This window comes from Pituophis catenifer, unplaced genomic scaffold (genome assembly GCF_029215685.1).
Source record: "Pituophis catenifer annectens isolate HBS135680 unplaced genomic scaffold, rPitCat1.0.hap2 SCAF_1, whole genome shotgun sequence".
Lineage (NCBI taxonomy): Eukaryota > Metazoa > Chordata > Lepidosauria > Squamata > Colubridae > Pituophis > Pituophis catenifer.
The window spans coordinates 325,297,615-325,427,329 of NW_027256881.1; the positions used below are offsets into that span (position 1 = coordinate 325,297,615).

General features: G+C 41.0%; 1 protein-coding gene across 1 annotated transcript; it reads left to right on the forward strand.

The window, feature by feature from the left end:
- The first annotated feature begins 18,641 nt into the window (after nucleotides 1–18,641).
- Nucleotides 18,642–120,728, forward strand: NIN (ninein). Its single transcript, XM_070931684.1, has 26 exons — nucleotides 18,642–18,833; nucleotides 28,802–28,883; nucleotides 43,272–43,441; nucleotides 56,123–56,162; nucleotides 60,178–60,365; nucleotides 61,536–61,685; nucleotides 62,947–63,114; nucleotides 67,441–67,577; nucleotides 69,137–69,277; nucleotides 70,774–70,948; nucleotides 72,670–72,780; nucleotides 74,265–74,354; nucleotides 76,749–76,881; nucleotides 77,259–77,380; nucleotides 80,248–80,759; nucleotides 83,831–85,870; nucleotides 87,392–87,461; nucleotides 90,088–90,303; nucleotides 90,658–90,771; nucleotides 91,306–91,428; nucleotides 95,048–95,161; nucleotides 95,913–96,059; nucleotides 97,511–97,687; nucleotides 104,947–105,147; nucleotides 118,974–119,087; nucleotides 120,522–120,728. The coding sequence occupies exons 1-26, from the start codon at nucleotides 18,648–18,650 to the stop codon at nucleotides 120,726–120,728; spliced, it is 5,928 nt and encodes a 1,975-aa protein (XP_070787785.1). The 5' UTR covers nucleotides 18,642–18,647.
- The last annotated feature ends 8,987 nt before the right edge of the window (nucleotides 120,729–129,715 follow it).

Consider the following 129,715-nt stretch of genomic DNA (forward strand, 5'->3'; position numbering starts at 1 on the left):
TGGTGCAAAATCTGTTGGGAGAATCTGCGTCGCTCCACATCTGTTGGGAAAATATGCAGCCTTGGATGTCAGGAGCTTTCTGGGAAGGTGAAGTTTCTACTAGAGCTGGAATGATATTGCAAAGTGTTAGGATGATGGATGGGGCTTCATCTTTCAGGGTGGGATTTTAAGAGAACCCTTAAGATTCTTAGTTTTAATCCTAAAATAGGCTTAATTAGCATTTACACTGTTGTTTCCTACCTCAAAATGACAGGAATCTGCTGCTGATCATAAATATAGGAAGATATAGAAACAGGGTCTTGGGTTGTTTACTTACTTAGGTACTGGGAGACTGTTTAATGTGTGATTTATTTTCAAATAATCATGCCCAGATTGGGTGAAGATGTTTTTTTTTCCCCTTTTAAGTAGTTCAGAGATATTTTCATTCATATATATGTAGTTCTCCATCACTTCTGCTCAGTTCTGTTGCTGGTCCAGCTGTCTGCCCCTGAGGTGTGTTCAGTGGTGAAATCCAAATTTTTTTACTATCGGTTCTGTGGGCGTGGCTTGGGCGTGGTGTGGCTTGGTGGGCGTGGCTTGGCGAGTGTGACAGGGGAAGGATACTGCAAAATCTCCATTCCCTCCTCACTCCTGGGGGAAGGCTATTGCAAAATCTCCATTCCCACCCCACTCTGGACCCAGCCAGAGGTGGTATTTCCCAGTTCTCCAAACTACTAAAAATTTTCACAACCAGTTCTCCGAACTGCTCAAAATTTCTGCTACCGGTTCTCCAGAACCTGTCAGAACCTGCTAGATTTCACCCCTGGGTGTGTTCCAAGTATTTAGAAGGCTTTTGTGTTCCTTTGAATGGAAGCAGAATTCTCTGCATCTCTTCCTCCCTTTTGCAGACTTATAAGTAAATGTTGATTTAAAATAAGCCAATTCTATTTTTAGTAGTTTCTGAAATTATCACCTACCTCTTTGTGAGCTTTCGCTGGAACCTTTAAGTTTGCAGTGGATTTGATCTTTACACTTTACATTTCTCACAATCCTGACGGTTGATAATTTCTTTTGTCTTCTCTTTCCTTGCTGAATTAAGACTGGAAAGAAATCTTCCACACCTAGAAGCTCCTTTCATAATCCTTCAGATGAGTTAGTGAGTGTTTCCATCATTACCCAGCCTTTTGGCTATTGATGGAAATGTAGACCAACCATCTGAAGGACACTGAGTTAGCGAAGACTATTCTGACTGTATAATTTTTGGCTTCGCTCTTAACTCAGGAATGAGAAAGAGAAAATAAAAAGTATTTTAGAATAATAGAGGAGTGATTTGATGGCTAAACATGACTCCAGTTTTATATGTGTTTAGCTGAATGGGTAAGCTTGGCTAACGAATGAATGCCCAGATGTGTATATACCCTCACTAAACTAGTGTGTATACAAAATATTTTCACCTAGGTTCTTCACAGTATCTGAGTCCAGTGCTTTAAACTGGGACTAGCAGTAGCTGTGGCAGTGAATTTTCCCTCCATTTCTCTGCTATCTAGAATCATTTTAAAGTTAGAACTTTGCAAATGCCAGAAATTGTTTCACTATATCTAAGCTTGATGTACTGCATGCTGTTTCTCTGTTTTCCTAGAAAATCTCTGCAAGATTTCCCAGTAATCTAGTAGGGAGAGAAACAGATCAAGAGATTTGCCCAGTTTGCAAACATTGCAAGTCCCAACTCTGTGCTACTTCAAGTGATTTGAGACTGGTTAGTCTCAAAACAAAATATTGCTATATTTTGTGGAATGGCCTTTTAGAGTTGGGAGGACTTTATTCTTTTGTGAAGAAATGTATCACTTCTTATTCTCTGTTCGGGAAACCTGATGTCTTTCGCTAAAATCTACATGGAACCCAAGTCAGGGTGCATATGATTTCTCTCGGCCAAGGTGCCAGGAGGCTGTACTCCAGACAGATATTCAAAGTCAAGGCAAAACACACGTGTGTGTGTGTGTGTGTGTGTGTGTGTGTGAATATATACCAATATGTAATTGAATGCCTTGTGTCTACTTTTTTTCACCTTCTGTCATATTAGAAAGATTATAGTTTCATTATACTTCCCAAGGATTTTGAAAGCGACGTCTAAATCTTCCAAAGACCCATGTGTAATCCCAATGCCTGATTTAAGGGTAAGAGGAGTTTTCAGGACAGTGATAAAGGAACTTGTTTGGCAAGCTTATCTAGCTAAGCACTTTGTTCCAAGTTCTCCTATGTTCTGAGATGCTTGTAAGCTTTTGTTTTGCTTTGTTTGAATTTTGAGCTTGGGCATCCAAGTTATGCAAGGATGGATGACTGAATGGAGTATGTGAGGCTTACTTTGGTGGCAATGAGGGGGAAGGGGGCTCTGTTGACATAAACCAGGGGTCTTCAAACTTGGAACTTTAAGACTTGTGAACTTCAATCCCAGAATTCTTTAGCCAACCATGCTGGCTGAGGAATTCTGGGAGTTGAAGTCCACAAGTCTTAAAGTTGCTAAGTTTGGAGACCCCTGACATAAACTATTGGGAAGGTTTCTTGAGCAAATTTTGGGCCCAGGAGAAAACCTGGGCAAAAGTGTTTGCCATTGCTCTGTCCCTGCAGTTGTCCCCTGGACCAGCTTTGCCTGGCACCTGATCACACTGCATCTATTTGTGCATTTCTGGATAGGTTGTTATTGAGAGTTGACCCTGTCCAAATTCTCCAGCCATGTTCTCAGCCACTGGGCCATCTGGAAGAAAGATAAAAGTCTTCCTATAAATACTGACAAAGGCTTCTGGGAGGTGGAATGAAGCAATCTTCCCTTTGGTTATTTCCTCATATAATATAATTAATTTTGCAGCTTACACTTGAAATACCTGGGAGATTATTTTGGTAACCTCTCTAATGTTAGGGATCCTACTTTTTTTTTTTTGTCCTGCTTTTATTTCTTTAAAAGTAATTCAAGAAGGCGAACATAAATAATACAAATTCCTCCCCCCCCCACCCAATAATATGGATTGGGCTGAAAGAGAGTAACCCGATGTCACCCAGTTGGCTTTCATGCCTAAGGCAGAACTAGAACTCACAATCTTCTGGTTTCTACCAGGGTGGATTTGATTTAAATCGAGTTGATTTAAATCATGATTTAAATCACTAGTAAAAAGGCTTGATTTAAATCAACTCGATTTAAATCATAATTTTTAAAGAGCAACTGTCATCTCTGCTACTCCTTTGACCCACTGTTGACTCACCGATAGTCCCAGTGTTGCAGAATATACAGCCTCATGCTACATAACTAAGCTCCATTTCATGCTGAAGAAACTAAATTATTTATGTATCTTAAATAGAAAACTATCTTACGATAGATTTTTACCTCAAAAGTTTTTTATTAAAATAAATTCGATAAAAATCAAAAAAATCTGATTTTTTTTTATTTTTAAAAAAAAATCATTGATTTTTATCCACCCTGGTTTCTACCAACACCTTCATCACTGGCTCTTGCATGTACCCTCTTTGCATATCCCACCCGCCCCCAAACTTGGGTTGTTAATGTTGAGTTGCAAAAGATTGTTGAGTAATGAATATCCTGAACCACAGAGGTGCGTAATGAACATCCTGAGCCATAGAGAGGAGGGACAGTGTTTCTCAAACTTGGCCACTTTAAGATGTATGTCTGGCTCTGGGAGTTGAAATCCCCATATCTTAAAATTGCCAAATTTGAAAAAATAGTGATCTATAATCTGAACTGTTTTTCTTCTTTTTAGGAGCATTGTTTTTCCAATGGACTCTTAAACTTTCTGGATTTACAATACACATATTGTGAATTCTGAGTACCTATTGTGAGTCTCCTCATAGGGGCCATGACTGGTCACAAACCAACATCCATTATCACAAGGAATATTGGTGATGTTGTATCTACCTACGCAGGGGTGAAATCTAAAATTTATTACTACCAGTTCTGTGGGCGTGGCTTGGTGGGGGAGGGTAATGTGATGGTGGGCGTGGCCATTTAAAAAAAAACTTTTAAAACCATTTTTTCTACAACCTCTTCAGCAAAGAGGTTGTAAAAAATGCTTTCAAAAGGCTCTGAAGATCCCAGCTGAGTTGCCTGATCGGCAGAGACTTTTTCTTTTAAATGCCTCTGAAGATCAGGCAACTCAGCTTGAGGTTTTTTCTTTTAAAAGCCTTTGATGATCCCAGCTGAGCCGCATGATCATCAGAGGCTTTTTTTTTTTTTACTTTTAAAAGCATTTTTTTGGCCGAAGAAGTTGTAGAAAAAATGCTTTTAAAAGTTTTTAAAAAGCCTCTGATGATTGTGCGGCTCAGCTGGGCATGGGGGGTGGGCAGGGATTTTTGTTACCGGTTCTCCGAACCACCCACCTCCATCACTACCAGATCGGGCGATCCGGTACGAACCGGGAGCATTTCACCCCTGCACCTATGTATCTCTACATCCAGGTTTCCTTTTTTTTTTTTTTGCCTTGGGCACATGGGCACACTTCCAAGAAGGTTGTAGTCAGTTTGCCCTCTGTCCCCCTTGGAATATCTTTGAGTTTCTTGTAGGGCCCAGGAGGTTTCTTAGAGATAAGATGAGAGAGGAAGGTGCCACTTTGTATCACATTATACAAGCTTCTCATTTATTACTTTTATGTAAAAAAAACATACTGTCAAAAAGTTGTGTGAGATTAGGATCATGCCAGTATCAAAAAAGATGTGTAGTTTGCTGTAGACTTCTGGTTTAGATGGCTAAAAGAGTGGGACAAAGAGTTAGGAATAGAGGTTGTGTCAGTGGTGAAATCCTCCGCTGTTTGCCACTGGTTCGCTGCCCACGCATGTGCGGTGTGTGCCAAATGCACGCTGCATGTGCGCGTGCACAGTGCACACCAAACGCACACCGTGTGTGTGCACAAGTGCAGTGTGTGCCAAACACACGCTGTGTGCGCATGCACAGTTCACGCCAAACGCGTGCTTCGCGTGGAAAAAGGACACTTAACAAGGTAAGTAGAACGAGGGGGGAACAGCTGTACCGCGCTATTTAGAATTGCTAGAAAGCAGGATTTCCTGCTTTCTAGCGAATATAAATCGTGCGGCACAGCTGATTGTTGGAAATACTGGTTCGGACCAACCAGTAGCTTTATTTACTTCGTCAAACTGGTAGATTTTATCACTACTGGTTTGCCTGAGTCGGTGTGAACCGGTAGGATTTCACCACTGGGTTGTGTTCAGATTTTGACTGTGGTTTGGTATGGCTATAGGCATAAATAACTTGGCACATAAAATAGAAGTAAGAGTCCGCTTCATATAAACTGTGGATCTCTTTGTTAAAAGTCAAGTTTCATAGGGGAAGTTCAGGTGTGTTATTATCAAAAAATGAATGCCTGCTTTATTGTGTGTGGGAGGGAGTTGTGCTATGATCTGCAACTAGAACATTGAATAAATTGGCAATTCCCTGGACAACCTCTCCAAGGAAGAATAAGCAGTTGCTAGGAGACAGACCAATCTTTGCATGTCACCAGGACACTCACATGGCTTTATGCTGTTGTTCAGTGTACATTATAAACTTGAGGCAGGCCTTTCCAACTATCAGAATTTAGACTGCTTTCTTAATCTGGGAGTTTGGTCTTGCCTCAGTTTCCCTTAAAACATTTCGCCCCTTGCTGTTTATTTATTGGGTGTAAATGACTGTTCTTCAATGATCTTAGGTGGCCTTGCATAAGATGATTATTCCTCTCAACTTTATTTACTAGAAAAAGAAAATCTCTAGCAGAGTTTTGTGGGTATTGCCCATATCTGCTCTGTTGGGTTCTAAAATCCCTGATTTCTGGTGTAACATACAGAGCTCTTTGTCTAAATAAACTCTAAAAGAAATTCTACAAGAAATGCTGTTGGAATAGTTCATTAGAAATCTGAGTAATGGATGTGCACTACAAGAGCAGGATGTAAATCTTTATATAAAGCAAGGATAATTTTTGTTGTCTGGAAAGGGAACAGATCTGATCAAGCCTGAATTAGTCCCTTCCTTCCATCAGTTAACTTCTATGCTGTCTCAAACTTCAAGCCTTACATCGTTTGGGGACAGGTTATTTGAAGGACTGCCTCTCCCATGTTACATCACCCAGCCCACCAGGACGGGAAGGCAGGGCATTTACGGATTCTATTGATTAGGAATGGTCATCTGGTGGGACCTCAAAAAAGGGGCCTCCTTGGTGGTGGCTCCTTTATGGAACATCATTCCTCCTGAAGTATGGTGGTTTCCACCCTGTTGCTTTTCTGAAACATGGTTTTGTCAGGAGTCCTGGGGACCATGAACAGAGACAGATCAAGTGGCTGATTTGATTGTATTGTTGCTGCCATGGAGAAGTGCGGGAGGCAGGGGAATGGGTTTTACTATACGGCGGGTTTTTAAATTTTATAGACTGCCTGGTGTCACCTACATGTGAGTTGGCAGTTATATAATTTTGTTTAATAAACAAAAATAATAAATGATTAAATTCCTTGCTTATAGGAGAGGCCTAAAAAGATTTAATATGAGTAAACTTTCTGAATGTAATTTCCCCATGACTAAAGTGCTCATGAAACTATGTAAGCTGACTTTGCACATTGCACTTATTAACAGAATAACAAAATAACAGAGTTGGAAGGAACTTTGGAGGTCTTCCAGTCCAACCCCCTGCTCAGGCAGGAAACCCTAAACCATGTCAGACAAACGGTTCTTCAATCACTTCCTAAAAACCTCCAGTGTTGGAGCATCTACAACTTCTGGAGGCCTCTCTAGGAGTCTCTGGAAGCTGGGGATAGCAAAAAAGTCACTGCCTGTCTAACCAGGAGTTGGGAAATGGACCGTTTCAGGCCTCTGGAGGACCTCCGAGGGGGTGGGGAAGGCTGTTTTTGCCCTCCCCAGATGCATAGAGAGGATCTGGAGCCAGGTGAGAAAGAAAAACGGGCCTTTCCCCCCCCCCCCCAGGCCCTCCGGAGGCAGGAAACAGCCAGTTTCCCTACTTCTGGTGGACCCAGAAGGCCCGAAAATCAGCTGGCCGGCACGCACATGTGCGCCAGAGCTGAGCTGGCGTGCCCACTGATATGGCTACGCATGCCACCTGTGGCATGTGTGTCATAGGTTTGCCATCATGGCACTAGGGATTCGAACTGCTGAACTGCCGAACTTTTGATCGACAAGCTCAGCCACTTAGCCACCGTGTCCCTTTCATTAAACTAGACATTCCCAATTCCAGCTAAAACATTTAGCCTCCAGTCCCCTAATCATCTTTGTTGCTCTTTGTACTCTTTCTAGAGTCTTTTTTACATCGTGGCGACCAAAACTGTATGCAATATTCCAAGCACGGTCTTACCAAGGCATTATAGAGTGGTATTAACACCTCACGTGATCTTGATTTTATCCCTCTGTTAATGCAGCTTAGAACTGTGTTGGCTTTTTTGGTAGCTGTAGCACATTGCTGGCTCATATTTAAGTGATTGTCCATTAGGACTCCAAGATCCCGCTCACAATTACTACTATTGAGCCAGGTACTACCTATATTATACCTGTGCATTTGGTTTTTCTTGCCTAAATGTATAACATTACTTATTAAGTGTTAAATTTATGTTTTACTGACAAAGAAATAAAGGGAGACTAGTATAGATCTATTTCAAGCTATTTAGCTCTCATCAGATAGCCATACCCTTCAAACCTGGGCTACTTGCATATTAGGTAGATGTATTAACTTCTAAGCCACAGGCTCTCCTCGCTTTGTCAGCTATACCAGGGGAAAGATTGTTTTTTATCAGGACAACCCAGGCTACCCAATTATGGGATGGAGCATATTGCTTCCGCTTTCGCCTTTCAGCCCCAATGGAATTAAATACTAAGGGGCTGAAAGGCGAATGCAATATGATCCATTCCATAATTGGGTAGACCAGGTTGCCCTGATAAAAAACACTTAATCTTTCCCCTGGTATAGCTGACAAAGTGAGGAGAGCCCGTGGCTTAGAGGTTAATACATCTACCTAGTATGCAAGTAGCCCGGGTTCGAATACCAGAAGGGAATGGCTCACTGATGGGAGCTAAATAGATCTTTACTAGTCTCCCTTTATTTCTTTGTCAGTAAAACATAAATTTAACACAAAAACACCGTATTTTTCAGAGTATCAGATGCACCTTTTTCCCCAAAAAGAGGGTGAAAATCTGTGTGCGTCTTATACTCCGAATGTATACTCCGAAAAAAGCCTCAGAAACGAAGCTTCAGAAAAAAAGCCTCCAAACAGAGTTTCAGAAAAAAAGCCTCCAACAGAGCTTCAGAAAAAAAGCCTCCAACAGAGCTTCAGAAAAAAAGTTTCCAACAGACCTTCAGAAAAAAAGCCTCCAAACGGAGCTTCAGAAAAAATGCCTCCAAATAACTTCAGAAAAAAAGGCCCCAACAGAGCTCAGAAAAAAAGCCTCCAAACAGAGCTTCAGAAAAAAAGCCCCAGAGCTTCAGAAAAACAGCTTCAGAAAAAAAAGATGCTTTTTTTCTGAAGCTATGTTTCGGAGGCTTTCAGAGGCAGAAAAAAAAGCAAAAAAAAAAAAAAAGCAAGGCACAGAGCTCACAACCAACAAATCTGTTGCTAAAATTCACCTCTGGGAACAGCTGATTGCGGTTATTCCGGGAGGCCAATCCACCCGCCAATCAGCTTTTTTCTTATTTTTGTCCCCAAAAACTACAGTGCATCTTATACTCCGGTGTGTCTTATACTCTGAAAAATATGGTAGTTTGTCGTGAAAGGGATTGTGAAAGCCTCTGGATTGAGGCTGAAAGGCGAAAGTGGAAGCAGTATGCTCCATCCATAATTTGATAGACCAGGCTGCCCTGATAAAAAATATTTAATTACTTATTAAGCCACAGCCATAAAGACCCGGTACAAAGATCTGTGAATTTTCTGGTATACAGTTGCCAGGAGGGAACTATCTCCAAAGCATTTACTTTGAATTGGGTCTTTCTCTTCCTGTAAATTTGTTTTTCTTTTTTCTGCTTTGACAAAGCATTACTTCAAACACCTAGGGAATCCATGAGATGCAAGGGGACGGTTGCTCCCTGCTTACCTCAGCTAATGCTCTTTAGAGGAACTAAAGAGATCACTTGCTGGATGAATGGCTGGAGCTCCTGTTTAGGGAAGGAGATTGTTTACACAGAGATGTTCCCAAGTGCACCGTGTGTGTGCTTGAAGAAACTAATAGGAGCATTCTACACTACTCTAGTAATGGGAATTCAAAGAGCATATTACCATATGGCCTTGAATACAGGTGGAATATTCATATGTAGCAATTAAGCTTGCATGCGGCCTCCTCCTATGCATTGATCCCGAGATGCACCTTGATTTACTGTGGGGCTCTGGGAGATGGGAGATGAAGTGCCAAAAGAGATGCCTGGGGTACTATTGGATGAAGAAGTGTTTTTCGGTGAGACCGGTCTATCGTGGCAACCTGGTGTACCCAAATATGGTACGAAGCATACTGCTTTCCGCTTTCACCTTTCAGCCCCAATCCAGGAGCCTTCACAGGCAGTTGCTTACATGACAAACTATTTTTGTGTTAAATTTAAATTTACCAACGAAGAAATAAAGGGAGGCTAGTATAGCCGTTTCAAGCTGTTTAGCTCTCATCAGCTAGCCATATCCTTCTGGGATTCGAACCTGGGCTGCTTGCATATTAGGCAGATGTATTGGATGAAGAGTTGGAGTGACTCTAACTGGGCATGGGTAAAAGCCCATATTAAGGATTACCTTGTGGCAATAAGGGTTGCAAAATGTCAATAGTTCACCACCCTTATTGCATCCACTGATAGCCATCCAGCAGCTCTTGTTTTGGATAACATGCTTCCTGTAGAGCAGGGGTGTCAAGCTCGATTTCATTGAGGGCCGCATCAGGGTTGAGTTTGACCCTGGAAGGCTGGGTAGGCAAAGCCAGGGTGGGCGTGGCCAGCTCAGTGTCACCCGTGTCAGGGGCCTTTGTGGTGCCTTGAGCGCTTGCGGCCCTCCCAAGCTCTGTTTTTGCTGGCAGAGGGGTTGCAGGAGGCCATCACAACCGAAAACGGACCTTGGGAGGGCTGTGCGTGGCCTTCTCAAGCTCCGTTTTTGCTGGGAGAGGCACTGCAGACCAGTCCTTTGTTGTTTCCAGGGCAGCCCCGCGGATGAGATCTAAGCACCCTGCGGGCCGGATCCTGCCCCTGGGCCTTGAGTTTGACACCCCTGCTGTAAAGGCCCCCTTGGAAGATCTATTGGGCTTCTGTGAAGATTATTCAGGTTATCTGATGGATAATGTTGCTCAGATTCACTCTGACATGGACTCTGGCTGAGCAGAACAGGCTGAGGTGCCTAGGACATGGTCTGGAGGTACAATCTGGAATAAGTTTGAGCTGGTGACTCCCAAGAAAGTGCAAATACTGATATTTTGTACTTTTTTTTCCTAATTGTTTTTCCTCAATTGTAGCATCACCTGGAATAGCAGCACCAATGTACTAGATTTTCTTCTTTTCAGTTAATGTTATCTTAGGCGTGTTATGAACAAAAGGCTTGTGTATTTGGATCTTAAAAGTTGTACAAGTTCTTAATTTGCTAGTTTTCTAAAACATTCTCAACTTAATAGGGTCAGTAGTTTTTTTAACCAATTCAGATTCAAAATTCTGGTAAAATTTCCATTGAATAATTCTGGTAATTTGTTCGTGACACTGCTTGTGGTCAATGTGTGAAATTTTGCTAATCAAATGGTCAATTATTTGATTCTTTTTACTACAAAACCACCGAATTTGCTGTTGTTACATTTTAACTGTTGCCTTCATGCAATTAATTGGCAAAGCTTGTTTTTAAGCCACTAAAATAAAGCCTATTTTAATCAACACCATGTGGGGTTTTTTATCAGCTTTTTTCCCCTACATCTTTCAGGTATTGACCGCATATTAGCTTGTTCTTCCAAATAACAAATCAGTTTTAAATTGTTTCTTTTCTATATTCAACCTTCCATCTTTGTTACTTTCAAGATTGACAGATGTCAGCAAGGGTTCTTGGCTTTTCTTAAAGGCCATACTTTTCTTCTTCCAGTTTGTTTCAGCTGTAGACTCCTATATTATGTAATTTTGGATCTTTATGATTAGAGTTAAAGTAAGGTAAATAAGTAAAGTATAAATCACATGTAAACCTTACATGTGAGGTTCATGATTTAGGGCAGCCAGTTGTCTCTCTGCCTCACCTATCTCACAGAGTGTTTTGTGGATTGGGAACTGGAGCAGGGGGAATTCTACATGCTACCTTGAGCTCCTGAAGACAGGCAAGATACAGATTTCATAAATGATAGCAGCGATATGCCACCTAAACTTATATTATGGGCAACAGATGGATTGCCCACTCTTACCCAGCTGGTGTTCTCCTGTGAACCTAATCTTGCTCACTTGGTGTTCTCCAAAGGTTCTGGATTTCAGTTTCCAGAATCCCAAGATAATTTGGTCGGGTAAGAGATTCTGGGAATGGTAGTCTAAAACATCCGGGTGGCGGCAGATATCCTAGCTCTGTTTCTGGATAAGAAGACCTTGCTCTCAGGCAAAAGGGGAAAAAAATAGCTCTGATGAAGACTCAAAATGGAAACTTTGTACTTTTCTGTCCATGTGTTACCTATGAATATTTAATGAAATCACTTGTAAATAAAACGGGTGGAGAAAGATGAGAAGCCTAGGAGAAGAAAGTAAGAGGAACTCCATACTCTTGAAACTGCCTTTCAGGAGGGAAGTAGATTCTAGTTATAGACATTTCTGATAGGATGCCTGAATGGGGCACTTGTCTAGCTTTTAATAAACAAACAAACAAATAAACAATCTAGCACACAATTCAGATAAGGCAAATAGTGTTCAAGACATTATAGAGATATACCCAGGGACAAAGATCCCCATGAATATTGTATTGCCTACTCTGTCTTTAATTAGTGGCGTCTGTACATTTTGGATAAATTTCTCTATGTGTAATCGATGCTAATGTTTTTACCAGGAATGGTCAGCATGAAATATTGTTTTCCAAGATTTCATTACTAACCAGTTTTTTTTTCTTCATCTGGCTTGTTTACAGCAGCCACATTGGTAGGAGACAAACATTCTCGTATATCTAGAGACTTCACATTGTTGGTTATCCTTTGTGAAAGTCCAGTCATTTTAATTTGTTGCAGTAAACACTGAGAATAATTAACAACTTTCCTTGTACTGTCTATCTCTTAAGTCGAGATGCAGATAATGCACTGATTTATTGTATCAAGTGTCTATTCTCTTTCTATTGTGTCATACTTCCATTACATAGACTTGGCCTTTATTTATTCTTCATTTTACAATATTGTGGTCTCTAAGCCATGATGTATACTTAGTTACTGGACTGTGTCAAATCCACTTGTGGAGTAGCAAATCAGAAGGCAATCACAAACTATTTCTGTTCTGTTGCTAAGATAACATCCTGGTTGTGTCCTTGAAACCATCAGCAGCTGAGCTCAATTCAGAGGTGACTTGCCTGGAACTAAATAATAGCAAACAGATACTTTTAGGAAGTCTGTTAGCAGATTGTCAAGGCAGCCTACGGACCACTTTTTTGTTCCTAGCATTAAATTACATCTGTCTTGAATATACAGTATGGAAATCCACCACTTTCACCCCTGCCCAGTCTTACTATGTAAGACTATCACTTCATTGGTATACTCTGCACAAGGCCGCCTCCTATAAACAGAGTACTGTATGTAGCTAATAATCTGACTTCTTAGCTGTTACACCTAATAGGCAGGTAAACGTCTTGTATTCCATGGATTTTACAAAAGCCAGCTTTCTCACAGATTATGTTTTCTGTATAAATTGAGTTTTAACTTCCATTATTACTAACACATATAGCCAACCGAGATGGGTATGGCCAATCTGATAACTTTCCAAGCTAGCTGCACATTATTGCGTCAAGTGTCATTATGAAGACCAAACTTTGACCGGATTTTTTATTATTATTATTTACATTAATTGGCTGCCCAACTCCAGTGGGCTCTGTAGAGTTCATAGGACAACCTGAGCCACAAACCAGCCGACTATGTTATCTCACAAAGTGTTGTGCAAATTTAGGAAACTGAGCCTGATTCAGTTAATCCTAAATAAGCATATCATACATACATTAGACATCAGTTCTGCATCTGTGCAAACATTGCTGCTTGCGTCTGTTTGGAATGGGGTACCAGCCCATTTGATTGCATGCCTGGAGATCTGTAATTATGAAAAAAAGGAAAGCGTCCCATCCCCCCTTTCCATGCCTATCATAATTTTTATAAAGCTGTCTAATACCCTCTTTGTCTTTCCCCAGAATCTTTTTGTTTGCTTTTCCCAAAGCAGAGGTAGAAAATCTGGAGTCAGAGTGTCATTGGCTCTTCCTTAACGTTCCCTGCCTGTAACGCAGCCAAGCATGCATCTGTGTATTGGCACTTGTTCACATACAGCCCTATCTAACCAGCTCTTTCTTATTCTAAGGCCATCGGAGCTGATTTCCAATAGATTAAAGCAGGGGTGTCAAACTCAATTTAATTGAGGGCCACATCAGGGTTGTGTTTGACCTGGGGGTGGCAGGGGAGCATGGCCAGGGGGCACGGCCAGCATGACATCATTCATGTTGGGGGGCGCATCTGGTGGCCCGAGTGCTCTGCCAGCGAAAAAGGGTTCTCGAGCTCCATTTTTGGTGGCGACAGCATCCTGCAACCCTCTGTCAGTGAAAGCAGCTCAGGAGGGCTGCGCATGACCCTTGCAAGTTCCATTTTTGCTGGCAGAGGCACCATGGGCCAGTCCTTTGCTGTTTCCAAGGTGGCTCTGTGGGCCAGATCTAAGCACCTCGCAGGCCAGATTTGGCCCCCGGGCCTTGACACGCCTGGATTAGAGTATCCCACCCCCATTGTCCTTTCTGACCAGTACTGGCCCCCCAACCTTGTTTCCATGCCTCTGTCTCTTAGTATTTTTTTTTTATTAGTATCTCAAAATATAAAATACAAAGAGAAATAAATGTAAAGGGGAAAGTAAGGGAGGAAAAAAAGGAGGAAAGTGTAGGGTAAAAGGGAAAAAAGAAAGAAAAGCATTGACTTCTGGCTCTTTATAACACAATAGAATAAAGTAATAACCATTTCTGTAACAATAAATCTACAGAATCAACAAGTCAAAGTTTTATGTGTGTTTGTCCTTTTTTAATTCACTTTTTTAATATTTTTGTCTAGTAATAACTTTTCTATCCTAGCAAGCTTTTGACAGCTCAAAACACTGATCAGACTGTTCATATTTGACAGGAGTTCAGTTGTGGTATTAGGCCAGAATACCACAACTGAACAACTGAATACCAACCCTTTATTACATGGTGTTAAAGTCCCCCCAAGAATCCATATCCAAAATTCAGCAACAAACCTCAAATTACAGTAATATATTTTCCTTCTTTTAATTTTTTTAAAAAGTGTCACATTTTTGAGTGGCTCCATGTCCGTGTTTTATTTTTTTTTTAATTAAAAAAGTGGTCTAACCCCTCTAAATTTCACCGATTTATGTGCAGTGCAAAGACAGACATGAGGAAAAGGATTGTCTTTCTTCAATTCTCATTCTTCTCCTAGAACACAGAACATGGAATAATAGAGTAGGAAGGGACCTTAGTCCAACCCCCTGCTCAAACAGGAGACTGTATACCTTTTCAGACAAAAGATTGTCCAGTCTCTTTTTGAAGACCTCCAGTGATGGAGCATCCACAACTTCTGAAAGCAAACTATCACTGTCAGGAAATTTCTCCTTAGTTCTAGGATGTTTCTCACCTTGGTTAGTTTCCAACCATTTTTTCTTGTCTTGCTTTTTAGTGCTTTGGAAAATAGTTTGACTCCCTCATCTTTATAGGACCGCTCAAATATTGGAACAGTGCTATGTCCCCTCTAGTCCTTCTTTTCATTAGACTAGACATACCCAATTCCTGTAATGGCGCTTCGTATGTTTTAGCCTCCAGCCCCCTGATCATTTTTGGTGTTCTTCTCTGCACTCTTTCCAGAGTCTCAACATCTTTTTTGTATTGTGGTGACTAGAGCGGGATGCAGTATTCCTAGTGTGATCCTCCGAGACCAGTATCATGAGAGTGATCATTCACTCCTTCCAGAGACTGCTATAAAGAATGCAATTTGTTTTAAAAAGGAAAACTGGAAGAGATAAGAGATTTCTTATCATTCTTAAGCATGCTTTTTTGCTCCAAAGTATATGTGGGAGGTGTTGGTGGGTGGGTGGGCGAATTATGGAGGCATTTCACATTTTGCTGTTGGCAGTTAAGATAAAGTTTGCAGGAGATGAACTGAATTATAAAATTGACCTCTGAAGAGGTTGGCTTCTCTGCAATTTAGATAAGACTGGCAGTGGAGAAAGGCAGAGCCAGCAGAAAGGCAATTAACTGCCGAATGTTGTTCAACAGTAATGATCTTGATTAGGTGTTTGCTTTTGCTGTCTGGCTGGAAATGTCTAAAATAATACTTGGCATGGAATGGATGGGAAGGGATAATTCAAACATTGCCAAGAAATATGAGAAAGAAACCATGAAACAAGGGAGGAATCATTAAGAAATCGACCTGGCTCACAATTGCTAAGCTGTATTTCATTCTCAAAACCATCCATGTTGGATACAGCCCAAATATACTTCTGCTGATGACTGAAGAATATATACAATGTGATCTACCTTCGTATTTTAGTGATGATACTAGCCTTTACAAAACCTTTGGTCAGAGATACCCATCCTGAAGTCAATACAGTTTATCATGTTTATCATGTCTCTGTACCACTGGTGACTTTATTAAATCTGGTAATAGCACTGATGTTGTGTGCTGTATAATATCATGAGTTACAGCTATAGATTTTGTTGCTTTGAATATATAGAGCAATTAATTTAACTTGTCATGCAACTTTTAGTTTAAAGCTCTGTATTTTATGGTTTTATGTTAATAATAATTATGTAATTACATCAGTTGTTTTATTCTATGTTTGTACTATTTTTATTTATAAGTGCTCCTACTACTGCTGTCAGGGGTGATATGGCAAAAGAGTTTAACTTTTATTACTATCTTTGAGATATGCTCAGCAGAGGTGGGTTTCAGCAGGTTCTGACCAGTTCTGGAGAACCGGTAGTGGAAATTTTGAGTAGTTCGGAGAACTGGTAGTAAAAATTCTGACTGGCCCTGCTCCCATCTATTCTCTGCCTCCCAAGTCCCAGCTGATTGGGAGGAAATGGAGATTTTGCAGTATCTTTCCCCTGGAGTGGGATGGGAATGGAGATTTTACAGTATCCTTGCCCTGCCACACCCACCAAGCCATGCCATGCCCACCAAGTCACCCACAGAACCAGTAGTAAAAAATTTTGAAACCCACCACTGATGTTCAGTGAATACAAACCACCTTGAAAGTGGATTTAGAAATGACAGGCTACAAGATAAAGATGCTACATGGATAAAGCTACTACACTGGACATACAAAAGAAATCAGCTGATAATTTAATAATTAAAAACAATATGCAAATAGCAAACCAAGAGAGTAACCTGGATGATTTTCCTATGTTATATTTATAAAAGTGGCTTGTAAGATTCTTCAAAACTTTAACAAACTATTTTTAAAATTTGATTATAAGGGCATTTTAAGCGTTTCATATGTATCAGGGAGGAGGTATCTTATATGTTTGGTGGTAAATACAGCTCACAGGTGTGGAGGAAAGCATATGAACATGTGTTCACTGTGGGGCAGTGAATTTAGTTAATCTGAAAGTCTGGATTACTTAGGTAGATGTTAGATCATTTGCAGGCTGATCATCCAATAAAGGGGTTTTGTCCAGGATGGATATAGGTCACAGAATGATTTTAGCTGTGACCCATTGGTTATAATAGCATTTCATAACAGTTTATCACTGGGTACTAATTTGGTCTTACTTCGTGTTTTATATCTGTGAGCAGGTATTGTTAAAAATATTTGATTCATATCTGTTACAGATATATCTTTTAACTTAGGGGTCTTTTGGTTTACATATCACACTAAGACACGGTGTGCTTATTCATGGAATACTGCATAAATTAAACTTGGCAGGGTTTATCAAGCAGGATAAGTCATGGTTGAAGTCCTACAATGGCTAAATTCACAAAGCACGCTAAACCGAAACCCATCTAGCTAAGCCCACTGCATCCTAGAACTTCATTGCAGGTAGTAAATTTTATATATTCTAAATGATGGCTGAAAATGTGCACATTTGTTTAAAACTTTAAATCCAAGAAAATGCCTGTATTGTAGATATATTGCTTCCATACACTCCTCAATGTAAAGTTGAGATAGTTATTTATTTCTATGGATTCCAACATCTGGAGAAAGAGAGCAAGCAAAAGAAAACAAATTTCTACTGCAAATAAAGAGTTCACACATCTGGGTCATAAGAAGTTATACTACTGTGATAAGTCTATTAAGACCTTAAATTACTATTTTAAAAATGTGGAATAGCACAAAGTTGCAGTTTTCCACAATTTATAATTTGTTAAAATATCTGATTTAATACGTAGTTTGGAAAGGGTAGCCCTAGTTAAGCCAGGGTCAGGAGAGGCAGTCAAATCAAGATTTATTATCACCACTTAAAGCTAGTTTTGCAAGCTATAGCTTTGTCAGTTTGTGACTTAATATATCTAAAGTCATATTTGCCTGTGGAAGAGTCCATTGCTTAGGAGAATATGAATATGCCAGGTTTCTCAAAGAAAATAGAGAATGAGAACTGCATAAAATACAATTTACTTATGGTTGAGAGTGTAAGTCTTGATAATGATGATAACAACAACTACTACTACTACTACTACTACTACTACTACTACTTTATTGTCACTGTACGTGTATACACAGTATACCCATACAACAAAATTCACTTAACGCCCAAAGACCAGGTCCAACACACATAACAATCCCCAAACACACCTCCACCCAGCACAAATTCCCCACCCCTAAACCACCCAAACATCCATACAACAGACCAAGTAATACTGTCCAACAGCTCACTCTTTAGTTCATTGTTGAGTGCAATTATAGCTCTGGGATAAAAACTATTCAGGAAACGTGTGGTCCGAGTTTTAATTGTTCTGTATCTTCTGCCAGAAGGCAACAGTCCAAAAAGATTGTAAGCAGGATGGGAAGAGTCTCTGAGAATGTTATGCAACTTCCTCAAACAGCAAGATTCGAAGATGTCGTCCAGGGCTGGTAGCTGGAGCCCAATGATATTCTGGGCAGTTTTAATGATTCTCTGTAGAGCATTTTTGTCTGCTGCAGAGCTGCTCCCATACTATGCAAGAACGCCATATGTCAGGACACTCTCAATAGTGCTGCGATAGTAGGACAGAAGTAGATGCTGAGATAGATTTATGTTCCTGAGCATTCTCAGGAAGTACAGCCTCTTCTATGCCTTCTTCACAAGCATGTTAACATTTATAATCCATGATTAGTATTATGCCTGAAATATATTCTGTAGGGTTGGTCTTCGGTTGTAGTCGAGAACTGCAACTGTTTGTTCTCTAGGATTCACACAGGAATGTTGCTATTTCTCTTTGTGACTTTCTTCTCTTTTCTTCCCTCCTCCTCCCCCCCCCTCCAAAACAGTGAAGCTTGGTGGGCTATGGGATGGATGAAGCTGAGCAGGACCAGTACGAAGCCCATCTCAAAGAGCTCTTTGACAGCTTCGATGTCACCGGCACTGGCTGTCTGGGGCAGGACGAACTGACCGAACTTTGCCACGTGTTGCATCTTGAAGAAGTAGCTCCAGGAGCATTGCAGGAGACCCTTCTACAGGATGGTCTCCCTAGGCGGGTAAGATCATACACTCTGTAGATGGGCACAGCTGTCATTCCCAGCCTTGGAAAATCTGCACTGATGGATCAGTGCAGGGTGTTCTTGCATCCAGAGGGAAAGTGGAGATTGGAATGGAAGGAAAGAACAAAGTAGAAATAATAGAAGGAAAAGTTCAGAGATGAAAAGATAGCATGCCACATCAAACCATAACGTCACCATACATGTACCAGTGTGACTGAATTCATATATGATAGTAATAAATAATGGCTTACAAACACACTGGACTATAGTTGAATAGATTCACATAGCACACAAAATTAAAACCCAATAAATATCATTACAGATAGTCTTTACTTACAAGCACACTTAATTCCATTTTAAATTGTTTTTATCAGATTTCAGTAAAAATTTGTATCTGGAACTCTGCACTTTGATATGGCCCAAGGGCTAATCAATAAAATAAACTAACTACAACCACAATTGGGACTGGGATTTCCATCATAAGTTGTTGTAGTTGTAAGTCAAGTCAAACCTAAGAGCCTGAGTGGCGTAGGAGGCTAATGCCTCCTAAGGCAGCATTTAACATCCAGCTGCCTGCAATTACTGCGAGTTCAATTCTTACTAGGCTCAAGGTTGACTCAGCCTTCCATCCTTTCTAAGGTGGGTAAATTGAGGGCCCAGTTTGTGGGGAAAATAAGCTGACTTTGTATAAATATACAAAAAGTATGAAGTCTATTGCTTAACGCATTGTAAGCCGCCCTGAGTCTCCGGAGAAGGGCGGCATATAAATAAAAAAAACAAAAACAAAAAAACACCAATTTCACAACAATTTTTGCAGTGGTCATTAAGCAATTCCAGCTTCCCCAATGGACATTTCTTGCTAGAAAGCCCCAAAAAAGGTTACAAATTGCAGGATGCCACAACTGGTTGTAAATATGAACTGGTTGCCAAGTGCCCAGATTGTGATTATATGACCACTGAAGTGGTGCAACCATGATGTCATAAGTCACTTTTTCTAAGGCCGTTGTGACTTTGAGTCATTCTTAAATGGCATTTAAGTTCAGGACTACCTGTATGGTCTAGTCAAGGTACTGCACATAAAACAGGGTGGAGTTTGATTTCATCATTATGACTGCCATCTTGAATTTTTTGATCTTATCCTTATCCCTGACTGTACTGTAATGTGCAAATGATGCTAATGTGCTTTGCTAATTTCTATTGAGGATGGTATGTTAATCCAGCAGCCCCCAACCTTTTGGGCACCAGGGACTGATTCTGTGGAGAGAGGTTTTTCCACAGACCAGAAGAGGTGTGATTTCATGTGCTGCCTGCATCTCATGAATGGGGCTTCACTTGTTTGCATGGCCCAGTTTCCGGCATGCTGCGGACTGGTGTCAGTCCATGGACCAGAGGTTGGGGACCACTATGTTAGTCCATTACATTGGAGGTTGTCTAATCCAGCAGACCCAATATCATTTCAGACAAGTGGCTGTCCAATCTCTTTTTTAAAAAAAATGTAATACAATAATTCCACCTTCAATTAAACAGTGTGTTGTCTGGATACAAATATCTTTATAAAATGATAATCAAAATTTTAGAATATTCATTACAATATTATAATTATAATATAATTATACAATATTATAATTATAATATTCATTACAATATTCTTTTCTTTTGGATCTTCAGGGCTTCCCACTTAGTCTGTAGGAAACGGAGAGAGGGGTTTGCATGGAGTTGGTAGATAACAACATTCTTTTCTCTGGGAGTCAAGGATGTTCAGCCTGTACCTGGAGTGGTGTGACTGGGAGGCATCTCCAGTTGGGGCGGACCATATGATGGACATGTGGGTGCAGGAGAAGGGACTTTGACTTTCCTTTGAGTGGGGAAAACCTGGGAGCTTTCAGATTTGGGTTTTCCTCAGATGTGCCAATATGACATCTCTAATTCTACTAGTTAATTGTTCCCACTGTTAGGAAGTTTCTCTATTAGGAAGCTTCATGCTACCCATGAAATGGCTTTGGCCATTATTGCTTTTTCGACTCTCTTGAAACCTCCGGACGTTATTTGTGAATGCAATCACATTGAAGCACAACCCACAAAATAGATCTTCCTCTCCCAACCCAGCGTCTTTCCTGGACTACAGTTTCCTTGCACCTAACAAGTATAATCATACTGACAGGGAATTCTGGGAGGAGTTCTACAACTCATGGGGATTATGCCAAGTTGGGGGAAGGCTGAAATAACAGATTTCTTATCTCCCTGAGTGTATTCTTTTTCTCTCTCTTGTATTTTTACATCTACATTTTCTCATTTTCTTTCCCCATCTCTCGTAATAGGTGTTTAGAAGAAAGGCAGCTCCTTCCACTTAATGTATAATTTTATGGCCATTGCATTATGGGTCCCTAATTTATTACATGATTGGTCCTTTGTGCAAATGTTCCTGAACCTTTGTATTCTTAAACCAATCTCCCTTAGGAAAACAAAGCCCACCCTTGCTCCACTCAAAAGAGCCCTTTTCTGTCTCTTCCTTTGGAATTAATCTCACTCTCGCTTTGGTCTGTGATGTTAAGAAGTGAATCTCTGGGAATGGCAGGGAAGAAGCAAGAAAAGAGCTTTCTGGCTCAGACTGGGCAAATCCTTTCTTTCTGAAGAGAGGGGGGAGGCTTGGAGGGCTCCAGTCTCCCTGAGGGAAGAGTCTGGGTATCTCGAAGGGCACCTGGGAATTTGCACTGTGCAGAAAAGGAGGGGGTTGGATAATGAGCAGCTCACAGTGCCTTTATTGTGTTAATAAGGGCACTGGCTCTGAGTTACCCTCCTTCTCAAATGGAATCTCCAATATTATTTCCTTTTTCTGCCTGGCACTCAGAAAACTCATCACTCAGATGAGAACCAGAGCACAAAATACAAGCTGAGTGGACACGACCTTGTAGATGACCCTCACTCTGCCAAGGTCCTTGGACTACTCATATTTAATGATCTAAGTGCCAAAGCCCACTGTAACAACATTACCAAAAAGGCATTAAGAGTTGTAAAGCTAATCTTGCGTAGCTTCTTCGGTAATATCACACTACTAACCAGAGCATACAAAACATTTGCTAGACCAATTCTCAAATACAGCTCATCTGTCTGGAACCCACATTGCATATTGGACATTAACACAATTGAACATGTCCAGAAATATTTCACAAGAAGAGTCCTCCACTCCTCTGCTTGCAACAAAATACCTTATGCCACCAGACCTGAAATTCTGGGTTTAGAAAACTTAAAACTACGTTGCCTTCGGTCTGATCTAAGCATAGTACATAACATTATCTGCTACAGTGTCCTGCCTGTCAATGATTACTTCAGCTTCAACCACAACAATACACGAGCACACAATAGATACAAACTTAAAGTGAACCGCTCCAAACTCGATTGCAGAAAATATGACTTCAGCAACAGAGTAATCAATGCCTGGAATGCACTACCTGACTCTGTGGTTTCTTCCCCAAACCCCCAAAACTTTAATCTTAGACTGTCTACTGTTAACCTCACCCCATTCTTAAGAACTCTGTAAGGGGCATGCATAAGAGCATTAGCGTGCCTACTGTCCCTGTCCTAATGTTTCCTTTATTTGTATCTATTTTATGTATCCAATCCATGTTTATACTTATTACCTAATACGTTCTTGACAAATAAATAAAGTTCAATGAAGCACTAACTAGCATTGGGAAAACAAGCTGAACTCTCGGTATATAGGACACCCTGCTAATACTATCATCTTTACAATTTTCTTTGGCTTTACCATCCTAAATGCTCTTTAATGGAAAAGATGAATCTAAACTAGGTACATAAAAATATCCATCTCTTTTGACTTTTGATGTGGGTGAGATACATGGGTTTCCAGGGCTGCATTTTTTTTTTTTTTGCACTTGCGTTTAAATGAGGCTTGTGTTATCATCTGATAACTCTTTCCAAAGACATTACCTTCTCCTATGCCAGCGGCATAAATTATTTTAAGTGATTGCATTGATTTAGCTTCAGAGCAGTAGTTCTCAACCTGTGGGTCGGGACCCCTTTGGGGGTCGAACGACCCTTTCACAGGGGTTGCCTAAGACCATCCGAAAACACATATTTTCATTGGTTTTAGGAATAATTTTATGGTTGGGGGTCACCACAACATGAGGAACTGTATTAAAGGGTCGCAGCATTAGGAAGGTTGAGACCCACTGCTTTAGAGAAAAGTTTTTCTGGGATCTAGTTTTCCAGTCTTGAATTGATTTTTGGTCATTTTGGATTTCCTCCACACTGCCATTCAATTCAAGGTTTCGCATGATTTCTGCTCCCTCTGAATGGTAGGTTTTAACTCCTGTCAGTTATGTGATTTAGCCTCTCCTAATCATTCTTCCTTTGACCAATCAGTTTTCCCAAGTAAAAATCACATGCCCTAGAGAAGCAGAACTGAGGACATAATGCATCCATTGCATCTAGTAGAGCCTATATGCTCTAGAATGAGGTTTCTAGCCTGGGTTCAGGGGGACCTTAGAACCTGGATGGGTTCCACAAGGGGCCTGGCAGAGAGGACCCTCAAATGTAGTAATCTTGAATGCACAGACAGCCATCCCCTCTGTTTTTACCTCAATTCTACTTTTGCCGTTACACTGCACCGGTGTTTGTATCCAGGCCACATGTAGGGATTCGCTGCTTTTCCTTTCCACCACTGAAATCTTCCCACAAAATGACTTCCTAGTTGTCTCCAAACTCCAACAAATATTTTCCTCAATGGCCCAGGTTTTCTAAAGAGTGGCAGAGGAAGGTGAAAGAAGAGGTGGGAGCATCTAACTTAGCAGCCCAAAAACAATTATGGTGAGTTCCTCACTCCCATGTTAATGTTGAATTTGCACTAAACAGTTTACTTTGTTATTTTATTATCAGTTTTTTATCACTAGAATGTTGCCTCTTGATCGGGATTTCAGAGGTGGTGGGTTTTTCTAACAAACAGGTTCCGTGACCTGAAAAAATGTGAAAATCCCTGTTCTAAAACAGTGTTTCTCAATCTTGGTGACTTTAAGATGCATGGACTTCAACTCCCAAAATTCCTCAGGCAGCATGGGAATTCTGGGAGCTGAAGTCCACACATCTTAAAATCACCAAGGTTGAGAAACACCATTCTAGAACTATTGGAATGTGTTAAAGGAGGACATTCAGTATTGCCTTGTCTGTCTGAATGCAGCAATTCAGACAGCTCTACTCAAATATAGTAGCTATTGGGTTCAACAACAATGTAAATACTGCAGTAGCCTTCTGTAATTTAGTTACAGAAGTTACTTTAGTTACTTTCTGTAATTTAGTTCCTCCAAATATGATGGGTCTAGTACTCTGTAATTTTGTCGTGCCTAGTGAGAGTCCTGGATATTTTACTCCCAACATACCTGAGGAATGGAGAGATTTTATTTATTTATTTATTTATTTATTTATTTATTTATTTATTTGCCATATTTGATTTCGATGATGCCAGCTCCAGAAGGATAGGTTTACAGCTCAAAGTTAGGTCTCATGAAAACATTACTTGTACCTCTTTTTTTTTTTTTTTTACTTTTCCCTACTTTATAAGCTCAACACCACCTTGTGTAAATTTTGATTCATACATTTTTAAAAATGAGCCTCTCAAAGTAGAAGCTGCGCTTTTTTTTTTTTTTTGACTCCAGAAAACCCAAGAGGGACTGACATCACAAACACTTTGAAGGGAACATTAAAAATGTAGTATTTTAAGTTTCTTCGGACTGTCTTTGCTTTCCACCCTACAGTGCTTGAAATTTTAACTTGCTGTGGTCTGGAACTGGCAATGTTTTTGCACTGAACAGGCAAGTGTACTCAGTGATCATATCTGATGTGGTGTCTTTTGATGAAGTTGGACTAGCAAAATTTTAGCCTTAAGAGAACTGGAAGGCACCAAATTAGCAAAAACCTGATGCATACCCTGTTTCGCCCAAAATAAGACATCCCCTGATAATAAACCCAAATGGGCTTTTGAGTGCATGGCAATAAGGCCAAGCGATCATTTCAGGGTTCTAAAAAATATAAGACAGGGTCTTATTTTTGGGGAAACACGGTAGTTATTTGGGCCAGGCTGCATTCCAGGAACAGAAGGATATTTCAGAAAAGGATTGATACAAAAATCCAGTGTTAAAAATAACAATTGCTAGAGTCTTGATTAGAAGCAACAAAACCTATATGGGGCACCCTGTCAAATTGTGATATTGTTTCCCTCTCCACACCCCCACCCCTTCTGAACTTGGTTTAAATTCACTCTTCTTAATCTTCCCTTTGAGCTTCAGTCACGGTAAAATTGCTTCATGTGATCCAAACCCTGGCCATCTGTTCTGCTTGCAGCTGCAATTTCAAGGAAGGAATTTCAACCCCAACAGAGAAACATTCACTTCTATTCCCTCAAACGAAATACCTTTCCGCCGTCTCAATCCTTTCCTTTTTCCTTTTTAACATTACCTTAAAATTTAGTCCAATTGCATAATAAATAGTGGAGTCCTTGATGCTCTCTAGGTTTGGTTGTTTGCTTATAGACATTTCATTACCCAACTAGGTAACATCATCAATGTGAAGAAAGTGGGGTTTGCTCCTTGTTTATATACAGAAATATGTCCTGCCAATGTGATTGGAGTTTTGTTTTCTCCTTGGTAGTTTCTTGATTAGAGTATTGCTTTAGACAATGAATCGTCTGCAAGAAAACAAGCGAGCTCAGAGAGCACCAAGGACCCCTCATTTCAACCCTGAGCTACAAATATTTTTTATTGGTAATATTGCTTCCTTCTTGATTGTTTGTCTAGCGTTACTCCTTATCTAGGTGTCAGTTGCTGAATGTGCCTGGTCTTTTTTTCCTTCTTACCAGTAGCTTTTTTATTGTCTCATTTTAATGATGCGTAAATGTGGTTTATTTCAGTGTGTCTATTGATGGCTGCTTTGTCTGAATGTCAAGCCTCCAGGACAGTGGTGGAATTCATTTTTTTTTTAACTACCGGTTCTGTAGGTGTGGCTTGGTGGGCGTGGCAGGGGAAGGATACTGCAAAATCGCCATTCCCACCGCACTCCAGGGGAAGGATACTGCAAAATCTCCAATCACATCAATATTATTTCTGGCAATTTTACACAATATCTGAGCTAAAGGGTGCCCTCAGCGTCAAAGTTAGGGTTGTCCACAGGAAGAATTTTTTAAAAAAGAATCCACTAACTTCACTAACATATAAAGTTGGGTACACGTATCATGCTAAACCAAAATGTAGCTTGATTTTGGTTTAGTATGAACCCAGTATTGTGGTTTGTAAACCATAGTTTATAGCTTACTATTTTAGGTGAACAGATCTGTAACATATTGGACTGCAGTTAAAACAAATTAAGGCCTGGCAATGAAGCTATTGTTTCATCACAATTTATTGAATAAATCACATTTGTCTAGGTTCACTGATATGCTAAGACATATTGTGACTTGTTTTATTTAGATGTATGTGTAGACTCATCCAGTAATCTTTAGTCCATGACTTCATTCTCTACTTCATCTGACTAAAAGCAGCTAAGGTCATTCTCATCTAATTTTAATTTTCAAAAAACAAAGTGGCAGAAAATAAGTGATGGGATGCCATGATGAAAACCAAGAATTCTGTTACTGAACATTTTCATTTGCTGAAATATCTAATCAATAAAGAGCAATTATTTCATTAATTGCAGAAGCCAGGAATCAATGAAAACTCCATATGATGTCTCCATAAACAAACAGGAGATTTAACATTGATGGTAAAGTTCAGTCCAGTCAATCACAGAGAAAGAACAAATTGAAGTATATTATTTCCTTTATCAACAAAACATTCATGCCTTAAAAGGAGACAGTTGAAATACAACTAGGTAAAACCTTAGAACCTTAGAATCTCTCCTACCTCTTTTCTAAAACACTATTATTTCAATATAAGGGAATATATGTAGCTTAGGGTTGCCTGACCAATTAACCCACTATAACACAACCACCACAAGCTATGAAAAGGACAGCTCTGTCATATATCAAAAGCATCTTAAAAACAACCAACAGACTATAACAACCATAGAGAATCACTGTAGATACCAACTAAAGTCATCCAAAATACCTTAAATAAACCAAAGACCCAGTACAATAGCCCAAAAGCAAAAAGAGCAATCATCTAACATACACTGTAATAGTCACTATGTAGGACAGACAAGCAGAAGGCTAATGCAGCATATCCATGAACACCAACTTGTAGTCAGAAGACATGATGAAAACTTCTTAACCTTACAACATGTGGGCAGACTCAACCATATTTTCAACTGGGAAACTGTGAGCATCCTAGACCAAGCTTAATTCAGGAATTCCTGGAGCAGGCATGCTATTCAGCAGGTTCTGGAGAACCGGTAGCAGAAATTTTGAGTAGTTCAGAGAACCAGCAAATACCACCTCTGGCTGGCCCCAGAGAATGGAGATTTTGCAATATCCTTCCCCCAGGAGTGAGGTGGGAATGGAGATTTTGCAGTATCCTTTCCCCAGGAGTGGGGAGGGAAAATAATATTCACCTACTTGACCAAGTAGTTAGTGAGATTAACATGTTCAAAATTTTGTGAACAAAAGCATCTGGGCGCAAATTTATGCACTGCCCTTTGAAATATTTAACATTTCCCTAACTATGACCCTTGGTTTAATTGTTAATTGGAATTCTGAAAAGTTGCCAGAGCTTTCAATATTTGGATTTTTGTAGTTTGGTAGCACCTAAGTTTGAGAGTAAGTAAATAGCATCTTAAACCCAATGGACCTGATTACTTCTGTTATAAATGTTGGCAAGTGTAGTGTTATATTTCTTAGTTAGTGCAAGTGTGCTGTGGATGAGTATAGATGACTAGGTCTTACAAGTTCCCCACCCCCCATGATTAATTGTAATGCACAGTGTGCTGTGCACAGAGCCCTGCATAATCTAACGCTCCCTCCTCTTATAGTCAAGCTCATTTATTTTAAATGTCAAGGTATTTTTTTTTAATCAGGAAAATCTTCCTCTCTGCAAACTGCTTTCTTTTAAATACACCAGCATTTTGAAATATTGGTAGGATGAATGGCAGCTCTTAATGTATAAATGAGCCACTGCTATGAAGTTTAATTGAGCTGATTCCCAAGATGCTTTTAATTACTTCTTTGTGATATGCACCAAGATCTCTACAGCTAGATTGTATGTTCAGTTCTGAAGTATTTATTGAGATGGCAATGTTCTATGGCATTCATAGAATGGCTCCATCATACAGCTTTAGCTTATGCTAAGCTAAAAAGGGGCTTGGTGTTGTGTCAGCCATTGCCTTAGTAAATTGAGTGAAACAGGTTGTTGCTTTAAGCCACAATATGATTGTAGGGGATGCGGGGAAAGAGGAAGCAGAGAATGCTTCATGTGTTTTGTTAATTCAGGTTTGGTGATAAAATGTTGTATGAACTCAACTTTAGGGCTGATATATTGGTTGAAATACTATCTCCAGAAGCAGAGAAGGGATCATTCCGTTTTAGAGAGAGAGTCAATTGAATTGGCAAGCAATGTTTCCACAAAACTCTTAATTAAGTTACTACCGGTGTGTAAGGTGAAGCCCTACACCTTGCCAGCTTAAGCCCAGGGAAGGACACTTCAGATCAGAATAAACCACAGGGCTCTTCCATAGTCAGCTGTTGTGTGAATATCACAGGACAGTAAAAAGTGAAGACTGCCGTGACTGTGCAATACTGTACCCCCCAAAAAACTGGAGCTGTAGAGTTGCTGGAAAAGCCAGTGGGAGAATGTGGGAGAGTGGATTGCAAGTGGGGGGTGGGGTCCCAATGTTTGTGAGACTTGGAGAAGACACTTCCAGAACTGTTTGCATGATGGAATAAGCCAAATTTGGCACCAAATAGGGGTAAGGCACATTGTACTACAGTATACCAGATGTACTAATAATTCCTTCTTCTTTTTTTAAAGGTCCACTTCGATCAGTTTAAAGATGCACTAATCCTCATCTTGTCTAGCACATTAACAAATGAAGAGTCCTTTCAGCAACCAGGTAAGACCGGTTTTGGAAATGTTGAGATTCTGGCAACCACCAGGAAAGGAGAAGTACATAGTGCAACTATAATCCATTTAGAAAAGTTTCCGTGTTTATAATGAAGTGTGAAGCAACATTTGGGCCAAGTGGCTTTGATTTCCTACACTAAGTTCTCCTCCAAACAGGAACTGGTGGCTTCATTATATAAATATTCTGCTTAGTTTATATGCAATTTAGAAGAAGTAGCTGCAAGCAGAAGGCGGGATATGTCACCTCATCAAAAGGTTAACAGGTTTTGATTGGTTGGCAAATGGAAATTAGAAATATCGGTATGAAACAAATTCAGGTATTCACAGCATACTTTGATTTAGTTTTTAAAACTGTTTTGGAGGAAGTTGCATGCAACATGCAACTTCCTAATCCAGTGTTTCTCAAATTTGACCGTTTGGAGGTGTATGAACTTCAAGTTGAAGATATGCTGGTCTCCAAAGAAGCAATGGCATGTATATACTGCTTCATAGTGCTTTACAGCCCTCTCTAACCAGTTTACATTATCTGCATATTTCCCCCAACAATCTGGGTCTTCGTTTTACTGATCTCCAAAGGATGGAAGGATAAGTCAACCTTGATCTGTTCAGGATCAAACTGCTGGCAGTCAGCAGAGTTAGTCTGCAATAGTGCATTCTAACCACTGCGCCACCATGGAGCAGGTAGCTGAAGTCCGCATATCTTCAATAATAGATTTTTCAAAGACCTGTAAAGTATTTGTTTCCCCAGATTCTGTCTCTGAGACCTAGATCACAAAATGTATTAAACTTTTGCATGGCTTTGATGTAGTCTGTTAGGTAAAAATACTGTAAGCATTAGAGAGTTAGTCAACAAACTGTAAGTACAGTAAACAAACCATGGCTTAGTGGAATGTATGAAAACAGTTTTTATGTGATCACAGTTGTTTTCTTTCAGGGTGTAACATATGACTCTTTTCCTTTGCATTCTGGTATTCACCTTTATGATCTCAGAGACAGGCTATGTGAGACTTCTTGGCTGATATTCCAGGCTTGCCAGAATAAAGCTATTTTTCACCATCCATCAGAGTTTTTAAAATGTATTTATTCAATTTGTATGACTGCCCATCTCAGACATGACTCGGGGTGGGAAGCAACCATAAAATCAATTAAAAACTGAAATCACAATACTAAAATATTGTGAACTGCAATCACAATACTAAAAATTAAATACATACACAGCTGCCAAGAAAAACATTATAGTCTATATAGTAGTTAAGGAAGTGCTTCTTTTTCACAAAATGACTGAAGTAAAAATGCTTAGCATTAATGAGTCTGTAAATCAAAAGACAGTTTAGAGAAGTGCTTCTCAATCCCAGCAAATTTAAAATAAATGGACTTCAATTCCCAGAATTCCTGAGCCCCAACCTAGGTGACTGAAGAATTATGGGAATTTAAATCCACTCATCCTAAAATTGCTGAGATTGAGAAAGACTGGTTTAGAATAAGGAAGAAGAGAGAGACAATTGATAGTAAATTAAATGGAGGTTAGCCTCTTGGGCATAAACTATAGAATTAAAGGTACTCTCTTCTTTCCTGGGAAAAGGGCTTCTCTGAGTAAGTGTGTAAAATGAGAGCTAGCTTAATGTAATGCAGTTAAACTTTTTACACTTTAAAATATGTTCTAAAATTAAAACTATTGCAAAGCTAAGGAAATATTTTGGATGTCTTTAGTAACTGAAGGGACAGCCAAGCTGACTTTGTTTTAAAGAAATAAGTTTTAAAATATAGTATAACAATAAGGGTTGCAGCAAAGTTACTAATTGCTTACAAAAATAGCTACTCAGGTTGATTAAACCTGACAGTAGTTAGCAAAGGAAAGAATGTGTGTTGGGACATTTCTTCTGCCCAGTCCTTGGGGCTAAAACTATATGTTTGTGCTTGCACAGAAAATATTTTTAAATTGACTGGATTCATCTTGCTGAGTAGATACTTTACCAGAAGGCAAATAAAGAAGATTCATCTGGGGCTTCAAAAACCCTAAGGTTTCTTTCCTTTATATTTTCTGACTGCCACTTGGAGAGTCTCAGTTTGAGTTTTTTAAGTTGAAGGTTCTGAAGTGCTAATAATATGTGTGGTCTAATCAAAGAAGTAAGAGTTCTTAATTCTAACTCATTTAGTCAATCAATTGGTTACTCATGTTCATATCCTTGCATTTAGAAAGTCAGCCTAAAATGAGTGAGAGGGGGAAAAGGAGAAAATAATTGTCCCATGGCTGTAGATTATGGACCCATGATGGCGAACCTTTGGTACACCTGCCCAAAGTGGCACACAAAGCCATGTCACCTGGCATGCGCGCCCTTGCCTGTTTCTCTTCCGGGTTTCTGGCTCACCCACACGCACGATGATCAGCTGTCTACGCGCGGCAGTGTCGAAAACCGGTGTGCACATGCGCGCCGGCCAGCTGATTGTCGGGTGCACATACGCACTAGAACCCAGAAGTTCGGTTTTTCCAGAGTGCAATCCCTTCGTGCGCATGGCAGTGCCAAAAACCGGCCTGCGCATGCACACTGGACAGCTGATCATCAGGTGCGCATGCATGCTAGAACCAGAAGTTTGGCTTTTCCGGAGCATGGCCCCAATGAGCATATGTGCGCATGTGCAACGTTTCCGCGCGAGTGCCGAAAAGATTCGCCATCACTGCTATAGACTATACTCTCTCTCACACACACACACTCAAGCTAAATCTTTTATAAGAATAATTTTCTCAAAGGAACCACCATCTTTGGTAGCATAATGTTCAAACTTTGCTCATGGAAGTTTTGATTTTTTCATTATTTCTAACATTGCTTGTCCATGATTTGACCAGCAAATCTACAAGAAGCCAATGTGGAATGACTTCCAGCTCACATGGAAGCATTGTGGTCAGTGGTGGGATTCAGCCAGTTCGCACCACTTTGGGAGAACCGGTTGTTAACTTTCTGAGCAGTTTGGTGAACTGGTTGATTGTGGTGCATATTCAGATGTTAAATATTGTAGGCAACCATTCTGTAAACAGGAAGACAGTCTTGTCTCTGGAGATTCTTAATCATCCAGCTCATGGTTGTCCCAGAGGTGCTTTTCCAAAAGGCAACTGGACTTTCCTGGTTTTTTTCCTTGAAAACATTTTGCTTCTCATCCAAGAAGCAGCATCGGTTCCAATGAAGTGAAACGTTTTCAAGGAAAATGTCTATGGAGATTCTCAATCATCCAGGTTACGGTTGTCCCAAAGGTGCTTTTCCAAAAGGCAACTGGACTTTGTTTTTCCTTGAAGACATTTCACTTCTCATCCAAGAAGCTTTCTCAGTTCTGATTCCATTCCCCAGCATTCAGTCAGAACTGAGGATGCTTCTTGGATGAGAAGTGAAACCTCTTCAAGAAAAAACAAAGTACAACTGTACCTTTGGGTTTTCAAGGAAAAAGAGCAAGAAAGTCCAGCTGCCTTTTGGGAAAGCACCTTTGTGATGAAAACGCTCTTCTTCAATATAAGAGAATAGACATGGTTAAAGTTGAACTGTGGAATCCTTGGCGCTCTCTGGAATTGTTTGTTTGTTTACAGACTTTTTGTTATAACATGAAACTAACTAGCCTCTCCAGAGGCTACTGACCTTGATGGTCATCTTGTTCTGTTTCTTTGATGCCTATGGTCTGTCTCAGACTTGCTCTTGTTTTTACTGTCCTTTGTGTGCTGTGTTTTTTTCCTGACCTTTGAAAACTTTCCATGTATCCATCAGTCCTAACAATAAATTGACTACATACAAAGCGGTGCTTTTTTGTAAGGGCTACGTGTGTATTGCTTCAGAGGTGTGGGTGTTTTGTTCTTTCCAACCCAACAAAATCTTGGAACGAAATTATGAAAAGGGTCTTGGGACCCATTCCATCAGCCAAGGATAACTCTTTGAAACAAAACAGAATTGGGACAAATTTGGTATAGGGTGAGAAGGTGGCCAACCAGAAAAAAGACTGAGTTCTTAAAAAATGGCCAGAAGCTGAAGGGAGAAAAAATGCAAGAAAAAAAAAATCCCAATGCATCCCTAGGGAAGAGGGAGATGCCCCTCTTCATCTTTCCCATTCACATGTCCCAGGGTGGAGCATATGCAGTCTTTCCAGTGGTAGGTTTCAAAAATTTTTACTACCGGTTCTGTGGGCGTGGCTTGGCTTGGTGGGCATGGCTTGGTGGGTGTGGCAAGGGAAGGATACTGTAAAATCTCCATTCCCACCCCACTCCGGGGGATTGTTACTGCAAAATGCCCATTTCCTCCTGATCAGCTGGGATTCGGGAGGCAGAGAATAGATGGGGGCGGGGCCAGTCAGAATTTTTACTACCAGTTCTCCGAACTACTCAAAATTTTCGCTACCGGTTCTCCAGAACTGGTCAGAACCTGCTGAAACCCACCTCTGAGTCTTTCCTGTATACACTGTACATGCATACAGATATAAATCAAACAATGTGAGGGAAGAGCAAAAACATATCCATGTGCAAAAAGGCCACATTGTTTTGTTACATAGGAAAAAATATAAATGCCTCCTATGGCTACTGCTAGTAAAAGAGTTGGAAAGAATTCCCAAGGCTTGCTGCATGTGCTTTCCTTCCTTTGTTTTGATATGGCTGCAGAGGGGGTGCCCCTCCTGTGTAGCAAGAACTAAACCAACATTATCTGAGCTGTGGCATCCTCCAGAGCAGGATTTCTCTATCTCAGCAACTCTAAGATGTGTGGACTTCAACTCCCAGAAATTCCCCCCAAGCATGCTGCCTCCTCCCTACCCCAATGCTTCAGTAATGATAGTCATGGCTTCTAGGCTGTGCTGTACTTTCAAGGCGCAATGCTAGTAGTTGCACCTGTGGAATTCTTCTAAAGAAAAGTAATGTTGCTTTATGTAAGAAAAAATAATAATTAAGCAATGGGGTTCCTGTGAGCATTGTGAAAGCAGCTAAAGGTTTATGAAAGTTATTCTTTTAAGAGACCCAGTTAGGACATTTATTAGAAAAGGAAAAGAGCATCAAGAGGAGAATGTCAATACAGGTCATCTATAATAAATAACTACTTACTCAAACAATTGGTGAGAAGAAGACTGAATATAAACAAACTTATACACATATGTGCAGGTGCATACATAAAGCAATGATACCTTTGCAAAAATGCAAAAAAGAACATTGCACTAGAAGTCTGTAAATGCGATGCTATTAATCAGAAACCTTCCAACGTCCTACTTTTTTCTGCATGCAAGGTGTGAAAACTATGATTATATATATATATATATATTTTAATTTGATTTATATGCCGCCCTTTTCCGGAGACTCAGGGCGGCTTACAATGCGTTAAGCAATAGCCTTCATACTTTTGTATATTTATACAAAGTCAGCTTATTGCTCCCACAAACTGGGTCCTCATTTCACCTACCTTAGAAAGGATGGAAGGCTGAGCCTGGTAAGATTCGAACCTGCAGAAATTGCAGGCAGCTGTGTTAATTACAGGGTGCATTAAACCACTGTACTACCAAGGCTCCTTATTGTAGGAGAAGGGCAGGAAGAGCTGGAAGGTGGAGTTAAATGCATCATCAGTTTAGAGTCCTTGCATTGCCATAAGAGATCCAAGTCCAGCCCCCTCCCCTTAAATTCTGTTGGCCCTTATCTAGCATCAATTCAGTGATGACCATTAGTTGATCAGATTCTTGTCAACTTTCTTCTCAGCAATATTTCTGAGCGTGCCCTGTCAGTGTTGGGCAAACCACTAGTTCAAACCCCATTCCCTACTAGCACTGATGATGTTACCTAGCTTGGTAATGAAACGTCTGTAAGAAACAGTCAAGCTCAGAGAGCACCAAGGACCCCATAGTTCAACCATGAGCTACAAATATTCTTTTCTAATGGGGCCAATACATATGTCTATTTGCAAATTCTCTTTTAGGAAACCATCACTAAAATTTGCTTATCTAGAGGGCTCTCCAGTGTATATTCTGCTTGAGAAGAGGAACTAGATTGGTTTTTTATCTGATTCAGTAGGTTGCCTTGGTGTTTATGTGCTCCTATGAATGGGCACCACCCAGCAAGATCTGGAGATCTCTAGTATTAGGTATTTTAATGGCTTTATCACTATCATGGGTATGGTAATATGACATACAATTGCTCTTCTGAAATATAATATCTGCTTGTTCTGAGCTATGTATCTATTTAGTAAGATAAAATCTTCTTTGAATCAAGGTCAGCTCCAGGGGATTTCATGGACAAATCTATGTAATATTGTTAGCAACCATAGAAAATTGTTGTTTCACTGTTATCTTCAGCAATGTTTTTTTTAACTTCCCGATTTATCCTAAAGCCATGGTTTTTCATCCAGATGCTGAGCACATTCAACCCTCCTCAGTTTTTCAATATTACCCAAATATGTCTATGCCCTGTTTAATGCCTGTTAACCACTTGCCAAATGGTGATCAAACTTCAGATGCTTGGCAATTGGCATGCATATATGACAGTTGCAGTGTCCTTTGGTGACCTTCTGATAAGCAAAGTCAATGGGGAAACCAGATTCATTTAACAACCATGTTACTAACTTAACAACAGCAGTGATTCACTTAACAATTGTGGCAAGGTCATAAAAAAGAGCCTTGGTAGTACAGTGGTCTAAGGCACCCTGTTATTAAGCTGGTTATTAAGACCAGCTGCCTGCAATTACTGCAGGTTCGAATCTCGCCAAAGCTCAAGGTTGACTCAGCCTTCCATCCTTTCTAAGGTAGGTAAATTGAGGACCCAGTTGTGGGGGCAATAAGCTGACTTTGTATAAATATACAAAAGAATGAAGGCTATTGCTTAGCGCATTGTAAGCCGCCCTGAGTCTCCGGAGAAGGGCGGCATATAAATCAAATTAAAAAAAAAATGGGGCCAACCTCACTTAACAGCTGTCTTGCTTAGCAGTTGGGTTCAATTGTGGTTGTAAATCAACCTTACTTCCATTTGTCCTGTTAATTGCTATGAAGAGTAATGTTTCAGCAGCTTGTTGTGGCTCCGTTACCTGAGCCTGTGTCATCGGCAGGAGAGGACTCCAAGAGTGAAGGAGAGGAGTTAGTAAGGCCTCCCTCTCCAGGACCCTCCTCTCTGGCAATGCCTTCGGTGTCCGCCGAAGGGCAAGAGATAGGGCCGGGGCCAAGCACGTCCACGCAGACACAGATGGACAGTGATGAGGGTAATGAGTCTTGGCTGGATTCATGCCAGCGTCGCAGAGATAAGCGCGCGCAACAGAAGAAAAGACGTGCCCGAGATTAGGCTGAGTCACTGGACCACATCCCACAGGATATAAAAGGGAGTGCGGTGGCCAGTCAAACCTTGTGATGAACAAAGCTGAAAGCTTCCACGCCATTCTGCATTGCCTGACTTTTTGCTATAGACTTTGCTGGATTATCTCTGGACTTGATTGACTCCGTAATTATTGAGCTGTTTCTTTTAATGTACCAGGAGTGGGGAGAAGTTATCTCTCCTCTTCGTAAATAATAAACTCTTGGCAGGCAGCCACTAGGTTGTTGCCAAGTTCCGTTATCATAAGGAAAAGGATTTTGCCGGCTGGTTTGGTCTTTAACTCTTGAACATCTGTTGGTGTGTGTGCGTGTGGTTGGAGACAGAACACAGCTTCCAGGAGAATCTCTATTGGTTTTAGGCAGTCTTACCCATCCTGCCTCTCTTCCAGGTGTGTTGACAATACAGCTGCTAGGATTCCCAGCCAGCGTAGAGAAAAGCCATGCTGGTTCTCCTGGGGCCCACAATGCGGCTGAGTGCCAGGTTTGGAAAAGCTGCATTATCCCCGAAAAGCCATTCTGGGAAAAACCTGGCAAGTAAACCAACCAACAGAGCCTTGGTACTACAGTGGTTTAAAGCACCCTGTTATTAACACAGCTGCCTGCAATTTACTGCTGGTTCGAATCTCTCCAAGGCTCAAGGTTGACTCAGCCTTCCATCCTTTCTAAGGTAGGTTAAATGAGGACCCAGTTTGTGGGGGCAATAAGCTGACTTTGTATAAATATAAAGTATGAAGGCTATTGCTTAACGCACTGTAAGCCGCCCTGAGTCTCCGGAGAAGGGCGGCATATAAATCAAATTAAAAAAAAAAAAAAAAACCAAAGCTATGAATAAATAAAATACCTTTTAAACGTATGACTGTTTTATAATCTCTGGCACTGCAGTCTGAGGGATTTTTTAAAAGATAAAAGAAAAATAAAAGCAATGTGAAGCTCATCATTGCTCGGCGGGATGGGCATAAATATTTCATGGCCAGACCCTTGCTAGCTCAGAAATCAAGAGCTTTTTTTTTTCCCCACAGCTGCTCGGCCTCCATCCACCCCCCCCACCCCCCTAAGCTGAGTGTGTGGAGGAAGTTAATACCGGAGGGTGGGGGTTGTCCTGATGGAAAAGCCTTGGCATCGAATGCTGATACATAACAAAGCATAGCCTCCAGCAATGGCTGATTGAGGGTGTAGTCAATCAGCTGGGTGGAAGCCCACAAAAATTCCCCAACTGAGATCTGTTTTCATGCACTTGAGCCCACAAGCCCCCCCACCTCGCCCCCCACCGCAATTGCCTCTGATCTCAGTTAGATTCCAGCTGCAATGCTGGCAGGAGCCCAAGGCCTCTGACATCAAGGAGGGGTTTTTTCCCTGTCCATTGAATGATCTTTGGGATCCCTCATTTCAGTTTAAGACAGAAAATCTATATTTAACAAAAGCCACAAGGAAGGGAGAGTGGTTGGCTTTCCTGTCTGTGCCAGCCTCCCTCTCAGTCTTGGTCAGGAGGAAAAAGGGGCCTAGAAAAATAATCCTTTCCTTCCTTTCACTCTTTCAATATTCTCTCTTACCTTTTCAAAACATCTAGTACTCTTCTGTGATACCCAAATAATTAATTTTATTACAATTGTAATACTAGCTATATGTAAGGTTAAAAATAAATAAACACTTCATTATACACGAAGGCCTAGAAAAAAGAAGGTTGAAAAAAAGCAAGCGCAGTATTAGAAATATTCCTATTTTACTAGTCTATTAATATTAGTCTAGTGGAAAGAAGGACCAGGGGAGACATGATAGCAGTATTCCAGTATTTGAGGGGCTGTCACAAAGAAGAGGAAGTCAACCAATTCTCCAAAGCATCTGAAGGCAAGACAAGAAACAATAGATGGAAACTAATCAAGAAGAGATGCAACCTAGAACTAAGACATTTCCTGTCAGTGAGAACAATTAATCAGTGGAACAGCTTGCCTTCAGAAGTTATGGGTGATCCATCACTGGAGGCTTTTAAGAAGAGACTGGACAGCCACCTGTCTGAAATGTATAGGGTCTCCTACTTGAGAAGAGAGCTGGACTAGAAGATTTCCAAGGTCCCTTCCAACTCTGATATTCTATGGTCTGTGTTCCTGCTTGCAGACACATAACTCCAACTATATTATGGGACAGGGTAGACACAGACAGAAAAAGGAACCTAGATGTAGGAAAAGGAAATTGTGGTTTGAGAACTTATTTTCATACACAATGTATGAATGTATGGGAAAGGTTTGCTTGAATTGCTGGACAAAGCCCCTTATAAAATGGCTGATTAATGTAACTAAATTGCTAAATGAGGCGACAACAACCCCTTATAGCAGTGTTTCTCAACCTTGGAAGCTTGAAGATGGGTGGACTTCAACTCCCAGAATCCCCCAGCCATTACTGCTGGCTGGGGGATTCTGGGAGTTGAAGTCCACCCATCTTCAAGCTACCAAGGTTGAGAAACACTGCCTTATAGGATAGTAACACAAAGCGTGACTCAATGCTTCTTGTCCATTATAAAAATTGTGGGCAGAAAGGTGAGAGGCACACAAATTTTGGGAGAGATCTCCTTGAGTCCTTTTTTCTGTGCAGAATAAAAGTTTTTCTAGTCTCCACCCTGGTGTGTTCTTCATTGGGCTTTCATATACTGGGCACTAATCCAGAGTTTCTGGGATAACCTCTGCATCAGTGTATTTATTAATGACATCTATATGGCCACCCAACTCAAAGCAACGAGACTCTGGGCAGTGTAGAATTTCTTTAAAATGCCAGCTAAGCCATAATAGGTGGGGTTCATCTGTTCCAGAGGTCTTCAAACTTGGCAGCTTTAAGACTTTAAACTATGCTGGCTGGAGAATTCTGGGAGTTGAAGTCCACAGGTCTTAAATCTGCCAAGTTTGAAGACCTCTGATCTATTCCATCAAACCAATATTGTGGCTTCATGCAAAGACTGAAACCAGTCACACGTAACCCACTGCCCAGTAGCTGTTGTTGTTGTTATTATTATTATTATTATTAATTTATTTTATTTATAAAATAATAATTATTTTTATTTATTAAATTGGTTTGTCACCCAGGTGACTTTATGCAGCTTACAAATTATGTGAAAGATACCTGTCTATTGATGTGGGTTATGTTATGACTTATTTCAATTTTTGCATGAAGCCACAATATTGGCTTGATTTTGGCTTGGCAGCTTGGCTTTAATTCCGAACGAGATCTTGATGACTTTTTCAACAACTCATAGCTTAAAAAAATATTGACTTAATTTGATACATAAATCTAGATGATGTGTCCAAGTGTGATCATCATTAAGGGCATGTTGGCATCATTTACTGTAAGTTTTTGCGTACTGTACATTCACTGAATAAAACCTAGAATGCTTTGAAGCAGATCTAATTCCGTAGTGCCCTTACATATCTATTGAATCCCTTCTACCATCCTAATAAGTTTCTCTCTAAAGCAAGGTGGGGAAAAAAGGAATGGGACACAGAGAAAACCTGCCATTGCTAACATGCCAGAGATGATAGTGGTAGGGAAGCAGTTGCCAGCAGCCCAGCTTTAATGGTAATGATAAGGTTTGCTTTTGTTCTTTTGGGTCTTATTTAATCAGCTCGACTCGTTTCTGATTTTTCCTATCTGTGTGTTTCATCCTATGGCTTTTATGCCCAGGCTCCCAGCTGCAGGAAACCTTGTTAAAATTGCCTTCTTCAAACACAAGCGCCCGCTTGCATTCCCTAGGGTTTGTAATATGTATGGATGGGGTAGAAATCCAGGGGAAATGAGAAAGGGGTTATCAAAGGATTTCTGTTCCTGTGTATTTTATAATTCATTGCATAGCTAAGCTAAAGAATACATTTTCACTAACAAGGTCTTGAGCAGAATCTATATAGAAAGGGTATTCAAGATGACATGAAGAGGTTGGATCTGAGCCCCTCGTATGTTCCTCGGCGTGTTTGAACATGCTTCTTGCTACTTAGCTTTAAATCCCGACAGCCTTCATCAGGATTCTCTTAAAATCAAATGTCATCTAATTTTGAATCACATCTTAATCATCAGCACAACCACAGTACATGGCATAAAATCACTGGTATATGTGTAAATATGGATGTGTATTCAGTGTACTTCAAAATTCATTCTTTTTGGTGAAGTAGCTCATACAGTTTGATATTTTATTCAACCCCTGGAATTGAGAATGCAGCAATTTTAACACCATAGTCAGTTTTCCCTTTGCGTTGTCATGTTTAATAAAACTTGACTATCTCCCCTTTTTTATGGGTCGGAGCTGTCAGTGCCATTTAGAATTTATGCAAATCTCAATTAAAAGCTAAAAATAAGACTAAAACGTTTAGAGCAGATGGGAGATTAAAGGATTCAGTAAATAAAAATGTATTTGCTTAATGCCAAAAAGACAGAAGCTTTCCGGGTTCCTGGATAAGATCTTAATGTCTGATGTTGGATGAAACTGTTGATTAGAAGGAGTCCTACCATTTGTTAAAGAGGGGAACTTCCCTCAGGCAGCAGATTCGGGGAAGTAGTAACGATGAATCATAGGATGCCACTTGCAAGAAGCAAGAGTTGGTTTTGTCTAGTGGTTAAGGCACCAGACTAGAAACCTTGAGGTAGTGAGTTCTAGTCATACCTTCGGCAGAAAAGCCAGCTGGACAACTTTAGGGCAGTCAATCTCCCTCAGCCCAGCTCCCCTTGCAGTGTTGTTGTTTGGGAGAGGAAGAGGAAGGAGTACTAGATGTCTTTTGCCTTGAGTTATCAATAAAGGGAGGGGGAATTGCATACACATACAATGCATACACACGCTGTCCCATCAGCAGCACTGATGAAAGATGTGGTTGCCACATGGACAAAGAGAGTATAATACTGCCTTTTATCTCAGATTTATATGCAGATCTAGTCTATAATAATAATAATAATATATAATGTAGTGTAGCGTAATGTAATGTAACATCATATACCTCTGTCTTTTGCCTTGAGATATGTAATCCTTCCTTCAGAATCAGCAATGATATGCAAAATACAGAAAAAGGGTAAAGAATAGTAAGCCAAAGAAATTAAATGTCTGAAATAAGAAAAAAGCAAAGGAAATAGAACTATACCTATTTTACAGCAATGGTATTCATTATAATTTACCATACTATTCCTAAGTATTCTTGCCAATCTTGCTTGCTTTCCCCCTGTCCATACATCACTTTGTTCTTTCAACTTCTCATTTTTCTTTTTCAGAATCTCATCAACAATTTTCAGTCTTGAATTTTTCAATTGTCCTTCCTCAATCAATCACTTTTCTTTCATATACCTGTTTGATGATTTGATCTTCATTCATTCAACCGTTGTGTACAACCAAGCCACTTCAGTGTATTTCTTTCATACCAGTCACTCATATATTCAATCAGTATTCACATAGTACTAATTCATTTTGTAGTTCAATTTCACACAATTCTATGACACCCTGTAACCTGATTATGTTCATTCTTTTCCAAGCAGCTTCCACCTCTTTTTTTTGTATCCACTTTCCATTCATTTTGTTGGGAGATTTATCTTCTGACTTTTTTCAAACCAGGAAAAAATTATCTTCCTGAAATTGCTCTACATTCATTTTTGTTTATTTCACTTCTTTCTCTTTCTTCCCTGTCTTTTTTCCCCAAAAATCCTTTTCCCCCCCCACCTTCAGTTTTGAATTTCAGAGCAGCTATTGTGTAATATCGGCAGGTCCTTTTGCAACACAGAATGAGCTATAAGCACTAAAATAGTATCTTTACAGAATATATATTTCACAATGTAAACCGGTGTAGTATGAAATGATTTCCTGGTATCTCTCATTATGAAAGACTTAAATGCCCAGAATCAATGAGTTTCCCCTACACTCACCATCTGATCCTTTTGTAGAAAGGGGAGGTGATACATTTTGACTGGCAGATGACAGAAAGAGACATCCAATTAAATAAAGCTGTGAGGAAGGGAGATTCCCTCAGAAAGTACCCTGCAATGCAGTTGTTGTGAAGAAGTGTCAGTTCATGAATTAGTTGCAAGAATGCATAAAAAAAAGAAGCGCCAAAAGAAAATAAATCTTCGCATTAGCATTTTTCCTGCTTATTTGATAGTGTAGGTGTTGAAGAACTCATTAGATGTGTCTGGGATTGTGATTTTCCAGAAGTTAACTTTTGTGCGAGATTTACTACAGCAGCAAAAGCAATATTTTTTTTCAGTGCTCTTCTGTATAGCAATAGACTTATACTTATATACTGCTTCATAGTGCTTTTACAGCCCTCTCTAAGAGGTTTACAGAGTCAGCATATTGCCCTCAACATTCTGGGTCCTCATTTTACTCACCTCAGAAAGATGGAAGGCTGAGTCAACCTTGAGTTGGTGAGATTCGATCTGCTGAACTGCAGCTAGCAGTCAGCTGAAGTAGCCTGCAGTACTGCACTCTAACCACTGCGCCACCTCGGCTTTTGTATGATATGCTCCCTCAAATTAAAAAAAATTATTGGCACAGTAGAAGGAGAAACCATCCTTCATCGTTTGAAGAGATTTGACTTACTTTTACCATGCCAAAGCTCTGCCCCAGTTTGTAATGTTGTAGGAGTGCATTTCACTATAAAGCAATGATATTCACAGAGGGATGCCGAAAAAATCAATACCATGCAGCGTGAACACCCTTGTGAAAATGGGACCAAAATTGCTACCTTGGAATAACTTTCTCTAATGTGGTATTTTCCAAATGACAATACTGACTATGGATGAGAGGTGTTGCAGTTCAGCCCAATTACAAGCTGCCAAGTGAACAAAAAGCATGCATTGATCTATTTATATTCAATAAATAAATTGTATAGGGCCATCTAGTTGATTGGCAATTCAAAGCAGTTTCTGGCAATCTAACCCAGTCTTTCTCAACCTTGACCTCTTGAAGATGTGTGGACTTCAACTCTCAAAATTCTGGCGGTTGAAGTCCACACATCTTCAAGGGGCCAAGGTTGAGAAACACTAATTTAACCTTTTTGCTGTTGCAAACAGGCTACAGTCTATTCTGTTCTTAACATCATGGATTCCATCTCATCTCTAGATTCTTCACCTGAAGCCCAGCCCAAATACATCAAGGATGGAAAGCGCTATGGGAGGCGATCCTTGCCAGAGTTTCAGCAATCCGTGGAAGAATTTGCAGAGGTGACAGTGATTGAACCTTTGAACAAGGATGCCCTCTCCTCCTGCCTCTCCAATAATGACTGTGATGAGGTAAGGATTTAAAAGCAAGCCAAGTGGATGAGGAGAAGGGAGTCTGGATCTGAGATTGAAAATCCCTCTGTGTGCATGTGTGGAAAGCATTTTAATGTTTCTTTCAAGAATAATGGCATTTTAAAATATGTGGACTTCAGCTCCCAGAATTCACTAGCCAGCATGCATAAATTCAAAGTTGCTGAAGTTGAGAAACACTGCTGTGGACAATGGGACAAAGGTTTTGCTTTCTAAAGTCCATCTCTTCATATGGCAGTTTATTATAGTTTCTGGCTTTATAAGCACTATGGAGAAGCACATTGAAAAAAATAAACTTTTTTAAAAGGAATTAAAAATGAAGCAGAAAATGCAAAATGTAGAGAAACTTAAGTTGAACTAAAACAACATAATTATGTTGCATCTTAAAATTAACAGGTTACAGTGGCATCGGTCTGCATGGATCCTGATCCACTTCATAAGAGAGGCACAGTTATACTCTTGAGAAATGAATATTATATTAGGACTGTGCAAATCTGGGAGGGTTGCTTTGATTCATAGTCATAGACTTGCAGGTGACCTAAGAGATCCTCAAGTACAACTTCCTGCATACTGTAGGACTCATTACATTATTGCTGATAAATGGCTATCTACCCTGTTTAAAACCCCTAGTGAAGGAAAGAAACCATTTCCTACAATAACCTATTCTACTGATTGACTGTTCTTAGTGTCAAGACGTTCATCCTTGAATCTAATCTGCATCTACATCCTAGAAATTTCATCCCATTAGTTCTACTCTTGCCTTCTGGAGCAAATAAGAATATTCAAAATAATATAATATTCCCTTGGATATTTGAAGACTGGCGGCATATTCCTTTCAATGTTCTCATCTCAAAATAAACAAGCCTAGATCTTTTAACATACCTACATTCCTCCTAGGACTTAGTTTCCAGTCCTTTCATCATTGTGGTAGCTTTCAATGGACTTGCTCAAGTTTATCTGCTTTTTTTAAAAAAAAGAATGTGCAGAATTGAATGCACTGCTCCAAGTAAGGCTTGTTTAAGCAGAATTGGGTGGGATAATTACTTCCTATGACTGGATACTATGCTTCTCTTGATGTTCTTCAACATGTCATTGACCTTCTTTGCAATTGCATTATATTGTTGGGACATGTTGAGCTTGTAACCTGTTAGTACATCCACATCCTTCTCATGTGTGCTACTCTTGAGCCACCTTTTCCCCATCCTGTACAAGTTTCTTTCATTTTTCCAAGCTTGCCTAAATGCATAAATTTTCATATCTCCCTGCTAAATTTCATTTGATTTGTTTCTATTCATTGTTCTAGCTTAAGACTTGAATTTTTCCCCTCTCCTCCCTAAACTCCTTCTGTGGAGTTTTGAGCAAAGAACCCTACAAACACACATGTTCACACACTTTTCAATACCAAATTTAAAGTTAAGCAAGCTGTCACTAGATCTTAATCTGGTTAAGCAATTAAGTTAAGAACCAACTATTTTTTTTAAATTAAATTTTATTAACATAAACAAATGTAAAACACAAATACATGTAAACACTTATACATTAACAAAGAGTCAATCGACTGACTTCTAGAAAACCTTCGCATCGGTGGTTAATGTCCATTTAACCAATTTTCCTTAATCATACTATTTACAAATTTACTTGTTTATACCTTAATATATTCATTGAAGTTCAGCAGTATCTTTCTACAAACATATTAACCATTTATTTATACAATCCTACGGCTCATCTCATGTATCTATTTCTACAATTCTTGAGTTATGTTCTCCTAATGTCCTATGTTGTTGGCCCTATCCTTCTTTCTAACCATGTGTACCATTTTTGCCAAACTAAATAAAAGTCAGTGTTCTCTTTATCTTTTAGTTCTTTTGTGAGCCTATCCATCTCTGCGCATTCATTTATTTTTGTTATTATTTTTTCTTCTGTTGGTATTATCTCGGATTTCCAATTCTGAGCGTACACTATACGTGCCGCTGTCAATATGTGGATGGTAAGATATTTTATCTCCTTGGTACACTGTGGTGTAGTCATTCCAAATAGAAAGAATTCTGGTTTCAAAAAGTTAAGAACCAACTATTGCTTCACTTACCACATTTCTGGCCCCAGGTGGCTCCCTAAACCTCTGTTGCCCCCCAATGCATGACTTTCTTAATGAAGAGACTCCTGCAGGAAGAATCCAGAAGCATTTGCTTCATCTCTGGTCTTCAAGAAGCCTATTTCATTTCTCCTCAATGTTGTTACAAAATTGTTTGTTTACCAGTAGGCTCTTTGAAAATTAACAAGCCAACTATTCTCTTGAGATTTTTTTTTTCTTCCCAATCCACAGTATGTTCATCGTATTGCTTCCATCCTAAATTTGATGAGTCCACTCCATCCCATCCCATCACTCTGTGTCCTGGATCTCTGCATTTGATTAACATCTGTTGGCAGAATTTGTTCAGCTTTTTTGTGGTTCTGTATTTCAAGTGTCGCTTTTTTTGACAGATGCTCTGAAGCAAGAGACAAGAGCAGTGGCCATGTCATTTTACTCTTCACAAATATCTATGTGACCTGCAGAATTACCATTTTCTAATGGGGTTCTCTCCTCTTGCTATTTATACCCATATTCTTTGGGTATAAATAGACCAAATGCCTGAAATGCAAACGTATTCAGTGTGAAAAGTTTAAAATTAGAATTGCTCATGTAGAAAATACATTACAAATGCAGTCTAATTGCTATCCAACTTTCTTTCTAGTTTTAAAATGCCAGAGTATCATTCAATTTAGCAAATGTCAAGATCTTATTGAAAGATTGTCAAGATTCTAAAGCAAATAGTTTAAAGGTTGGAGCAGATGAGGAAGATCTTAGCTTTCTCTGGCCTGTTTTTTTTATGCCCCAGGTCAGGTATTTATAAACTTTTCCTGATAACCCAGCACTTGTCAGGGACACTGGAAGAATGGCTGGAGGGAAAAACCAAGCCTTCAATGCAAATGCAGATTGCCCAAGGATGTCATCCACTCTAAGTGATATGGGGAGAATTGATCCCTTGAGCTGTACTTCCATTCCCACTTGAGGGTCATGTGCAATGGGAATGTGATACCCATTAATGAAAAGAGATCAAGGAAGTATCTTGTTGAATTGGAAGTTACATTACTGATTCTAGCAGTTCTCTCTGTAAGTAGAGAGACATTCTCATCTATATTTTAACCCATCTGTGTGTAGAAGCATATATACACAATCCTTCTGATAAAGATGATGCAGTCAAACTACCTGAGACTTCATAATAGCACCCAAGATTCATTTTGGAGTATATTCAGTCATAGAACACCTCCGAATAGTCCCTGTGATGGCTTTCTCTTCTACTATCTCTTTGCAATAATAGACAGAAGAATCATAAGTAAATTATGACCCCCTTGCTTGTGGAAATTGTATAGAATTGATAAGGAAAATGTGTTCATTCACTAAGTCATGTCTGACTTTTCACAACCCTTTGAACCATAGCATGCCAGCACCACCACCCCCACTGTCTCCCAGAGTTTGCTCAAATTCATGTTCATTGCATCTCATCCTCTGCTGTCCCCTTTTGCTGATGAGAAAAGGGTAAACAGGTAAATGCTTCAGCAGGCAATCAACAGTTAGAAAAAAAAAAAACTACGAGTTATCCTGGTCAGTCACTAGTACCAGAATTGCCACCATAAGCCTTGTTCTATTCCTAGATACGTCCAAAATTCAAGGAGGATGAGCACTCACAAAATGGTGGCAAGTATGAATGGAGCTGTGGCCCAGGACAATTACTAGTGACTTTTAAACATATGGTAAATGTCTTCTTGCCTTATTTGTGCTTATCCCTTGCCTCAAAATGGAATGCAGTTCCAGTCTTACTTTGCAAAGAACATCCAGAGGGGACAGAAGCAAACTAAGGATTCTTAGTGCATTCAGAGAGTACTTTATTAGCTGCCAAGAGTGAACTGTTGAAACTGCTGCACATGGACCAGGAGCTACAGTTAGTGATCTCTTTGATAGCTATCGGAAAGATTATCTTTGGATAAAGGCCAGAGTTGTAACCACTGAGCATAGTCCTCATGCAACTTTAGGAAAGACAAAGTTGAGCCAAAAGAATATTCCATAAATACTTTTCAGCCCAAGCACTAAGTTGCTGCAATTGAATCATAAGTAAGTCCGATGTCCCAGTGAAGATACTGAACTATGTTTGAGGAGATCCATGGTCTCCTCATAGTAATGGAAGGTTACAATATGATTTAGGACTAGACACTCTTTCTCAGCCAACCTACCTGAAAGGATTGTTCTGCAAAAAAAAACTAGAGGACAGAATGCACTATATGTTTTGAGTTGCTGGAAGAAAATAGGCTACACATCAAGCAAATAATAAATCTAACAAATAGAAGAGTAAGAGAAGGAAATAAATGATGGAATGTTCTTTTTACGACCCCATCCATCTATCCATCCATCCATCCATCCATCCATCCATCGTGGAGTTGGAAAAGGCCATTAGAGCATTGAGAAACCCTTGCTCAGTGCAGGAATCTACATTAAAGCACTCTTAACAGATGTGTGCCTGGTTTCCACTTGAACAGACTCATCATCTTCCTGGATAATTGGGTCCATTGTCAAACTGTTCTTATCATTAGGATTTTTTCCCCTAAATGTTTGCAAATCTCTCTCCCTCTCCCTCTCTCTCTCTCTTTCTCTCTCTCTTCCTTTCATTTCCATCTCAACTGTCAACTGGTGAAACATAAGGTCTTTTAGAATTAGCACAAGGTCTAGCTGTCCTATCACTGCAGTGGTCAAATAGAAGTCACCAAGAAAGCTCACAAGATGATTCAGTGCACAAAACCATGCCTCTGCTTGTTTGCTCTAGGATCCAGCAATCTAAAATATACAATCTCTAATTATAAGATTTGGCATAGCAATTAGACTATTTGAATGAATTTGCACAACATGTTTAATTGGTTGTTGGTCTGATCTATTGTATGAGTTGGCACAATACTTTCCCCAGGCTCATATGCTAACCAAATGGGCTGAGTATGCACAACATGCAAAACCATGCCAAAAACTAATCTTCTTTAAAGATAATTTGATGTAGTATGTTGGGCAAATGCAGTTGTTATTTATTTATTTATTTATTTATTTACAATCATACAAGCATGTATGAGAAAACAAGTATAACTAAGAACATAACATGTAAACATGTAAGTATGAACAGGTATAAGTGTATACATAATAAATGAGTAAGAATAAATGGGAACAGTAGGACAGGGACGGTAGGCACGCTGGTGCGCTTATGCACGCCCCCTTACAGACCTCTTAGGAATGGAGTGAGGTCCACGGTAGACAGTTTAAGGTTAAAGTTTTGGGGGTTTGAGGATGTAACAATAGAGTCGGGTAGTGAGTTCCAGGCATTAACCACTCTGTTGCTGAGGTCGTATTTTCTGCAATCGAATTTGGAGCGGTTTACTTTGAGTTTGTATCTATTGTTTGCCTGTATATTATTGTGGTTGAAGCTAAAGTAGTCATTGACAGATAGGACGTTGTAGCAGACAATTTTGTGTACTACGCTTAGGTCAGACGGTAGGCGGCGTAGTTCTAGGTTGTCCAGGTCCAAAATATCAAGCCTGGTGGCATAAGGTATTCTATTGCGAGCAGAGGAATGGAGTACTCTTCTCGTGAAATACCTCTGGACTCACTTAATTGTATTCATGTCCGTTATACAGTGTGGATTCCAGGCAGATGAGCTATATTCAAGAATTGGTCTGGCGAAGATTTTGTATGCCCTGGTTTGCAGTACCATGTTACCGGAGAAGAAGCTTCGCAAAATTAGGTTTTGTTAAACTGTTAGTCTTGCTGAATGTGGGGGTAGTAAATATTTTACTTGATTTAAGACATTGGGAGGGAGATTGGTGTCCTATGATTATAAAACAGGAGTACAAGACAGCTGGATATCTTTGTCTAGATTCAGAAATTAAGCAAGATCAGCCTGGTTAATACTTGGATGAAAGATCAATAGAGAAGCCCAGGGCTATTTTTTTTAATGCAATAGGAGCTGAGCTTCATTTAAAGGCACTTTGCCTTTTTATTATTGTAAAAAGCTGCACACATTTCACATTATTGTGATTGCTTAGGGCATCTGGAATATAACTCCATAACAGGTTCATTACAAAATGAATAATCCAAGTTAAGCGTAGGCTTTTTGACCCTGTAGCTAAGCATAGACCTTTTGACTACAAGGACTTAAAGAACTCCTGTTTTTGCGGAGGATCTGAGATGGGGAGTGGGATAACTTTGCTTTTTTTTTTCTTTTTCTTTGGAGACAGCCATAAACAATGGCTTCATTTAGCTAGGGATTAACAACCCCTCTGAAAAGAAGATGTGACTCAAGGTCAGCATGCATCAAGAATGGCTCACTCAATGTATCAAAATGCAAAATTCGTCCGTATGTCTGAGGAATTTTTGGAATCGCCAAGAGTTCTATTTTGCTAAAGGGCAGTGCAACTAAGAGACGTTGATGCGTTTTACATCAAGTGGGCATGATTTTAGATTTGTGTCACAAGAGTCTGAGTGCCTGGACATCACGAAATAGCAGCGTGGTATCTCTGCATTTGATGGTTTTAATTAATGATATATTCTGGGGGGAGAAGAAAAGGCTGTCATGCAGCGGCAGATGGTCGGGTGGAAGAGGGAACTCTGAAAGAAGGGAGGAAAGATTGCATTAAGGAATTCTCAACCACAGATGCTTCTGTAGGTTTTGAGTTTGGTTATTGTGAAACTTTCAGCCATCTGTTCTTTGGGCTAGCAAAGGCTTGGGTCTACCAAAGTAATATATTCCTGGAATCTCGCATGGGCAAGGACTCCTCCCCCCTCCTCCATAATGCGTGTGACCCTCATCCAGCTGCAGAACAATAGCTGTCTGTATGAGAGTACCTGCCATGGCTGGCGGAGGGAGGGAGGGAGTTTATGGTCCACAGAATCCATAGAGAGTGTCCCCCTTTTGTCTTAGCTGCAATCTGTTGGCTTGCCTTTGGGGGCAGCCATTTTGGGTTTAGTGACCTCTGACCTCATTTGCCTTCCCTTCACAATGAAGCTCTTGTTGAGCATTGGGTATGGTAATGAGGAAGCGTGTGGTGCAAAGGAGATCTGCCAGCTGAGACTGGTGTGGCAGCATCCAGATACAATGGGGGGCCCTTAATACAATGGGGGGGGGCAAGTGGAGATGCTTGTAAAAAAGCAGACTTGCCAGAGCTTTGCCCTTTGTGTAGATTGGTCATCAAAATTAAGTTGAGGTTGACAGGTGTGTGGATCGTCCTACTGTTGATATGGATTTTCAGAATATCATAGGAAGGGTGGGTGTTCCTTGATGAAATCCATTTCATAGAAAGATGGCCAGAGCATCATTGTCCGAAAGGCCCCCCCGGTTCATTTCTTCTTTTTCAATTATCCTCAACACTTTTCTGGAATTTCACACATTTTTTTCTTCTTCTTGCAATGTTCTGCTCTGCAAGTTGCAAATATCTAAACACCTTTGGGCCTAATTTGAGGCTTTGCATCTCCTGTTACAAACCTCTCCGGTTGTTAAGATCTGCAAAATAATTTATCTCAAAGATCTCCTCTTCGCAGCCCTACTCCATAGGGGGCTTTGACAGCTGATGTTGCCCAGGTGAATTAATGCCATCACGTTGTTTTACTTTCCTGTGGTGTGATGTGATAGGATGTGATGATTTTAAGAGCTAATTTGTTGCAGTAGTTAAGGAACCAGGGTAGAAAACTAGAGACTGTGAGAGCTCTAATCCCTCCTTAGGCAAGAAGCCAGCTGGGTGACCTTGGGCCAGTGACACCTTCTCGGCCCTAGGAAGGATGGCAAACCACTTCCAAAATCTTGCCAAGAGAACTGCAGGGATTTGTCCAGGCAGTTGCCAGGAGTCAACAATGACCCAGGCACCAATTTTTTAAATGATTTTACTATATTAATTTATGGTTTTAAATTACGTTTACAATTAAGAATGTTCAAAAACTATGGTGAGTCAATTGATTTTAGTTGTATATAAAACTAACAAATATTTTGGACATGCGGGGGAGAACCTGCTCTTGCATTGCTCCAGGCGATGAGTGCACTCCTTTGGGAACTGTACAAGTAGTCCCCGGCTTATGACCACAATTGAGCCCAACATTTCTGTTGCTAAGTGAAACATTTGTTCAGTGAGTTTGCCCCATTTTACGACTTTCCTTGCCACAGTTGTTAAGTGAATCACTGTCATCGTTAGCATAGGCAAACTGTTATTAAATGAATCTGGCTTCCCCATTGAATTTGCTGGTCAGGAGGTGGCAACATGACCTTGGGACACTGCAACCGTCATAAATATGAACCAGTTGCCAAGCATCTGAATTTTGTTCATGTGACTATGGGGATGCTTCAATGGTCATAAGTTACTTTTTTCAGTGCTATTGTAACTTTGAACGGTCACTAAATGAACTGTTATAAATTGAGGACTACCTGTATTTGTTCTCCATTTTCTTTCAATAGAGTATTTCTAAAAGATATAATCAGGCTAGTTTGCTAGTTGCCCACATGGATTATTTTCCATGCGTGTTTCTTAAAGTTCTCTTTAGCAAGATTTATTGAGTTGAAAGAGGTAGGGGTAAAAGAATTTCAGGAAGTGAAGTATTTTTAATTTAAAAATAACATATCTCCATGTACTTGCAATTAGAAGTTGTGGGAGCTTTATCACTGGAGGCTTTCAAGAAGAGATTGGATTGCCATTTGTCAGAAATGGTGTAGGGTCTCCTGCTTGGGCGGAGGGTTGGACTAGATGACCTACAAGGTCCCTTCCAACTCTGTTAAACTAATTTTAATTATATATCTATAAAATGGCTCAGTGGCTAAGACGCTGAGCTTGTCGATCAAAAGGTCGGCAGTTCAGCCATTCGAATCCCTAGTGCCATGTAACGGGGTGAGCTCCTGTTACTTGTCCCAGCTTCTGCCAACCTAGCAGTTTGAAAGTAAAAAATGCAAGTAGAAAAATAAGGGACCACCTTTGGTGGGAAGGTAACAGCATTCCGTGTGCCTTTGGCATTTAGTCATGCAGGCTACATGACCATGGAGATGTCTTCGGACAGTGCTGGCTCTTCGGCTTTGAAACAGAGATGAGCACCGCCCTCTAGAGTCAGGAACGACTAGCATATACAGTATATGCGAGGGGAACCTTTACCTTTTATACCTGAGGTGCTGCTTTAAAACTCTGCAACCTAAATATCCTGTTGAATGTATGGGCCATTTTTTTTTTTTTTTTTTTTTGCAGCTGTGGATATAAACAGTGAATTGCTTCATAAACAGCCGCAGAGGCAGATCTCCTAGAGTCACACTGGGAGATATTATATCATTTCGGTTACAACTGTGTTTTGATGCCTGTTTTAAAAATAAACCAACCGTTATTTGTCACATCGGCTGAGTCTTTGCTGCTGTCGGATTCTTACAGCCCAGAGCTCTCCATATGGAATGACAGATGTTGAGCCCGAAGAAGAAAAACAAGCTCCCAAATCCTTGAAGCAATCGTTTGTTCTAGTTCTAGATTTGCAGGGATTAGTTTACGGAGTCCTCTCTTCCTGAGGCAGTTTGGAAGTCGCATGGGTATTTGAAAACTAGAAATGCATTTGTTGGCTCCTCGGCCCTGTCCCTTTGCAAAATAAGATGGGGGTCTAAATCTTGCAGGAAAATCTGAGTAAAAGGGATCTGCTGCTGAGGGTGATGAAGGCTCTCCTGCCCAACTGCTTGGGTTCATCTTTTCAAAGGGTCACAGTGTGATAGAGTGCACTGGTCTCATCCCTTTCCCCACTATGCCTTTTTAATGCAAAAATGGACCTCTTTTCTGCTGTATATATGAATGGAGATAGACATGTTTTTTAAAAAAAAACCATATCACATTTGTCCCTTAATGCTTTTTTGACAGGTCTCATGAAGGAGAAGGACTCAGAGTCCTGATAATGCAGAGATCTTGCCTTGGTATTCAGTCCTGTCCTTAGATGGCTTGTTTGCTAGGTGGTGACAGGAACATCTGGTTGTCTAATGTCTATGGATGTTCTCTATTATTCAAGTCATGGTTGTCTGATCTTTCTTGTGTGTGCAGGAAGCTGAGAGGGGTTTCCTAGCCTTCTGTGAACAGCATTGGTATATATTTCTATACTGTAGATCAGCACACATGTACGGAATCTTTCCTTCTGCTCCTCCCTTTATTTTTGTTGCACTATGACTTTCTTCTCTTGCCTGCTTTTGTCAAGGGAAGAGATGTGATGTTTACCTATCCGCAGGAAGATGTGCTTTTTCCCACAGGACCATGAAACATTTTAATAGGCTAATTGGAAAGAGAGGCTGTCTGTTATTCATGTACTTACATTACATATGAAATACTTCCATATTACATCATTCGTTCATTCTTGGCACAATGCCATTGTTATGTAATCTACAGACATGACATAAAGTGGCACAAAATTACACAATTTGTGTCACATGCATGAAGACACATTAAGCAAAGGATGTAAATTCTCGCCAGAATTGGGCCTGTTGCATGTAGAGTCTATTCTGCTAAGATCTGCTAAATTGAATTTACCTTGCATTTTAAATCCATCCGTGCCATGTGAAGCTGTATAATCCAGGACTCTGTAATAATCCTGTTTGTTTATTGTATATCCTTTGGGGGGAATATCCTTTTACTGCTCATGCTCAGGTTCTGAATAGATTGTATAATCCTGACCAGGCTATGTTGGTTCTGCTCTTTGTACATTTGAATTCCTAGGGCTTTGATTGGGGAGGGGCAAGGAAGAAGTGGCATTAATGTAGTAATTGTTCTTGAAAATTTAAGAATGCTGCTCCCTGGCCAGGTGCCTCCTTGGTTTTCCCCTCTGTCAAATGGAAATGTTGAAACATTCTTGTATGTCTTAAATGCTGTGGTGGTGCAGTGGTTGGAATGCAGTATTGCAAACTAACTCTGCCCACTGCCAGGAGTTCGATTCTAACCGGCTCAAGGTTGTTTCCACCTTCCATCCTTCAGAGGGCAGTAAAGTGAGGACACAGATTGCTGGGAGCAATATGCTATTCCGTAAACCGCTCAAAGAATGCTGTAAAGCACTATGAAGCAGTATATAAGTCTAAGTGCTATTGCCAGTGCTATTGCTGTCAGTAAAAAATGGCATATGGTAGGGAATATGCCCAGCATGATCTTTCTTTCATCTCCTGCCATTTTTTTCTTTTATATCAAGGTTGCCCATCCCTTCTCTCTCAAATCTGAGACACATAATTCCTTGAAAACAAATAACCTAGTCCCCCTATATAGCAAGCATCCACATGTATTAATTGTGTCCACCTATCTGACAGATTATTTTCAAACAGGCCCCTTTTCAGCTCTTTGTATTTCAAGTACTTTTATTGCTTAAAAAACAGCAGCTTGGGAATGGTGAGAGGGAAAGTAACTTGACGTCTACTTTGCAAATAATGTTAAAAGGAGATGTAATATTTTGCATGAGTAGGGTTGCCAGGTGTCCACTATTTGAGCGGACAGTCCACAAAATAGTGGACATTTTTTTTATTCAAAAGCTTTATGATGAAATGGTATGTAATCTAAAGCTGTACAGTCTAAGAGAATAAGGATAGGAGAATCGCGTTTTGTCTTTTTTTTCATAAGTTAGAATGAGACAAAGATCGAATATCCATTGAACTCAATTCTCCAAAAAATTAATGATGAGATTAAAATAAAAATATATTATAAAATTATGTACAGTTCACATTTTTAAAATGTATTGTAGCTTGTGTCGACTGACCTAAAATGGCGTGTTAAAATGTTTGTAAGAAAATATATAATTTAATTGTAAAAAAAAATTTTTTTTTTTACTACTTATTTTTTTACTACTACTACTACTTTACCACCACCACCACCCCGCTTGTCCGCTATTTTTTGGAAGCAGACCTGGCAACCCTATGCATGAGAATCAGGAAGGCTCTGTCAAGAACCTTCATGAAAAGTTCAGGGATAAATGATAGGGTAGCAGAGGGATACAAGTACCGTAGCTGGGACCAGAATTTCCATTGCTAAACAAAGTGGTTGTTAAATGATTTGCAGCTAAATTTACACCAATTTTTTTTTTTTTTTGCCAAAATTATAAAGTAACTCATGCAGTTATTAAGTGAATCCAGGTTTCCCCATTGACAGAAGCTGATTGGGAAGGTTGCAAATGGCAATCACATGATTTCACGATGCTGCAACCATTGGAAGTACCATTGCCAAGCCCCTGGATTTTGATCATGTGACTGTGGGGGTGCTGTGTGAAAACCATTCATAAATCACTTTGTTCAGTGCCATTGGAAGTCGAGGACTCCCTATATTTCTATTATTGGTGGTGTATAATTGATTGTGGAATTGCTTTTTCAAAATACCATGAAATGGACATTTTCATGGGGAAGAATCTAATTTGCTTAGCTAAATGAATTGAAGTGCTCTCATTATTAAATTTATCTACATCTGGGGTAGGAAAATATTGTTCGGTCTTCATCCCAGTTATCTGTTACATTTTTAAGGTGTCTCCAGGTTGGCACTAGTGACCCAACAGATTAATGGGATTGCTTTATTCCTGTTTTGGGTGTACATATTTACTGTATTAAAATAAAATCTTATTTTCTTTCTTAGAATTGGCAGTCACAGGACAGTGAAGAATATGAAGCTGAAGGTAAGAGAAGATGATGCCAGTTTCTTTTGAAATAAATGGAATAGAAAATGGACTGGGAGAAGGATTGTTTGATTTGGGAGCAGGGAGAAGAGGGAGTTTTTATTTATTTTCTACATTTAAATTTTTTTTTATTATTGAAAAAGTTTTCAAATACAAGTTTTTCCCCCTTTTTCCCCCCCTCTTCCCTAACCCCCTCTCACCACCCATCCCCCCCTGTGACTTCTTCACAACATTAAGCTAATTCATAACTAATTACATAATATTTTACCATTCCCTAACTCCCTCCTCAAAATACTGACCCTTAGCATAATATTCTTATAACTCCCATTTTCGCAATAATCTGCCCTTTTTCTCCTCCCCCAAACTTATAGTATATTATTACAACAACATAACATTTAATCTTTTATATATATTAATATAACATTTCAAAGCAGCCTTCTCCCCACATCCAAATTTAACATTTATTCAGTTCTATCCAATTCCTCCACTCCCCTAAATATATGACTTAAAAATCCTTTTTCTTAAACTAATCAATCAGTAAACTAACCTATTTCAACCCAGTTTCCCGCAAAATTACCATGCACTACAATTCTAAATATGAACCACTGCCCACTCTGCTAAAATATACATATATCTATGTATACATTCCATTTTATAAAAAGAAAAAAGACAATGACTTTAAATTTATAATTCATATAATATCTTCTTTGATGTCTTTCCACTGGATTGTACTTGTCTGTAACTTGATAATTCATCACATTGGAATCAGATGACACTGCTCTCATATTTATAGACAGTCCAGCTGGGGTATCCAGGGAGTCCGAAGACAATTTATCTACCACAGCCTCTATAATTTGATATTTTCCCTTTGTTTCCAACTCCTTTTGTTTGTCCTGTATTATGCCTAAAGATGTTAAATTCATTTTTAAGATTTTTTGATAAAATTCTTCCGCTTTTTCAACAGTGTTCAGTTGGTATCTTACTCCTTGGTATCTCAATATTAAACCAACTGGAACATCCCACCTAAATAGGATATTTCTTCTTTTTAACTCAGACACTAGAAAACCAAATTTCTTCCTCTCCATTAACATCTTGGGCGGGAGCTCCTTAAAAATCCAAATCTTTCTTCCACGAAATTGCAAAGTAGAACTAAAAGAGTTCTGCACAATATTATTCCTAATTTCTTTATCTGTAAAATAAATCACCACATCTCTAGGCAATTGCCTTTGTTTTGCCAACCAGGAGTTTATTCTATAAATTCTGTCAATCCTGCAAAACACTTCATCAGGTTGAACCTTTAAAATCCCAGCCAGAATTTCAGAAGATATCTTCCTTAAATCATCTCTGTCATTTTCCTGCAGACCTCTCAGTCTAATTGCATATTCTGTAAAATTGTATTGAATCATTAAAACTTCTCTTTCAATCCTCTGTTGTACATTTTCTTCATTACCAATCTTTTGGTCAACCTCCATTTTAGGTTTGTCTTCTGAACTATTATCCTGAGTGTTTGCCAAATCCTTTTTAATTTTTTGGATCTTGTCGTCCAAATTCTCCTCAGTTTCTTTCATTTTAGACTCTAATAATTTAGTATTTGCATCCAACTGAATCACAAAGTCTGCTAAACCATTAGCTGTTTTTAAAATCTTTCGATCCAAAAAGTCAAACTTAGATTTCACCAATTCACCAATTTCTTTAATTTCCAGCTTAAATTTTTCAAGTTGCTGATTCACAATTTCATCCCTTCTTATAATCTCCTCAAGAAGAAATTCTATTATATTAAAGTCAGGTTTCTGAGACTGGAGAGTTAGAACTTGTTGATGTAATTTGTTAATGGGGGAATCCCCCCCCCACAGCCTGTTTGTCTAACTTTATAAGTCTCAGTGCCATTTTTCCACACAGACAAGATTTACTGGAAAAGAGGAAAAAAAAGCTTTTTTCCAACCAAGATCAATATCAGATCCCCAGGGGGGAAAAAAAAAAAAGGAAAAAACAAGAGTGAGAGTGAGGTTTTGCCTTCAATTACAGCCAGAAGTATTCACTCCGCTACTTTGTAATAGAAAACGGAAGGACTTTCCCCTTCAGCCTCTCTTCAAGCCGCAGCAGTCACAGCAGCAATCGCCATTTTAAAAATCTTTTTTCCTTTCACTTCTTAAACAACTTCAATAACTTTTCTAAAATAAGAGGAATACTTGCGCTTCAGGATCAGAGGTCCAGCTCACATCTTCTTTAATTAATTTAACAGATTTACAGGCTTGCTTTTGCCCCCTAGCTCTGCATGTAGCAGAGATCTCCCAGAGCCCGGAGCATCGGCTGGGGATACGGGGAGTCTCTTCCGCTCCCTCCCAAAAGTAAATAAAAAACTTTTGGGATTAGGCAGAGGACTCTACCCACCCCAGCCGGCTCTATCTCCGTTTCCTAATGGAAACGGAGTTTTTTCGAGCCGCCATTCCGCTGAAAAAGGCGGCTCTTACAGGCAGTGGGTTCGACGATCCCGAAGGAGCGTCCGGCGGGGACAAACAGCAAACCGGAAGTCTATTTTCTACATTTAAAAATTGTTTTAACTTTTCAGAGCTTCAAAATCGCTAACTTACAACCCCATTTAATTAACACATTACAATTCTGCCTTTCACTGTATTTATAATTTTAGAGAGTGTACAATTAATTGTAACAGAGTACAGATGCAACAATAAAAGTATTTTTCTTGGTTCAGTCATTGTCAAGTGCTTTTGAACAACATATTATAAAGATTCTTGTCAGGCCCAAAACCAAATATAATACATGCAGATTCTTCCAAGCTGAATTCTTTATTGTTTCACACAAAATCTTGTAGACAGGGCATTCTAATGTCACATCTGCATCTACAATATACTGCGAACTATTAGGGAGGGGCTGCCTTCACCCTCTCTCACACACACAGAACATCCAGACTGAGTTGCCTCTTACTCCTCTGGAATGCACCCCCTCCCTTCTGGAGATCCACCTCCTGCCTGTATTCCATTACAGATACAGTCTGTCTTCAAAGTATCCATACTGAGCAGAAGCCAGACTAGAAGAGGTACCATACTTTTCAGAGTATAAGTCGCACTTTTCCTCCCTAAAAGAGGGTGGAAATGTTGGTGCGTCTTATACACCAAATACAGCCATTTCTGGCCTCCCGAAACCCCACCCCGCGCATCCCGTTTTTGCCAAAAACAGGCCCATTTTTCGCAAAAATGGAATGCGCAGAGGATTTGGGAGGCCTGCAGAGTGCTCCTGGGGGCTGGGGAGGGCAAAAACTTTTTTTTTTCTTGTTTACCTCTTCAAAATCTTGGTGTGTCTTTTACTCCGGTGCGTCTTATAGTCCGAAAAAAACAGTATATAGTTCTGATCTGCATGTTATTTGGAAGTTTTGGAACTGTCCAAGATGGCCTATAGGACCTGAACAGATCCCAGCACATAATCAACTAAATTTTTAATAGAACATTCTAGATTAGGTTTGCAACCAGCAGTATTGGAAGAAGAGGAATAGAAGAAGAGGAAAATTGGAACAATAGAAAACAATTTTAAACTATCTCAGCCGGAACTAGAAATGAGATTAAGGCAACGTCATAATGAAAAAAATTTGTATGACCCAGTTGTATGATGCTGTTTATGCCACAGTTAGAAGGACATGACAGTTAAATTAGAAGTTAACATAAGGACAGTTAGAAGGACCTATGGTTAATCTACACCAAAAATATTTTCTTTAAACTATACCTTAATTTATTTTAATTGTTCAAGGAGTTTATTAGATATTATAATGTTGACTATGATAAACAATGTAGGATGTGTAAATTATTTAAAATAAGCAGTAAGGAAAAGCAATCATCTTTATAGTAATATAACTAGAAAACATTAGGGAGAACATTGATAAGAATTTACACTTTTTGAAAGATTCACTAATTTTATTTGTGGTTTTTCCTCTGTTTGCTTTTTCAAATGTAGGGGTGTGTTTTTTTTCCCTCTCCCAAATCAAGCTTTGTTGCTTTCTTTTTAGGCCAGTTGAGGTTCTGGAATCCTGATGACTTGAATACATCTTCAAATATCTTCCCCTCTCAGGATTGGATAGAAGAGAAGTTACATGAGGTTTGCAAGGATCTTGGAATTTCCCGAGATGGCCACTTTAACAGAAAGAAGCTTGTCTCCATTTGTGATCAGTTTGGTTTGCAGAATATTGACGCTCAGGTATCTAATGAGGAGTCTGCCCTGCCCTATCCTACCCTATGTCAGTATAACTGCTGGGAACTGTCATTCTTATTTCCTTAACTTTGCAAATTTAAATATATTTTCATGGTTTGGAGAAAATATTCTGAGGTTTATAGGCTGCAGGCAACCCCCTAACAAATTTTATAGTTCGTCAGCACTTTGCTGAAATTTAGTAGCAAAATCACCAGTGGCGTGGGTTCCATTGATTTTTGCAGAACATGAAATAAAGCAAGTCTATTAAGCCTCCAGTAGGCTCGATACAAATTCCCCATAGAAAATAATGAAATGACCATTCTCCCCTCCATCTCTTCAGAAACATCAAAATCTTTCTACCCCACACCTTGCATCCTTCAGTTGACAAAATAATGTTAACATTATGATTTTGTTAGCAAAGTAAACAAAGACAAACAGTATCGCTACTGTCTATTTTATAATTTTATATACTTTTTATAAAATTATTTTATATACTTCTTTTCCAAAACTACAGGATTTGTAACAATCCCATCTTTATATTACTTTGGCATGAAGTTTTTTTTTTTTTTAAATCTGGTCCTTTGGGGTAGGAAGTTTGCCACAAAAGCAGAGGAAAAGCTGCAGAGACTAATGTATGATTATCTTATGCATTTGTGGAAACTTTTATTAAAGTTGAATTCTCATGAAAACAAAGTTATAGAGCCATTCTTTAAATGACACAAGATCCAGGTTCAGCTGTGCAACAATAGCTCTATTCTCGGCTTAAATGTTCAGCATTTAGAACAAGTTTAAGATTGAGTTCAGTAAGCCTAAAAACAGGAAAAATCTTTTTGGCTTCAACTTGACTCCCAATGAAATGATGTGTGTTGTTTCCTTGGCAACAGTATAGGTTTGTCATTGTCTTCTGGGATGCTTTGTGTCTTCCCAGTTGGCCCTACAGCCCTGGGATTCTCAGAGAGTTCCCCGTCTATAGTAAGTATTAACCAAGATCGACCTTACCTAAGCCCAGATGAAGTTAGCCAGATGCTGCCACCTGCTGTTCCCTAGTCTCATTTTTCTGGGTTTCAGACTGCATCAGTGAATTTCAGTTACACTGAATTTTCTTAATTATGCTAGAATATTTTTCCCCCCCATAAGGCACTACACATCTAATTTGAAACATTTGCTCCCTCTTAGATGCTGGAGGAAGTATTTCACAACCTTGACCACAACAATGGTACAATGAGCATTGAAGACTTTTTCTACGGGCTCTTTAAAATTGGGAAGCCTCTCCCACCTTCTGCTTCCACTCCATACAGGCAGTTGAAACGGCATCTTTCTATGCAGGTAAGTGCTTTCAGTGTGCTTCCTCCATGCACGTCACTAAAATGTTCTGCTTTGCTCTCCAACCACGTTTAATTCAATCTAGGTCAAAGGTGTCAAACTGGTGGCTCACAGGCCAGATGCATCATGTGCAGGCCACACCCACCCCGGCTCCACAAAGGCAAAAAAGTTGTGATACGTCATGTGACGTCACGTGATGCGATCAAGTTTGACACCCGTGATCTAGGTCACGTTTTCCTGTGTTTTGCTTTGAAAATAGAACTATATATATATATATATACATACATACATACATACATACATACATACATACATACATATAATATAATAGAGCTAAACTATTAAAGACAGAGAGGAAAATATTCTTGTCAAATAGTTGTATTATCTCATTGCTTTTTGGCATCATGTTTTTTCTCTCGACTGAGTTTTCCTATTCCCAATTTTTCTTTCTTTTATTTGTCCCAGGAGTTTATTGGATATTTATGGATGCTGCTGTTTAATTGACTGCGGTTGGCCTGATCTATATATTCCATCTTCATCAGCAAAATTGTAACGCTCATCTGAAAAATGAAAATTGAAGCTCCTGTTTGGCCTTTATAAAACAAAAGAAAGGAGCAGTGGCTCAATCTTAAATATTATCCTGAGGCCTTGTTGCACACAAATATCATAGAATTATAGGGAAAGACTAGCACATATGTGTGAGGGGAACTTTTACCTTTACCTTTTTAAAGAGCCACAAGGCCCATCTAGTTCATTGTTTTTCAGATTTGGCAACTTTAAAATGTGGGGACTTCAACTGCTGGCTGTGGATTTCTGGGAGTTGAAGTCCACATGTCTTATGGTTGCCAAGTTTGAAAAACACTGATCTAGTCCAACTCTCTGTAATGCACAGGAAGACCAGTTAAACTGTCCATGAGGGATAGAAAGCCTCAAGAGGTGGAAAATCTAGATATGCTCAGGGGTTGCTTATTTGGATTTATTGTGAGAGAGCAAAACCATATCTATAGCTTAAATGTTACTGAGACATGAGACCTTTGGGTTTTACCATTACAAATATGGAGGGTGAGGATGCTCAAATGAAAACACTTGCCTTCTTCTGGAAATCAAGCCCATCAAGAAGAAAGATTCCAAATTAATGTCCTGACATGATTGTTTTTTCCCCAGAGGGCACAATTTACAGGCTAGAGAAAAACATATTTCTCTCTCTCTCTCTCTCTCTCTCTCTCTCTCTTTCTCTCTTCTCCTCCCCCCACCCCATTGCCAGGCCTTTGATGAAAGTGGGAGACGTACCACCCCTCCCTCAGCAATGACAAGTACAATCAGCTTCCGTGTCTTTTCCAGCCTGGATGATGGGATGGGCTACGCTGCAGTGGAACAAATTCTTGATACTTGGCAAGAACAAGGCATAGAGAATAGCCAGGAGATCCTGAAGGTAATGTATTCCATGGTTACCCGGTTACTAATGCAGTTTCAGAAATATATCTGAACCGCAGATTCAAAGTACTATTCAGAATCCACAAAGGATTTTAATGGGATGCCACACATTTCAATCTGGGGAAGGATGCTCAGAGCGCTTTGTCAGGAAGCTTTCATCTTCCCCAACACAATTACACACCCCAGGGCTTCTGGGTGCAGTTAAAATGTGGATTATTCAGGCCTTTGTGAGCAAAGGGAATTCCCCATTGCAGTCTAAGCTGCTCATCTCCTATGCAACTCCCAGCTGTTTCTGAACCTCTTTTAAACATTTCAGCCCAGCATGCAGTTGGATTGAGGTTCAATCAGGGCTGCAAGTACTGCAGGATTTGATTGGCTATTCCCCTGTTTCTTGTTCCTCCCACCTGTGCAGGGAAGGCAACCCTCATTGGCTAGCCCCTGTGCCTGCCTTTTCTTTTTAAAGCAGTGTTCCTCAACCTCAGCCACTTTAAGATGTGTGGACTTCCAAGTCCAGAATTCCTCAGCTGGCCTGCTGTCTAGGAGATTCTGGGAGCTGAAGTCCGCATATCTAAAGCTGAGATTGAGAAGCACTGTTTAGAAATTATTCCTCCCCCATTAGTCTCCATGCCTTTGCTTTGTAGGAGACAGCTTTCACAGATGTTTGCACATGGATGGCTTTCCCTTCCCTTGACACAAACAAAAGTTCTTCTGTTTTCGTCCCCCCCCCCACACACACACACATTGTACCATCAGTGCTCTGAGGATTCAGTAATCAAAGCCAAGGGGAACGGATTGCCTTTTCATTCCTACACACAACTATAAGTCCAAATAAGCTTTATGGCAAGGAAGAACTGCTGATTCAGCATCATACAAGCAAAAATAACATGTTTGAAACATGATAGCTTTATTCCAACATGTGCATTCAGATTTAAGAAAAAAGAGAAATACTCTGAATAGGGGTGGGAAGGCAAAAATAAAATGTTTTGGGCAGCAACTTAAAAGAAGTAAGGTTAGAATGGAGCAATGACCTTCTAGAGCAGGGATCTCCAACCTTGGCAATGTTAAGACTTGTGGACTTCAACTCCCAGAATTCCTCAGCCAGCTTTGGTGGCTGAGGAATTCTGGGAGTTGAAGTCCACAAATCTTAACGTTGCCAATGTTGGAGACCCCTGTTCTAGAGCAATGTTTTTCAAACTTGGCAACTTTAAAACGTATGGACTTCAACACCCAGAAGTCTGGGAATGGAGGTCCACACATCTTAAAAGTTGTCAAGTTTGAAAAAAACATTTGGTTAAAGGGTGGGAAGCAGTGGTGGGTTGCCCCCGGTTCGCACCAGTTCTATAGAACCGGTAGTAAAACCAGCGGGAGCTCCGCCCACCTACCCTGACATCATCAAAATGCTTCTGCGCATGTGCAGAAGTGTGCGGCCCCACTGCGAACCAGTAGTAAAGGTAAGTAGAACCCACCCCTGGTGGGAAGCAACAGGACAACTTAATGGACCATCACTGTATCAAGTGCAAAATATTTTTTAAAAGGCAACTCCTGACCAGCAGAGAGGATTGAAGCCAGGACAAAAGGGCAGCAATCAGCTGCTGGAGTGGAGGAGGTGTGCCAAGTACTGTAGACAATCAGAGTTATTACTATATTGGAATGAAGCACTAAAGACCATCTGCTTGGAAGGGCTTAAGAGGACTTACATAATGCTTTTAAAGTAGAGATCCAAAACCTATGTGATGGGGAGGGGTGCCTTTGTCCAAGAGTAAAGCAGGGAGTGGTAGGTTGTGGCAATGGGGCAAGCAGAAAGTATGGATCTTCCTCATCTGTCCATCTCCAGCAGGTTCTGACAGGTTCTGGAGAACCGGTAGCGGAAATTTTGAGTAGTTCGGAGAACTGGCAAATACCACCTCTGGCTGGCCCCAGAGTGCAGTGAGAATGGAGATTTTGCAATATCCTTCCCCCAGGAGTGGGAAGGGAATGGAAATTTTGCAGTATCCTTCCCTTACTACATCCACCAAGCCACACCACACCCACCAAGCCATGCCCACAGAACCGGTAGTAAAAAAATTTGAATTTCACCACTGCTGTGAAGGCACAACAAGATGAAGCTGTGCTCAGAATCCACTGAGTATATATTTGGCTGCTGAGCTCTGTTTGTTTGTGCAAAGGGAACATCCGATCTGCAGAACAGATGATGTCCATGAAAACAAATTAACCATGGCTTTTTTCATAAGATTTATCCATTTGGCATCCACCCCAAAAGTTTGTCAAACTTTGCTCTCGTTATGTAAAGAATCGTTCTATTGGAACTGCTGAAATATATAGGCTGCACTGAGATCCTGAGCAAAACCCATCTATTATTTGTACTCTATAGTTCCACTCATGTCTTCCTAAATATATTCCACATCATCCGTGGTTTCGGGGTGAGTGTTCATCAGTATGCTGATGATACACAGCTATACATCTCCACCCCAGACCACCACAGTGATGCCCTTGCTGTGATGTCCCGTTGCCTGGAGGCCGTGCAGATCTGGATGGGGAGAAACAAGCTCAGACTCAACCCCTCCAAGACCGAGTGGCTGTGGCTTCCGGCATCCCGGTATAGTCAGCTGGTACCATCACTGACAATAGGGCATGAGATCTTGCTCCCCACAGAGAGGGCCCGCAACTTGGGTGTCCTCCTGGATTCACGGCTATCTTTAGAAGATCATTTGACGGCCGTGGCCAGGGGTGCCTTTTATCAGGTTCGCCTGATCCGCCAGTTGCGTCCCTTTCTGGATCGGGACGCCTTGCGCACGGTCACTCATGCCCTAGTTACCTCTCGTATGGACTACTGTAATGCTCTCTACATGGGGCTCCCCTTGAAAAGCACCCGGAGGCTCCAACTGGTCCAGAACGTAGCCGCGCGGGTGTTTATGGGCGCAGCTCGTTACGCCCATGTAACACCTCTCCTACGCAAGCTGCACTGGCTCCCGGTGGTCTTCCAGGTGCGATTCAAGGTGTTATTTATCACCTTTAAAGCGCTCCATGGCTTAGGACCTGGGTACCTACGAGACCGTCTTTTGCCACCAATAGCCTCCCACCGACCAGTTCGTTCTCACAGGGAGGGACTACTCAGGGTACCGTCAGTCAAATTATGTCGACTGGCGACTCCCAGAGGGAGGGCCTTCTCTGTGAGGGCTCCAACCCTTTGGAATGAACTGCCCCCAGAGATACAGAATATCCCTGATCTCCGTGCTTTCTGCCGTGCCCTCAAGACCCTGATGTTCCAACAGGCGGGGCTAAACATATGAACATGTGAATGATTTTTTAAATGTGATCTAATTCTGGGTTTTATTTAATTGAACAAACTAAGTAATAATTTTAATTAGCAATTTTATGATGTTTGTGTGTCTATATTTTTCTTGACTGTACAGTGCCTTGAGTCCTACAGGAGAAAGGCGGTATAGAAATATAATAAATAAATAAATAAATAAATAAATAAATAAATAAATAAATAAATAAATAAATAAATCAGAAATCAACAAGTCTTGTAATGGCATCCTACATCTTATCCTTTGCTACCATCTTGACTTCTTCTAAAACAGAAGAGACAAAAGGGAAGGGAAGTCATTTTTAAAGGCACAATAGGCTGAAACATTTTTTTCTCCGGCATATGAGGGTTTTGTTTTGCTTTGGGGTTTTTTTGGGGGGGGGGTTGCATGCAAAGGAGAACTAGAAAGAAAGGGAACTTTCCCTTTCATCTGATTCTTCTCCAGATTGGGGGAGAAAGTTGAGCCACATCTCCTACTCGGGTAGAATGAAATGAGAAAAATCAAAACTGACATGTGGGGTACTTGGTGTTCTCTGAGTTTGGTGATTTTCTTGCAGATATTTCCATACCAAACTAGGTAACATAATCAAACTCAGAGGTGGTATTCAACAGGTTCTGACCAGTTCTGGAGAACCGCTAGCGGAAATTTTGAGTAGTTCAGAGAACCGATAAATACCACCTCTGACTGGCCCCGTCCCCATCTATTCTCTGCCTCCCGAGTACCAACTGATCGGGAGGAAATGGAAATTTTGCAGTAACCTTCCCCTGGATTGGGGAGGGAATGGAGATTTTACAGTATCCTTCCCCTGCCAGGCCCATCAAGCCATGCCATGCCCACCAAACCACGCCCACAGAACCAGTAGTAAAAAAATTTGTATCCCACCACTGATCAGACTGTATGGTAATGAAATGTCTACAAGATAACCATCAAGCTCGGAGAGCACCAAATATCCCAGCTACAAATATTCTCTTCTATCAAAGCTGACGCATTTATCCATCCTAACTTTCTTTCAGGCCTTAGATTTCAGTTTGGATGGAAAAATTAACTTGGCTGAACTGACTTTTGCCCTGGAAAATGAGCTTCTCATAGCAAAGAATGGGATATACCAAGCAGCACTGGCTGCTTTCAAAATGGAGATTCGGCATTTGATGTGAGTATCTTAACATAAATAGGTATACAATGAGATGGAGATAGTAAATCAGCTTTAACAAAATCCTGAAATGTAAGGTGGTGGGGATTCTCGAAGGAGGACTTCACTTCGACAAAGCTTCAGTCGAAACACCTCTTCAAGTGCTAGATCAGAGTTGCCTTGCGGCTTTGGTCTGAATGCTAAGCGCAGAGGCCCATTTCCAGCTGGGTGAAGTCTTTAGTTAGAGAGAATCTTTCTGCTTTGATTCAAGGCATAGCAATAGCATTTAGGCTTATATACTGCCCCCTAGTGCTTTACAGCACTCTCTGGGTGGTTCACAATGAAAATGTATTATTTGCATATTGTCCCCAACAATCTGGGTCCTCATTTTATTGACCTCGGAGAGATGGAAGGCTGAGTCAACCTTGAACCCCATCAGGATCAAACTCCTGGCTGTGGGCAGAGTTTGCCTGCAATACGGCACTGAACCACTATGCTACCTTGACTTGTTTGGCACTGCAACAAAGCAACTGATGAAAAGCCAAGAAAACTCTGTATAAGCCAAGGCTGACCAAGGCAGGAAGATAATAAGGAAAGATCCCTTTACTTTCCAAACTGGATTTGATTCCTAAAGACCAGTGAAATCCATAACTCTGTTTCATTGCCTTAAATGATTGTGGCAGGAGAGAATTAGCAGACTGTAGTCCCGGAGCTTCATGTTTTCCACTTTCTTGACACTCATAGACATATATCGGTTAGGGTGGCAGTTTCTTATCCTTACAAAAGCTCTGAACTGGGCTAGCCTGCTGGCTGCAGCATTTTGTTCAGGATCAGAGGAATTTTTGGCAGGGGAAGAGAACTCTTTTAAATAGTAAACCCATTTGTAGCAGAAGCAAGACCTTTTTAACTTACTGCTCTGTTTCTTAGCCATTCTGTTACCCCAGCAAATAAGCATATGTAGACTCATGAATATTCATTTCTCCCATCACTGTCAGTGCCAACCTACTTTGATGCCTGTGATTCTCTAGAGCTGTGATGGCAAACCTGTGGCACGCATGCCCAAAGTGGCACACGAAACCATGTCACCCAATATGTGCAGCCTTGCCTATTTGTCTTCTGGGTTTCTGGTCCACATGTGCATGCGATGATCAGCTGTTCTTTGCATGCATGGCAGTGCTGAAAACAAGCTGATTGTCGGGTACGCATGTGCGCTAGAACCCGGACGTTCGGCTTTTCTGGAGCGCGATCCCTTTGTGTGCGCAGTAGCGCTGAAAACCACCCTGTGCACGCGTACCGCCCAGCTGATCGTTAGGTGCGCATGTGTGCTAGAACCCGGAAGTTCGGCTTTTCCGGAGTGCAGCCCCAACGAGCATGCATGCGACATTTCCGCACAACCTTTTCAGCACTCCTGAAAGATTTCACTATTTGCCTAATAATGATTTATAAACTTCAACGAGTTATTTGTCCATCCGGGTAGACGTACTCACAGGAGTATGCTTGGAAATTGTCGAACTATTATCTTTTCTGCCTTGCTGGGAAGTCCAGCCAGCATTATCTGACAACTGAGGTTTATTTTTTAGAGAACGGGCTGATCTGGTTCTAAGGGAAAAGGACAAACTACGTCTGGATTTGGAGAAAGTGGAGAAAAGAGCATCACTAATGGCCACCGAAGTGGATGACCATCATGCTGCCATTGAACGCCAAAATGAATACAACTTAAGGTATGTTGCCTTTATTTCAGGACTCACAGTCTCTGTTCATGGAATCACTGTAACTTGAGTGGCAGCTGGATCTCTTCAAATAACAATTGACAAGGCTGGCCATGGGTTCAACTGAGCCATGAATATTAGAAACAGGCTGGGAAGTAGGTCTGTGGAGATACATCTTTAGCTTTTTGACATATTTGACATAATATGTAGGGAGGCTAGACTAAGAACTGCAGGATGAGGCATCTTGAGGAGATTCATAACACCCTTGAAGGAAGGTAGGAAGACCACGTGCTGCATACAACCTCTAAATCCATTTTTTTACCACATCTTATATCCCCAGGATCAAAATTAAATAATCCTTGATTATTAGTGATGTAATCTTTCATATAAAAAAATCTTAAAATATATGCATGAAATCTTCAAGTGACTTGCTTTCATTCCCATATAGAATAGAACAGAACAGAACAGAACAGAACAGAACAGAATTCTTTATTGGCCAAGTGTGATTGGACACACAAGGAATTTGTCTTGGTGCATATTCAGCAACAAAGATTAAAAACAAATGATTATAATAAATGACAATACATAGCCATTTTACACACCGAAGAACAATAAAGACATTCAATGAAAACATATTAAGAAAGATCAACCTCACAATTTACCAGCCTTGTGAAAGCTGATTTTAATAGCTTTCCAAAATTGCAACTCGACTGGGACTAAGCAAATCTCAAGAAAAGCACGGTTGTAGAGAAGCAGTCAGAAACGGAGAAATACGACAATTTGCACCTATGAAAGAATATGGGTAGCCCTCAACTTACAACACTTCATTTAGTGACTGTTTGAAGTTATGATGGCACTGTAAAAAGTGACTTACGACATTTTCACACGTAACGGCTGTTGAGGCATCCTCAACATGGTCACGTAATCAAAAATTCAGACGCTTGGCAACTGACTCATATTTATGATGGTTGCAGCATCCCAGGGTTGTGTGATTCTCTTTTGCGACCTTCTGACAAGCAAAGACAATGGGGAAGTCAGATTCACTTAACAACCATGTTCCTCACTTAACGACTGCAGTGATTCACTTAACAAATGTGGCATGAAAGGTCGTAATATCGGGCAAAATTCACTTAACAAATGTCTCACTTAGCAACAGAAATTTTGGCCTCAGCTGTGGTCATAAGTCAAGGGCTACCTATATACAATTCTCAATTCATCCAAATTTCCACATGCTGTCTTGGGGGCATCCAGGATTCTATAGCAGTTTCAAACATTTAAAAATTCAGATGTATCATTTCTCTTGGGAATGAGAACTTCGTTTTTAAATCCTCTCTGGTGAGGATGCCCTAGGATTATTTTATGAGGCCATTTACATTATCAAGAAGATCCCAACGTGAATGATCATTTTACTGATAAACACCACTGAATTTATGAGATTTTTGTTAGGTTGCTGCCAACCATTGATTTCCAATACTCAATCCCTGGCTTTTCTTAATCTGTGTGCATAGCAAGCTGGATGAGGAGTACAAAGATCGTGTTGCAGCTCTCAAAACAGAGTTTCAGAAAGATTGCGAGCGGATACAGCAGCAGGCCAGCAAGCAACAAGCAGAATTGGAGCAGGAGATAGAGAAGATGAAAACAGAAGAGAATTATCTCCAGGACCGCCTTGCTCTGACACTGAAGGTAACGGCTGGCTTAAAACAGGAGGGCACAATTTATTTCATACCACAGACCATGCTTGGCCTTTGAATGCTTGTAGGGAGTTTTACAGTATTCCCATGTAAACATGGCCCGGCTAAAGAAAGAAGCAAGAGCATGACAGCAATTAAAATTAAAATAATCTAAATGCAATTCTTATTACTTCATGTATATTACCGTATTTTTTGGAGTATAAGATGCACCGGACTATAAGACGCACCAGACTATAAGACGCACCTATCTTTTTTGGTGAGGAAAACAAGAAAAAGAAATCTGCCTCTGCCTCCCAGCAATTTTGCCTCATTGCAGCAAACAGCAAACAGCCTGCTTTACTTTCATTTTCGTTTTCAGCATAGCTTGATTAGCACAAGGAATAAAAAAAAATCTGCTCCAGCAATTTGCCTCCAATTTGCAAGCAGCAGAGGCCTGCACAAAACAGCTGAGAGCAAAACAGCTGAGAGTCGGGAGGCCAATCCAATGAAGTTGTGCTAATTTGGCTGTGCTGAAGTTGAAAGGAGCTGTTTCTTCTTGCTGCTTGCTGCAAGGAGGTAACTGCTGGGAGGCAGAGGCCAAAGGGTGGGGGCCAGTAGGTGGGTGGGACTACATTCGGTGTATAAAACGCACCTAAATTTTCACCCCTTTTTAGGGGGGAAAAAGGTGTGTCTTATACTCCCAAAAATAGGGTAAATAACTTTGCCACACTCATATTTATTTGATAAATGCAACGGGCTCCCAAGCTCCGTTTTCAGCTGCCATGGCCTCCTGCAACCCTCTGCCAGTGAAAACAGAGCTCAGGAGGGAGCTCCGTTTTCACTGGCAGAGAGTTGCAGGAGGCCGTGGCAGCCGAAAACTGAGCTCGGGAGCCTGTTTCCGCTGGCAAAGCGCTTTGGCCACCACAGGTGCCCCAGACAGGAATGACGTCAAGCTGGCCACACCCACCCCAGGCCCCCAAGGTCAAACACAACCCTGAATGCGGCCCTCAATGAAATCGAGTTTGAAACCCCTGATTTAGAGGCTGTACATGCATCTCAGAGCTTAAAAGAAGTAAACCAGTTCCTTAAAAAGGATACCAGTATAATATGTATGTCTGTTTCTGCATATGGACGGCTTTTATTACATGCACCTAATTTTTAATGTGCAAATCAATGGGCTGACATTTTTGTACTGATGTACTTTATTAAAAAAGCTTGATGTAAGCTTTTTAAATTATGCAAAAAAATTAATTCATCCTGGGGTTGAAGGAAAGGAGGAGGGATGGGAAAGATGAAGATCATCTTCTAACATGATATTCCATGCGGCATCTGCAGATTCATTTGAATGCATAAACTGAAGGTTAATTTTAAGGCAGTTAATTAGATTTTAGAACAAGGCAAGGGGTTTCTCCTTTAAATATTATAATGATCCTCCAGAGAACAAGCAAGAAATGAAGACATACAGTACATTCCCTTAGATTTTCAAACTCCTCTGGACCAGAATAGCAGCCTTTTAAATATTGCCTACTCTAATCTAATGTCACTCAATCTAGTGCCCTTTTTATTTAGTAGAACTATAATTACCTGCATTTTCAATAAGGCTGCATGAAAAATCCAGACATCATTAATAATATCAGGGTGAAGAAAACTGAAACTAGGAAAACCACAGTCACTTTATGTATTGTTTGCAAACCAAACTGGATACTTTTGAAGACTCTCTGGATATCTTTTTAGGAAAACAGTCGCTTAGAGCATGAGCTCCTGGAAACTGGGGAGAAGTTGGTGAAGTATGAAAGTATGATGAGCAAATTGCAGAATAATTGGGAAAACGTCTTAGCAGACAAGGTAAGAAGCAGTTGGGGATTAATTCAGCATACCAGGTGGTTGGCTTTTAGGACAGGAAGAAAGCAAAATCCCAGAATATATTACAAATGTCCTTTGACTTTATGAAGAGTTAATAAAGGATTTTCGGTCTGGATAAATCTGGTGCAAACAAAGCCAGATGCAGATGTTTGAAAGTTAAATAGTAAGACTGATACAATAAAAGTCCACTCAGCTGTCTGAAACTGCAAAGATGTTTGGAACTATATTTTCAGACTTGCAGTTCAGTCACTTCAAAGAAACAGTTCAACCCCTTTAGCAAGTGACTGCAAGAATAAGGACCGTTTTACTACCGTCACCCTGATTATGGAGTGGTCATCCTAGAGAGGCACTTTTTTCTGGTGTCCTTCAAGTCTTGATTTTCAGGAGCTTCATGTGTATTTTTTTGTAATCAGGTAGAGGGGTAGTGTTTTGAATCCACAAATCACCATGTAAACTTTTTATTATACTGCAGCCTATAAATACACCATACTGTGGGGCACAGTGGGTGAATTGTTGGTTTTTCAGATTTGTTTGCCATTTTATTGCTGAATATGATTTAAATTGGGGTCTCCAACCTTGGCAACTTTAATCCTGGCGGACTTCAACTCCCAGAATTCCCCAGCCAGCAAAGCTTAAAGTTGTCAAGGTTGGAGACCCCTGATTTAAAGGATAATATAATAGGTAGTCCTAGCTTAATGACTGCTCATCTGGCGACCGCTTGAGCTTACTGTTGCTGAAGGAGTGGTACTTATAACCTTCCTCATTCTTATGATGGATGCAATATCCCTATGGTCACATGACTGCAATCCAGGTGCTTGGCAACCAGCTCACAGTTACGACGTTGCAGCATCCCAGAGTCATGTGATCATCATTTGCAACCTTTAATGCTGGCTTCTGACAAGCAGAGTCAGTGGGAAGCCAGCAGGTGGTTGCAAAAGGTGACCATCCCGCTTCACAATGTCGTGGGATTCATCGAATGACAGCAAGTGGAAGTACCGCAACTTCTGTCACTAAGTGGTGCAGTCACATGCCACTGTGCTTTATGACTGTGTTCCTTAGCAATGGAAATTCTAGTCCCAATGACTTAATTACTTAACGTTGTTAAATCAGGACTATATGTATTATTTATTTATAATACATTATATGTATTATTTAATATGCCACCCAGAATTACAGAGTTTGAGATGGACAGCATAATCAATTAAGTACTACATATGTCTATATGCTACCGGTACAGATATCCTGGAGCAGCACTTGCCTTGCCCACCTCCAGATTTGATCTCTGACATATTTTCTAAAGCAGTATCCCTTAGCTGGGTGCCCTCCCTCTATTTAGGGCACCAGATTTCCTTTCAAATCCAATAATAAAGCTTCATTCCCTGGACCATCACCTAAGTGCTGTACCAGTGAGGAAAACAGGCTGTCTAAAGGCATGGAAAAAATGACCATGTGTTCTTTGGTTCTAGTTTGGAGATCTAGATCCTGGCAGTGCTGAGTTCTTCTTTCAGGAGGAGCGGCTGAGTCAGATGAAGAAGAAATACGAACAGCAGTGCAGGGTAAGAACAACATTTCAGCTGGAAGACAATAAGGTTTTTCCAAGGCCTATCCCTAGAGACTCCAATGAATCACTTTTCTTGATGTCATGTGTCTACATAAAGAGAGCTGCGAAATCATTTGATCAAATCATTTGATTTACAAAATTAACAAGATTAAGTCCCATCACGTGTTCCAGATGTGAACTGGCCTCTGACTATGCAAGCCTCAGAGCTTCATTTTTTCCTCCCACCCCACCATCTAGGACTGAACTACTTCCCAAATGGCCAACGCATAGCCAAACTTGCTTGAGCCACCCCAAAAACTAAAGAGTCAGACCTAGTTAGGATTTTAATGGCAGACTCCCATGAATGGCGAGGTTTTTAGGATAGAGGAATTAAAGAAACAGCCTAAAAGAAGGCAATGAAGAACTGTTTCCATCCTGTTACCAGGAAAACTGTATGGACATGAGCCAAGCATCCAGAGAATCACTTTGGTTCAATCTTTAGACCCTTCAAATAATGTCATAGAACTTGTCTATGGAGATCCTCAGTCATCCCAGGTCATGGTTGTCCCAAAGGTGCTTTTTCAAGAGGCAACTGGACCTTCTTGTTTTTCTTTGAAGATGTATCACTTCTTATCCATGTGTCTTCTTCAGTTCTGACTGGCTGGTGGGGAATGGGAGGATTTATATTTCTTGCAGATGATCAGTTGCCTGCAAGGAATGTAAATCCTTCCATTCCCCACTTTCCAGCCTCTAAAATATCCTCTTTCCAGTTGCATTTATCTGCATTATTTAAGCAATATAAAAAAGGCCTCTCTTTCACTTGGTATTTTAACAATTGTATTTTAATATTTATTGTTATTTTAATATATACTTAGATTTTACCTTTTGTAAAAAGGTGAGATATAAAAAAATACATAAATACCTCTGAAGTCATTAGCCATCCAAGAACAGAAGGTTCTTCTTCCTGACCTGGAATTTACCCATGAGTTTTTCCAAAGCTGCTCGTTTTATGTTGATCTCAAGACATGTCACTATCCAGACAGCTATACACTGTAGCTGAAGAGATGGCTCTAATGCTTAGTCCCCAAATTGCTTTATTTCAGAGCAACTAAGATGATCAAAGGCCTGGAGACTAAACCATATTTTTTTATTATTTATTTATTTATTTATTTATTTATTTATTTATTTATTTATTTATTTATTTAATTTATATGCCACCCTTCTCCCGTAGGACTCAGGGCGGCTTACAAAACAAAACAAAGAATTACATAAACAGATTAAAATCAATTTAAAATTAAATTAAAATCAATTAAAAATTATTTAAAATTATTTGAAGTCACCCCTACGGATTCAGCCCATTTGGTGGAAAAGCCATGTCTTCAATTCGCGATGGAAGGAGAGGAGGTCCGGGGCTGTCCTGAGGCCGGTGGGCAGCCCATTCCAGAGGGTCGGCGCTCCCACAGAGAACGCTCTCCCCCTGGAGGCCGCCAGCCAACATTGTCTGGCTGACGGCACCCTGAGGAGGCCCGCTCTGTGTGAGGAAGGCAGGAGATGATCCTGCAGATACCCCGGGCCTAAGCCATGTAGGGCTTTATAGGTGAGCACCAGCACCTTGAAACGAACCTGGAGAGCCACCGGCAGCCAGTGCAGCTCGCGCAGGAGAGGTGTCACACGGGAGTACCGAGAAGCCCCCGTAACAACCCGCGCGGCCGCATTCTGGACTAACTGTAGTCTCCGGGTGCATCCCAAGGGCAGCCCCATGTAGAGGGCGTTACAGTAGTCCAACCGAGACGAGATATGAAAAACGGCTGCAGGTTTTGGGTCTGGCTAGTCTAAAGAAAAGAAGAGTTAGGGGTAACATGATAGCAGTATTTCAGTATTTGAGAGGCTGCCACAAAGAAGAGGGGGTCAAATTATTCCTCAAAGCACCCGAGGGCAGGACAAGAAACAATGGTTGGAAACTAATCAAAGAAAGAAGCAACCTGGAATTAAGGAGAAACTTCCTAACAGTGAGGACAATTAACCAGTGGAACCGCTTGCCTTCAGAAATCATGGACACTCCATCACTTGAGGGTTTTAAGAAGAGACTGGACAGCCAGTCTGAGATGGTATAGGTTCTCCTGCTTGAGCAGGGAGGTGGACTAGAAGACCTATTCTATTCTATTCTATTCTATTCTATTCTATTCTATTCTATTCTATTCTATTCTATTCTATTCTATTCTATTCTATTCTATTCTCTGGTCTGATCTGATCTGATCTGATCTGATCAAGCCAGGGTCCAGTTCCAGCCTCTCATGCAAATACATGCAGATTTGCTGCTGTTCAGTTCTCTCAAGTCATAAGAATATTGCGGTTCCAGTTGATTGTTTGGCTGGGTTGCTCCTGATGAGATTGCATCTGGAACTTTCAGGAACTTCAAGATCGCATAGATGAGCTTCAGTCTCAGCTGGAAGAGTATCAGATACAAGGCAGAATTATCCGACCTTCACTGCAAAGCTCTCTCTATGAGGAACTAAACGACGTCGGAATGCAAGGTAGTCAAGGTACAATATGTCCTCCCTACTATATATCATGGGGGCGTTAGCATTATTTTTTGGGGGGGGCGGCGGCAATCGAGTCATCTTTCCAGGTTTTATGTAGCCAATATTGCAAGAATGTACCAACACTTCAGGGAAAAGCTAAAGCAAGCGAGCAAATCTCTAAGAGTGTGAGTCTGGGGAGGTCATGGCAATATATGCAAAAGAAGTTGGATCTAAGGATTAAGCAGATTAAGCCAACAAGGCTGCCAAGTGCCTCGGCTGGTGCTACTGAAGGCAGCCTTCTAATACTTCGTAATGTTTTAATATTTACGTCAATGTGATCCATCATTGACTAGTTGTCCAAAAGACTTTCATTTCTTTTCTGCTACCCTGTATTTTAGAGCCTGCTTCTGAAGACTGCAGCCATCTAAACATGAGCATAGAAGCTGAAATAATTATTGAACAGCTAAAGGATCAGCTACACCAGGATATCTACAACTTGCAGCAGGAGCTTGAAAACACAGTAAGTTGTCCCCACTTTTTAGCATGAAGCTAAAGTGCTTGCATCAGAGATTGTTATTACATTTGCCCAGGATATGTTTTTATTTAATAAAAATCTGCTGTTTTTGTAATCTTTAGTTTTCTCTTGAACAATTAATTATTTTGGCTTTTTGGAGTTTCTGGTTGATTAGTGGTGAGCTAAGGAGTATCGAAATGAGTGAAAATAACTGCAGCTAAAACTGGAGCAGTGAACAGACATACCTTTTCCAAATAAGGAGAAGATGGGAGATAGCAATAGCACTTAGACATATATACCACTTCACGGTGCTTTACAGCCCTCTCTAAGTGGTTTACAGAGTCAGCATATTTCCCCCAACAATCCGAGTCCTCATTTTACCCACCTCGGAAGGATGGAAAGCTGAGTCAACCTTGAGCTGATGAGACTCAAACTGCCAAACTGCTGGCAGCTGGCAGTCAGCAGAAGTAGCCTGCTGTACTGTATTCTAACCACTGCATCACCACAGCTCACTTGTGCTCTGGATAGCTGCTACTCATAAAGAAACTACAGGACAGTGGTTTGAGCACCAAGAGATAAAAGGAAACATCATGCTCTCAATTCTGACACTGAGTTTGCTAATTCATTTTCTAATCATTTTCTGAAATTGCCTATTCAACTATCTTAAGGACACTAGAGATTTTCAAAACAGCAAGTTTCAGAAGAAACCTGAAGAAGTTTACCTTCATTTTTGAATAAAAGAAAAAAACAGCTTAAGAACTTAAAAAATTAGAAGTATTCACAAACAGCTAAATTCAAAACTGATTTAAGCGAATTGTAAAATAATTAAAGGGCCAGACAAACTTGGAATAATGGAAAATTAGGACTTTTTCTACAAGATTTTGGAAATAATTGTAGAAATAAACAGCAGATTTGTGGGAACCAACTTGTTTAGTCTACCTTAAGTCAAAACAGCAACATGAGACTTTATGATTTTGGAAACTGAACACTAGAGGGGATTGTTAAAAGCAGAAGTTAGGACAAAGTTAGATTGTTTGACCAAGGTTAAAATAAGACATGTTTGTATAAATCTGGCATCCCTTATAGATTTTTGCTAACACTAGGACTGAAATGTTAATGATTTATGGTTTTGTATATGGGTTATGGGACAAAGTAATGTAATGTTGTGGGGATAAGATATTATTAAATATGTGTTTGTAATGAAGATCAGAAGCTTCAGAGAACTGATGATGGTTTCATGGATCACCAGCAGGGGTGGGTTTCAAAACCCATTGCTACTGGTTCACTCGTGGGCATGTGCGCGCTCATGTGCGTGCGCACGATGCTTCTGCGCATGCACAGAAGCGTCCGGGTGGGTGGGCAGAGCCTCCCGCCACCACCGCTACCGGCTCACCCAATCCGGTGCGAACCAATAGCAACCCACCACTGATCACCAGAAAAGGCTGTCCTTTGCAGACCGACCTCTAAATTAAGATTAAGAGTCATGGTGGCACAGTTATTAGAATGCAGTATTACAGGCTAATTCTGCCAACTGGCTCAAGGTTGGCTCAGCCTTCCATCCTTCCGAGGTGGGTAAAATGAGAACCCAGATTGTTGGAGCAATATGCTGACTCTGTAAACCACTTAGAGAGGGCTGTAAAGCATTGTAAAGTAGTATATAAGTCTTAAGTACTATTGCTATTGCTATTAGGAGACTCATCAGCAGAGAATTTATTATTGAAGATAGGCTGTTCATAAAGTAGCTCTTGGGAGGCAAAAGCATAGAGTACTTATTTCCTCCCCTCTCGGGCATCTTTGTCCTTGATGGACACAATCACCACAGAAGGAAACTCTGTCTAGAACAATTACAAAGGCTTATTGAATGAAAGTTTGAATACAGTTATCTCCTTAATAGATTTTCCAGTTCCAGCACAGCTAATTAGAGATACACACCAATCAGTATGATTTTCCCAACTAATATTACAGATTAGCTAAATTATAAATCAATAGTTAGAAACAATTGTCATGTAGCTCTTTGATTCCAGAAAGATTTTCCAAGAAAAATAATGAGAGAAGTAGCAGACAAAATGCACCAAACAAAATAGTATGCTATAGAATGGAAATGCTTGGCATAGTACATGCAACCACTGCATTCTTCTTTTGTCACCTATTTTATACCTAAATGCTTTGGACTCTGGCAAACTGGTTTTCATCAGCCTTGTCATGAACTATTGTTACAATTTAGAAAACAATTGAGGGGAGGCTGTGTCAAGTCTGGACTGTGGAAGTTCTTGTCTGAATCTTGGTACTTTTATCCATCATCTTTGATCTTCTCCTGATAGCTGACACATTATTATTCTAACATCCTGTTAAATATCCATGCATCTACCGTAGGCATTCAGATGGACTGTATGGGTTTTATAAGACTGTATAATCATCCTAATAGTTCATTGTCCATCATGGTCACAAGCAGAGTCAATGCTCAGCAAGCCTACAAAGAGATTTTATTCTGTTCATGCCGAAGATTTTCTCTGGTTCCCTGGGTTTCTGTATCTCCATGTATTCTTCTACTGGTAGCTGGCCTAAGAATTGGTTTATATAGTTTGTTTCATTAGCAGCTTCCAAGCAGCAATTGAAAATTTGGGAGCCTTTTATAAAAGTTATGCTGGCTGGACATATTGCTAATTATACTCCTACACACCTGGAGGGTATCAGGCTGGGAAAGTCTGCCTTTTTCCAGGTTGGGGAAATCTGCCCTCTTTTTAACAGAATTTAAAAGGTTATGAGTGATTTTCAGTTATATCTGCTATTGAACCAAACTGTCTGGAATGGTTTATGCAATGCTTTTATTGAGTTATGCAGAAATGCTAATCATAATCCTTCACTTCACTTAGGTATGCCATTATGAAAAGCAGCTTGAGGAGACGAAGGCCAACTATGAGGAGGGACAAGAGAACCTCCAGGAGAAGTACTGTCAGGAAAGACAATTGTTAGAAGAACAAATTGGGTGTCTGCAAGTCCAGATTTCTGAGCTTCAGGGACAACTGACAAGCCTAAGGCAGGCCAACTCCCAGCAGAATATTGAAGGGAACAGTCTCCAGATATGCATGAATGAGAAGGCTAGCTTTATAGAATGCCTGAAGATCGATCATGAGAGGGAGCTCCAGGCCAGACTGAAAGAGGCAGAAGAAAACTTTAGTCATGAGAAGGAAGAGTTGATTCAGTCTAAAGCCTGGCTGGAAGAAAGAATGAGAACTTTAGCACAGGCCATCCAAGAAGAAAAAATGGAGCTAGAAAATGGCTTCCATGAGAAGTTGCAAAGATTGATGGAGAAGCATGCCCTGGAGATGGAGCAGCTACAACAAGAGCTACTAAGAGAGCATCAGCGAGAGCTCCAGGAACAAAAGTGAGTAATAGAATTTACCATGAATTTACCATTTTATCTTAGGAACCCTGACAACTGCAGTTCTGGGGTAAGCTTTGGGTAGCTTTAGATCTCTAATGGAAGCTAAATCATATCCTTGCTAATGAATGAAATGCAGAATCTTTTAGAAGATTTCTGAATTAGGATTTAAGAAAATCCAATAGAGGAAAGCAAGAAAAAACGTAATTGTATTTGTATCTGATAAATTATTTTTATTTATTTTATTTATTTATCAAATTTTGTAACTGCCCATCTCCTTCACAGGGTGGCTCTGGGCAGTGCACAAATAAAATAATCAAAACATAAAAAAATCAGTATAATCAGTATAATTATCTTTCAAGAGTGTATAATTGTATCCACATTAATTACATTGATCCTGTTGCTTTGTATATTGTGGGGTGCATTGAATTGTATATACATCTACATATATATTGAATTGTGATAAAGTATATTTTAAACAGTTTATTCAATATATCATTATAACAAATCACTATTTTTGCACTACTTTGTAGTGTGTTTCCTGTCTTAAACAATAAATTTTTTGTTTATTTTTAAATGGGGTATTTCCACCTCCAAAAACAAGCTTTGAATCTAAGCCTATACAGCCCTGCAATGATGACAAGATCTTTAGTGAATACCTTTTATTGTTCCAGCTTCTACTGACAAAATTGGTTGTGAACAATTGAATGACATTTTCCATCTGTGAAAAGATCCCATCATGTGCAGCATATATTAATATTTTAAGGGGACCACTAATTTCTTTTAAATACTACTATCTATATATTAATATCCATTAATATTTTACCCGAGACTGAGAACCATACTTACAACAATATCCCTTGCTTGGACATTATTACTGTTACAGTTATTACAACTAGTACAATATTCTAGTCACTGTCAAAGATTAGATATTAGCTCAAAAGGCAGAACTTCTTAATAAAATAGGTTTTGAGACTGGCTATATACACATGAAGAACGGTATTATAGATACATCAAATGTGCTCTCAATGCTTTAAAACAGGCCAATATTATTATTATTATATGCCAAAGCAAGTAAGAAAATAAGTTTTGACTTATAGTAGTGGTACAATACTGCTTTGTTTGATCATGGATCTCATATGTTGCCTCTGTTCAGTTTGATCTGCATAAATACAGTATCTTATGTACTGTATACCCTGATTGATTGATTGATTGATTGTTTACTCTGCCCTATAAATGGCAGAAATCCCCAAGCAAATGATGAACTGATTTCAACAATATTTGTCAAGCCTTTGATGCCTCTAAATCTGTAATTGCACACACCCTGGCATCCACCTTCTTTTCTTTGCAGAATGAAAGGAAAGTCCAAAGGCAACGGGCCTTTGACTTGGGAATTTAGCCCTGTTTTCTCGAGATTATACAGTATTTCCTCCGGTCTCATTGCCTACATTGATAACTGAATGGAGGCAAGTGAACCTTAACTGTGAATGGGATTAATAAGCCTTACAATACATGGGGATGCTTGACTTGGAGGGTCTTATAGATCATAGCCTATAAGAGACTCGAGGTCTCTGATATAATAGACTGAAATTCAGAACCAGTGACATCATACTGAAATAGTTTACAACAAGCAAAGAAGCCTTTTGTGGCCAGAGGCTTAGTCATTTTATATGTAGACACTTGCAAAACAACATCCTTGGCAGTTATAAGCACACCTTGGTATAATTCCAGGTGCAATTCAAGGTGTTGGCTATGATCTATAAAACCCTTCATGGCATAGGGCCTGACTGAAGAACCACCTTTCTCCTATTGCTTCTCCCTGACTGGTTAAATCTGCCAAAGGAGCCATGCTCCAGGGGTCCATCCTTAAAACCCATTCCATGTGATGTGACTTCAGCAGCTACCTGTTGTGGCACCTCCCCTCTGGATCCTATCTGAAAATTGAATTGCTCCAATCCTGCTGTCCTTCCACAAGCCTTACAAACATGGATCTAATCAAGCACTTAATTAGGAGCATGTGCCTTGTTATTTTAGTCCCTAATTTATTGCTTTGTATTATTTTTATATTGTATTGAATGTGGATCTTTTGTGTGCCACCCATAATAATTTTCAGGCAGGTTGGCCATTAATGTCAGCAAAGAATGAATAAAGAAATAAACTGTACAGACAATTTTGGCAATTGGATAGGACCAGAGGTGGGTTTCAGCAGGTTCTGACCAGTTCTGGAGAACCGGTAGCGGAAGTTTTGAGTAGTTCAGAGAACCGGTAATAAAAATTCTGACTGGCCCCACCCCCATCTATTCTCTGCCTCCCAAGTCCCAGCTGATTGGGAGGAAATGGGAATTTTGCAGTTTCCTTTCCCTGCCACGCCCACCAAGCCATGCCCACCAATCCCTGCCACGCCCACCAAGCTACACCCATAGAACCAGTAGTAAAAAATTTTGAAACCCACCATTGGATAGGACTCGGGGGTCTTACACATATCTGGGGCTTCAGAATGCTCATCCTTGGTATCTAGCATCTCTTGCTTCCGGTTCTACTGGTCCAGTAAATCTGGCTAGCTCTTTTTGTGAGTCACAAATTGAGTATGGACTTCAGCAATTCCAAACATCAGTAATATATAAATATGAATAAACATAAGAAGACAAAAATCTTTTTCTTTTTGGATTGTGTTCAGACTATTTAGGAGATCATTGTACTCTGAGCTGATAATATATTCATTCAAAATATATATTTACCCTTTAGATGATAATTTATTATGTTAAATAGAGTATCCTGTATTAAGAAAATCTGTAGTTATTTTGCTAGGTCATTATTCTTAGCTTAATAGGCTGTAACCTGATTGAACATTTTAAAAGGAAAAAGAAAAATAAGCAGGGAACAGGAATTAATCAGGCTAGGATTAAAATAAAAAAATACCAGGCTAAAAATTACACATGGCCATTGTTGCAATTTGCGGCTAAAACTGCATTCCAAGTCTAAGACATCTAAAAACTAGTACAGTAGGTGGTCTACAACCCTTTGTCCCTGAATGTGTAGAGATTTCAGTAATGTATTGTGTTGACCACATTTAGGATAAAAGTGGAAAATGAGTATAATGGAAGAATATTTCAGAGAGAGGAATGGTTCACCACTGAACAACAAACACTTGCAAGAAAGTATGAGGAAACCATAAACAAACTTGAGGAGCAGCATCAACAAGAATTGCTTAAGCTCTCCAGGCTGCAGTTAGATGAGAAATCCCAGTGGGAATCTGAAAAAAATGAAATTCTCCAGGAAGGCATTGAGGTCCAAGCAAAATGGAAAGAAAAGCTGGAGAAAGAAAAAGCAATCTCTTCATTACTGGAACAAGACAAGAAACTTCTAGAGGCAAATTACAAGGAGCATGTGAACTTGTTGATCTTGGAGAAGCAGCAACTTCAGCAAGACCTTCAGGACCTGAAAAAGCAAGAAAATGAATGGTGTGAGAAACTTCTGAAGATTCAATCCAGCCATGAGATGGAGCTAAGGAAAAGGGAAGAAATGCCAACATCAGAGGAAGAACAAAGGCAATTTAGCAAAAAGCTTGGAAGACAAGAAGCAGAATTTGTACATGAACAAGAAGAACAGAATTCTAAGGCTTTGGAGTATTTGAAGCAAGAGATGCCCAGCAGAGCAATTGAAGAAAAAAATGAATTGAAGTCAAAGATCTCCGTGCTTGAAAATAAAATAGAAGAGCTACAGCAGGAATTGCAATGTCAGTCCAAACTGCAAAGCAATCTTGTTTCTTTAAACAAGGATGAAGAAGCAAAAGGAAGTGATTTTCTAGAATCTGTCAAGCACCAGGACTCTGGAAAGGAGATAAATGTTCTTTCAAAACAAGAAATAGTTCAAGATCCAGGAGAAGAAAATAGTGTAGGAACTACCTCTTTGATGGATGACTCTTTGAAAGAACCAGAAAGAGAATCAACCCAATACCCTGGATTCATCCCATTAGTTCCAGAAACATTTATAGATGCTCAGCTCCTAAATGTGACTGGCAAAGACAGTCAAGTTGTAACAGAAGATGGAATGAAAAAATTAGACAAGATTGCAATTCCAAACATGAAAAATGGAGGGACAACAGTTGAAGAAACTATGGAGACTTCACATGTCTTGCAGAAGGCCTCTGAAGAAATTTTGGCAGAGAATGAAGCCCTTAAACTGCGACAGAATCAGCTTCTGGAGAGGATCGTTCTGCTAGAAACTGAATGTAATCAAGCAGCTCATGCTCGACAAGATATGGCTTCACAGGTTCAGAAGGAGCTTGAGGAGATCCTTAAAACTATCCCCCAGCCTAATGTGTTGCCATGTGCAAGTGATGAGAAGGGGGGAAGTTTGCATTGGGAAAAATTGCCTACTGGCAGTGCAACAAAAAACCAAATGCTCTTTGCTGAAGCTTTGGATACTGATTTAAGTGTTGAGGAAATAAGTTCCTACTCTCTTTTATTTGAGGCAGATCATGGAGAAGAAGTTAGAATTGACAAGGGAGACCTCCATGATGTAGTATCAGAATTTTGGGGTATGGATATGGTGGAAGACACAGACTCCAGAATAGGACCTAAAATTTTCCAATTTCCAGAAGAACTCAAACTAGAAAACCAAGCCCTAAAAACAGAGATAATCAAATTGCTAGAACGTAACAATAAATTGGAGGGATATATGCCAATATTTATAAGCCTGCAGTCCAGGCTAGATGAAACCAACCAAGACTGCTTCACACTTAAGGAGGAGAAAGAGCAACTGCTACAGAAAGTGAAAGACCTAGAAAAGAAACAGGACCAGTTGGTGATGGAAAATGCCAACCTGCAGACTTCCAAGCTGATTTTGCAAAGCCAGCTTGGCAAACTAGATGAGCTCATGCTGACTCTGCAATCCCAAAAGAGTGGACGGCTGGGCCGTTGTGAGAATGTCACCAAAGATGCAGAAGTGGACAGGAAAGGGCTCCATGAGCTGAACAGGAAACTCAAAGAGAAAATAGCAGTGCTCCTGAAGCAGAAAGGCACCCATACACAGGAGAAAGAGAGCCTGAATGCTGTTCTTCATGGTTTACAGAGCACCTACAATGAGCAGCTTCAGAAGATTGAGTTTTTGAGGTAATGTGGAATCCTTCCATGGTCTAAATCCTGCCACTTGGCTCTGCTTTTTGGAACTAACTACCTAATGCTTCATTGTCCACCTCGCATGACTTGGATTAACATATAGATTAACTTTGCCTAGAAGACAAATGCTCTGTGATTTCTAACATGAATTAATAACATTTCATAGAGATTTGAAGAATAAATAACCAAGTATAACTTTCATGGAGTATTAGAAGGCTGAATTGTTTAGACAGCAGGCTTTATCTATTGGGAGCTGTGCAAATTGCATGAGACAATCATTTTTTGTGTACTGCTTAGCTTAATGCTTTTATATATCCTCATTACAATACTACCTTTTGTATCATTCCTCTTCTTCTTCCTCTTCTTAATTCCTTGTTTTTAAATGATCATAATTCTGATTAGTTAACCATTACCACTTTTAATGTATTTTGATTCAATATAATTTCATTGTAGACATTTCCTATAAAATAGAACAAGTTATTCTGTTTGCTAACAATATGGTAAGAAAAACATCTTTGCAGGTTGATGGGCTGCATCATAAAATAATATCAGAGCAGAATTTCCTTCAGGGTGATGACTTCATAGACATGATAATGGTGTTTTTTTAGGCAATAATATGGCAGTGGTTTGCTACAGAATGTTTCAACTTCAGTCTACAGATCTGGAATTTCCGAGTGGTCTCCCACTCAGCTACTAATAAAGTTTAGAAGTTTGGCTCTTTAAAATTATCTAAGATTAACTAGAAGAAGCTACCTGCCACAGGCATAAATAATATGCATTTCAACAAACTAATTCAGGCTGGAAATAGTTCAAAGTATCTTGAGTATCTTAAAGACTATATTTTTGCATCTCAGATGTGAGCATCTTAGAGAGGAAAATACTGCCAGGAAGATTAAGATTGACTTATTAAATGAAAGAATCGTCTCCAATATGTAACCAAGGGAACGTAATACAGGTAGTCCTCGACTTACATTGAAGTTACAATGGCATTGAAAAAAGTGACTTATGACCATTGTTCACATTTATGACTATTGCAACATCCCCATTACATTTGGTTGCTTGACGTTTGGTTCATATTTATGAGGGATGCAATGCCCCAGGGTCATGTGATCACCTTTTGCAACCGTCTCACAAGCACAGTCAATGGGGAAGTCAGATTCACTTAACAACTGTGTTACTAACTTAACAACTCCAGTGATTCACTTAACAAATGTGACAAGAAAAGTCATAAAATGGAGCAAAACCTACTTAAATTTCTCACTTAGCAACATAAATTTGGGGCTCAGTTATGGTCATAAGTTGAGAACTATTGTACTTAAAACAATCTTTCAGCTGCTGTGAGATGCTTCTATAGTTCCTATTTATATTCACCCACATAAGCAGCAACCCTCCCCTTTCACCTTCCAAAATATTTAGGCAACCTGCCATTCAGCCCCAAAGTATCCAGATGGACCTACCTGAGAGAAAATTGCCATACTGTTGAATGTGATGGTTCTATGTACTGTGCATTTTTAGGCAAAAAACAGAGACCGTACTGAAGGAGAAAATGGCCATGCAGAAGATAGCTGAAAGCTTGAAGAAGCAGGTAGGATTTTCTACATTTAGGCAATCTTGGTTGGCCAAAAAAACCTGAATTCAGATTGATTGTAAAATTGATTCTAATTGTATAGGTCCCTTCCCAGTTTCCATCCCTGTTCTTGTAGTTTTACATTAATTTACATTTCATTTTTACTTCTATTTTAGAGTGACTGTTATATTATTAGTTTTATACTGGTCTATGAAAGAAATAAAACACAGACTTTGAATCAAGGGTGATTGAGAAAAGGGGTTAACAACTATAAAATTCACTGATGGCAAGTGCTAATATAATAATAATAATAATAATAATAATAATAATAATAATAATTTTATTTCTATACCGCCCTTCTCCCGAAGGACTCAGGGCGGTGTACAGCCTATTTAAAAACACAAAAAACACAACAACAATTTAAAATTTAAAATCATTAAATAATTAGGCTCCAATTAAAATCCCAGAAATTTAAAATACCCCAATTTAAAACGTTATGTTAATAGCCCTGCCTGGCGGAACAACAGGGTCTTCAGAGCGCAGCGAAACACCCGGAGGTCGGAAATCTTTCGTATTTCGGGGGGCAGTTCATTCCACAGGGCTGGAGCTCCCACAGAGAAGGCCCTCCCCCTGGGTGTCGCCAGCCGACATAACTTGGCTGATGGCACCCGGAGGAGACCCTCTCTGTGGGAGCGGACTGGTCGGTGGGAGGCTATTGGTGGCAGAAGTCGGTCTCGAAAGGTACCCGGGTCCTATGCCATGGAGCGCTTTAAAGGTGGTAACCAACACCTTGAATCGCACCCGGAAGACCACCGGGAGCCAGTGCAGCTCGCGCAGGAGGGGTGTCACGTGGGCGCAACGAGTTGCACCCATAACCACCCGCGCGGCCGCATTCTGGACCAGTTGGAGCCTCCGAGTGCTCTTCAAGGGGAGCCCCATGTAGAGAGCATTACAATAGTCCAACCGGGAGGTGACAAGGGCGTGAGTGACCGTGCGCAAGGCGTCCCGATCCAGAAAGGGCTGCAACTGGCGAATCAGGCGAACCTGATAAAAGGCCCCCCTGGCCACGGCCGTCATGTGCTCTTCTAAAGACAGCCGTGCGTCCAGGAGGACACCCAGATTGCGAGCCCTCTCTGTGGGGGGCAAAGATTCACCCCCAATAGTCAGCGATGGCACCTGCTGACTATATCGGGGCGCCGGAAGCCACAGCCACTCGGTCTTGGAGGGGTTGAGTCTGAGCCTGTTCCTCCCCATCCAGGCCCGCACGGCCTCCAGGCAGTGGGACATCACATCAAGGGCATCGTTGGGGTGGTCTGGGGTGGAGATGTACAGCTGAGTATCGTCAGCGTACAATATGATCAAATATGAACTTTACTTCCAGTCTAATATGCAGATTGGAACTTGGCTATTCCCCGGCTTTATGCTTGCTCATCATAAGATAGAATACATGAGTTAAACCTTCTCTTTTCAAAGTGCTTTTTTTTTAAAAAAAAATGTTTTTCTGGATACTATGTTTCTAAATAATTATTTAGCAATCAAAGTTATATCTCTGCCCATCTCACAGAAACTCTGGCAAGCAAGAATCAGCAAGAATAATAAATAAAAACAAAAAATGTATAACATAAATTTAAGCCTTATTAATAAATATCATAAACATGAAAATATAAACCACAGGAGAAGGAGGATAAAAGTAGCCACCTCAACAATGGAGCCATCTGAGCAGGTTACCTAGGAGCCCCAGACCTGAGGCCAAGACTTGTGGGCTTTGGGGAATATAAAAACAGGGATGGAATTAGTCTAATTTCAGGGGAGGGGGGGAATGTTCCATAAGGCAGCTGCCATGGCAGAAAAAGGCACATCTTCTGGAAAAAGGCCAGTCAAATGAAGATCCTTGGCTAATGTTACTCACAACCTGCCTACTTTGCTATACCTACTGGGACAGGCTGATGTAATCGGGAGAGGCAAGTCCCTCTGATAACTCAGTCCCATGCCATAAAGCAGTGGTCCCCAACCTTTTTATCGCCGCGGCCCGCTGAGCGCGCGCAGGGGTGGAGCTTTTGCGCACGGCCCATTGCGCACGGCCCAGGAGCCTTTGCGCTGCAGCGTTCATGTCCCCCGGCCGCTGCGCGGCCCGGTGCCAGGTACTCCGCGGCCCGGCACCGGTCCGCGGACCGGGGGTTGGGGACCACTGCCATAAAGGACTTGAAAGGTTAAAACCAGAACTTTGATTTGGACCCAGAAGCAAACTGGTAACTAATGCAACTTGCAGAGCAGAGGTGGCACTGCTCACCTCTGCCAGGAACACACACACAGCTTTTTATAGGAGCACACATAGCTTTTTATATGCTGGCTTTTTACTGCATGAATCCTAGAGGTAAAGGTATTGGTTGGGGAACTATGGAAAATAAAATTCTGCTCATTGGGAGAATATTAGATTTATGTTAAAGTGATAGGCAGTAGTCTCAACCAGCTACAATCAATGCTGGCTTTTTCAAGAGAGTACAGTATGGCCCAGCTCTCCTCATATCCTGAAACCAATTACAGTTGACTGAATTATTTTGCAGAAGGAAGGAGGCTTGAAAAGTATTGTCCAAGGAAATTTTTCTTACCATTAATTTTTGTTGGGTTCTTGTTTCCTAATCAGGTATCTGAACTGAAAGCCAGGAATCAGCAATTAGAATTGGAAAATGCTGAACTTGGCCATCGAAACTCTCCAAATCGAGCAGATGTACAAGATTCTAACCAACAGTTTATGAAAACATTTCGGCAAAAGGAAAAGGAGGCTAGGAAATACATGTCAGAAGAATGGGAAAGAGAGAATTCCCAGCTCAAAGAAGAATTGGAGAAGTCTAAAATTCAGGTACAAGAGGCTACAATGAGTTGAATAGTAAGATGCCGATTCAGATCTTAGTTTGACCTCCGTCATTGACCTCCCCCTCTTCCTCTTAATATTTTGAGAATAATAATACCTGCCACCATTATCATCATTGTCATTATTATTACTATTTCAATGTATAGTCTGCTTAATAAAAAAAGAGACTCAATGTGACATAAAGAACAAAATAAAAGCACATTTTAAAGAAAAAAAAATATAAATTAAAATTTTACTCTAGCCAATTCTTAAGCTGCAAATTAACCAACCTTTGAGGCTTTCTGAAAAGGGTATTTGCCTCAACTTTCACATTTAATTTAATTTTCTTCAATTGACTTCTAGTCCTCATCATTGGTCTCATCCTTGGAAACAGAGCTAGCTCAGCTCAGAATTAAGGTTCATGGTCTGGAGCAGGAGAACCATTTCCTCAAAGAAGAACTGGAGAATGTAAAACAGGTAATGGTGGGCAGAATGCCTTTCTTCCCAAAGGGAATTGAGATCTGTTTCTGGGAATCAATTAGTTTATGAAGATCACCAGTGGTGGGTTTCAAAATTTTTTACTACCAGTTCTGTGGGTGTGGCTTGGGCGTGGCATGGCTTGGTGGGCGTGGCAAGGGAAAGATACTCTAAAATCTTCATTCCCACCCCACTCCAGGGGAAGGATACTGTAAAATCTCCATTCCCTCCCCAATCCAGGGGAAGGTTACTGCAAAATCCCCATTTCCTCCCAATCAGCTGGGACTTGGAGGCAGAGAATAGATGGGGCGGGGCCAGTCAGAATTTTTACTACCGGTTCTCCAAACTACTCAAAATTTCCGCTACCGGTTCTCCAGAACTGGTCAGAACCTGCTGAAACCCACCTCTGAAGGTCACTTCTGAGTTGCAGACAGCCTCTAGGTGCAAACATTCCATAGACATTATTGAGAAGTTCTTCTTGAATGCGGTTTAAACATACTCATCTCAAAAATTAAAACAGAGATTTTTCCATAGCTACCCAGTTGCCTGGATCTTTCTGAACTGGAGAATGAGATTTCCAATGTCATCATAAAAAATGAGAAGCTACTGAAAGAGAAAGAAGCCCTCAGTGAAGAGCTGAACCGGTACATAGAGAAGGTGAGGGGCACACAATAATGTCCCATCCAAATACACTCTTTATTTCAATCTACAGATACCAACACATTACTTTTGGGGATGTGGTGCTCATAGCCACCTTCCTTGGTTTTCTTTCATTTTTAAACTGTTTTTACTTTCTAAGATCAAAGATAATGCACAAGAAACCATGCCTCTTTGTTATGTGTAAGTCCAAATAGAAATTAGGGGTAGATGCAGTCCATTGCTTCAGTAGAAACATATTCAGCCATCCAGAAAATAATGATAATATAGGGGAACAAGGGAATGCCATACAAGAGCCAGGGATGCTATCTGGATGAGAGATGACCAGAATGCATTTTCCCTTTTCCACCTTTTAATCCCCTTTGAGCGCACATTGACACCAAACTGGTGAAATGTGCATTGTGACATCATAACACAAGTTTCACCTCTTATGTATTTATATGCAACATCACGATGCAACTACAGAAGGAATGGAATTTACATCATGATGCACATTTCCCACTTGGCCTCTCTTCGTTCCCTTTTGTAGATGTCCGTGCCTTAGTCTTTCATTAAGGTGTTGCAGAGCAACACCTTAATGATAGTTCAGCAACTCAGGTGGTTCACAAACATAATTTGATCCAATTACTTTGGTATTGAGACTGCTTGAGCCAGAAGAAAAACTATTGAGGGTTAGGCACTGATGGTACATTTGCAGACTGCTAGGGTCTTGGTAAGATTTATTTATTTATTTATTTTATTGGATTTCTATACCGCCCTACTCCCGAAGGACTCAGGGCGGTGAACAGCCATAGAATAAAACACATAAATACAAAAATTTAAAATAGAATAAAAACGAATTAAATAATTTGGCTGAGACAAATTTAAAATACCCAATAATTTAAAAACAAATTAAAATTTACATTTAAAAGGGGAGAAGATTTAGGCCAGGCCAGCTTGATGAAATAAGAAAGTCTTGAGCACGCAACGGAAGGTGCGCAGATCCGGGATCCTCCATATCTCCGGGGGGAGCTCGTTCCAGATCGTAGGTGCCCCCACAGAGAAGGCTCTCCCCCTGGGGCCGCCAGTCGACATTGTTTGGCCGACGGCACCTGGAGGAGCCCCTCTCTATGGGAGCGTACTGGCCGGTGGGAGGCTATTGGTGGTAGGAGGCGGTCCCGTAGATAACCAGGTCCTGAGCCATGGAGCGCTTTAAAGGTGATAACCAAAACCTTGAAGCGCACCCAGAAAACCACCGGGAGCCAGTGCAGCTCGCGCAGGAGGGGGCGTCACATGGGAGTGCCACATCGCTCCCATAACCACCTGCGCGGCCGCATTCTGGACCAGCTGGAGCCTCCGGGTGCTCCTCAAGGGGAGCCCCATGTAGAGAGCATTGCAGTAGTCCAGGCGGGAAGTAACAAGAGCATGAGTGACCGTATTTAACAAGTCCCGATCCAGGTGACGAGGGCATGAGTGACTGTGTGTAGGGAGTCCCGATCTAGAAAGGGACACAAATGACGGATCAGGCAAACCTGATGAAAAATCCTCCTGGTCACGGCTGTCAAGTGCTCTTTTAAAGACAGCCGTGAATCCAGGAGGACGCCCAAGTTGCAAGCCCCTTCCGTGGGGGCCAATGATTCGCACCCAATAGTCAGCGATGGCATCAGCTGACTATATCGGGACATCGGAAACCACAGCCACTCGGTCTTGGATGGGTTGAGCCTGAGCCTGTTTCTCCCCATCCAGATCCGTACGGCCTCCAGGCACTGGGACATCACTTCAAGGGCATCGTTGGGGTGGTCCAGGGTGGAGATATACAGCTGGGTGTCATCAGTGTACTGATGGTACTTCACCCCGAAACCACGGATGATCTCACCCAATGGCTTTACATAAATGTTGAACAAAAGGAGCGAGAGGACCGATCCTTGCGGCACCCCACATATGAGGGGCCTCGGGGTCGACCTCTGCCCCCCTGTCAACACAGACTGCAACCGGTCGGAGAGAAAGGAGGAGAACCACCGTAGTACGGTGCCTCCCACCCCCAACTCTTCCAACCGGTGCAGCATGATACCATGGTTGATGGTATCAAAAGCCGCTGAGAGATCTAACAGGACCAGGACAGAGGAGCAACCCCTGTCCCGAGCCCTCCAGAGATCATCAACCAATGCGACCAATGCCGTTTCCGTGCTGTACCTAGGCCTGAAGCCCGACTGGAACGGATCCAGATACGTCATTTCATCCAGGTACTGAGGAAGCTGTCGCGCAACCACACTCTCAACAACCTTCGCCACGAAGCGAAGGTTGGAGACTGGACGATAATTAGCCAATACTGTCGGGTCCAGGGAAGGCTTCTTGAGGAGAGGCCTCACCACCGCCTCCTTCAGGGCGGCGGGGAAGACACCCTCACCCAATGAAGCATTTATAATCCCCTGGAGCCAGCCTCGCGTCACCTCCCGGGAAGCCAGCACTAACCAGGAGGGACACGGGTCCAACAAACATGTGGTCACGTTCAATCTACCCAAAATCCTGCCCACGTCATCTGGGGTCACAGGATCAAACTCATCCCAGATAACATTCTCAAGACCTGCCTCCGTCACCCTCGCTGGATCTACCCAGTCGGATTCCAGACCTTCCCGAATCTGAGTGATTTTGTCATACAGATACTGAACAAAATCCTCGGCTCTTCCCTCCAAGGGGTCCTCCCGCGCTTCCTGGTGCAGCAGGGAGCAGGTCACCCTAAACAGGGCAGCCGGGCGATTATCTGATGATGCAATAAGAGCAGCAAAATGAGTACATTTTGCTGCTTTTATCGCCACTAGGTAATTCTTAATATGAGATCTTACCAGTGTCCAGTGCGATTCAGAAAGACTGGCCCTCCAACTACTCTCTAGGCATCTTTTCCAGTGCTTCATCTCCCTCAGCTCCTCGGTGAACCAAGGAGCCAGGTGAGATCGGCGCCGGGTCAGAGGCTGCAAAGGCATGACTCGATCCAGAGCTTCAGTGCCGCCCTGTCCCAGGCGGCCACTAGGTCTCCAGTCGAGGTGTGAGCCAAAACCTCGGGGATTGGCCCAAGCTCCATCTGGAACCTGTCAGGTTCCATCAGGCGCCTGGGGCGGTACCATCTTATCGGTTCCACCTCCCTGCGGCGGGGTGCCGCAGTTCGAAGGTCAAGGCGAAGGAGAGAGTGATCCGACCATGACAAGGGCTCGATGACTATATCCCCTATCTCGAGATCACTCAACCACTGTCCAGAGACAAAAACCAAGTCCAGTGTGTTTCCCCCCGTGTGCATAGGGCCATGAATTAGCTGGGTCAGGTCCATGGCCGTCATGGAAGCCATGAACTCCCAAGCCACCTCAGATGCCTCACCCACGGACGGCAGGTTAAAATCCCCCATGACCATAAGTCTGGGGGTATCAACCGCCACCGCGGCGATAACGTTGAGTAGCTCGGGCAGGGCTGCTGCCACGTGGCAGGGAGCCAGGTACGTGATCAACAAACCCATCTGAACCCCATGGCCCCACTTCACAAGGAGGGACTCACAACCGGCCATCTGAGGAACAGTGGTCTCCCTCGGCCTAAGGCCTTGATGATTGTATATCCTAATAGCAGTCCTACCTGGGCTTTACTATCTTTGCAGACAACTAAAGTTGCTTTCCTAGAGAGCCTCAATGCTTCCTTGAGGGAGGAGAACTCATCTTTGGAGCACCAGAATCAGCATCTGAAAACACAAATGGCAGTATCACAAGACAAGGTGTGTTATTGTCCTGTCAAAACACTTATGAGTCTGATCTAGACTGTTGATACATTTACCCACATGTTGATAAAAATGGCTCCTAGATGGCTTAGAATTTAACAATTAATTTGATTCTGTGCAGTTAAGCTGCAGCTATGTTTTCTCTCCCGCAAAAACGTTAAATTAACATATTTGTGGAGAAGAACAATGTCATCATTACAACCTTTTGTTCCCTTCCATTTGCTTACTTCCACAATAAACCAAAAAGTACTCTTTTTCCCCTTCTGCTCTTGCCTATGTATTTATCCATAGATGTCTCTATCTGTCAACTAAATATTGCTAATTTTATTGAGCAATAAAATGTCCTTCATAGTACTATATGTTCCTTTCATCATTTAAAAAAATCTGTTGAATAGGTCATGCTGGCTGGTTCTGATTTGTCTTTTCTTTCAGCTCCCACCTGTACTGAAAGAGTTTATTCTGCATTTTCTTGATTCCTTCACTGTTTGAAAAATGTCTCAAGAACAAAAACTGTTTCTATACACTCTATTGCTTTAAAGGAGAGAAACCACCTTTCTTTACTTGCAAGAACATAGAAAGTGTCTTTGCTCTTATAAAAAGTTTTCTCATCCTGAAATACATATGAAGTTCTGAAGTACATACAGTACTTCAATTGAGCAGGGAACAAGTGTGTGGGAAAAGCATCTTGTCTTTGCTGGAATACAATCTATTTCATGCCCCCAACTTCTTTTTTCTTTGGCCCTTTTAGATTCAGAATTTCGATGATATTGTGCAAAATGTTAGCCTTCAGGTATCCAGGCTCAAATCAGACCTGAGGGTCACCCAGCAGGAAAAAGAGAATCTAAAACAGGAAGCGATGTCATTGAATAAGCAACTGCAAATGGCCAATGAGAAGGTACACCCAGATGGGAGGGTCTGATTTCAACAGTTGCTGAGTCATCCTGATATTTATTTAAGGGATAAATGGGCTGCTTTTGAGAAGCAGAAGTCTTCCCACATCTTTAAATATAGGTGCTGTATTTAAAAAATTGACATATTTTAAGCATCCTTTCAAAACCCACCGTTTTATGCTGATCTTTTCTGCTGTTGATTAATTAATATATTTCTTTTTGATGAATTATCTTTGTTCTCTATTTTCTGTTCTATAAGTATTGCTAACTGCTTCAGAATTGTTTGTGATGAAAAATGGCACACACACACATACTAGTACCACTCTCTCTAAACCCACTGCAGGATTTAGGAAAATGACGACAATTTAATATTTGTTCAGTTACCATGAGACCTAAATAGCTTCATGAAATGCTTTATAGCTTTTCAACAGAATACCTCACAGTAATTAAATTCTAAACCAATTCATTCTTCAATTATTCACACAGCTGGATTGAAATCAAAATACTTTCAGAGTTGTCTTTACCACTAGAGTAAATGAACAATGTGGATTAGATAGTCCTTTCTAATTGGAAAAATATCTGTTTAGTTTGGGTATAGCCCATCTTTTCTCTCAGAGCCCCAGGTGGCAAATGGAGATCTCCTCTCATTTATTCCCCAGCCAGAATTTGGTGAGGTAGGTTAAATACCAGTGACTCTCAAATTTGACAACTTGAAAACTCCCAGGAATGCACAGCCGAAGGAATGGGAGTTGGGAGTTGAACTCCATCTTCAAGTTATCTAGGTTGAGAAAGCATTGGGTTAGACTGAGACAAAGTGATTAGCTTCTCCTACTTTAAGGATTCCAAGCAGCTTTCAGATCAAGTGACAGCCTGAATCCAGGTTTCTTCAGTTCTAAACTAGACTAAACTATAGTATGTGTGCTTTTTTTTTCAAATCAAGTTCTAGATACATGTCATAATTATCTTTTTTCAATGGAGAGCAGTGTGAGAAATTAACTTCCACATTTCTTTTGTTCCATTAATATAAGCAGTTGCCAATCCATACCCTTTGTCTTGAATTTTAAAATGATTTCATATAGTTCATAAATGTTTATTCACTTTTTAGCAATTATGTGCATCCCATCTGGGTTTGATTGAATAGAACACTTTCAAACTATTTCCACCCCATTCAAAATTCTTCACCAAAAGTTCCAAATGAACTTATCTGTTGTAGGCTCATGGCTATATTAACCTTTAATTGCAGAAGTTCACTTTTGTTTTGCCTTTCCGATAGTCCTATAAGGCACCACTTTCTATTTCTTATGCTTTTTATGGGAATATAGCCAAGTTAAGAGGGAACGACTTGCTCATATGAGTCAAGATAGAAAGTGGCTTTGAATCCATGCCTCTGAGCAATCACTCTTCCTAGCTTGTATCATAAGTTTGACTCTGCTATTTGCTTGCTTTCTTGCTTCAGAGTCGGTTCCTGGAAGCAGCTGTGCATTCATCAGGGATACAGAACCAGCAGAAGAAGCTTTGTTGGGGTGAACTGGAGCTGATCAAGCAGGAACAGCCGCTTCTGAGGCAGGAGAATGAGCAGCGGCAGAGGGAATGCCAGGGTGCCAAATCAGAACTATCTCATTCTAGGGAAAAGGTGAATTGGAATAATTGACAAGTACTAATATGTAGGCAGCCCACTTTATTCCAAGGTCCAGAGGTAGTTGATCAAGTCTCTTGTTAGATATTTGAACGACCAGCACTAGATTGACCAAAAATTGCTGACGTTAGTTATTTCATCATTATAATTTCTACTGCTGAAACAAAGAAGTTGGTTAAAGAGAGTGGGAGGGATAGGAAGTTTTGTTTGATTCCGATATTAAAAATGATTTACCATTTGAGTCTTACAGCTATATCTTTTTGCACCAGGCTCTGCTTAGTGAGCTTAAATAAATGAGAAGAATAGTTCCTACAAGATTGAATGATTATTCATTCCTGTATAAAATCTCTTCTGTTCCTATTTCATAAAGAGTATTAGGCCTGGGGCCTGTTTTAATAAGTTACCATGAACCTGGGACTGATACAGAGCAATTAATACAACGATGTAGTGAATTTAACTCCTTTGCTGCAAGGATTCAAATGAATCTGCAGTGAGGAAAGTAAAATCACAATTGCTACTATTGTTGATTATGTCCTTGGTTCATGGTGCAATCTAGAAGGTTTCCCCTCTATCAGTAGAGATAACATTATAGGGGGAAGAGGGAGGTCCCACATCTCACTTAGGTAAATATATAGCAAGTGTGGGAATTTAATTTAATTTGGGAATCTTTTCTGATCTTTGTCTATGACAGAGTTTTTCAACCTTTTGCGGGGGTGGGGGGGAGAGGGGATGGTTACATGGGCAAGTCTTGCTTGCACAGCTCCATTTGCCCGAGTGGGGATGTGTCACATATCCTTGCCCACCACTTCTGCATCCTGGTTCCGAAAGGCTCAAGGCCTGGTAGTGGGCTGCGGCCTCAGGATTGGGGACCCCTGGTCTATGGAGATTCTCAATCATCCAGATCATGGTTGTCCCAAAGATGCTTTTCAAAGGGCAACTGGACTTCCTTGGGTTTTTTCTTAAAAGCGTTCTGCTTCTCATCCAAGAATCTTCAACGGGTCTGATTGAATGGTAGGGAACAGAAGGATTTATATTATTTTATGATCTGTTGTACAGTAAATCATTTAGATTTGTTAATAGGTCCCAGTGTATCTCCTCTTACCCCTGTTCTGTGTTTATGTGTGTGTGTGAGAGAGAGAGGAAGAGAGAAAGGATATTTAAATTTAGATTGAGTAAATAAGAATATTACCAATCAGACCTAAATGCATGTCTGATGCTTTGCTGTGTGCCTGACATTGATTTTATTTACCTATTGCTCTTGCCAAATAGAGCAGCTCGGATCTACTACTCCAGGGGTGTCAAACTCAATTTCATTGAAGGCCACATCAGGGTTGTATTTGATCTCAGGAGGCCGAGTGGGCGTGGCTAGAGTGGGCATCGGGTGTCACTCATGTCGGGGGGCCTGTGGTGGCCCAGGTGCTCTGCCAGCAAAGACAGGCTCCTGAGCTCCGTTTTCAGCAGCAACGGCCTCCTGCAACCCTCTGCCAGCGAAAATGGAGCTTGGGAGGTCTGTGTGCAGTCCTCCTGAGCTCTGTTTTCGCTGGCAGAGGAACCGTGGGCCGGTCCTTCTCTGTTTCCAGGGTGGCCCTGCAGGCCAGATCTAAGGACCCTACAGGCCAGATCTGGCCTGTGGGCCTTGAATTTGACACCCCTGTACTATTTCAACCATCAAGCAACAGAAACACCAAAGCCAGTTATTCATTGAGCAAAAGAAGCTGAATGTGAATGGCTACAGAAGGAGCTACAGAAGGAGTTTGGCCAGCAAGATCAGTTTTAGGTGTGGGGGGAGGCTGGCCTAGAAAATACACTTTCATTTTGCACAATTATTTTAAACTTTGAATTTATCACTTAGTTTTATTCCATCTTTCAAAATCTACCAAATTATAAACAGTTTGTTGGTTCCATTTATTTTTACAGTGCACTTCTTTGGAACATATGGATAGTTTCAGACTAGTTCCTATGTTCCGAAAACACAAGCAACTATTCCTTGTAATTGTTTTTATAGCTGGCCAATTAGCTGCAGTCTCTGCCATAACCAACCAAATGGCTGTTTATCACTATGTAGACAGTTGGCTGTAGACCATCAAGCAACTGCTACCAGCCATGACAGAAGATATCTTTATGATCAAAACCAATCTATACTGGTTGCTATAGAAGGTCAGAAGCAAGAGAAGGATACTGCTGCCATATCCTTCTTGTTCATTTCCTGGAGATCAGGGAATGTTGGCAAAATGATTATTATACTTTAGATTAAGGAGGTTAATTTCTTTTCACCAAAGCAACATATGAAAGATTATAAAATCTAGACCATGCAAACTTTTGACCTGTTTTAGCTGGGGATCTTATATTCTCAATTCCTGTATGTGCCAGTGATCTCCTATTGGAAGGATGGAAACTTTATAAACAATATTTCATTCCTATCCCTATAAACCTTGCAACTCTAAGGATGATAATGAAGTTCTAGACAATTTGCTAAATAACCTCTCTGTTGGACTATACTGACTACTGACTATTAGAAAAGATCTATTTGGTTACATGCTGACTATATCTGCAGGTATGTTTTGTTTTCTTTGGTTGGCAGAATTAAAACTAAATAAATCATGCCACTTTTCCCCCCTAAAATGATAGTAAAATCCTTGGATTAGTCCAACAGAGATTTCCAAAATGGCAGAAGAATTAGCTGAATTTATCTTGATTTAGGAATTGACACTCAGCAAAGGAACAGAATCTTCTCAGCCTTGAGTGAGCCTGACCTTGCAGTTTTCACTGATGTAGATTTTGCCATAAGAGATGTGAGCATAACTGAAAGCAGATTTCAATTCCTGTTGGCTTGTGGGTTATATTGAGTGATTTTGAGCTATTTATTATACCTTCTAAATATAATTAGGGTGGCATGGTGGCTCAGCAGTTAAGAAACTAGGGTTGTTGTCTAGAAAGCCAGCAGCCCAGGCTCAAGATCTGAGTGCACCCGACAGGGTAAGCTCCTGTCCTTGTCCCAGCTCCTGCCAACCTAGCAGTTTGAAAGCATGTAAATGCGAATAGATAAATAAGTATCACTTCAGTGGGAAATTAACGCCACTCCATGATGTCATGCTGGCCACATGACCACAGAAATATCTTCAGACAGTGCTGGCTCAATGCCTTGAAACAGAGACAAGCACCGCCCCTATAGTCTGCAATGACTAGCAGAGTAAAATCCGCAGGGACTGCTTTTTTTATATACCTTCTAAACCTTACTACCTCAGAGTGATTGAAATAATAAAATTATAGGAGATCTTAAAATAAGTCACTTTGAGTTTAGAAGGATATAAATGTAATAAATCAATATTTTTGTGGAAAAGGGAGCCACTGGGGGAGGAGAAATGGTGTTTGGAAAGTCAGATTCAACATAAAATAGTTTCATTAAACTTTGTGATCCAAATGAATTCAGAAAAGAAACATTTTGCCCAATTTATTCTGATTCTACAAGTTACTGTATGTACGGCAAACAGTCATCCAAGGTTTGGAAGTCCATCCAATCCATTGCTACTCTGACTACTAGAAAAGTGAAATATTGATTCAGCTCCCACCCACCCTTTGCTTCTGACATTTAATTGGACACCTCTTCACATGTTCAAACATCAGCCATAAGATATTGAAACCTGTTCTTACTTTTAACTCAAACCAAATCTCTTAAGAAGCTGAGTTCTGTGCATATTAAATGTGTAGCCCAGCCTATATTCTCTTAAAGAGAATAGACTCAAAAGAGAGTCTCCAATTACACGTCCTACCAGCAGCTCTTTTCTGTTTCTCTGAAAAAGTCCTTGTTTTTTTGTGTTTTATTACTCTTTTTCTGTGCAAGTTTCATCTGGCCCTTTTTGCCCTTTGATTCCCATAATTGTCTCTCCATCTTATGTTTTTTTCTTCTTCCTTTCTGGCTAACCTATGCCTAGACCTTGGTGGCTGGAACTAGCAGAGACGAATGCAGTGCTCTGCCTGACTTAACGTGTGAAGGTAGAACCAACTCTTTTCTTCTGTAATCCCACTGCATGGAAAGAAAATAAATGACATTACCTAGTACCTGCCATCTCATCTTTCCTTTCATTTGTTACAGACTTGGTCCTGAGCATTAAGGCAGTAACCTGTCTCATTTGAAGGAGCTACTCTTCATTTTAATAGAAATATTAATGGTCTTGCTCAAGCATCATAGGGTAATAGGCAAATAATTTCTCTAATTTCTCTAATAATTTCTTTCAGGAAGAAAGAGGGCTTATCTTTAAAATCTGCACTTTCCAAGAATATGAGACAGTATGCTTAATACAAAATCAGACTTCAGGGGAAAAAAATGAAAAGTGGCTCTGAGATTCCATTTTCTTTTTCTTTTTCCCTATTTTTTGTTAATTGTGGGATGGATTGTTTATTTCGTGAGATATCTTTTTCCTTCCATGGTTTCCCGATTGCATGTCCTTAGTGGAATAGTGAGATTGACATTTGCATGGCCAGTTTACTGATCTTCGATGATCTCCAAACTATATAATTTCCCCTATGTTTCTTTACTTTGTACAGCCGTGAGCCGCTCAGGGAAAATGCTCTTTGTAAGCTAGTTGTGATTACAAAATTGTTCTCCAATTTGTATTACATTTTGAGCTCCAGCTAAATTTCCCATGAACGTTGTGCTGATGATTATTATGGTGGTTGATAGCTTGTATGGTTTTCCACAAAGTTCAGAGCATGTGAACTGGATGTGCATGCAAGAAAACAGTTGCACATGCCCTTTCCACTTCATTAGTCCTCCATTCTACCATCATCAAAAAGACATATAAAAGATTGTTTATATAATTCAGGTAAGAAGTAAATGCAGGTGATTTTTCCAAAGGAATCATCACAGAACCTTTGTCAGACCTGGAAGCCATGCAGTGGTGAAATCCATTTTTTTTTTACTACCGGTTCTATGGGTGTGGCTTGGTGGGCGTGGTATGGCTTGGTGGACGTGGGAGAAGGATACTGCAAAATCTCCATTCCCTCCCCACTCCTGGGGGAAGGATATTGCAAAATCTCCATTCCCACCCCACTTTGGGGCCAGACAGAGGTGGTATTTGCCGGTTCTCCGAATTGCTCAAAATTTCCGCTGTCTAGAACCTGTCAGAACCTGCTGGATTTCACCCCTGAAGCTATGATTAAGCACAGTATAAATGTCTTATCTGCTGCTTCATATTTGAATTTCAACAAATATTGATTTGTATTATTTTTCTGTAATAGTTCAAATGCAACCTCAACCAACCTGGTGATTTCCAAATGTGTTGGAATACAACACTTAAAGATTGGGAACTTTGTCTGGGAATTCTGGAAGTTGCAGCTGAACCAAAGAACATCATATTAGTTATATAAAATTGTATAAAACTGTACCATAAGCTGGTTCTGATATTTCAGGACAAAAGCTAGTAAAATATTCTAACAAATAAATAGCATATCAAAAGGTTTCCCACGTTGTTCAAAATTCTAATATTGTAATTCACTACCACTTTAAAAGCTATTTTCATTATATTGCTGTGTAGCTTTACAACTGCAGCTCCCTATAGAGCTCACAGCATAAAAGGATTACTTTTGAGTTTGTAATTAGCAAATTGTATGGTGGTTTTATAATGAGAAAAATCTCCAACTAGAACTGCTGTTAACAATGTAATCGTAGTTTTCTCTTCAGAAGGCCTGCTGAGTTTAATACTATTAATTCCAAGGTAAAGATATATTCAATTGCAATCTAATCTGAGGAGTGAGGACTGGGAGGTGAATTCTTAATAACATTTGGCAATCAATTATTTTTAAGCTACATCCTAGGGTCAACTGCTTTTAGTCTTGGTAATGTCTGAGTTGGGGATAACACAGAACTGGAAAGGTGTTTTTGTTCCCTTATGAATTTACTGTGGATGTCTTCAACATAAATTTATTTTCTCAGCTCAATAAGTTAGAAGAAATAATAAACATGTTACACATTCTATTTATATTAAAATAAATCTTTAGGGGTATGTAGTGCTTCAGATCCAGAGCCAACAATGTTCTTTGCAGGAATATGGATGTGTACACCAGCTCTATTGGTGCCTCCTAAAGACTGATCGTTTCTATGCCATCAAGTCAGTGTTGAGGCTGAGGCTGAGCAACCACTTCAGAATGATCTGCCCCAACCGGCCCTTCAGGTCTCCCAGCGGTGCAGCCATTGTCTCTGTCTCTCTCTGCTCCTCTTGTCTTTCTTTTTACCATTCCCAACATTGTGAACATCTCAAGGAATTCCTTAAGGAAGCAACACTTTTCCTTGAGCTCGCTTTGTGAATCTGGGAGAAAATGTATTGAAGTTCAAGAGGCACCAAATGTGTGTCCCTACCACTTCAAAGTGCCTTTTTGGCCTCAGCTCCAAATTGTGGCATTATCTTATGAAGCACGAATGTACACAGCAAACCTTCATTTAATAGAACAGCATTAGAAAAGTACTTTACTCCTGTCAAAGGCCATATTCTCTTTTTTTGCAATCTACAGGCTTCATGAAGCAAAAATTGTACAGGAAGATGCACGTTCTGAGGTTCTTCCAAAGAGGTTGCTTCTCCTAAAGAGAGACTTCCCTAACTAAATACTAAATGTGTTCAGCTGAAACTCCATCATCCCCAGTCAACTTGACCGATACTGTCTGGCTGATGGCAGCTCTAGTACAATACTTCTGAAAGGAACCTGATTGGATAAAGTACCTTAAAGAAGCAACCTAATGTGTGTTTTTGGGGGGGGGAGGAATGGGACTAGTATGGAACTATCTGTTGCAAAGTGTTGTGCTAGTGGTAGATTTAAATAGAGGGGAAAGAGGGGCACAAGCCCATGATTAGCAATATGGTATCTCTCCATACCAGCAAGCTTTTGCTTTTTCTTTCCCACAACTCCATTCCTCTTTTGGTCTGGAGCATGGCAGAAGGTGGTTGAAGGGTTTTTTTTTTTGGCCTAGATCTCAGATGAGAAGACTTATTTCTCCCTACTCCTTTTCTCCCTCTCCTTCATCGACTCCTTTGCCCCCCCTCCCAAAAAAATCTTACTGCATGGGCTGTGACAGTGTGCAGTAGATTAAATTTGTATGGTTTAAATTTGCACACACAACCTAAATGGAACATTAGACCAGTTACTGGGAGTCCACCTTTGCATTCTTCCTGACTGATCTTGATGCTCAGATGATGAGAAGGGGTTCTTTGTCTAGACTGCAAGGCATCTCTTTTATATTTTCCTACCCATCTTCTCTGATGCAGCTACTTCACTCAAACTCCAGCATGATGCTTAGCCCACCCCAGCACCCTCGAGAACTGCAGGAGATCCAGCAGCAAGGATGTCCTGTTGTCCCATCCGAACAATACCAGCAGCTCCAGCACCAGTTCCTTCAGGCAGAGAGGAGGTGTCAACGCCTGCAGGAGGAGCTTGAGAATCGGCCCTTGGAAACGAACATGCCCCAGGTATGTTACAGTCAGTTTCTTCTTCACTGAATGTAGATTAGTCATCTACCACTTCACTTTCTCTTCATGTCCCTTTCTCTGTTTATGCCAGTTTCAAATTTCTAGTGCAACAGATATAATCTTTCCATATATTGCATCAAAACATGCTTTCTTTGGACAAATGGCTATCTAATATCAGTTAGGAGACCTCTGGGGAAGGGAAAGATGCCACTTATGATGCAGCTTATTCTATTGGCTGACAGTCATGCCCTCAAAAAAATTCTCCTAGTACCAGGTTTGAATTTACACCTCTGTGGTTTCAACTCATTGTTTTTTCTTGGCCTACTATCAGTGACAGAGATCATGCCCACTCCTTTCTTTATATGAATATCTGAAGAGTCCTACCATATCTCCTTTGAGTCTGTCTATTGCAAACTAAACATAGCCAGTTCTTTTCAACATTCTTTGAAGGACCGACCATCTTAGTAGCATCCTTCTGTACAAGCTCCAGTTTGCAGTTCCTAAAAGTGAACATAGTAAGATAGCAGTTTTAACAGAATTAGAAGAGCAAAATCTTTTATTGGATTACCTGCACAGCACAATTCAGTAGAATTCTAAGCTGTTGATAATTCTCAGTTGAACATGGCAATCATTTAATATGAGGACAATCTGCATAAGATAACACTTCATTTTGCAAAGTATCTCTGCACCAAAATGATTACACCTTTATAATGAAAAATTCTGACAATCAGTAGCCATTCAGACATTGAACTCCAATTCTAATCTGACCCCAGCAAGCCTGCCATAATTCAAAATGTGAATTATTTTTTAGTAACATTTATATGGCCACAAGTTTCTCCCTCACATCCAATTCTAGAAAATGGACCGGGGGCTTCCTTGTATTCTGCTTATTGTACCATTTAGTTATAAAAATGCATATCACTACTAATCCATGGCTTAAAATTAAGTAACCATAGATAAAATGTAATAATAGAAATGGAGGATCCAGCAATAATTCTGATATATGATAATTGTCAATATATAACTCTATTCTAGCTTCTATGTATGAAATACTGGAAGGTAGGATAAGTGCTTTTTGCTTAACATATAGCTGACACTGAAATGTTGAATTTCATCTGAGATTTATGCTGCATCTTCCTCCTCTTTCTCCCTTTCTCTGCCTGATTCCATCTTTTAGATAAACCATTATGACTATTATATCTAAAATAAGATACTTTGGTTAACATTTTCCTCTAAACCTTAACTGAAAAGCAAGGTTTGAATGGGTTTCTAGTTTTGCAGTGCGGGCAAACTACAACATGTGTAAATGATAGGCATGATCTGTTTGGATGTAACAATAAATGACGGCTGACCTAAATAAGAAATGGGGTGATCATGCAAAGAGAGGAAGAGATGTATTAGCTTGAGGCTTAGAATTGGCAATGAACCTCACCCCAATGTCAGAAAATAAGAGTCATTGGCTGTATGGTGTTTGCTCTTTTTAAAGAACTACTGTCTGCAATGCATGACCTATGTGGGTATGTGTGATTTCCTTGTTTTTGCAATGGGCAGTGAGAATAATTTTGAGGAACAAAAGGAAGAGCCGGCAACCAAGACAATGGTCAGATAAAAGAAACTTGAGTTCAAAGCAGAAATATAATTTGAGAAAACAATTAAGACTTGACCCCCCAAGTTCTCTCATGGGTAAAGGCAGGGAGTGGGGAGGTGCTTTCAGACTTGCAAGAGGCTGCTAAGGCAACAGTATAATAAAAGTAATAGAATTCATAATTTTTGTTTCCTAGTCTGGTCTTACTTGAAGGGCTGACATCCATCTTATTCATAAAAGAATTAGGGAGGATCAAGTTTGACATGTTTTCTCAAACTACATTTCTGCTTTGGACTCAATTTCTTTTATCTGATAGCAATAGCACTTAGGCTTATATACCACTTCATGGCGCTTTTCAGCCCTCTCTAAGCGGTTTACAGAATCAGCATATTGTCCCCAACAATCTGGGTCCTCATTTTACCAACCTCGGAAGGATGGAAGGCTGAGTTAACCTTGAGCTAGTGAGAATCGAACTGCTGGCAGTCGTCAGAGTTAGCCTGCAATTCTGCCTTCTAACCATTGCGCCACCATGGCTCTTCTTGATCAGTTCCTCAAAATTAATCTCACAGCCCCTTGCAGTTCTTGTGTTTGTTTGTCTTGATGTGATGCTTAAATGGCACTGAGTGTTTGTGCTGCTTAAGTGTGATGTGTTGTTTTCAAAGGCCTGCGGGTCAAGTGTGTCCTCCTTGCCTTCTTTCCCCAGGCTTTGCTTCCGGAGCAACGATCATTGCATGCAGATACGTACAGGCGGATTGGTCATCTCTGACACCCCTTGGCTTCTAACGCACCGCATTCCTTATTCACACTAACTGGCATAAGCTGAGAAACCCAGGGATTAAATTGCATTTGTTGTTAATTTAAAATCATCTTTTTTTTAAAAAAAAAAAACTGTCTTGTATTTTTCCCCATCCTTTATTTATTTGTGTCAGAATCTATTTTTATGAGGGAGAATGGGGAGAGAAAGAATCACATCTTTTTTATTTTAAATGTTTTAATTTTGTTATAAGTCAATTTCGTTATTTATGCTATTTAAAAATGGCTTAACCAGAGGAGTTTGGAAAGAGAAAAACTTATTTTCCCCCATCAATTGTATACTGTAAGTATTTTTTAAACAAAATGGTACTAAATTTTTTATATATTGGATTTGGAGAAGAAATTTTGAGTTATTTATACAAAATTTTGTACAAGATGTATAAATACTTTTTAAACAAGGAAAGAGCAAAACTTTGGGGCTTGTAACTGGATAAATAAAATACACATTTTTAAATATCTCCTTGTCTTTTTGTCTTACTAATTAATAGGGTTTTTGGATGCATTCCTTCATGAAGCTGGAGTATTTATTAGGCTGAGTCATTTTGCCATGGAAGTTCAATTAAGGCAATATTTTCTTCCCTTGGCAACTTCCAGATGTGCCTATTTTAGTTCCCAGAATTCTTAGTAATAGTCATTTTAGTAATTTCCGAGAGACAAAGTCACACATCAGAGAACTGCCAAGTCTGGAAAACACTGAATTAAGGCAAAACCAAAGCTCAGTGATACAACACATATTCTATATGCAGAAAGTCCCATGTTTTATCTAGCATCTATAGTTATGAGTAGAATACTCCAGTCTGAAACCCTGATTGCAATTAGTATCAACAATGCTAGTCTCTCTCTCTCTCTCTCCCTCCCTCCCTCTCCCTCCCTCAAACTATTTAAAAACAATCTGCAAGAAAAGTGCACTAGTTTCCCTAGCAAGACAACCACTTTTTGGGTTGCATAACTATGTTACCAGATCCCAGATGACAAAAGCCATGATTTTAGGCCCTTCCAGAAGATGACGTAAATCTGACATTGGAGAGAATGATACTGCAAAGAATAGGCGCCACAACAGAAAAGACTCTCCTCCTGGGTCCCATCAGATGGATCCCTTGAATGGAAACTGCAGCATTCCTGCCATATCTGATGGGATGGATAGATGTGATTGGGGAGAGGTGGTCTCTCAAATAACTGTGTTCTTAATAAAACCTTCAAATAAAGAACCAACCAATGGACTCTGATTCAGCTGAAGGAACTGTATCTTTGAGGATAAATTCAACGGTAACAAAATAAAGCAGCTAGGCTAAAAGATTATAATTTTTAATCCAATACCAGTAGTAGGAATGAAATGAAGATCTGTAATAATCTTTATTCATGGCAGAATTGGATTGGATCCTAGTAAGATATGACAATAATAAAATCTTAGAAAAGCCTAACAATTTGAGATATTCATATGAGACAGCTATCAATTTGTTATAGGCAAATTTATTCATGACAACAAATTATTCCCTATTACAATAACAAAAACTGATCACAAAAAAATTCAAAAGGATTTCTTCATAATGGAATAAACACTGAAATTTAATTACAAAATTTAGAAACTTGGGGCACAAATCCTATCTACATACACAACTACATAATACATAGCAACGAAAAGAAATTGTGATATGAATATGGATTGTTGAATTAAAACATTGACTCTTTTGGTGTTTATACAAAGAATAAATACATTTTAGGATATGCTGGAAAAGCATCTGAAAAAATAATTTATGTTATGACATCCATACTCTCTTAGAACGTTTGTACAAAATCTAGGGTGTGATTTCACTTGGAATATTGTGAGTGGAGAGCTGCCACATCTCACCAAATGTATAATATTTCTGGAAAGGATGCAGAAAGACTAACCAAAATTATCAAAATTATCAATTAAATCAACATTATTAATAGAACAGGAGCCACTAATTTGGATGTTTTAAAAGAGGATTGAGAGCAGTTTGGTGTAGTGGTTAATGCTAGAAACCTGGAGATAGAATTGTATTCCTGCCTTAGGCAAAAACTACTTAGGCTGGTCACTAACTTTCAGTCCTAGGAAGAAGGCAATGGCAAGCCACTTCTGAAAAACCTTGCCAAGAAAACTGCAAGGACTTGTCAAGGCAGTCTCTGAGAATTAGACACAATTGAAGAAAAAAAAGGATTGGAAAATTTAATGCAGAATAAGTCTATATGCACCTTCAGAACCATAAGCACTACTTACTGGTATCTGAAAACTATCAGGGGAAAAACCTGATTATGAGCATAGCTGCACTTAATAGCACATCACAAAAGTCTCACTTTAGGATTCAGAGGTTTATTAGAATTTAAAGCATAGCAAACAAAGCCTTTGCTGTAGGCACATCACATTGCAATGAAGGTCAATAGGACAAGCAGTCAAAAGGGACGGCTTGAGGCCGATTGGCAACCTCCCATTATTCAGCTTTGTCTTTTATACCTTAAAACCACAACTCACGTGATTTTCGGAATCTGTCCATACTGTCATAGCAACAGGCAGTGCTCCATTCCTTTAGCCTCAATGTTACAACATGGCTATTTGTACATGTACTTTAAGCATACACTTCCTCTTTTCCCACAGCCTCAGTCCCCCACCCCTTATTTCGGCATATAGGGAACTACGGTGTCCATGTCAGCTACCATTACATCAGATGTATAGGCTGATTACAAATTTTTCTTTATACTTGCATCAGGCAATTTATGTCAATATTGAACCCATCTCAGGCCCCCCAAACTTTACTGTGCTAGAAGGGGGTCCCCATTATTTTCCCCTCACAATACCAATTGCTGGTGAATAAGGAGTCAAGAGAGCCAGTTGCTTTGAGACTCTCTGGAGATTCTTTCCAGAGATTTAGCTGACTGCTATAATGGAGTCTTGTGCCTAATCCAGCAGGTTTTTTGATAAATATAGTTTTAGATGAGCTTTGTTTTTAGTTTATGCTGGAAAGAATGGACGTTGTCTTACCTGAACGTCCCTTTTCTGGGCGCTGCGTACACTATCCATGCATGGGTTAATCCTTCAGTGCTTGGCAAACAACTGAGTGAAAACAAAAGGCTTTTGTTCCCCTTTCCGGCTCCCAAGCCACGCCTCTGGTCCCATGATCCCCCAGTCTGAACGAAGGCGCAGCGGACAAGAAAACCACACTATGGTAACATAAACAACTCAATTTTATTAACTCAAATTAACGTAAGGAAAAAGATTAGTCTCAGCCATAACAGTGGCAGGCAGCCCTAACGGGCGGGATATGGATAGTGTACGCAGCGCCCAGAAAAGGGACGTTCAGGTAAGACAACGTCCATTTTCCTGTGCGCTGCTCCCACTATCCATGCATGGGATATACCCAAGCTTAAACTTCCTGGGTGGGGGGCTGACTGCCCCCCGATTCATCCTCTGTCAGTACTTTTTGCAGGATTCTGCGGCCAAAGGATGCCTCAGCCGAGTTGTAGGCATCGATCCTGTAGTGGCGGATGAACGGTGTGAGGGATGACCACGTTGCAGCTCTGCAGATGTCCACGACCGAGGCTTGGGTGGCCCAGGCCGCCGTGGTGGCCGCACTGCGAGTCGAGTGCGGTAGGATCTTGCCGGGGGTCGGCTTGGCGTTCAAGTCATATGCCAGGGCGATGCAAGCCTTGATCCATCTGCTAACTGTGGCTGCTGATATCTTCTGACCCATGGACTTTGGGTTGAAGGAGACCAGGAGTCCCTCCGTACGGCGGAAGGGAGCGGTCCATTGGATGTAGAGGTGGATGGCACGTCGCACGTCTAGGGTGTGCCACCTCTTTTCTCTGGGGTCGCGAGGTGAGGGGCAGAAATCCGGCAGGATGAGCTCCTGAGCTCGGTGGAACCACGAGTTGACCTTCGGGATAAAGGCAGGATCCAGGCGTAGAGTCACCGTGGAGTCGTGGAAAATGCACAAATCCTTGCGAACTGACAAGGCCGCTAGCTCTGAGACTCTCCTCGCTGAGGTGATCGCTAGCAGGAAAGTCACCTTAAACGATAGGTACTTAAGCGATGTCGAGTCTAGGGGTTCGAAGGGGGGCCCGGTCAGTGCCTGCAACACCAGAGGTAGGTCCCATGAGGGGTAGCGGTGAACTGTGGGGGGCCGCAGGTTGGTGGCCCCATGCAGAAACCCCTTGATGCGAGGGTGGTGCGCGAGGGATTGGTACGGAGAGCACGCAATGACTGTTGACAACGCCGCTGTCTGTCTCCGTAGGGTTGCGGGGGCCAGGCCCTTGTCTAGGCCGGCTTGTAGGAAACGCAGAATGTCCCGAATGTCGGCTGACGTGGGGTCGATGTGCTGTTGGGCACTCCAACGACAGAACGCCTGCCATGACGACTCGTAGATGCGGGTCGTAGCTGGTCGTCTGGCCGCCTGGATAGTAGCAACCACCTCGTCTGGTAGGCTGTCCTTCTTCAGGATGACCCGTTCAAGTGCCAGACGGCTAACTGGAGCCACTGGGGCTCTGGGTGCGTGACTGCTCCTTGGCACAGAACGATCTGCTGTGGTGGGATCAGCCATGGCTGTTCCACGGACAGTGCTACTAGGTCGGCGAACCAGGGCCTCCGGGGCCAGTTCAGGGCTACTAGGAGTAGGTCGGCTTTTTCTGCCAGTAGCTTCCGAATGAGTCGCGGGAGCAGTGGGACTGGCGGAAATGCGTACAGGAGACCTTCGGGCCACTTGCAGCGCAGAGCATCGTGGTCCTCCGCTTGTGGCGTCGGGTAGCGTGATACGAAGCGGGGAAGCTGAGCGTTGGTCGGGGTTGCGAAGAGATCTACGACCGGATTTCCGAAGCGTGAAGAGAGTTCTTGAAACAGGTGAGGGTGGAGCTGCCATTCCGCTTGATCTATTGTTTCGCGGCTGAGCCAGTCCGCCCTCACGTTGGTTGCCCCGGAAATGTGATCTGCTCTGATCGAGGGCAGGTGTCTCTCTGCCCAGCTGAACAGCTCCGCGGACTCTTTCATCAGGGTACAGGACTTCGTGCCCCCCTCTCTGTTGACGTGTGCCTTGGCCGAGATGTTGTCGGTCAGGATTAGGACGTGATGCCCCTGCACCGTCGTCTGGAAGTTGCGAAGTGCCAGTCTGATCGCTCGAAGCTCTAGGAGGTTGATGCTGTACTGACGCTCTTCTTGCGACCACTGACCTTGTGTGACTAGGTTGTGGAGATGGGCTCCCCATCCCCGAAGACTGGCGTCGGTGGTGAGTATCAGACGGTCTGGTTCTAGGAAGCTGGATCCCTTGAGGAGTGACGGTGATGTCCACCACCTGAGGGACCTGCGGACCTGTAGAGTGAGGCGAACCTCCTTCTTGGAGTTGGCCCTTCCCGTTCGCTGGAAAGGAAGTAGGAGCCACTGCAGGGGTCTCGAGTGTCTGTGTGCCCACGGTACGATGCCGAAGCAGGATACCATCTTCCCGAGGAGGGTTGATAGATGGATCAGAGCAACTCTCCTCCTCGTCAGGCACTGCAGAGCTAGGGTTCGGATGCTTTGGACTCTGTCCGGTGATAAAAATACCTGGCCTCTGGTCGAATCTATCAGTGCCCCCAGGTGCAACAGTCTGGTGGTGGGCAGGAGCTGGCTCTTTGCAAAGTTTATGGTGAAGCCGTGATCCTGGAAGGTCTTGATCACCAACTCCATGTCTCTGTAGGCCTGGCTGGGTGTGGACGACAGGATCAGAATGTCGTCTAGATAGCAGAGCACCCGGATTGGGGCGGCTCGGAGCTTGGCCGCCACCACCGCTACCAGCTTGGTAAAGGTGCGGGGGGCCGATGAGAGTCCGAATGGCATCGCACGATATTGGTAGTGCCGGCCCGCGTATTCGAATCTCAGGTACTGACGGTGATGTGGGTGAATTGGCACGTGCAGATAAGCCTCCCGGAGGTCGACTGATTGAAGGAAGTCGCTCTGTCTCACTCCCGCTAGGATGGACTTGAGGGAGTGCATCTTGAACCTGCGGTATCTTACCGACAGGTTCAGGCGCTTTAGATTCAGTATGCCCCTCCAGCCCCCGGAGTTCTTGGGAACCAAGAAGAGGGTTGAGTAGAATCCTGCGCCCCGCAGGTTGTGCGGGACTGGCTCTATGGCCCTGACCTCCAAGAGGTGGGCAATCTCCTGTGACATTAGGTCCTGAAGCTCCGAGGATCGAGGGGTTGGACAACGGACAAACCGGTGGGGCGGCTGGCCGGAGAATTCGATGGACAGTCCGGAAGAGGTCGTACGCCTTACCCAGGAGTCCGAAGTTGAATTGGCCCATTGTTGATGGAAGAGGATGAGCCGCCCCCCTATGGGGCCCGTGGCCCTGGAGTCATTTACCCCTTCTGGCGGGCTTAGGGCCGGCACCACGGAAGTTGCGTTTAGGCTGCTGGTGTCGCCCTCGGTCTCGGAACTGTTGTCTGTCGTTGAATCTGTCTCCTCCCTGGAAATGGGGACGATGTGAGGCGGACCCCCTGGGTCCGGCGCCTGTTCGAAAGGGCTGCTGGGGCGGGTAAGGCGAGTACCTGCGTTCTTGGCGCCTGTATGTTGATGGGAGGATCTTTCTCTTGTCCTTCCCTTCAATCAGTAGGGGTTCTAGCGGGGCCCCGAACAGATCTGGTGCTTTGTATGGGGAAGCCGCCAACTTCCACTTGGCTTTGAAGTCGGCTTTCCATGGCCGAAGCCAGAATAGCCTCCTAGCCGTAAGAGTTGAGGCCAGCGCCCTTGAGGCGAACTTGGCTGAGTTCAGGGAGCTGTCAGCCGTGTATTCGGTGGCAGCTATTATCTTATTTAGATCTTGATGCAATCTAGTGTCCTCCGGTGGTAGTCTGTCCTGCAGATGACGGAGCCAAATGAGCGAGGCTCTGTTGAAGAAGGAAGAGGCTGTTGCGGATCTGATTGCCCAGCCAACGGCCTGGTGCGCCTTGCGGAAGGCCCATTCCATCCTCTTCTCCTCCGCCTTGAGTGTGTCTAGCGGGTCGGTGGAGATCAAGGAGCTGGAGGCTAATGCTGCCACCGGCTGGTCTACTGAAGGGAGCACCAGGAGGTCCTCCAACTCTGGGGCAGAACAGTAGAGTTTCTTATCGAGGTTGCTGGGTGTTGCCAGGGAGGCCGGCTGCACCCAGGGGTTCTGAATCACGTCTGTAAACAGCTGCGGGCACGGGATGTAATCCTTCTGCGGCTTTGACGACTTGAAAAGGGCGTCGTGAGGGCCTGCTGTTGACGTGGAGGGCGTTGTGACATCTCCTGGTACTCCAAGGTTGGTTGTGAGCCATGCCTTGTGGAGGAGCGATTTGAATAAGGCCGGGCGGAAGAGGCCCGTAAAGGCCGGGGTATCCGGTTCTAGGCCCTCGTCCTCCGATAGCTCCATCTCCTCTGGCCCCTCCTCCACTTGGTCTGATTCGTCTGATGACGAGTCCCGGCCTCGTTCTGGGATGGGATGGGGCTGGGGCTGGAATGGCCGTGGCTGGCCCGGTGCTGCCTGAGCGGGCGCCTGGGCCGTCTGCTGCATGGTTGCCGTGAAGGATGACAGGGCTGCTGAGAACACGGCCTGGAAGTCTACTGGGGGTGCCAAACCCAGTCCGCCCTGACCCTGTGGGTCTGCCCTTGACGGTGTGGCACTCGCCTCTCTAGCCTGGCGATGCTGGATTGTTGCAGGGGAGGTTGAAGCTTCCAGGCCGGGCCCTGGAGCTGTCTCGACGTGGGGTGTTGTGCGGGACTGCCCACCCCCCTCCGGGGTTCTGGGAGTAGCTGTGATTTCGGTCACAGATGTAAGACCCCGTTCCGCCTCTCTTGGGGAGATGGGGGCAAGCTCCCCAGGTGCAGGATCCCTGGGTGGGATTCCTGAAGTCGCCTTGTGCGCCCTCTCCCACTGTCGCTCTAGGGCGTTGTGTCTCCTCCGGGCATCCCTATCTTGGAAAGGAAGGGAGCCTTCAGAGGCCGCTCTGCTAGTCGAGCTCATATGCCGCTTTTTTGACTTCTTCTTTCCCCTTCTTTCGCTTATACGGGGTGGGCTTAATTCCAGTTCCATGTCTGACGATGGGGGGGAGCGAGACATGGCTGATGCGGCTGGCGGATGATGGTAATGACCCTGCCCAAGACCTCTTGATTGACGCCCCTTCCGGCAGTGGAGGAGGAGGGGTGGTGCAGGTCTGCAGCTGGCTCCCTGATTGGGAAGGGAGGCGCAAGCTGGAAAACGATGCCCAAAATGGCGGCCCGAAGGTCCACCAATATGGCGCTGCCCCACGTGGCAGACTTGGCAGCGGGCTTACAATGGCGGCCCGAGGGTCCAGCCAGACGCCGCGCAGTCCCCTAATGAGGGGGGGGAGCTTGTCTCTCTCTTCGGCGCTTGTCCCGCCTCGCGCCCTTGCTCCGGTGCCGCTCCGCGAGGCTCAGCCTTGAAATGGGCTTCGCTCCTCGCCACGTGGGCGGCCGGCGCTTCCGGCTCCGCCGGCCAGCTGATGAGCGCGCCGCCTTTGATCGAGGGCTCCGGCGTGGGGCGATTGAATTGAAGGCCCCCTTGCCGGCTGGAGCAGGCGTAGATCGCTCCGGTAGCTCCGCCGGCCAGCTGATGAGCGCGCCGCTGCTGCACGAGATCTCCGGCGTGGGCGCTTAGTTTGAAGCCCCTTGCCGGCTGGAGCAGGCGCAGATCAATCCGGTAGCTCCGCCGGCCAGCTGAGGGGCGCGCCGCCGCTGATCGAGGGCTCCGGCGTGGGAGCGATGTTCTGAAGCCCCTGCCGGCTGAGGCCCCTGGCAGCTGGAGTGGCTGGGGGCTGGCGAGCGAGCGTGTGGGCGCTCTGCTCCACTCCCCCTCCTATTAACAAAGTCTTTCAGCGTAGATGCGCAACAGAAAGAAAAACACGAAAGGGAGCTATTCAAAAATAAAGTAAGTTCCTAAACGCTCAAAGGAAAGGAGAAAGCCTATGAAAATAAATTTATAAGGAAGAAAAACCCCCACAGAACAATACCTTAGAAATCTGTGGAGCTCCAAAAATCACTACAGTGTTTGCCAGCAACTGAGTGAAGACTGGGGGATCATGGGACCAGAGGCGTGGCTTGGGAGCCGGAAAGGGGAACAAAAGCCTTTTGTTTTCACTCAGTTGTTTGCCAAGCACTGAAGGATTAACCCATGCATGGATAGTGGGAGCAGCGCACAGGAAAAATACTGATCCAGCTCATCACCAGAATTTATGTTCTGTTTTATTTCTGTTTTGTTTGATGAAAAATGGAAGAGTCTGCCAACTTAGTTTGAAATCAATTAAATGGTTTTTTTTACCAAATGATGCACTTTTGATGAAAAAAATTGTTTCAAATTATGCAATGACCTCTAGGAGTGCTAATTCCTTTGCGAGGTCTGGGGGCTATCTCATGACTACACCTACTGCCAAGAGAGGAACTATGTTCACATAATATGGCTAAGTAAAACATAGTTGAGACTCAATTGTCGCCTATTGAATCTATAAACTAACCACAATGGCTGGTTTTACATAATATGCTAAATTAAAATATGGTTAGCTAGTTTGGTTCTAATGTATTGTGTGTGAATGCAGCACAAGACCCCAAACTGCTACTTGAAATTAATTCCTTTCCAATTATGCTAAAGCTTTTCACTTCAAACGAAGTTGCTATTAGAAAAGTGTTTAATTTCACATGACAGACTGGAGACCCTTCCGGCCAACACAACTCTCCATAAATCAATGAAAGAAGATTGTTGCTTTAAGTAGAAAGTTGAAGGATTTACCTATCAAACAGATGGAAATTGTTCAGCCCATCTAAAAACAACAGTACAACTGCTTCCGCTCCCCCAGTTTCTGCAAAGACTTTGAAGGGTAGGTGTCCATATAACTAAGATGACCCTTGGATATGTTTCCACAACACATCTGATATGAATAGTGAACACTGTACTCTGATTTCACAAAATACTTCAACCTGACCAAAGCAGGATGGGTTTGCACAATAACCTAAACTACAAAAAAAACCCTCTGAAACTTAACTCTTCTCCAAATTTAATATATTGCACACGTTTTTTATTATATCTGGACCTAACTCCTTGTGAGTTTTTAATTTCTAGGAATTGACAAGTAACACACATCCTACATCTCTAGAAGCAGTGTAGTTTTGACAGCACCTATTTAACTGTGGTTGCTCCTGGAAAGCCAAACAATGTTAGATTTAATACTACTTGTATGGGAGGCTACCAGGAAATATAAGGGTATAGACTTGACCATGAGGACCCAGATTGTGGGAGCAATAAGCTGACTTTGTATAAAAAGAACACCGCTTAGGGGGGGCCGAAAGCCCTACTAATTAGGTATATACAAAAGTATGAAGGGTATTGCTTAACGCATTGTAAGCCGCCCTGAGTCTCCGGAGAAGGGCGGCATATAAATCGAACCAATGAATGAATGAATGAATGAATGAATGAATGAATGAATGAATGAATGAAGTCAGGAAAGCGCAGCAGCAAATCATCCACATACTGTTGACAAGAAAACTTTAAATCAGCAGAGTCAAGCTTAACTTAAGAGACTTTAGCCCTGGATACCATTTTAGCTCTGGAACAAGATAGACAATTGGAAATAGCTACTACCTTTAAGTTTGAAGGGGTACCATGGTTTAAGAGGTTTCATCTATTATCCATCTATGATTCACTGAGATGCTGATGAAGTAGACTTTGGGCTGATCCAATTGGGCTTTTAAGCTTTTTTAGTTTCATCTTCAGATTCTCAACATCTCTCCCAGATCATTTCATTACACATTGAAAAGTAGAGCACATGATTGGTACATCCTGGAAAAATGGTAGCACAAAGAATTATTTGTAAAGCCTTCACACATTCAGTTCTATGGAAAACCCTCCTGCTGCTCAGTTTTGTGCCGTTCCCTTGTGTGCATGGATCATGTCCATCTTGAAAGAAGCTGGAATCTGCCCATTCCTTTAAACATTTTTCTTGGATCTGAATATATTTGATAACTACTGTATTGCAACATTCCTGTTCTGGGGAAAGCCAGATCAATGCAGTGATTGCTACCATCTGCTTTAATCTTAAACACTGTTTTTAGTAGATTTTTATATGTATTGTATTTATATTCTATATATAGGGATTTTCCCATTAATATTATATTGTGGACATTTTAATATACAGCGATCTTGTCAGCTGCCAAGAGTTTTTTTGATTGTATCAAATCTAATAAATAACTAAGCAAATTTGAAATAGAGAATCACATGTACATAAAAAGTCTGTGTCTTTGGCTTGCTTTGCTTTCAGAATATCATTTTTATCTGTACAAATAACCCAACTATTTCTCAGTCTTTTGTTTTCAATTTTTTTTCTCCCCTGTAAAGCTTATGTTGAAAAAAGAACAGCCAATCACCAAGATCTTCAGAGTACTGTAATTTTGATTTCATGCACACATGCTCCATTACAGGGTGGATATGAGCAGCTACTACAGACTATGGAGAAACGCATGATGGATGTTGAACAACAATTGAGGCTTGTGAAACAACTTCTCCAAGATAAAGTCAATCAGCTGAAAGAACAGGTGAGAATTCTAAGTGGTTTCTAAGTCAATGTGCGGTAGTTGATACCTGAGGATTCCTTACACAAGGTTTGAGGTAACATGACAATCTAAGGCTGGGTTCACACTAAACCATAAGATTTGGCAATGTGTTGTTGGAAACCAGCTAGCACTATGGTTTGTAAATCAATGTATGGCCAAGCATACAGATGCATATTTTTCCTGACAGATTCTGAAACCTCAAAGCTCTCTTCCCTAGAGCTTCCAAAAATTGTTATAAATAGTAATTTGAATCAGACAAAAACACCTTTAAACAAAATGAAATCAAGTGTGGTTTTGTCCTGGCTTCATTTACTACTGTTTGGAGTATAGTCACCACATGTGCTAATCAGATGATCAAATCTACCCCTCGGGCTCAACAAAGTAATGCATCCTTATCTTAGCATGATTTGAAAAAAGCAGGCAGTTGTGGTTTAGATAATAAACTGGGGTTATGCAAACCATGGTTTACTATATTGTGTAACTGCAGAATTTTTGGGTTGATGTCAAAATACCTCATCCCAATCCTATGTAGATATAAATAGGCTTCATAGTGGATGAGTCCCAAATTATTTCATTCTAATTGTGCTGAATGATCAATTGTTGGCAATTTATTCTAGATGGCACACACTTGTATCAACACTTAGACATGGCTTTATGGGGAGAAAATAGTAGCTAAAGCATTATTGTTATTTACACGTAATCCATCCAACATTTTTGACTGAGTTTGGTACTTTTGACTATTGGATCCTTCCCAAGGATCTAGGATAGTTAAAATATGATAATTAATTTTGTGAATTTGTTTTATTTATATGCCATCAACTCAAGGTGGCAAACATATTTAATATGTTTTCCTCCTCCTATTTTCCTCACAATAACAATTCTGTAACGTGAGTTGAGCTGAATGAAAATGACTGGCCCATGGTCACCTAAATGGCTTTCATGGCTAAGGCGGTATTAGAACTCATGGTCTCCCAGTTTCTAGCCTGGTCCTAAGCACTAGACTAAACTATTTAGATTAATGCAACTATTTATTACTGGTAAATTCAGATTCTACCCATTCCCATTGTATCAAAATGCTTTTCAGATATTTTGGTATTATTATTATTTACCATTTGTCTACTAAATGTATTTAGACAATATTCAAAATGATGACTATGACTCTTTACAGTAGGGGTGTCAAACTCACGACGACACATCACGTGACGTATTTCAACTTTTTTTCCCCTTCACTAAACTGGTAGTGGGCATGGCCAGCGCCTGATGCATCTGGCCCACAGGCCGTGACTTTGACACCCCTGCTGTATAGAGACAGCTTAAAAAGTAATACTGAATTTAGCTACAACTGGAGTGCATAATTTATTTCTTTGATTTGTCCTCTATGTGGAACAAATGTACCATTTCTTAACTATGTTTCAGTTTGTAAGAAACACAAAAGCTGATGAAATGGTGAAGGATCTCTATGTTGAAAACGCTCAGCTGCTAAAAGCTCTGGAGATGACAGAACGGAGGCAGAAGATGGAGGAGAAGAAGAACTATCTGCTAGAAGAAAAAATAGCCAATCTTAGCAGAATAATCAAAAATCTGACCTCCAATGTAGGATCATCAGCTCAGCTGGGATCTTAGTGCCTTTCTCCACTTGCATTTAACTATAGTGCAAACATGTCTTGACCATTTATTGCAAGGCATTACCTTCATCTCATCCCCAGCCAATGTGTAAAACTTTTTCAGTCATGTTTAGCTGTACCAGTGTTAAAATAGTACTTCCCTACTTATTTTGACTTTAGGTGCAGCTCAACGCATGTACAATCTGATAGACTTACTGTATTACCTATTACTTTAGGGGAAAGTCGGATGACCAAAATGACTTGAAGCAAAGGCAATACAGGTTGGATAAGGATGGGCAATTGGATAGCAAATTTCATGCTGGTATAGTCCCCAAAAGCTGTGGAAAGCACTTCAGGGGTGGGGAAAGACCCTAAACCTAACTACTTATTTATGCAGAATTATGCACTTTATTGAAAGGTGAACATTTCATCTATTTTAATGCTGCATTTTGATAGCTGCAACTTTGGGGCTGTGCTCAAAAGAAATCTCACTACTCTCAAAAACACAAAACTAATCGGGGTATGGATACACACCAAGCATAAATCCCAAGTGCCTTACTTTATATTTTTTTGGTTTGCATGTTTGGTTTGCATGGAATGGTGTGAGGAGGTACCATGGCCTAAGAGGTTTCATCTATTATCCACCCACCATACTACTGATTCACTTTTCATGAGCCGTCTATCCATTGTCCTGAATGGCCAAAGCAGAATGTAAATGGTAGATATACCCTGAAATTTTCATCCTCTGCTGAAGTTTTAGAGACAGTGGTACTATAACCATACTTTGAAGGAAATTTGGAAAAGTGAACATCCTCTCAGTTTTCCCAGATCCATTCAAAGGAACAATGGTAGCTTTGCCAGTTTCTAGGATAGTTAGACTAGGAACTTTCCGCCCTTTCAACTGACAAACACTAGAAAAGAAAGGTTAAGAAAGTAGATGGACATCAGAAAGGGAGAAGAAAAATCAAAAGAACACCAGAAGAAGCAGCCTGACTCTTAAGGGAAACCACAGCTAGATCTCTTCACTCTCAAATGGTCCCACCCTCAAGAAAATCATCTTAATGAGTAAGACAGAAAAAGGATAATTGTACAGGCAATCCTCCGCTTACAACCATTCATTTTAACAACTGTTTGAAGTTACAATGGCACTGAGAAAAGACTGGAAGTTTTAAAGAAGAGATTGGATTGGAAATGGTATAGAGTTTCCTGCCTAAGTAAGGGGTTGGACTAAAAGACCTCCAAGGTCCATTCCAACTCTTCTCTTCTCTTCTTCCTTTCACTTACAACCATTGCAACATTCCAACAGTCACATGATCAAAATTTGGGTGCTTGGCAACCAGCATGTATTTATGATGGTTGCAGTATCCCAGGGTCTTGTGATTGTCCTTTGCAATCTTCCCAGCTGGCTTCCAACAAAGTCAATGGGAGAAGTCAAACTCATTTAACAAGTGCAGTAATCTGCTTAAACGACTGTGGCAAAAAACTGTGGCATTGTAAGCCGCCCTGAGTCTCCGGAGAAGGGTGGCATATAAATTATTATTTTTTAAAAAAAAAGTTGTAAAAGCAGGCACAACTCACTCAAAAACTGCCCTTCTTAACAATGGAAATTCTAGTCCTATTTGTGGTCGCTAAGTCAAGGACTATAGAAAAGTTGTGACATAGGGCTATATGGTATGCAAACTGATGAGAAAACAAAGAACTGAACAATTCCAAAATTCTGATGCTATCTGACACCAATGGTTTCTACTGTCAGAATCCACACTGCTGTGTTAATGGCTGCAGAGGACAGGAAAAAATATCTTGATTTGCAGGACAAGCTATTAGTTGGTCGTAGTAGAACATTCTTTGCATGCAGAACATTCCTCTTAAGAATCTTAAATTCCAATAGTCTGTATATACAGCAGCAAAGCTTCATATGATTATTAAGGATTATAAACATCATGGCTGAGAAGTAGCTGACCTTCAGATACTAAATCTGAATACTCTTTGTATTTTTACTAACATTTTCAGGAACCCAAATTTCTTATATATACATTTGAAGAAAGAAGATTGCATTCTTAAAGAGAGTGCTTCTGTTTGAAACCAGAAGTGACTAGCAATGGACTGCCTAATTATTTGGCTGGTTCGTTTTAAATTTCATGACTTTATTTTAAACATCAATTTGATATTTGACATTCTGGATTTACTGTGATTTATTGTAGTCAGAGTTTATATTTATATATATGGATTCTTAATCACCCAATCATTGTCTCTCAGCAATAGAAAAAGAATAGTTGCTTTCTCCATGCTACAGCTACACTGAATGTGTGACCTGTTTTTACCACACTACCAATTATAACCTGAATAAAGAATGCAACCAGTGAGGCTAAGGCTAAAACATGTTGTAGACCAAAATATCTCCAGAACATTTAATTAGCCAATTGTGCCTTATCCTGTTTGTAGCTGCTTCTACATGCAAAGCATGCTGATTCCACCTCTGTAATAAACTCATCCAGAATTCTGCAGAGGGAAACCTAATTCCTTCTAGTGTACCAAATAATGGTCATTAGCATCAGAAAAAGGTCAGGGATCTCCATCCAAGCAATTTTGGTGCACTTGCTTTTTTGTAAAGAACACGTGTGGGAAGACCTAATCAATCTTTGTAGTTATTTAGTACAGGCTAGAATATTTTTTTTTGTGGATGGGACCAGAATTTCCTGGGAGAGGTTGTGGGGAATGGAATAGAGAATGTTATAATTATTATTTTAAATAATATTTAACTATCTTACACTCAATTCAGGGCTTGCACTACACCTTCTGATTCTTTCCCATCTCAAAATAATTGAAAACCATGCCAGCAATTTCCAGAAATTGTGATTAGAGATAGGTATACAGAAGGGGCTACAAAAAAGCAGTTCAGGAGTCTGACTCCTGCCCATAGGCAACTTTCCTCAACTGGATGCAATCCAGATGTTTTAAGATCCTTTAGATTCTTAGCATGGTATCTGAGAATGCTGGGAGTTGCACTTCCAATGTATTTTGAGAGCATCAGGTTGAGTAATGATGCCTCCCACTTCTCTGAACTTTGAACAATAGCTCCCAAAGGGTTGCACGTGCACAAAAAATTAGGTGATAAACATGGTAAATTTGTCACCCAAACAGAGCCATTAATTTTGTTTTGCATGGGGCTGAAGAAAACCTGACTCAACTAAAATGAGCTCTTTTTTCACTTTTTTTTTTTTATTATTTGAATGGAAATTTATCACTCCAAAACTAAAGCAAGGGTCTCCAAACTTGGCAACGTTCTGTAGATTTCAACTCTCAGAATTCCCTGGTCAACTATACTATATTGGCTGAGGTGTTCTGGGAGTTGAAGTCCACAAGTTTTAAAGTTTCCAAATTTGGAGAGCCCTGATCTAAAGCAAGCAGTATGGTAGAGTGGTTAAAATGCTAGACTGAAAGCATGGAAACCTACTCCACCATGATCACTCCCTTCCATGGGCACTCACCCAGTATCTCAATCTAACCTACCTCACAAAGTGATTGTTGTGAGGATAAATTGAAAGTAAACTCTGAAGTGAAGGAAGGATAATCCTGTAGGCTTGAAAACTCTCCCCCCAAAAAGATGACTGATGCCAATGCTATGTTATTTGAGGCAATGGGGTAAGGCATTCTATTTGCCAGATAGCTTATCTTGCTATGGTGTCTCAACCAGCATCATAGGATTTCTATAGCTTCTACAGCCTCTCAGATTTGTTAATTGAGGTTAATGTTGCCATTTATCAGATTTGTATTTGATATAAGTATTTTGTTTCTATTGTACATTGCCCTAAAAGTAACTCGAGGATGGACAGTATTAAATATTTTAAATACGTAAAATCAATCTTTGTTCTTATATTGATTATCTCCTATTTTGCAGCAGCTTTATTTTACTCCCATTATTTCTGCCATCAATGCACAGAATTTATATTTCATGACCCCTTGGTTAAGGCCTTTTCCTTGGATATATCTGCATAGTCAGATAGGCATACAGGCTGGACCCTGCATTACAGGCATCAATCTGGCACTGCAAAGTATAGTCTCCTGCGAATTCAGCTCATCTCCTAATGAATTCATGGATGTGTCTGTATAGTTTTCTTGACAATATGGAAATAGCTTGCCATTTCCTTCTTCAGGGATTTATGTTGAATCAACACTTCCACCCCTGGAGCTCTTGCCTTTTTTCTGACCTCTGCTCCAAGATGGGATCAAAAATGCAAGGAGTACAGGCATTATAGCTGGTTTTTTTAAAACTTGGCAATGTTAACATGTTGTTGGCTGGGAAACACTGGGAGTTGACTTCGACACATCTTAAAACTGCTGAGGTTGAGAAACACTGTATTAGAGCATCAGCCTTAGCTGGGAGACAGCTAAACCATGGCTGGGTTCACATAATACATTTAACCTAAGTATTAACCCATTTTTCTGGGCTTGAACAATGCACTGTATACTACAGTGTATACTATAAACTATAGAGTAAGCAAATGATCTGAGTTCAAACAACCAAGTAAGCCTCCCAAAAACAAATAATATAAAACAAGTTTTAACAAATTTGAATGTAGCTGCTATGTTGTAACAGATTTGCTGTCATAACTGGAGATATGTTGTGTTTTGGCAAGAATGGCAATTGACACAAAAAACTAGATCATAGAGGCTTTTATGCTTTTTTTTACTATTTACAGTGAAGCTATATATGACTAGCATTTATAACACAGCCCGTTCACCCAGTATCAGATTTCTTCCTAAGTCTCCCACCCACAGACTCTCTCCCTCTAACTCTCCTGCTAACAGTCTTGTTTTCCTCCCATTTTCACTCCAACTCCCTCCCCAATTTGAGGACTTAACAAGAGAAAGACTGGGGAGGGGGGGAGAATGTAGCTGGAATTTTACTGTCCGATGCTCAGCATAACTTGACCTCATAAAAATGCTCAGCTGAATGCTGGCTCTTCCAGAGAGGGAAAAACCTCTCAGGATCTTCTGCCCAGTCCTTTCCCAGAGGACAGGACTTTGCCACCAACAACCAATCCTTCCCCTTTTGGGTCTTGGGTGAAGTTAATGCCTACACTCAATTGGGTTCCTCCTTCTCATCTTGGTTAGAGCTTCTGTCTCCATTTTCATTTCCCTTTTTTCAGGAAAGTCACTCCTGGATCTACCTTCTCCAACCAGGAACCAACAACTCTGCACACTTAATTTCTCTTTCCAATTTTTCTTTCCAGCCACTAATGCAGTGACTTTTTCTTGCCTTCTCTCTCCAATTTTTATTCAGGCCAGCAGTATATTCCCCAAGCAACTGAGAAGGTAGGTGCCTCTCCCAGAGCTCTGGTCCCCAACATTTATATACCAGGCCAATCAATGGGACTCCAGTCTCAAATCTCATCACAACAGCTCAGCCCTTGTGATTTCACACCTTCACTTCAAGATACAAATTGGGCATTTCACTCTTTACTCATTCTATATCCTCTTGTTACTCACGGCAACAGAACAGCAGTCTTGCCAAGGCATTAAAACCCATATGCCATACCTGCTTGAATGTGGTGTATGAATACAGCAAATAAATTACAAACTAGACATTTAATCTAGCATGTAATGCAAAATCTATTGATTTGTCTTAGTATGCATGAGAACCCAGCAAACCGAGTTATTTGAATTAATTAGGGGAAGTATATGGACAAACACTAGATAGTAAAGCAAATGCATAACTTCCAATGGTCCTGCTCACAAATATGCCTGCATACGTTGTCAAAATCACTTGGGCAAATTCACACTACATATTGTCATAATATAATTTGTTTGCTTGCAGCTTAGTGTATGCAGCTTAGTGTTTGTAACCAGGCACTGTGGTTAGTAAATTTATGGCTTGTAAGTAAGTTAGTTTATGGCTTGACTTGGGAACCTAATCAATTATGGTTTATTCAGTAAATCATGGTTATACAGGCTTCCATTTTATTTGAACACAATTGTACAAGATCTTGATTGCCTAAATTTAATTTTGGACAACCCATTTGGCAACCCAAGTATTTTACACTAGAATGTATTGTGCAAACCCATAAAATGAATTCAGAATCAGTTTGTTTTGTTTGCACACAAAAAGGCTTTGGAATAATATGGATAAAGATTGGGCTGAGAGTGTTGATCAGTTGCAAAAGCAGGATATATAACGAATAACACAGCCATCAGTAAGCATTACCATATCATTGCATAGTCTCATCTATACAGGTGAAACTCGAAAAATTAGAATATCGTGCAAAAGTTCATTTATTTAAGTAATGCAACTTAAAAGGTGAAACTAATATATGAGATAGATTCATTACATGCAAAGCGAGATAGTTCAAGCCTTGATTTGTCATAATTTTGATGATTATGGCTTACAGCTCATGAAAACCCCAAATTCACAATCTCAGAAAATTAGAATATTGTGAAAAGGTTCAATATTCTAGGCTCAAAGTGTCCTACTCCAATCAGCTAATTAAGCCATAACACCTGCAAAGGGTTCCTGAGCCTTTAAATGGTCTCTCAGTCTGGTTCAGTAGGAATCACAATCATGGGAAAGACTGCTGACCTGACAGTTGTGACACCCTCCATAAGGAGGGAAAGCCTCAAAAGGTAATTGCAAAAGAAGTTGAATGTTCCCAAAGTGCTGTATCAAAGCACATTAATAGAAAGTTATGTGGAAGGGAAAGTTGTGTGGAAGAAAAAGGTGCACAAGCAGCAGGGATGACCATAGCCTGGAGAGGATTGTCAGGAAAAGGCCATTCAAAAGTGTTGGGGACTTTCACAAGGAGTGGACTGAGGCTAGAGTCAGTGCATCAAGAGCCACCACACACAGACGGATCCTGGTCATGGGCTTCAAATGTCGTATTCCTCTTGTCAAGCCACTCCTGAACAACAAACGTTAGAAGCATCTTACCTGGGCTAAAGACAAAAAGAACTGGTCTGTTGCTCAGTGGTCCAAAGTCCTCTTTTCTGATGAGAGCAACTTTTGCATCTCATTTAGAAACCAAGGACCCAGAGTCTGGAGGAAGAATGGAGAGGCACACACTGCAAGATGTTTGAAGTCCAGTGTGAAGTTTCCAGTCTGTGTTGATTTGCGGAGCCATGTCATCTGCTGGTGTTGGTCCACTGTGCTTCATTAAATCCAGGGTCAACGCAGCCATCTACCAGGAGATTTTGGAGCACTTCATGCTTCCTTCCGCAGATGAGCTTTATGGGGATGCTGACTTCATTTTCCAGCAGGACTTGGCACCTGCCCACACTGCCAAAAGTACCAAAACCTGGTTCAATGACCATGGGATTACTGTGCTTGATTGGCCAGCAAACTATGGGGCATTGCCAAGAGAAAGATGAGAGACATGAGACCGAACAATGCAGAAGAGCTGAAGGCCGCTATTGAAGCATCCTGGTCTTCCATAACACCTCAGCAGTGCCACAGGCTGATAGCATCCATGCCATCCCGCATTGAGGCAGTAATTGATGCAAAAGGGGCCCAAACCAAGTACTGAGTACATATGCATGCTTATACTTTTCAGAGGTCCGATATTGTTCTATGTACAATCCTTGTTTTATTGATTTCATGTAACATTCTAATTTTCTGAGATTGTGAATTTGGGGTTTTCATGAGCTGTAAGCCATAATCATCAAAATTATGACAAATCAAGGCTTGAACTATCTCGCTTTGCATGTAATGAGTCTATCTTATATATTAGTTTCACCTTTTAAGTTGCATTACTGAAATAAATGAACTTTTGCACGATATTCTAATTTTTCGAGTTTCACCTGTATACCTTGGCTTTATACCTGTAAAGCCAAGTCTTGGCACTCCCTTGGGATAACTGAAAGAAGTTTGCCCTTTAAGACTTCAGCCAGGGTATAATGCAACATGTCCCATGAAACAGGTTTAATCAGTTTTAATTTGATAATAAACTACAGTACTACAAAAACCAGAGGTATCTAGAAATTCCTATTCCCTCCTTACCACAAAGTGATTGACTTTACACAGGATGTCCCCATTAATTTCTCTACAAGTTGAAAATTATTATAGGGCAGGAGTAGCAATGTTCCTCAAGATGCCTCTTCATCACCACCACCCCAGAATTCAGTAATAGTAAAGAGTCCCACAAGTGGATTCCCTCAAAGCTTAGTAAATTACATGAACACATCTGTAATCATTTTAATTTATGTTTCTGCCCACTAGCAGTGTCAAAATCTCATTTCAAAAAGCCCAAATCTTACCAGTGTAACCTACAACCCTGGGTCTTCCTGTTGGTCTCAGCTATGTAGAGAGAGAGAGCGCTAAAGGTGTCCAGTTTTCTTGGCTATAATGTTGTCCTCCAATGTCACAGATTAAAACTACAAATATATATTTTTTATTTATTCCATTTCTACTGACGCCCATCTCAGTCAACGATTCTGAGTGGTTTACAATTCAGAAAAAATATATCAAAAATATTTTTAAAAACTTTTTTAAAACAGTAAAAAGTGAAACCAATAAAAACAGTTTAAAAAACTTCCAACTTACACAATACACAAGAGCAAGATACTTGCCCAGTTGGCAATACAGCCAGGATATGGAGCCTTGGCACACTCAGCGCCCCTGGCTTGGTAACATAAAGACATATTTGAGGAAAACTTTTAGGAAAAAGCTTTAGGAAAGGCTAACAGGGCTGGAGCCCTCCTGATGATCTCCGACTGCAGTTTGCGCAAATTGTCACACCTGAGGGAAGGACTTTTCAGCAACAGCTGCTTCCAACTGCCAGGGAACTCCAAGCTTAACACGAGGAAATATAAAGCCCTTTCCCCTCCAAGCCATGAGGTGGCGCACTCCCAACCGCCAGGTTTGGTTTTGTTCTGGGGTGATTTTTTTTTTCTCCCGCCCGCGAGTGGTTTGCCATTGTCTCCTTTCCTAGGGCTGAGAGAGAGTGACTGGCCGCCTGGCTTCATGCTAGAACTTACGATCTCTACCCTGATGCCTGAACCATTAGTTTACGCCAG

What these genes read in the sequence shown, in the direction of transcription:
- NIN (XM_070931684.1), top strand. Translation starts at nt 18,648, where the DNA reads ATGGATGAAGCTGAGCAGGACCAGTACGAAGCCCATCTCAAAGAGCTC. An exon ending in CAGAAGATTGAGTTTTTGAG is followed by an intron (nt 85,871 to 87,391) that starts GTAATGTGGAAT and finishes GTGCATTTTTAG; the next exon opens with GCAAAAAACAGAGACCGTAC. An exon ending in TGCAAATGGCCAATGAGAAG is followed by an intron (nt 96,060 to 97,510) that starts GTACACCCAGAT and finishes TTCTTGCTTCAG; the next exon opens with AGTCGGTTCCTGGAAGCAGC.